Here is a 120859-nt window from a genome sequence, read left to right as displayed (position 1 = left end):
TAACGTTAGCTGTAGCTGCAGCCACAATGGAAACTGTGACAGTAAATCGTAGAGGGGTTATCATTTCAAACCAGCAACTAAACTGTGACCTTTAACCTCTTCGCACGTTAACTACAGGTGTTTATAACTGTTGTCCTCTTTAAGATGTTGTCTCCTAAATGTGTTTGTTGTCATGGTGACCAACGGTGGCTTGTTTTCCAAACCAACCGCCACAAGATGGAGACAGATGTTTGTCTTTTCCTCCAGCCAATGTACACCTGAATTAATCACTTTGTGTACTTCTTATTATTTTGTGTCTTCTTAACTAGATCTGACTGCAGCAGGATGTCCTCATCTGGCGGTAAGTATTCATTCACTCATACAGAAGATTAAGAGGCACAGCTGTAATTTAAAGTTAGGAGACTCACAAGGGGACAGATTTATTATAAGAACGGTCAAAATCCAACACTTCCCGTAATGCAATTGTGATAGTTATTAAGACTCAAACTTCATGCCACCACCAGCTCAGAAATAGTATGTTATATCACATTTATAATGTGGGTAATTACTAAATATTATGTAGAATAAAACCCTGTCAACTGTCTAGGAGTCGACAGTTTATAGTCTACTAGTGTTGATGAGACGGGTGTTGAGACACACGCTAGAATAAGGACCTCTCCATTTCCAAACACAGTGCATCACTGATTGTTTTGGCACTAAACTAAACACTAAACCACTGAAGACCTTCTGGAATTTGACGGTTGTAATGTGACTACCTTTGTGACATTACACAACTGTTTTGACGAGCTGAGTCGTACTCCCCCATCACATGGAAACTAATCTTGATGTGTGAAACCGGAGTACCCCCTTTAACTACGACACATTTGTTATGGTTTCTACTTAAACATCTGTGCTGCCTGGTTTTAGCACTTGCACCTGTCTAAGCTATCTTTGTACACTTGTGTGTGTGTGTGTGTGTGTGTGTGTGTGTGTGTGTGTGTGTGTGTGTGTGTCACCCCAGTTCAGGACATTACCAGTCGGGTCAGGCAGCAGCAGCTCCTGCTGATGAACTTACATCTGCTGGCCAACCCTGGAGACTCACTGCTGCTGCAGCACACCCTGGATCGCCTCCTACACTGGCTCTGCCCAAGTCTCCGTATCTTCCATGTGTCAGAGAGGGCCTCCCCATTCAGAAGTTACACCCGCCTCTGTTCTGTGTCAGGTAATGATCCTCCGCGTGTTGTCTTGCATTTATTATACTTACATCTGGTTATATAAGTCGGGTATTTAATTGATAGGGATGCCAAACTCTGTTGTGCCCGTACAACCTCATTGTGTATTTGTTTTTTGTAAATAGGAAAATAATCATTTCCATATGTAAGAACAAGACAACCCCCTCAAATGTCGTACTCTTAACTCAATACTACATTTACTCTGTATATGGAGTAAACATGCAATCCCACAGCGAGCTTCCCTTGCTAGAATCTGCATCTGTTTTTATTTTAGCTTGATTGAGAATAACCCTTTTTTTTCAAAAATGTCTCAGGCTTCCCTTCTCTGGCCATCACCTTCTTCCTCCACGAGGCCTATGGAGAGGAGCGAATCCTCAAAGTGCTGGACTTCTTTCAGCGTCCGCCCTGGCAGTACCACCACACCGAGACCTGCGGCAGTCGACCTGGAGGGATCTACATCACCTCCAGCAGCTCCCCCGCCAATGCCATGTTGCGGCCCTACCTCCTGCCCAGCAGAGACTTCTATAGTTTGGGTGCAGGCATGCCCGTGTGGGGGGTTCGACCGGTCCACTGTGGGGGAGAAATACTCCGCGTGACACTGTACAGCGGATACGACAACTACGAGGATGCCGTGCGGCTCTATGAGACAGTGCTGCAGCGACAGGCAGAGGAGCAGAAGACGGGCTTCTGCTGGTTCACTCTCCACACAGGTTCGTCTTAAAAGTGGTGCTTTTTTGAATTTTATAGTGTTTAAAGCAACAAAAAATATAAGCTATTCATCTCAACAAGTGCAGCTTTAAGGCTCAGCTTTTTTTTAATCATGATAAGATGAAAAGCAAATAGGCAAGTGACCCATAATCACTTGTTTTCCACACAGAGCCCGGGCTGTGCCTGCAGCTGGCTTTAAAACAGTTGTCACCAGGGTCTCGGGTGGAGCCGTGCAGCTCCGCTGTGCTGCAGTTTAGTGTGGAAGAAATTGGCCAACTCGTCCCTCTGTTGCCCAACCCCTGTACCCCCATAAGCACCACGCGCTGGCAGACAGAAGACCTGGATGGCAACAAGATTCTCTTCCAGGTAAGTGCAAATACGACTTTTAATTAGTAATTACTTCATAATTATCTCACAACATAGAGAGTCCAACGAGCAGGATCTCTGTTCTGCTCAAATGTTATTCGCAGAACGGAAAGTTTTGTACACAATTTGCAGCAGGACAGGTTGCTTGAGGGAATAGCATGTTTGCTTTGGAGGGAAAGCAGCAGCAGTTGTTTGTGAAGTGAAGGAATGTTTGTGTTGCCTTTTCAGTTTTATGTTTCATGTTTTAGTTTGACAAACCGATGATTATTAACCTGGAATAAATCAAAGAGCAGCTTTTCTTCCATTCACAGTTATCTCACGGTAAACTAAGAGAGAAACATTTAAGAAGAACATTAAAAAAAATATACAACATCAGTTAGTGAGCTGCATGTCCAACTTTATTTTCATTGTTTAAATCACACTTTATAAGATTTGCATGTGATACAAACCCCATTTTGTTGCCAGATGTTGTCCAAACACTTAGAACACGTCAGTGTAAATATAGTTGAAACAGATGTTTAGATGTTTATGGAAGTAGATACATAATACAAAATAGTTTTACTGTCCAAAGAGAACATATTACAAGATCAATGTGAGGATTTGATATTGGAAAGTTCATTTTCACTGAGGGTTTGAGATCAGATGTATTTGTCCAAATAGAATTATGTACCAAATGATAAAGAGTAGAGCGAGTCGGGATGGCAAAATCATGACATGTGAATGGCTGCTTTACTTCCCTTGTGTCGCAAGACTTATTGATTGATGCCAGTATCACATCTCAGGTTTAAGTTTTTAACAATGTCACATGACACAAACCTGATGAGACATAGCTCAACAAAATTAGACATGTTTAAAAAAACTTTCTTAGCCAAAAGGCCAGAATTCTTCATCCGGCTCACACAAAAGATGAATCAACTGTTTAGGTTACTTCATTAGCTCAGAACAAAGACATCAAGCTTTAATTGGTATTAAAATCATTGATTTAGACCAATCTCACAAGATAAAACAGCGCCAGTTCAATAATAGAAATGGAACCAACTCAAAGCTGTCAGAGTAGCCATATGTAAGATGCGTGTATGTTAATTCTCTCAAAATCACTTAACTTGACTTAAATCTCTGTAGTCCTGTTGTAAATCATAATCCTCGTCCTTCTGTAGGTGAAAACCCCGGCTCAACCCCAACGACCTCTGACCTGTGCTTTCCCCCTGACCTGCCCCAGCGTTTCCCCTCGAGGAATGCAGCTCAGGAGCTCGGGACAGGCCCACAGCCTGTCGCCCTGCAGCCTCACCGCTCCCCTGCCCTGGCAAACACACCGGCAAGGTAAGTGCACAGAAGGGAAAACTGTGTTCACGGTGTCTGCGGGCTATTCAAAAGTCGATTAAATCAATTAAGCAACAATTAAGGCCCTTAAAAAGTCTTAAAACATCTTAAATGCTATTTATCAAGGTATTACATTTTGTATTCAAAAGCTTGTGTGAATTTATGCGTGAATGTTTGGAGTGCACGGAGTTTTGAACCACGGCCGAGGCCCGTCTTTGGACCGGAGACCGGAGATGCACTTTTAAAAAACTACGCTATAAACCATCATCGCGAAGATGTCTCAAGACGTATTTATTAATTATTTATTCATAGTGGTCATATTGAAACAGAATTTACACATTGTTTCTTAATTCAGGATAAAATCAAAAGATCATTACCAGGGAAATAACGGATCAGGTGTCAACAAAAAGAATAATAAAATACATCCGTTCATCAGGTCAAGTTAAAAAAAAAAATTTCAAATTTTACAGAAGGTTTTGTTGACTGCAAAGATAACGTTGAAACATGTTTTGTGTCTGCTCCGTGTGTCTTTGGTTGTCACCAGGCCCCAGGCCGCGCAGCGACTCTCTCCTTGAGAAGCGTCATGGAGGAGGTGGTGGAGCAGAGAGCCAGGGATCAGGAAGCTGCTGTAGCACCCCTCCAGGTAGCTCCTGTTACTCATCACAGCGCAGCAGCCCTGCACCGCCCTCAAGTACCAACCACCCGGACTCTCCTCTGCGCCCCTCCATCACCTGTTCTCTCTCCCACCTCCTTCTGGAAGAGGAGGAGGAGCCAGAAACCAACGTAGACACAGGAGTCCCCGTCTCGCTGAAGTCTGACACGGCAGTCAAAGCAATTGCTCGCTCTTCCTCCACGGACCTTTCGATGAATCTCCACTCTGAGAGGCTTCCAGCTGTTGGGGCTTCAGCTGTTGAGGGTCTGCCACGGACACACATGCACCCTCAGGTCGCCTCCAGGACATGGGGCTCCGCTGGATGTACAGATGCAGCCAGGAAGGGCTGTGGCAGCAGGACTGTGGCAGCAGGACAAAGTCCCTCCAAAGGGCCTTTTGTGGAGAACAGGACTACCGCTGAGCTGCTGTCAGCACGCGCAAACAAGGAGCCAGTCGATGAGTTCTTCATCTAAATGCCTGCTACTACGTCACATGCTGGGGTAATAATATAACATATCACATGGAGGACAGAGGGTGGACAAGATGATGCAGCTGTTATAGTTGATCTGAAGCTATGCAGGAGGACACAGCTGTGTAGTCTGGATAAAGAGAAGTCCTCTGGAGTAAAGAAATCTGATTTAGTCTGATCGCTCTCCACAGTGCTCTGTCAGCCTGTCACAGGCACAGTGAAAGAATAGCCGAGTAGCTTTTTATTCAATTTGTTTAAATGCACTTCAAAGTATCTTTATTCGTGTGTTAACATGTACTAGACTTAGGCCCAGTTACTGTATTGAAGAGGACATTCATCCTCACATAGTTAACAGCATTTTCTAAATAACTACTTAAAGAGAACATTTAGACGTTTACAAAAAGATCTTGTAATATAATGTTTTTGTAATAATAATTGAACCATTAGTATGTAAGGTGTCCTGTGACCTAAGACATGTTAATTACTGTACGGCTATAAGCTGAGGGATCAGCAGACGGATACATTTAAGTTCAAACTTAACCGTGTATTGAACTGAACTGGTTACAGCAGATGTTCGTCAAACACACAACATTTTTGCACAGTGCACATGATCATTGTTGTGATCATAGCTGTTTAGAGACCGGTCTGACAAAAGATGATGTGATATTGTGAGGAGAGGAATGTTTCAGGAAACATTTAATGCCCTTGTGTGTCTCTTCTTCTACACACATTACTTGACATCTTCTATAAAACTTTTAATTGTGGCCACGGACCTTCTAAATTGAACCCACTCACAGATGAACCTGGATCTGGCATTCACTGGTGCATTATAGCCAAATCAAATGCATGAGATTTAAGGTTATGAGCTGCTCCTGTTGAGCCGTTCATTGGTCAACAGGACGCTGCAGGTGTGCAGGGCAGCTAGCCGCCGTTCATGTTTTTAAGGGTTTACTGTAAATGAGAGTAACTGGCAAAAAAAAAAAAAGGCACGCATGCTCAGTCAGGAAGCATCAACTGTGAGCGTCCTCAGTGTGTAAAATGTTGAAGGCTTAGTATTAAAAGATAAATGAATAAACCCTCTTTTTGTTGTGGTCAGATTGTGACGGCTTTACTTTGTGTTCTGACATGTTTCAATACCAATGCTGAGTAACCAATGATCTGCATTAGTCTGACAGACGGCTGCTCCGCCTGCAGTCATGGAAGAATCCAACGCAAAGTGAATACAATGATCGGATGAAAAGGTCAGAAGTGAATGATGTCACCAATTTATAACCACAATTGACCTTCAGTCACAAACTAGATAGAATTTGATATTTGTTTGAATTTCAGTGATAAAGATTTAGGCCACAGAACCGCTGGCTTAAGTAAGTAACTCGTCATTTCTACAATGTGTTAGTTAGTGATACTGCAGAGGAGATGACACGTATCTTTTGATTCCACTGCCGATGTGCAAAAACAGGCTTTTAAAAGCATTGTTCCAACAAAGAAGAGAGCGTGGTCTGCACAGTCCTTTGATCATCGTACCTGTATTAATACGGCTGTAACTGTACATCCATGTACAGTAATATGCATTGCTCTGAAGTATACATACATGTGCTTTAGGGTGAAAAAGTTATAGCACCATCAGTACGTCAACACATTACACATGATCTAAAGCTTACAGCGCCCTCTGCTGGTCAAAGAACGTTGTTGCTCAAGTGTTTATGAGTTTTATAAACTGACTGTTTATCACATACACAGCTCCTGTTACTCATCACAGTGCAGCAGTTCAAATAATTGCTCGCTCTTCCTCCATGTATAATAATCACTGTGCAATTAAAAACATATCAAACGGAGGACTGCACCAGAGGGTGGACAAGATGATGCACCTGTTAAAGTGGATCTGAAGCTATGCAGGAGGACACAGCTGTGTAGTCTGGATAAAGAGAAGTCCTCTGGAGTAAAGAAACCGAAGTTCAGCTGCAGGCGACACTTTCCACTCAGAAATGACTTCAAATGTTTTAACTTGTCACATAAGCTTCTACAATATACAGTAGGGTACAATTGTTGAAACAGAGCTGCCAAGAGAGTGGTACAAAGTGAGTAATATTTTAAAACGGTGCAGGTAATAATATTCTTGAATGTTTAAATTACTACATTTAGATCCAACTACTTATTAGTGCAGCTATTGTGCTAAAAAATGTAGCCCTGTGAAAAGCACAACATGAAGGAAAAGTGTCACTGTCAGAGTACTTAATGCCAGTTTAGGTTTCTGTCACAACCACATGTCTAAGTAATCAACCGTTATGTCTATAATAGATAGAATATCCTGATATTGCAGAAGAGATGACACACATCTTTTAGTTTCTCTGTCAGCGTGCAAATATGATAAGAGGAAAAAAAAGATGGTTTTAAAAGCATTGTTCCAACCAAACCAGTTTGGTCTGCCTACTTAAGAGTGCACAGTCCTTTCACCATCTTACCTGTATTAATGAGGCTAGAATTGTACTTCCATGTACAGTAATATCCAGAATAAATACTATTTGTGCTTTAAAATGGAAAAAACCAAGTGGGTATACTTTAGTTGAATCCCTTAATGGAGTTTGCTGAGCTATGCTCACTTTGCAACATATAAACTCAATGTGGGTTTAGGGTGAAAAAGCTATAACACCTTTACATTATAGTATGTACATCAACAAATTGCACGTTATCTGAAGCTTACAGTACTGCCGGTCAAAGAATGTTGTTGCTCTGAGGAGCGTCTCTACAACCAGTCCAGCTCAGATCCTTGGCCCACTGGCCCTCTCTGGTGACTCGAACCTTGACCGGGTCAAATCTCCAGAATCGCTGTTCTCTGAACAGGTAGAGGCGTCCGTCGGGACGGGTCAGCGCCCCATTGGTCCCCTGTGGCACACCCGTCCAGTCTGTCAGTCTGCGCGGGTAGTAGGGCTCTTGGTGCAGGGTTTTGAGGTTCAGCACAGAGTAACGGGAGCCCTTGAAGAGGACCATGTGACCCAGAGGAGCGTAGTAGAAGACACAGTCAGGGTGTCGAGGCAGCCCCAACTCACTGCTCTTCCTGGGGAAGCCCTGGTCCAGCACACTGCCTGAGTAGCGCCACATTCGCTTCCCTGCACCACGAGACGAGGGGAAAAGTTACAAATTCTATGATTCAACAATAATAATAAAAAAAAAAGTTTAAATTATCTGCAAAGTACCATCATATTATATTTGATAGTAGTGGCTCCACAAATTCATCCAACATTTCACATGTCACATGACATCATACTGTGACACAGGTCAAACTGACTTGGCCACTTGCTCTCTAAAAGATAACAATTCTACGATTTTTATTAAAATACAAAAATGGACAGAGATAATAAGCATAGTAATACAAATGTCCTAGCTTCAGTATTTTGCATAAAACTGTTTTGCACACTTGACCATAACTTCAAACAAGTTCTATCCTTTAACACAAAGGTGAATCTGCTTTAAGATGACAGCTGTGGCTTCAGTGCAGTGTACTCTTTAAATAGCACTTTCCTATTTAAAGGCCCAATAGCATCTATTTTGGGAGCTTTACCAGACTTGTGAAGTTAGGCAGTAGCTTAGGGAATGTCTTTAAAAGGAAGTGTGAGAATCGCATTGATGAGTTGAGTGAAGCAGTACCTTTAAAAAAATACCACTTGGAGTCCAGCGGGGAGAAGGCAGCAGCCTCGATGGCCGGAGGAAGGTCAGACCAGCGATGACGGAGAGGCAGCGGGCCGCTCACACCGCCTTCAGCCGATACTGTCCAGTACACACTGCCCCGAAACACCAGCACTGTCTCATTCTGGTCTGCAGACACAAAACAGAAAAGAAATAGCAGAAGGGTAAATATATATGTACCACATTAAGTTCAATCTTGACCTTTTAATGACAAGCAATACTATACTTTGACACGTTTATGCATATGATACGAGGGCTTTTTTATGACATAATTGTTATGACATTCTAAACTATGGCTTTTGTTCTGGCATTTTATGACACACTATATTATTAATTCTTACATGACACTTTATACCAGGGGTGTCCAAACTTTTTTCAAAGAGGGCCAGATTTGATAATGTGAAAATGCCCAAGGGCCAACAGTCCCTGCTGACATTATTTTAAACAATACAAGTAGCCTTGTAGATAAAACGGGGATGAATTTATATCATTGTATAAAGAGAGTGACATGAGAAGATCAATCTCATGTCTGTAAGTTAAATCAGCTATAATCACTATTTTAAAGTGATTAGTGACTCGTCTAAAACATTTAAAAAAGGAATAACTTCAATAGAATCATTCTATACAATGTAGCTTCTTTACATTCTATTAGAATGTAAAGAAGCTACATTTTGATACAATGTAACTTCTTTACATTCTATTAGAATGTAAAGAAGTTACATTGTTGCCTTTTCTTTTCTTCCCACAAGAATGTAATTTTGTCAGGTTGATAAAAAAATGTCACTTTACTTCCTGACATTGTTATTTTACCACAGGGGTGTCCAAACTTCTTTCAAAGAGGGCCAGATTTGATAATGTGAAAATGCCCAAGGGTCAACAGTCCCTGCTGACATTATTTTAAACAATACAAGTAGCCTATACATACATTGTTATTTAATCATTTTATTTTCAATGACAGCAAATAGCAATGTAACCAAATGTAAGCATTCATGTGTGAACACATCTCAACAACTATTCTGCCTTTCTTTCACATCTTGAAAGTCAGATAACACAAAGAACAAGCCATCTAAAAGCTAATTACATAGAAACCGATCAATATTCTCACCTCAAGATCTTAAATATGACTTAGTGAGGGTAATGAAAAGTTGTCTCACTTTTAAGTTCAACACACATGAAACAGGCTAACGAAACAAATCAAGTTGTCTCTTAGTATCTGATGCTAGCTCTTCAGTGTTACGAGCCAGGCAAACATTAGCGAACTCGGTCTTCTTCTCGGGGCAATTATGTTTTCTGCTATTTTCATAACACAGTCTTTGATAAACTTTGTCATGTTTGTCATGTTTAGCAGTTACCATGGCCACTTGGTAGCTTACTTTGATGATGTTTTCATGTGAAAAGGACCGCTGCTGTGTGGCCAAGTTATCTTGGAGTTGCTTCACTTTTCTAGCTCGGTCGCTCTGATAGCTTGTTGTAGCATTAGCATGTTTGGTCTCGTAGTGTCTCTTTACATTACATTCCTTAAACAAGGCAACAGTCTCATGACTAATTAGGCAGACACAGTTGTTTCGGTTTTCGGTGAAACAAATATTGCGATCTCCACCTCTCCTGGAAGCGGCGGCCCTCATTATCGACTTTCCTTTTTTGACTTGCCGTAACATGACAGGTCAAGGGTCAGAGCCAATTTCAAACAGCCAGACAGTTACAGAGTGGTGCTGCCACCATGAGGTAAGAAGAGGAATTGCATGTTGAATTTGTATGATTTATTCATTCCGTTTTGACTGTGCTGGCGGGCCATAAATAATGCATTTTAAGACAGAAGGTGCGGGCCATATAAAATCTGACCTCGGGCCGTGATTGGCCCGCGGGCCGGACTTTGGACATGCCTGCTTTATACAATACTACACTACGACTTTTTATGCCATGTGTTACTGATGTGACTCTTCATAATAAACCTTGCCTTGGGTTAGTCCCGCAATTCATTCCCTTGTGCTTTGTCCCCACCCCGTCTATCTGAATTATGTTGCATTGATACAGTGGTCCAAGGAGTTATCACAAAATAAGACTGTTTAGTTGTGATAATTTACATTCAATGTATAGTATATACAATATAATCTGGCAAGTGAACATTGATTAAAGACTTTTCTCAAAGAGTAAACTGGTGCTGGTGTAGAAAGATGAATATGATAACAGGATTCTCTTCTGTTTCTGCAAGATCTTTCAGCTTTTTGAAGATCCGCCAATAGCCACAGTCAGGAAGGATATGGCTGAATGTTACATTCAATTTCTATTTCTCTCTGACCTCACCCATGGTGATGGCATCAAAGACACCCTGGCAATAGAGAGGCTGCCCTGTGGTCTCATGCCCGTTGTGAAGCTCTGTGAACTCCCACTCCTGCAGAGCGGCGTGCAAAACCTGGCCTGGCAGCCTCACAGGGCGATCACCTGACGGCTTACCTGAGAGAACAAACAAAGCAACAACACAGTGAACCTAAAAGGCTTCAGACAAGGCCATGTAATAAGAATCCACGTACTGGCATAATCCCTTTCAGTAGGGTTGTTGTCCGTCCACCTGTGCTTAAATTTCCCACGCATAGTTTGTTATTTAAAACCTACAGTGACCAAACTAAGCTGTGAGGACAGACAGTCTAATTTCTCAAGCATGTCAACAGCAATTTAAGTATTTCCTAAATTGGACAGCATGGGAACAATGTACACTGATGGATGACATTGTACTGCACAGGAAATAAACAATGGCGCACACTGGAACCTTAAAAGTACTGTGTTAGCACAAATAACGTCTTTTTTTGGCCTGTACAGCACAATAGTGCAGATTTCTGGCACATGAGATGAAAAGAATAAAGAAAGACTCAAACAGTACAAAAGGAAAAAGAACAACATACCAAAGCATAAGAGTAAACGATGGTGCTCAGACATGATTACAGTCATTTCGTTTGCAAGGAGTTGAACAAACATTTGTGTAGGAGGTGGATAAAATCAGCACACCCAAGAACAGGAGGAAGACAGCAGGAAAAATAGACGTACACACACCAGAGTGGATAACACATGAATAGCTGTGTAGCGGTGTGTGTGTGTGTGTGTGTGTGTGTGTGTGTGAGAGAGTGTGTGTCTGTGTGTATGTGTGTGTAGGAGCAGTGTAGTAAGATAAGGGCTGGTTGTCTGACCTCACCTCCCTCCTTATGCTGTTTACATTCATCAGTGGTGTAAGAAGAATTCAGAATGTCATGACTATTATTAACAAAATGTGCTTAGCAATAATTAATGATTGTAAAACCACTGCTGTTCATCACACATACTATACACACATTATCTTACAGGACAGACTTCTATAATATAAGATATAAGATATAAGTTCCATGCATTTTGCCAAAGAGCAGCCAGAGGAGCTCTGGAGAGACTGACATATTCAGAATGCCTCACTTCTGCTTATTATCAGATCACAATGCCAACACCAGGAATGATTCTCTCTCTCTCTCTCACACACACACACACAACCAGATATACTCACATTGCCTACAGCTCATATCTTTAGGCAGATGTAACGTTTTTCATGAGGCCTACAGACCTGTCAGTTTTAGTTTCCTATGTATCTGGAGTTCCTTGACTTTTACATGGGAGCAGCTGCAGTCTGCAGAAATTACTGCCACAGGGTGGAAATCAGGATGATAAGCAAACATGTCTGAAGCATGTTTCATTTCGCTAGACTGAGCAGAAGGATCCTGGATGACAAGCATCTAAAAAAAAAGGTTATCAGAGTAAGCTGCCAATGATTTAAAGACTGATGAGCAAACATTGCCAGGTTTAGCTTTCAGTGTAAAAGCAAAACACGTAGAGCTCAAAGAGCACCTAAAAACTAATCATCTGTTCTAACTACCGTTCATTAGTGGCTATTAATTCAATGGTAGTATATGGTCACATCAATTTTAAAAAAGTGGCATTAAATGCAACAGTTATTGAGTGTAACTGAGCTGCAAATGGAAATGTGTGTCTGAGGCAGCAGAGTGGTGAGTTGCCGTTGTTTTAATGCAGAGTGAATAAGGGAGGCCCTGAGGAATAAAGGCTGGCACATACCATGTTAGGAAGCTGAGGCCAGAATATCACCAGAGGCAAAGCAGATGGGAAATATCCTCAAATATTAAACACAGAAAGAGGAATCTGGACCCGGGCTGCCTGCAGGCTTCTGTTGATCTAAATCTCAAGTTCAGAGTTAAATTATCCAAATGATTGTGGGACTGTCCTGCAGCAATGCAAACATTCCTGCAGCATTCGGTGTGTTCACTGGCCCTTTGCAGCTGTTCTACACCTCATTTCAGAGTCAAAGCAGGGTAAGCACTTGATGCTTACTATTTGCATCTTGAACATTCAGCGTCGCACACCATCACAGAGGAGGTCAAGCAGTGGCAGAAGATACTTTAAAGACAATGTTCTTGCGCAACTGCTGCGGCGAAATCAGCCTCTTTGCTGCAGAGAGAGCACACGTAATAGAAGAACTCTGCACATGTGGAAACCTGCCTTACACATGCCAGAAGGAACAACACGCTCAAGGTAAACAGAAACTATTACATTAGTCATGCACACAGATGTATGTAACGCTCACATTCTGCAGCTACCGCAGCAACCTATTACAACAGTGCCGACAAAGCTGTGTGTGTGTGTGTGTGTGTGTGTGTGTGTGTGTGTGTGTGTGTGTGTGTGTGTGTGTGTTTCAGGGCAGAGTGTTATTATGACGATCACACCACCTCTGCTGCCCTCAACCTACTTTTCCATGCAGCTGAGAGGCCACAGAGCTGCAACTGATAGAACAAACTCATCGTGCTGTTCGGGACAAAAAAAAGAAATAATAATCTGCTCTTTCTCTTTCCGTTCTATAGAGAAACCTTTAAATAATCTCACTTGTAATCACATTCTTTGTTGGGAGCTTTGTTTCACGAGAAAGACAAACAGCAAGAAATAAACTACAAGCAGATAGCTTTCTGGATCCAGAATTGTTACGGTCATTTTTTGTCAAATCTAGGTTTTAATGAACTCAGGGAACTCTCAACAGCGCTACTGCTCTACTCATTCTCATTCTGCGTCTGCAGCTGGTGGCCTTCAGGCTGCCTCTCTGGCCTTTTCACAGATCAGTGCCACGACTCCCGCTTTAATGGGCAGCAGAGTAAAAACGCCTCTACTCCTGCGATTCCTCAAAAGACAAGTCTGGTTCCAGAACAAGTCAGTAAATCATGCAAGTGGTTCTCTGTAGTACAATAACAGTCCATTCTAAACTGCAACCTCAACTCACTATCTTTAACCCAGCCGTCCTGAGGCCAGACAGTGGCCAGTTGTCATTTGTCCACTAAAGCGTCCATGAGTTTCTAACAATGAACCCACAAGTAGGATCTGCGCCATAAAGAGGTGTCATCTCACCGTACAGCTGCTGCACTGCGATGATGTCGTCCCAGCTCAGCACCAGGCTGCGGCCGAGCTTCCTGTAGTACGGCGACATTAAGGCGTGACGGACGGGGGAGTGCTCCAGTCCCAGAGTGTGCCCGATCTCGTGGGCGGTCACCATGAACAGGTTGTGTCCCTTGTGTCCGTTTAGCGTCCACCTCTCAGCCATGTCAAAGTGGGCTTCCCCCCTGCGAGGCAGGAAGGCGTGCGCCAGAGTTCCTCCTGAAAGTCAAAAAGGAGAGAAGCAGTGAGAGGCAGTGTGTTGTACAGTGTCAGAGTACAGTATTGGACTGAAATAAATACATTCTCAACTGCTGAGTGGTGGCTTGAGTAGGTCACTGCTCAGTTGTTGACTAGTTGGTTTATTTTCATTGTTTAGTATTATTGTGAAAACACAAACAGCAATTCTTGTTCAGCTTTATGTATTCATGAAGTTGGGATCAGGATCTCATTTACAAGAGACGCCTAAAGGGCAAATTACATACACAAGATCATGCCACAAAACAATCATCACAAACACACACACACACACACACACACACACACACACACACACAGATTTAAAGTATGGATCAGATAGGCAGATCCGTGATGACTTGACTCAGTGTGTGGTTGTCCCTGACCTGGTCCGTCGAAGGCATTGCTGGCCCCGTCGTTGTGGTCTCCCTCATAAAATGCCAGTCGGATGTCTGCGGGGCCTTCGGCAGCCTCCTGGAACACCAGGCCCGACACGTTGCTCCACAGCTGGAAGGCAGCGCGCACCGCCAGCCGCACGGAGCCCAGAGACAGGTGGCGAGGCCAATTCACTATCTGGTAGGTCAGGTGACGTTTGTACCACTTCTCAGCTGGACAATACGTAAACACAGAGAGAGAGAGAGAGAGGAGCAGATATATGAGACAGGCAGGCATGAAGCTCACAATCGTATTCACCGCAGACTTACAGCCAGTGTAAGCTCAAATCACAAAAGAATAAAAAGTGTTTCTGTGAGCAAAAAAATTGAAGGGAATTGTTCGATTTTTCGTTGTAGTGCCACTCCACCTTGTAGAGGGCGGAAGATGTCTGTTGGCACTCACAAAAGCAGAACTGTAGGCAGGAGTCCATGCAAGAAATGTGGCATTTCTTAACAGTAATGTTAATACAACACAGGCCAAACACAAAGCCTGACAAGCTCAAACATAACTAATTCAAGTGTAAAACCTGCAGCCTCAGCAAGCTGCCACCTCGCCCACTGGCCTTCCCAGCCTCATCGGACTTGAATCAACGGCTTTTCAAATTTCTGTTGCTGAGATCGCATCTGACAAAGTCCTTCAAACAAATAAATACACACTGCAATTTGTTTTCCTCCCACTAATCCGTCTGTTTCCTTTCTTTTTGTTTGCAAGCTTGTTTGAATTCATGCCTGGTGCTTCTAGTGGTTTTATTATTGACATTTAAGGTGGCTTTGAAAAAAGGTTTCATAAACAATTCATATTATTATTACCTACTGGAGTAGATATGTATTTACATCTTGCATATCCGTTTTATAAATGTGGATGCCAGACATCCCACGTTCAACTGTGAGGCTTTGAAGTAGAGTCTCTCTACATCCAAAATGATAGGATGTTAACCACATTAGCTCACAGCTGGGTAAGCTAACAAGCACTCTGAGCACACTCTTGACTAAACAATTTACTTCAACACACGTCTGTGGCTTCTCAGCTTAGATATAATTATAATGTGTCGCAAACTTCAGAATCTCACATTCGTTTTGGGAGAGATGGAAGTGTGGAGTTAAATTCAGCCGTTCTTTAATTTACGAAAAGGCTAATCTCTCTGTGTATAAGTAGGATTACTGAATGTAGCAATCTGAAGGCAAAGCAAACAAAAACAGCAAACAATGCAGCACAACAAACGAACAAAGAGGCACCTCACAGGAAACAATCATTCATTATATCAACCTTCGAGGGAAGGCAGCTGGAGACGCTGGACTGCCCCAAGTCCAAGAGGGGACCGCGGTGATGAAAGAGTTGGTGAACACATTCTAAACAAGAGGATAAGAGGCATTTTATGAAGTACAGTTCGCTGTAATAATCATCTAAATCATCTCCAAAAATACCGAACCCATTTCATATTTTCTGGGCTTCAGGTCCTCTAACTTTTTCTTATTGGCAAGACTCTGGAGATAATGAACATATTTGGAATAGAGGATTTTAGCTCTTTTGTTACATTTTACCCAGAAAAAATCCCAAATAAATGTAAAATGCAGGCTGAATATCTCTATAAAATAATTATATTTTAAATCATATATATATATTATTCCGTTGAAATGACCTCATGCAAAGTGAACAAACAACACATACAATTGTCCCAACAAGGACAACAACGTACTGTATATAGTACATAGTTGATGTTTTCCAGTATTTTATATATATTGTTCTTAAAGTCTCAAGGTTTTGAGTCAAAAAAAGGAGACCCCTGCAAAAGGTGAAGTGGCAATAACTCTTACAAAATCAGGGTGCTGCCCTTTAAAAGTATTCGTACTTGTATTTGTAAGAGGGCTTGAGAGACGGTGAGACACAGAGTGCTAGAATCAAACGCACCCTGTGTGCTAGGGCTTTACAAACTTACACATACTTTCACATTTGGGGCTCAACTAGAGAGTGGCAAGACAAATCAAGCACACTTACAGTTGTCAAAATATTTAAAGATGCGGTCGGTGTATGTTTTCCCCGATGTGGAGGCCAAATGCAAGTGGGAGGTCTGCAAATACCTCTGCTCACTAATACACGGAGGCAGTCGGGTTTGAGAATGTGGACCCTTGAGTTATTTAGATGCCGTTTGTGCTGGGTTGAATTATACACAGCAGAGAGTCATGTGAAAGATGAGAGCGATAAACAAAAGGTATGCTCTGCATATACTGTGAACCTCAACAGCTCCCTGGAGGAAGGAACATATCTGGATATCTGGAGCCATTAAGACACGGCGATGGCATCAATGTGTGTTTCTGTTTGTGTAAACACAAACAGAAGTTGTGCTTCAGCAGTAAACGCAACACAAGTCTTGGTGTAAACTTGATCCTTGGTATTTACGCTTCACAGAAATGTGAGATAATAAAAGTGAAAGCAGCAGCCCCGTGAACACTACAGCTGTATGGGAGTGAATAACAATCGTTCCATTGATTTGCATTCATTCAAGGGAAAATACTTTGCCTACGCCAACCAGTCAAATTGCAATTTACATCCATATCTGTCCAAAACGTCATGAGATCATAATTTTATCCGATTACACATTTGTGCGAAATTGTCATAATTAGCATATCACAGTGACCCTGACCTTTGACCAAGAAATTCCCTCAAGCAGTCCTGAGATATCGCTTTCACAAAAATGGGACGGATGTTGTCTATAAACGGGCGGACATTCCAAAAACATAATGCCTTTGGCCACGGCTAGTTGTCAGCGTGGTGGCATTAACAAAATGGGTGCAAGAAGGTAAGAATTGAACCTCAGGAGTAATTTCCCTGCCGTGACAACCTGCATTCTCCTTTTAAAGTCAGATTTGTATACACAAGTTCATATCTGGAACACTGGATGAACTATATGCATTAGGCTTGCTGCCACATGATGCGAGTAGTAGAACTGTATTCTCAGCAGAGCCCAGGCGCCTTCTCTCCATCCCAGACCGCCGCAGAGTAAGAGGTCCCCGAGGACTGCAGCGAAGCCAGGAAGTCAGATACACAATACATTCCCCGACTTCCCTTATGGAAGCAATTATCATGATGCCCTCTATAGCAGCGGTGTGGGGAGGGAGGGTTATCACAGACATTAGGAAGTGACTGAGATCATCTGATAGCCAGAGTTATTGTTTGTGGAGGTGCAGAAATATGTTGTTTGGTACTGGTGTAAGCTTGGAGGCTGTTTAACACAGCTAAACGCTAAGGTCAGCACACTAACATGCCCACAATGACAACCTGCTTGGGTCAAACAGGTTCGCCATCTTAGCATTTCAGCAATTACTAATCAAGCAATCGTGAGCAAAACCCTGAGCTCCAATCTGCGCATTCTGCTGAAATAGTGTAAAATTACAGTAATTGATGTTGTTGTGAAATGGCTAACAGTTGGTTAACAGTTTCCAGGCCAGGGCACAGAATCCAACAGCGCACATGTAAAACAAACACACACACACACACCTATCACAGTTCCAGAGCTTATCTTGGACATGGGTGGTGGAATGTCAGCTCTGTAAATATCAGTGGGAACGACCATCAGATACCAAAACAGGTCAAGGTTTGTTTTACGTTTCCAGCGAGCTCAGAGGCGACCATGTTCACACAAAACAAAATCAAATCACACCACAGCTGAGAGTGAATAAACAAGCTGCCCGTCAGACTCATCTCTGCAGGCTGGGTTTAGCAGCCGGTGCCAGCTATCAAGGTCAAACAGCTCCAAGAGTTAGCATTAGGTTCTTGTCAAAGTGATCACAATTCATCCTGACGAGGACAAAAAATGCCTTTACCAAATGTCAAAACATTTCTCACACAGCAACAAATGAATGGCTCTAGAGGAAAAGTCCGGGACTGCTGAACTCAACAAGAAAGAGCTGTACACAAGTAATTAAAAGCGGATTCTCTGGCATGTGTCTGAACCTGTTTGACCCAATGCTCTATCCAAACATTAAACTCTTCAGTAAGATTTCTTCAAATCCACGTGCAGAAAGATATCTGCTGCAACTGTGTCACAACGCAAACTATTGTTTGAGTACAAGGCGGTGGTTACACAGCCTTACTATAGTCACAATGAAGTCATTACATTGCTAAACTAGATCAGTGGACGTCAGATCTGATATAATAATAATAATAATACTGCCACATGTCATATGAGTCATGTCTGGGTCTAAAATAATGACAGAGAGTTGTTTTCCTAATCAAGAACAGGTTGTGATCCACCCAAGACAATCAGTCAGCAAGATATTTACTCATTCAGCCAGGAAGATTTCGGGCCATTTAAATAGTCAGCCAGCCGGGCAAACAACATAATTCCAGCCAGTCAGTTGTGGATGTGTTTACCAGGAGGAACGTGTCAGGTACCGACATGAAGAGGCAGCAGCAAACATCAGCCACCGCTGCATTCCCCGAACATTAGCCAACCTCGTCAGTGACAGGAAGGAATGCAGAGGCTTCACACATCATAAGGCCGGAGGCACAAGTAGAGACAGAGGGAGAAGAAAACCTCCTACTCCTGGGGTTGTCACCAAGGACTGCTGCTGCTGCTGCTGCTGCTGCTGCTGCTGCTGCTGCTGCTGCTGCTGCGCATTCACAAATGACTGTGAGGAATGACAGCACCAGAGAGACAGTGAGAAATGTAAACATAAGTCATAAAAGACACATATGTATCGTGTTAAAATGGAGCCTTTAAGTTTATAACAGGACAAAAATGCAGCGTATAACAAATAATAACTGTTTACTTTTGAGACATCCAGCTAATGTCCCCAAATTCACAGATACCCTGAGCCATATGGGAACAACCCCAACTGATCCCCATGCATGTGAAGGTGAAATAAATGCCCCATCTATCAGGTAAAGAAATCCATTTTAGTTTAAATATTTTGCCCCAGCTCCAATCAATGTCTCCCACACGTTTATAAAACAAGGGAGAAACTATACCTGTAATTGTCAAAGCACCCTAAGCTAGGAGGGGACCTCAATTACCTCGTGGAGTCTGCAAGAAATCTGGCAGTGGCCAGCTGCACTCTGAACTACTTAAAGCCCGTTTAAATTGCACACCAGTGAATGCTTTTATTGCTGTTTAAAAGAACTGTTTAAAAGAACATTTGCAGAATCTCTAATAAGAGCCTCACTAATTCTTGAAAGGAATTTAGAGGAACTATCAAACTACACAGAGACGATACTGGTCCAAAACTGTAGTATTTTTAGTGGCACAACTTGGAATAATTGAGGATTGTTCTTATACAAACTGGAGCTGCAGGATACATCGCTGTTGTTCGAAGGAATCCCAAATCATTTTACAAACTAAGAAAAACTAGACTAGTTGAGTGGTCTTTTGGACTCAAGGGATTCTCAGACTTTCTCAAACCCACAGTGGAGCGCGCAACTTTTAAACTAAAGATTTTCACCCAGCGAAGATAAAGTACAAGATACTTTGACTTGCGTAATTGCAGGTAAAAGCAGGAACCGCCCAGGCTGACGCGTGCAACGTCAGACACTCCGCCGGCTTTAATTACACCCCTCAGCTCTATTTAGTGCTTTAGTTTATTGGGGCAGACCCTCCCAGTTAACTGTCTTCAAGACCACTCCTCAACAGGACACACAAACCTACACATACAGGGCAACAGGGATGCATTTGTTGTTGCTGTTCAATGAAAGCTAAAGTACAATGTTACATTTTTGCCATTTTAATCACATTATTTCACGTTAATTCCCATGAATTCCTGTTAATTCCGTTAGTTTCCACCTTGAAATTTCCCGGCATTTTGCCCATCCGGACAATGAATGATGTCACAGCTTTCCAATCTTCCATGCACATAAAACATACATGCTGCTATGCTCTCTCATGATACTCAAAAACAAACCTGGTGTCTCACACATGTACATGTTTCACACAATACCTTGTGTAGCAGAGCGCTTCCTGCGGCGCCGTGGTCGCCTGAGAGCGGCGCCCTTTCCGGTGAAGATGGCGTTTACTCTCTGAGTCCAGATCTGCTGGCTGCCCTCATCAGACACCCCACAGCGGGGCTCCGCCATCTGCCTCAGGGTGACGCTGTCAAGCTCGCCTGTGACAGGAAGCCGGGAAAGCCACTGGAACTCACTGCGGAGAGGGGAAAGGTTTGCATGATTCTCTTCAGGCAAGTTTAGAAAAGTGTAACACATTGTTCATAATGATTCTGAATAAAGTTATGTAATCTGATTGCTTTGGGTCATGAAGTCAGGTTTTTTTTAAATACAGGAACAATGGTTCAGGAAGTTCATAAACTCAATTATTTAGAACCATTTTTCAAGTGTCTCAATCACAAGATGACACTTTACATGTTTGTCAACCACACACAGTTTACTACCCAACGCTCAGCACAAGCAAATCTTTTCAATCAGTTTTCATTATTGTACAGTCAGTATTTTGGCCAGAGGGCGAGGTTCTTGGCATTCCTGGGTGGTTCAGAGAGGGTTCAGGAGAGGTGAGGGTGTTTTACTGCCCTGCACTGGCGTTCAGCTCCGGGGCTCTTCCCACGCCGAGCTCACCCCCCCCGATGAACGCACTGAGCACCAGCTAACTGTGGTCAGCAAAATGTAGAGGAAAAATATGCATCACTTTGTTCTGAAATCCTATCACGTAAATTGTACCACCTACCAGATAGCTGACTTCATCTCTACTGCATTGTGGATGTGGTTGTCCTGATGGAGGTAGCCGTACTTTTCCAGAAAAACCTGCAACAGTTGATGTAAAACTTGTTAACACTACTTCAGAACTGCTCCAACTAAACACAAAAAAAACTTTCTGATTATTATTGTGCACCCAAGAACCTCTCTGTAAAAACAAAAAACGTGATTATTTCACAGTAACACTTTGCCTCTCATACGAACACACGCTGGTAAATCCCCAGAGAGGCAAACCTCCCCAGGAGGGAAAGGAACAAATCATAAAAGTGTAAAGATAATTGTCCATTCATACTGTAGCTGCTGTAGGTTGTCAAGGCGGATGTATAGATCTGGACCACCCATAAGAGAGAAACCCCTGAGGTGTCCCAGAAAATTCACAGTAATTATTTCTCAAGCATTTCATGCAAGCCGAGAATACTTCAGCGCCTATACAATAGTGTGAAAAAATGAACCGACTGGGTGCATGACAAAAGATGTTGTTGCGTTGCGGTTGAGATTAGCCTTGTTAGTTTAATATTACGATCTCTCATGTGGATGTAGTCGGTTTCGTGTTCAGACAACAGCAGGCACAGCTATGATTACAGATGTGGTGAGGGTGGGATAGAAATTAAAATTGAGAAGACAGATGTACTCCAGTAAACATGAAAGTGCACAAATGTCCCTTTGTCCCATTAGAGATACTGAAACATGCCAGAAGGCTTTTTATGTTAGAGCGAGAGCAAAGTTTGGGAAACACATGTAACAGCCTAACGTTATATGCTCCTACAGCGTAAGGATGGCCAACGAAGACAGCTGGCAAATTAAACTACTGCAGTTCAAACCACACTATGCCAATTAAATGGTAAAATCCCAAAGCACACTCAGACACAAACTGTTGTACTGGGCTTGGTCTTCTTTTTGTGTCACCATACGCAGCACATTAACTATTATTGTAGACAATAAAGTAAACATGTAGCAGTTCTCAAGACAGTATATTTAACTTAAGTAGATTCACAACAGAAAAGTACAATTAATCCAATGTAGTGTTATGCTAAATGGCCTTGGTATGAATTTTAATATCCATATCCTAGAACCCTTTACATTTTTTTTTTAAAATAATAATTAGGTTCATTTTCATTTAGGGTCGATGAACCACTGCTGTATGAAATATCTAGAAAATGATTAAACGGTTCCCTTTGCCACAAACTGAGCTTGCACATTTGGTTATAAAATGAGCATAAAGCATTACAGTTAGCGTCACGTTTTATATTATATGGGCCGTGCATATAAACAATATTCGTTCCTTTTGTCAGAAGTAATTTTACAGTCAACGAAATGTAGTCTATTCTAGACCTGGCGTATGTTTGGGGTTAATCAGACCGCACAGGGATTTACAACTCGCACAAGTCTAAATAGGCTTATTGGGGACTTAAAAAGGTAAAGATAGTCATCTACAATTATAGACTAAGCACATGAAAATAAATTACTCGTCTCAAACCAAGACAGTTCAAAATCATGTTTATAGACAATTTTCATAAAACTAGAAGTAATTAAGTAGAAAGGCTAGAACAATGTTATGTATTCGAGCTGTTCAATTAAACAGGTAAAATAACGAAAACACATTAGGATGAATGCAGGTCACACATTTCTATAAGTGGTTCTTTTATATACGCTGACCGCCAAAAAGTAAATAGCTTTTTATTCAGCGATACATCAGCTTTCTACCAAACACCATTAGATCTAAAGACAGGAGTACCTCAGGGTCCGGGTCCGGGACCAGCGGTGCTCCTCCGGCAGTCTGAGCGGTGAGGAGGGAGGTCACAGTCAGGATCCAGGCTGCCCTCATGTCCCGTCCAGCTCCGCTCCGATCCGGAGGTCGGCGGCTCATTGCGGGACAACCACACTATCAACGCACCGCTTCACGCATTTCGGTGGAGCTGCAAATACTTTTTTTTTTCATTGTTGGATATCCTCGCTGTCAGTGACTAACAGAGCATGCTGCTGCTCGCCTGACATCTCCATCACCGCGAGGAGTGACGGAGCCTATTCAAGCCGTGTAGCGTTGGAGGAGGGCCAGCACCGCCCCTCTGTCCGCACTGCACGGCAGCAGAAACACCAGCTTCTCCTCGTGCACTTTATAGATTTAGTTTGATGTCTGACTGGATGAAATAGCAATTCATATTGAAAATTATGGCAATAAACTCACACAAAGCACAGAGAAAAGATCAGTCTTTTAATATCATTATGGGAAAAACAAACAAAAAGAACCCAAGTAAAACATGTAATCCGTTCATACAAAAACAAAAAAGATACGAAGTCTACCTCACAATAACATCTGCAACTAGAATCTGAGAGGAAATTAAAAAGATGTACAAAGAAATAAAACGGAGGAAAAAAAAACAAAATCAACAAAACAAAACAAAACATTTGACCACATGCCAATCAGCCTCAAAGTCCCTATACAGTAGCTCAACACATCCGCTCCTCTTCGCTCACACGAGCAGTAATAGTTGGGATGCACTGGCTACAGAAAGCACAAATCAGACTGTCTGATTGCCGGTCCTTCCCCCCCAGTTTCCCCCAAACTAAACCCTCCCTCCATGGCGAACTCGGGGGCTGGGATGGTTTCCGTCTGCTCAACACCTAGTATGGCCGTTCTCTTCTGTCGTCTCTACGGTCACCTCTGTAGGGGAAAAGACAAATATGTCAGTTACAAGCTGAATGTTAAAAAAAAAAAGAAAAAAAAAAAAAAAAAGACCAACATCCCCTTTTGTCATTGAATTAACAGTCGTCATCTAAACAGAGATGAAGGTGAGCCTTTGCCTTTTAAATATGTAATGGAGAACATCATTTGCAGTCAAACAGCAAACTGTCCCTCTCACAACCCTCGATTAAGCACTTCACCTTCAGTGGGCAGCAATATATCAATTTACAATGCAAGACCCTCAAAGGACACAAACACAGGAAGTGAAGGGTGTAGCATGAATATCTAGATACCAGACACTTTTACAACTTGGCTTCCTAATAAGCAGGGAGTCAGAACGGCTCTTTCATTTAACAGCCTTGGTGCCAAGATTAAGCTACCAAATTTGGTAAAAGTGAAGAAATTAAGTATATTCAATTTGGTCACGATGAACAACAAATGTAATCAGATTTTAGTGTGTTGTTGATTGACACAGAACATTGAAAGTTACATTAATAGGAAAATATTCCTGTGAGTATAGTTTACTATGAATGTAGTGTATATATAGTGTGAAATTGGGACAAAGCACATCTGTGACCAAAGAACAGATTCAGTATTTGTTCATTAAACAGGCAGAATGCGCCCCTTTGTGGTCATATAATCAAACTACATTAATAAAGACCAACAGATGTTGCAGAAGGACAACTTGCATGTAAAATGTAGACAACACAAAAAAATAAAACAAAGGATTTCACGAACCTTCCTCCCATTTTATAACCTCCTCCGAATCCACCACCACCTCCCCCGTAGCCTCCACGGTCTCCTCCACGGTCTCCCCCACGGAAACCTCCACGACCTCTGAAGCCTCCACCTCTGTCACCGCCATAACCACCTCTTCCTCCACGATCTGCAAACAATCACAACAATTATGCCAATAACACACGGGGAAGATATTGGAGGGTAAAACAAAGCACTGGACAGACATGCTGGTGATATGTCGGACATGAAAATAAGCAAAGCAGCTTTTCTGGTATAAAATTTAACTTGCACGTAATTTAGTTCCATTTTAAATCCTGCATGTTTTCAATGATATGAGCAGATAGTAGAGAAGCTCTGGGACAATGTTTTGTTATTAATTCTCACCTCCACCACCACCTCCACCTCCATCTCCTGGTTTTGGGGTGCCACACTTGTTACACTCTTGCCGCCGTGCAAAATTCATGTTGCCACAAGAGCTGAGGACGGAAATCAGACAGGCATATAAATACAAATTCTACTTCACAATGGGGCCAAATTAGCTCTTCTGATTTATATAAATATCCCTAAAACTTACATAAAAGCATACAAACCTGTTGGGACAGGGCCAGTCGCCTCCCTTGATGTCAAAGCTTGGTCCTCCTCCACCGCCACGACCTCTGAAACCTGAACGCAACAAAACAATTGGTCAAAATCTAACAAGCACTTCCATTTTCGAAATAGATATTTGACAATTTGAGCCCTGGATCAGCTCGATCAATGCCCACCTCCTCCTCCTCCACCTCCACCACCTCCTCCTCCTCCTCCTCCTCCTCCTCCTCCTCGTCCACCTCCTCCTCTGCCACTTCCACCTCCTCCAATTCCACCTCCTCTTTGTGTAAACTCAGCTCTGCGGGTGGCAAATGATACTTTGATGGGTTTGCCACTGAACTCCTTGCCTGATACGAGAAGACAGCACATCACCAGTTAGAGCGACACCGACTGGTATGAGTGCACGATGAGACATTTCAAAAAGGCACGACTGTGGTCTTACCATCAAACCACTCAATAGCAGCTTTGGCAGAGGGCGGGTCATCAAATGACACTGTACATTCTCCCTTTGGCCGACCGGTGGCCTTGTCAGTGTAGATGTTGATCATCAGGAGGCCAGTTTTCTTGTTCACCTAAAACCACAAAATGAACACAGGATTCTGTGACACCCGTTTAGGCTCGATGCCGTAACTAAATCCTAATGTGACCGATTAAGAGTGAACTATCAAGTACCGAATTTTCATTACGACGCGACAACTTGTGTGTCGTTCATTTGCATTAAAAAAAACAAATGTCACATTTAAGCAACCGACTAGAGAAATTAAAAAAGTAGAACAGACATTGGCTGTGATGAAGCCTCCGCAGTCATGATGCATGTTTCTGTGTAATTGATTGATAACATGCACGCATACCTTGATGATACCAATTTGCTTAAAGTAGTCGCCGATTTCCTGAACCGTGGCCTCTTCTGCCAGTCCCTGAACAAAAATGGTGTTGTTGTCAGAGTTGTCCTGATCACCAGCTGTGGAAGAGATCGACGGAGAGAAGACGGCAGCCGTTATTATATTGGAGTAAATATATTTGGACATCTACACTGTGCATCACACAAAAACATCCAATACCGTGTTAAGTGGGAGACTCACCTGGTTCATCCCTTGAGTCGAAGTCTCGAGAGCCTGTAAAACAGAGGAGACCACTTGAGTACGAAATTTAAACCTGTTGCTCTGTTTCACACAAATCACTATTAACTTCATCCCTATCGATGCGTAATGATAAAGAAAATTTAACAATGTCCATGTTTACAGCTCTCTGATGGGTGTTTTCATACCGTTGCATCACATACCAACACCGTGCAACAAGAACAGAATTGTTCTGGATTTTTTTGGGGAGGGGGGGGGGGGGGGGGGGGGGGGGGGGGCTTACACCAGAAATGAAAACAACCAAAAAGTCTCCAGTATTAGACTGTTTTCCTTCTTCGTCCTGGGATCACCTCTGTCATTTACTATCAGCCCTCGTCTTCATGCAACAATACCATTTTTTTACTACTCAGGCTCCTTGTTCTTTACCATATCTGAAGTCTTTAAGAGAAGAGGTGGACTCCCTTTGGGATCTGGACATGAAAATGGTGGCATTCACCGAGTTTTTTTTTTTTTTTTTTTTTTAAATCCCCCTTTTCCTTTCGCTAACTCAAGTTCTTTCCTCCCCCACCGACACAGTTCTGATGCTCGTCACTTACCACCGTAATTTTTGTAGCCACCACGGTCACCACCTCTGCAGAGGAAAAATTGGAGATATGATGGATTTTTCCTTTGTCCCAACTGAGAGCTCAAAGCTCCCCTACATCCCCATCAGTATGCACTCCTGCCAGGGTGTGCGACTATGGTGGAAATGTCTCACACGAGGAATGCGTTAGTCGTAGACAATTAGAGATCAATTAACAGACGACTGGGCAGCTCTGATTGAACAACCAGGTATACGAGTGAAGACAATCACCACATCTGGATCACCATTTACAATAAATTTGGAACTTTTTACATGACCGGATTGGATGATAAGAGCCAGAAAACCGGCTGTTTGATTTTATTTCTTTACACGAGAAGCCAAATTCGTGTGAAAAGCAATTGATAAGCAATCTTCCACTGAGTGCGTCTATGAGATCCTTTAACTGAGGTCCAAGTTTTAGTTCAATCACTCTGAACACCTGTAGTATAAAATGTAGATCCACGTTAACACAACACACATGTTCTCCATTGTCATATATACAACACTTGAATGAAACCTGTTGAATGTGAAGCAGCTGAAGCTGCTGAAGCTGTGGCTCTGGGTCTACGGGCGTGTTTCAGTTGTTCAAAAACTATCAAGCGGTCCTCAGAGCACAAGAAACACCAAAATTAAGTTTCTGGCAATTGAAAAAGTAAAAAAACAGGAAGGCACAAAAAGAAAAAAGTCCTTTTATATAAAAATATGTAGAACAAATACTAAAGTCGGTCTAAAAAGACATAAATGTATAAAGCGTATATATTTGTGCCCTCCTCAGACACATGAGCAGATGGGCACCGTGGCCAGAATCTCTTCTAAACTGAGAAGCACCACTTTTGCAGGTCCTAAAATGGGGAAAGTATCATCGTATGCATCCGAGTGTGGACAACAAGTTCTTCCATATACAGGAGAGTTCTTCACATCTTAATGGACGATGTGCTTGTTCTGTTAGAGCTTTTAAGGTCTTTCAATAAGCAAATATTTCACTTGATACTATACAGCCTCTAAAAATGACACAAGGCTCTCTCTTTAAAATCATGGACAAAACCTGTCACAATGTCTGGAATATGATGTGGTTGTATATCCGGGTCTGTGGCGCCTAGGGTTGCAAAATTCTGGGAAACTTTCCATGGGAATCAACGGGTACAAAATGGAAATATGGGTTTTCAGTTTAGGCTGAATTTACCAAATCATAAGTACACATTAGTTTGTCAAATAAGACTAGCAATGTGTCAAAAACATACAATGTGAAAGCCAACAGATGGTCTGTGTGATAAGTGAACAACCAATTCATAAAAGAAATGTTTCACAATAAAGACTGAATGGAAATAAAGTAATCAAAACTCATCAATTAGCGTGCTCAATCAAGCTACACCCCACACGGTAACGATAGCTACCAAAAACTAGCAGAAGGCTTCATGAGGCTACCACCTGCTGGTTAACCGAAATACAAAATATATATATTCACCCCAGTAATATAATAAAACATGCATAAAAGCATGTGGTCCTTTGGCCCAGACAGCGCAGTACATGCACAGGTTTAATCCCCATTTAATGGGATGCTGGCCAATTATCTGTACGTGTGGTGGAAGACTGTGCTGCTGAATTACTGACCAAAATTTCAAAATGCCAATCTTAACTTTCCTTGAATATTGACCCTTTCAACACTATTTGGGCCGACATGTTCAGTCTCCATTCATTTACTTAAACCCCAATAACGAGTAGATTACAACTCATCCCTAAATAACCACCACTTATGTGTGATTACGTATCATAACACCAGCACGTCTCCTGTGTAAAACCTTCAGGTGAATCTGGTTTTGAAAAAGAAATCTAAAGACTCAGGCTCTTAAAGCCCAATGCAGAGGGGTGGTAAATATTATAGTGATGTTAACTGACAAACTGACAACTTGAATGAATCGGGTTTAAAAAATATATAAATAATTTGCTATCGTTTGGGGATCTGAAACACAAAGCCAATGAGTGGTGAAAATCGTCTATTGGGATGGTTTGTAGTTGATGTGTGGAGTGACAAAAAGTCATGTCTCATATTTCACAGTGTATAGCGGTACCTTGGGGGCAGTGGCACTATGCAACTTACCCCATACCAGGAGGTCCTCCGCCACGGTCGTAGCCACCACTGCGGTCGTATCCTCCACTGCGGTCGTAGCTACCACGGTCATAGCCGCCACGGCCTCGGCCTCTGAAGCCCCCGCCTCCTTCGGAACGATCGCCTTGGTCACGTCCAAACCGCCCACCCTGACCACCTTCCTCACCTGGTGTACAGAAAGATTAATTGAGTGATTATCCAACCAGACAGAGTGTGGGTTACATTTATTCAAATGCATGTTATCTTCACCTTCACTCCATCTTCCATAGCTGGCACCGCCACCACCACTGCTAGCGCCACCGCCGCTACCACCGCCACCGCCGCTACCGCCCCGTGGCCCCTGGCCACCATAGGAGCTCTGCTGTCCGTAACTGTCTCCTCCTTGACCCTGGCTAGCATAGGAACCTTGCTGCCCCTGAGAAGAAGACGATGACGACTTGTCGCCATACCTTGAAAGGGTTTTAGCAAAAAAAAAACATTACAGTTAGCACCACAGAGATGCCAAATATTTGAATCCATCAATGAGATGTTTCATCAAGTGGCTAAGACAAGCAGTTGTAAATTAAAAGTGGAACAGAACATTATAACAATCGTTAATCAAATTCAACTTAATTGTAAAAGTTTATATACTGGTTTAATAGGCTGGCATTTCAGCTTCAAATGTGTAACATTATACTGTATAGTTTCATATTAAATAGTTAAATGATGCACTGGCTGTACTACGTTGTCATTTTTAGAATATTTTAGATCTTGGCTAACCAAGTCATTTAGAGGCAAAGACAGAGACTCTCGCGTCACAAATGACAGAACTGATACAACTTAAAGAGGTCTCTGAACAATGTGATAGTAGTGTCTTACCCAGATGATGCCTGTCCGTAATTCTCATAGCTTTGTGGCGCAGACTGGCTATAACCCTCTGTCGAAAGAAAATTCACACAATGGAGAAACATCAAAATGTGTTGTTTTAATTTCTCCACGAAAAACACTTTCTGTTTCGGAGGCAATGATCTCACAGCTAGGTTGGTCTAATTCTAATGAAAACTAAGTTCTGAGAATTTAACCATTTAGACAGTCATCAGTGCAATGTACCAGTCATTTCTGTTCAGTAAATTTCTTCTATTGAATATGCCACATACTATACCTTGTGTTGTTGCCGCTGCTGCTGCTGCTGCTGCTGCTGGTGGTGCTGGTGGCTGTCCATAACCACTGTAACTCTGTCCCCCATAAGAGCCACTGCCATTTCCTTGTCCATAACCCTGCACAACAGAAAGTTAGACGGGTTATAATCAGCAAGTTAAAACTGATTTATAACTCTTGCAGCCAACAGTCTGACAGTAAAAAGGGTCTCACCTGTCCACTCTGCTGACCGGCATATGACCCGTAGCTACAAACAGATGATAAAAGATGTTAACTTCTGGTTTTATGTGCATTCAAAAACTCTTTCACGAGCCTTTCGTTTTCACGCGTTAGGCTTTGAATACGAATGAGTTCAGTAATTTGTTTCTACATAGAAAATGTAATGCTGGTTTTACATTAGATCAACGTACCTTTGTGAGCCACCGTAGCCTGAATCTGAAAGGGAAATAAAACAATGGTATAGCGTTAATATTTACGTTAAGTACCGATATTAAAGCTTCGCCGGAGGACTTATTGTTTTAGAAAAACATAAAGAGTAATATCAAAGTGACAAACGCTATGTAGCACTACTAACGTGAGCGTGGAAGTAAATAGGGCGGTTGTGTTACCAACAGGCCTGTCACCACGCCAATCCAGGAAAAAAAATGGCGGTCAATGTGGTACAGGCTTGGGCTAACACTTGAAGCAAGACAAACAACCATGGATTTGTAAATGTAGTTCAATCCTCGGCACAGTCTGATTTAAAACAAACGGTTAGATGCGACATTGTCAACTTTATAAGATAAGTACATTCACCCAAGTGCTCTTAATGTTTCTCGTTCAGCAGTGAAACAATAGCGTCGGTATAAACAAAGACACTCACGTGACGCTCGCTAGCAGACACAGAGCTAACAGCTAGCTCAAGCTAGCTAGCCGCGATAAGGCCCTGCTCAGGAAGTGGTGTTGCCTTATAATGTTACTGACCTCAAGGCACAGTCATGGGTACAACATTAGTAAAGTGTGATTACAAAGCAAGCACCGTACTGAGGAAACGGGGGAAAGTTTACTCAAACACCCCGTAAAGTTATTTTTGTTCTCCTAATGAAAGATGAGCCATTTTCCAGGAGATAGACGGAGCCCATTTTTCTGGCCTCGCGGTCGTCCGATAATTTAGCTCCAATGCTATTTGACTTACTTTTCATTATCTAGCTACGAAAAAAAGCATTAAAGTACATGTTGACTTACCAGTGGCCATTCTGTGACGTTGTATATGTAGTTAAAAATGCAATGAAATCTGTTTCTTCTGACTAGTTGCTAAAAACCCTGGTTGACATCTACGCAGCGCCACAGAATTGTGCTGTACACTGCGACACTTCCCCCTTATGCAGCTTCTTCTTCTTCCTGTTTGGACAGACTGCTCGTATTCAAAGATAAATAATAACACCGCCGCCTACTGTTGAAAGGCTACAATACAATACACCATGGCCTAGAACTGCAGTTTGCGTGCTCTATTAGTTTAAAAAAGATTAAACAGACCGAATTAATGTTCATGTTTGATGGTATCCTAAACAATGCTCACTCCAAAATACACACTGAGAATAAAGGGATTAAGGAGCATATTGGTTAAGTGTCAGCCCACAATTAACATTGATAAACATTAAATGTAGCCACAAGGCAGAATGAAAATCATTGTGCATACTTCCTTCAGCTACAAGGACATTTAATTGAAACGTAATCAGTCATCATTAGCAATATTAGTTCCACCGGTGCTCTTCTTGCTATGAAAGGTTTATGGACACATATATTGATTGTACTGTAAAGTCTATCTTTATGGACAACGTGCCTCATGCAAGAACCAATCTACAAACAGATTTGTTCTTAAGTGGCTCATAGTGATTTGATTCATAGTGATTTGGGAGGAATTGTCCCATTCACTTATTTTCTCTTAATTTGAACTTTGTCTCGGATGCAAACACAATCTCGACCTGTGTCCAGACCTGTCGTAGGAGTCATGTGCAACTAGTCTGCCGTTATCTAAATCTAAGCTTTTCACTAATAGATTGTATAATTCATAAACTAAGAGAAAGTGACTTTTTGTAACCCAGAACAGGATTTATCACATCAGTCCTTAGAACAGATTTTGTTGCGATAACTTAAACATAAAGGCAATCACACGTCTTGAAACGGGCTGCTGCTGGTAACGTTAAGTCACTCACGATTACAACATAATCAAAACATAAACTCACTGCTGCCCTGTGTAAGTTTAATCTCTCACCATTACAACAAGAGAATTAATGTGACGGAGCTGTCTGACAACAAATGGCTAAAGGAGGTAAATATATTCATGAAGTTAAACCTTTTTGAATCACAAAAATAAGTCACTGACCCAACAAATTATTCAAATTTTATGCACAAAAATATGCATGCCTTGATAAAATCAAACTAATACATTATAAAGAGGAATGACAACAACTGACTGTAAGCATGGAAGAAATCAAAACTGTTAAAAAGGCAGTGAAGCATCAGGGTTTAATTGCTAACTAAATACATAAGGCAAGGGTAAAAAGGCACAGGCCGCACTTCAACTGGTTGGCTCCTCAAACTCCCCATATTCACAAAAAAGGACTGACTGACAGATGTGGCGAGACACACCAAATCCTTTGATACATCTGGTCATCTTCTCCATGTAGTGGTGCATATGTGATTGGACAAGATAAAACAAAAAAATACATATAACAAATCGAGCAGAGGTGGTTGTCATATATCCAAGTGTTACTGCCACAATACAATCCCATTTCATACTCCTCTGCTGTCAGATGCATATCAAACAAACAACCGCCATTTGGGAGAACAGATCTGGTTTAAAGCACAATATTTAAACATTTTACAAATATTACAAGGTACATAGATTCATTTGCATCATGATTAAATGCCTGCTATAATGGGAAATAAAAAGCAAATAATCTCATGTTTTTTAATCTGTAAATGATCTTCCCCTTTGCATCACCGTTTGTGCCTCTTAAAGTTACTCTGACTGATAAAATGAACAGCAACGTATGCATAACAGGCAAAATCCCTTGTCAAAAGATAAATGCATACTAGTGATTACAATTTATACATCTTGTCTCAAAGATTTAATGTATTTTAAGGACATTCTAAAGTATTAAAAGATCATCTGAGAGAAACTGAAGACTGCACCCTTCACGCTGCACCAGGAAACACACAATGCTTCATATATTCACTTAGACACACGCATGATCCGATGTTATTTGCTGTGGCGTTACGTCTATAATCCGTTAATCAATTAGATGAACGTTACAAATATCGCAAGGTAGTAAACTGAATGAGCTTTCGACATTTTCAAAGTAAATATTCATGTTCTCAGTGGAATTATATTGTGTAGACCAAGAGCTGGGGGCGCAGCGAGTACCCGTAGCACTCCGAGTGGTCATCAGCTGCTTATAAAGTTATAAAGCTGCTTCGATTGACTCATTAATATAAAAACTGAATTTAATAAAAAATAAAATCTGAAATGAGGATGACGGTTTGCTGCAGACGGGGTAACCGTTGTTGGGTGTGAGACCACGGCTCAAGTGAGGACCGCAGCACACACACATTATGTCGTACCCTTTACGAAATACAGATTGAATTTGCCGAGTGTGTTCACCAACGAAAGCTGCTGAGGTAGTGTTTGCCTCATGATCTTCTGCTACCTGTAGCTCTCATGAACCAGGGTGGTGAACACATGTGTAATGTTTATATATTCAGTCCTGATAAAACAAGACGCACAATAAAACATTTTTTAAAGCACCACTTTGAGTAGTGAGGCTGAGTCTAAAGTTCTTTAACTCCAGACATCTTGCGAGTAGCGTCCCTTGGTCATCAGTTTCTTGATGTAATCTGTGGCCTGTATGCGCGTCATGCCTCCCAGTTCTTCTCCTATCTCGTAGAGGGCCGCCTGCACATCATGAGCCATTTTCTTTGCATCCCTAAATCAAGAAAGAGATCGCTTTAGATGTCGAGACGTCTTTGTTTAAGTGTCATTTTCCATATTACACATTTCTTTGTCCATCTACTGGAGGATTTTTCCCTTTAAATTAAAATGTGATCATTAGCCACCAGCCAGCAAAGATGTTCATCTCAAACATAGTGGAAGTTATTTGCTATTGATTCAAGAATGATGGCAGTATAAACTAATTCTCACTCTTCCACTAGGAGGTGCCAAAGAGACTGTTTCCATATTTCAGCATTTGTTTAACCTCCTGTATACAGTCCTTTATATCACATGGTCACAAATTATCAGTGTACCAAATACTACTCAATTCAGTATTCTTTTAAAACATAAACACATTAATGTGAAAGTTCAGTCTTTTTGAATGCATGTTATTTAATGTAAATCTTTTGCTGGTCAAATGCGTTACTTACCCGCAGACGTAGATATGAGCGTTGTCTGAGTGAATCAGCTTCCAGAGGTGCTCCTTATTTCTCTTCACTAGATGCTGCACGTACACCTTTATTTTGAAAAATGGAAAGAGGAAACATTGTTCACATGTGCATCACATGGTCAAAAAGTTCCACACACACGGACAATAAATAAGTAACAAAGGGTTTATCAACACACGCGCATAAATTATGTCGTGATATTAGATTTTCACCACACGATTATCATGTAACAATATTGTCACAATATCACCATGTCCATAGAAAAACATAAATAATGCTATGAGTCAAATTAAACTTCAAGTGTAGTGAGGTGGAGAGAGTCTATAAACATAACTGTATATTTAAGAGGCGCTGGATTATTTTCCCAATATTATATTATGTGTGTTAACATGATAGCAGTATTTTGTTTTTATATATCACAGTTATGGGCAATACCAGTATATTGTGACATGCCTATACAGACTACAGTACATTTGTAATTCAAGTCATTATTTCACAAGTGTCTGAATTTGTTATTCACCAAAACAGTGTTCAGTTACTTAAAAAACATGAACATCATTTTTGGAGGCGTGTTTTTTACGTGTTTCAGGCAAGAAGAACTTTGAAACGTAGCTCAACATGTCCCAGGACTCCACCCAAAGTTAAACTATTCACAACTTTTAGTTTGGCTGCACTTAGCCACCGCTCTGCTGTGTTTATCAGTGTAACGACACTAACAACGGTGAGGTAGCCGGCCGTACCTTTTGCTCCTGGTCTCTGGAGAAGGCCACATTGAGCTGTGTTAGAACTCCATTCTTCTCTGCGTCCTCCAGCTCCTCCTGGTAGAGATAATCCTCGTTCTTATGTCTGCAGCCGAAGTACATCACCGTCTCGCCAACCTCCTTTCCTATAAACAAAACAAAAGTTATTATATGCGTGACATTTATTCAATTCAGGCTCTTCCACTGAGGTTTTTAAAAAATATACATTTTCAGGTAATTCTCAGACCGGACTGCGCACACATTTATGATGATTTATAAGCATTCTTACTATCTCACAATTCCTACTGAACTAACAGGTCTGTGTTCAGAGTAACCCAGAATGCTAACAACCAAATTAAGGTTATTAAAGTACTGATTACTTGTATTTATTAACCGTACCCTGAAATGCATATTCAAATATTTTTGTGGGCAGTGTCGCGTACACAAGGACAGGAATGACACAAACATATGTGGAGGTCTTTGCCCTCATCGTTCTATACTTGTGGGGACATACTGTTGTGAAAAAGGTCAGACAAACAACAACATAAATACCTTGTTGTTTGAGCCAGGCTCTCTCTTGGATGAAGCCCATGAAGGGAGCGATTCCTGTCCCAGGGCCGATCATGATCACTGGGTTGGTGGCCTTGAAGGGCAGGCGGAACTGAGACTTGCGGATGAACATGGGAACGGTGGACTTGTGGCCGTTGTTAGTGACCAGTTTGTTCTTCAGCCAGTTGGTGGCAACTCCCTTGTTGACGCGGCCAGTCGGGGTCTCGTACTCCACCACCACGGCGCAGATGTGGATGTTGTTGGGGTGAACCTACAGAACGCGGTAGAGTTACCAACAGCCCTCTGCTTTAATTCTCAGATCTGAGCAGAACTTTTTTTTGCTTCTTTGCTGCAAACACTCTTATCAACAACAACAACAAAAAAACATTTGTAAAAGAACAAGTTTGTGACAAAAGTTAAAAGGATAGAACTCGGCCTGTCATGGGTGATTTACCAGAGAATTACCTTTGAGGAGGAGGCAATAGAATAATAGCGAGCCTGGAGACGAGGCAGCAGCTCACACATGTGGTCAACGGGAGGCTTCAAAGAAGGCATATCCTCCAGGATAGCTAGGATGTTTCTACTGGCGGCCAACACCCAATTCTGGTAGAGAGCCTGCAGAGACACGGCAACAGAAAGACAATAACATGAAGCATAAGAGGTGGAAAAGGGGCATCAATAACATACAGAGATGAGATGTGACTGCAGATGTGTTTCTATAACATCAACTAGATAATAACATTATTCCAACACCAATTCATCGTTTCCACCTGGCACTGACCTTGCCCTCAGGTGAGGAAGAGGCCATCTTGCGCATGTTCTCCTGGTCTTTGGGGTCGGAGGCGTACTGTGCCAGCTCGTAGAGGACGTTGGTGCGAGGGGAGTTTGTGATGTCCAGGTAGTGAGTGAGGGCTGTGCGGTAGGAGGTGGGGCACGGGAAAGGGTGCTTCTTGTTGGACTCCTCTGCAAAATAAATAAACAGATTGTTTTTTTATAACATAAATGTTTAATAAAAGCTTGAAAATGTCAACATCTATAAATAAAACAGCAACAGTATAGATCATTACATTACATTGCAGTCATTTAGCAGACGCTTTTATCCAAAGCGACTTACAATTCAGATTCTATCACATTTCTACACACAATTTTGGGGTTAAGTGTCTTGCTCAAGGACACATCGACTAGTGGAGCCGGAGCCGGAGCCGGGGATCGAACCGCCGATCTGAGCCCTGCTACCCACTTAGCCACAGTTGCCCACGATCAACTTACTGTTCTAATTAATCTGGGAAGTAATTAGACTTCCCTTGACAAACCTTGAAGGGTCAAGGTCAAGGACGACAGCAAATGAATGTAATTTATACCAAAAGTCAAAAACTTATATTACAGCAATAACACTCTACTGCAGTAATATAACTCCACATAATGCATCTGCTGCAAGTCAAGATATCGAGGGAGGTTTCCGTGAGAGGGTTTCAGGGACGAGTCAGTAAAGTCAACGTGCTTCAGGCTTTCAATGCCATACCATCAAGGTTGTTAAGAGAGATAACCGCATCAAGGTCCACTCCAAGGACTTGTCCTAGCTTGTTCACCAATGCAGAGTCATTTGTGGGGAAAACGGCAACGTGGTCTCCCGACTCATATCTGAAATCACAGAGGGTGACAAATTCAGACTTTGACCTGTATTCATAAATTAATCATGAGCTTTTTTTTTAATTTTTTTATTTCATTTAGTCAAAAGGGAGTTAGCTATAGACACATCTAACCGTTCTCACCTGATCTTGGAGCCCGTTATGTCCAGTTCCAGGTGCATAAGATGTCTATTGCCGGCTTTGTGGAGTCTGCGGTTGACTGTGACTGGGGCCAGGAACGGGTTTTTAGAATCATAGGGCCTGTAAATAAAAGAGAAACGCTTCTATGTAAAAAGGCACTTTCAAAAGGGCTGAACATAGAGATTACAAGAGAGACGTAACATCTAAAAAAAGAAAAGATCTCCAGTGTCCACTAGGGGGCAGAAAGCTACATTTCTTAGAAAGTGAACTCTGGTAAACTTGGTTAAAACATGTGGGTGAAATGTGAGCAGTGACTGAGCACAAAGGACTTTCATGATGAATGAGTTCTGGTCGTGAGCAGCATCTTTGCTGAAGTACTTACGGCTTTTGGACCTCAAAACTCTTCAGGCGACCGATCTCTCCCGAGTACACTTTGTTCATGTTGAGGTCGGTGTGCTCCTTCAGCTCGTACTGCCGAATGCTGTGAGGGAAAATAACGTTTCAGTGTCTTCAGACGCTGCACACATACACATATACTGAAATCAGTTTGATTCCTAGTGAAATGAAATTGAAAAATACACTTAAAAATATATTCTTGGCATTTGTTCAATTCACATACAGATGGGTGGGGTTAATCATGAATCGGATATGTCCTGTTATATAATCAGTCTTAGTCAAGATATGGATGTTTAAAAAAAGAACGAACAAAAAGACTTTGGGTGGAGTACAATGTTAAAACCAGGCCCATATGAAGCTGATCTGCTGAGTCGCATTTGGTAATCACGGTGCAGATCACCTCGTAACTTCAGTCTGTGGTTCGGGGTTCAATAAAAAACTAAACCGAACCAAAAATGTCAAGACTCTCAAGGCCTTTATCATCACATTGAATTGTTACAAACTCCTTAATACGCAAAACAATCAATGTACATCGTCACTTTGTTTATTTCACCAGCTGATCATAATCACAACTCTGATTTGATGTTTTGATCGTGGTACGAAATAATATGATGACGGGATCGTTTCATTTCAAACGTTAGAAGATTTTTGGTTTACATGAGTGATTGGGTAGATAAAATACCAGATTATGTTGAAAATCAAGTATTATTCAAGGAGTATATTTATATTCAAGCATATTTATAACCTTGAAAACTAAATTAAGTATTTTCCAAACATCCAAGACTTTGTACAAAACCTTTGTGATTATTTTCTTCTCTAAACCTCAGCTGAAGGAACATGGTCAACCTGAAGATACTGCTACCGTATCATATAAAATAGAACTAACAAACTAACTTTTATCTAAAGAAGGCAATATATCATGTAACATTTACTTCAGAGGACATAAGTTAGTGCCCCGTCATCATCTGTTTAATGTTCCCGGCTTTAAGACGGTACAGAAAGAGCTGATAAAGAAAAAGGTTTATGGTACAGAAGCGGACAAAATATGAGAAGTGAAAAGAAGAAAAACTTGAAACGGTGAAAATGTCTGAATGAACCTTGAATCATCTCCTAAGGCTTCAACTCCAAAGTGTTCACAGACGGCCGGCCAGAACTGCTCTCTCCATGAAACGAAGTCCTCTTCCAGACTGAAAGACAAAACCAGGCCAGTCAGCAGAGAAAGACATCGAAATACAACTTTATTCAACGAATTAGACTTCCTCTTTAGATATTAACACGTACATTTCACATATACAAGACTCGAGAATGATGGACTCTCTTTTGAAAAAAGGCTACCGTGTACTTACAGGTCCACCGCCCGTTATGTGTGCTGCACCGAACACCTTTACACTCAGAAATGTTTAGTCATCATTTCCTTTTTGGCACTTACTTGCCATCATCGTCTCCTAACCCGAGGTCAAAGATGCGCTTAGCCCCGAGTTCCTCCAGCCTCTTGTCAACGTATTTTCCCATTGCGTTGTAGTGTTCATACGTCTTGTTGCCCAAAGCAAATACCTGGAGACAGAACAGGGCACAGGGACAAACCATCAGTGTGCACTTGGCTTAATCTTAAAGCAAACAAAGAGTTCATCTGAAAATGGAAAAGCACGTGAATGTTTATCAAGTTGCTGTCAGGCAATTAACTCTACTTAAATACAGAATGAAAACAACGTGCCATACTGAATACTGTCAGACAAGAGACCCCAAAAGATCTCTGTGACTGTAATGTATGTCGTGGCTCTAACGCAGACCGGAGACAATAGATGAAATACAGCAGGAAGGACGCGACGGTGAATTTCCCACAGTCAAGTTCTTCACTAGAATGAGGCCAGAGGCTCTGCACCCCAACAATGACACAATGACACTGACACACACACACACACACACACACACGCACAGACGGCAAGAATAGCTGCTGCAAAGCTGTAGCTAATGGGGATCTAAATAAACTTAAACAGACAACACACAAAGCCCTTTCTTTCACACAAAGGCCGAGCCAGCTCACGCTAGTGGAGCCTGTACGTCAGCGAGGCAAACTGACATAGCGTGACTCACTAAATAAATGGGTTGTGGTCCAAACTGACACGTAACAGTACCTCTAAGAAAACATCAAAGGGGAAATCATTTGCATTATTACAGTGCAGGGGTTTGGTCGGGAGCTAAACAGAAGCTATTCAGTAAATGTGCACATTGAAAAACATTTCTATTACATCAACTGAACTCATGATTTTAAAATGAGTAAACGCATTAAGTCAATCAATAGACCATTCATCAGCAACTGTTACAGCAAATTATTAATAGTTCAGTGATTTGTAATGCCACATGTTGAATGGTTTCTCAGTTGTGAGCAATAAATGACTTCTGGTCCTGAATTACTGTAAATTAAATATTTGTGTTTTATTGGGTTTGTTTGATTTGGGCTCGATGACGTCACACTGGGCTCTAGGATATTGTGACGGGGATTTTTCACCGTGTTCTGATGTCGTATGGACCAAAAAGGATGGGTTAATTGACGGTTTAAATAAGCGTGAGCTGCAGAACAGAGTGTAACACAACGTTTGTACGGTCACTGGCATCATGCTACTGTCCCCTCTGTGGTGCGTGTTGTGCTTATTAAAAAGGGTTAACCTAATGCCATCACGTTTATGATAACACTAACTAATAACATAACAACAACATAATTCCTATACAATCACATTTTATGACAACTCTCAGAGTTCTTGTGAGCTTGTAAAGTATTAAAAAGACATAATCTGAGCATGAAGACTCACTGTGTAGGTTAGTCCGGAGAGTTCTTCGTCATCGTTTTCCTGCAGCCAGTCATAGAAGTCCTGGGCGTTATCGGTTGGGTCTCCTTCACCATAGGTGGCCATGCAAAATATGGCGAGGGCGTTTTTAATTTCAGACAGACGGGACAGCTCCCCCTGGAACACGATGAGACATAACAATCAGAGGCAGTGAGCTCTGAAGAACTAATCATTTTAAGGACGTTTGTTTGCAAGAGCTGCCCTGTGAGCAAACAAGTCATTTCAGATGACTAACAAATCAAAGTATATCTTTTACGCCTATCCTGGTTCTCAAAGCAGCGTTGCCGCACATTCTTGAAGCATGAGGTCATCATTCTTTTCACTTTGAATAATTGTGACTGAAATAACTTGCTCATCATGATCCGAGCACACGCTCTTTGGACTCACTTGCCTGGACATGTTTCAGTACCGCAGAGTGAATGTGTAATCAGAAGATCACTCTACTCTGGCATCATTATAAACTCATATTTGGCTCGGTTACAATCTGCCATGGTTTGTGTATTACGTCGTCGTCGTCATCACGGTTACAGATTATATAACCACTGAGGTTTAATAATTGCTTTGCCAAAGTAACACAGAAAGACCTCTGTTCATTTTATAAATCAGAAGTCTGAGTGTTGTTCCACTGATGCAAATTACCATTTCATACTCCTCTGGATCGGCAGCCATTCCTTTCATGCCGTAGCGCTGAGCGTCTTTGGACAGTCTGTTAGCGAACTCCTCCCCTGTGCCCGTCTGGGAGCCGTAGAACACGATGATGTTCTTGCCCTGGTCACACACACGGACATTTACTTGCATTTGCTCGGGTCGTGTAAAAGCGTTCTCCCACAACTACGATCACAAGCCGACCCTTCTCTCTCTCGTCCGTCACGTTATGAAACACAAACCATGTGCGACCACAACAGATGCAGAATTTCTTTTGGAATTTACCTAAATATGTGTTTAAAATGTACTTTCTCCCACATTGCCATCTAGAGTGACAGGGAGATGATTTTAGCACAACCCAAACTGCATAAAAAGACTAAATAACTTCACATGACTTGAACTTAACACACACAAAGAGAAAAAATACATTTCTCTGACGTACATCTTATCCATCCGTGCATGCATTTGTAAGAATCCTGAAATACTTTTCCTTGCCTACAGTGTTGCCATGATAATTCATAACAATGAACAGAGACTAAATTAAAGGGCACTGCGGACCATTACCATGGTATCTGAACTATTTGCTGCAAAAACCACATGATTCAAAACCAAAGTATTTTCTCAAGGCTGGCTTGTAAACTGTGAAGCATCAAAGTCAAAACTATGTTTCTAAATCTAGAACTGCACACAGTATTATCACAGAAGCAGAGGAGACCGTTGCAGTCATCGTATAAGTGATCAAATAAATGAAGTTAGCATTATATTCTTCCTCCACTGAGCAGGAAGAGGTTAAACTTACTGAAACCCGACCATCAACAGGTCTTTACGGGGGGAAACTACCGAGGTTGATCAACACCTGGTGAAGGGCCTCAATACTATTTAAAGTTAAACATTTTCAAGTCCAAATGGCTCACAGTCTTCTTTTAAAACCCTGAGTGATGTTTTCAAACAGCAGCAACCAAACTGCTTCTGGAGAACAACTCCATGATGGAAGCATGAGACATCAGACATTGACCACAACTGAAGCAGAAGTGACGGGACGGACGAGGCAACATCACTCACTGTTTTCTTCATTTTCTCGATGAAACTGGTCTCTCTTGTTGTGGGTGCTCTGGGGGAAGAAAAACAGGTTTGACTTGTTATAAAAGTAATGAAAAAACACAAAGAGACAACTTCTACCTACTAGCAATAACAATGCTCACAATTAGTTGTGGGACATTAAACGGGAGGGGCCATCTCGAATGTTGCGTTTCCAAACCGCAATCCACAAATCCTACTCGTTAATGTAAACAGGGTTTAATTAAGCTCAACTTCTTTCACCAAAGTTATACATTCCGTGTCCGCAAAGAGTCCGTGTGATGCAAATGTGATCTGCGTAGGGTGTCCGCGGATCTACTGAGCGTGTGTGGAATGCGTCCTCCAAGCGGACAGTAACAGAAATACTCTACGTCCATCGTGTTCATGTACGTGTCCGTTTGGGAGTATAGCCGAGGCTTTGATCGTCTTCTAGGTAAAAGGCTCACAAACAAACAACAGATTAGAACGGGTTGATAAGTCAACATTATCACTGACTTATAGGGAACTGCAGTGTCAAGGCCATATGATCACGTTGATCAGAATTGTAAATAATGTTATTGATGATTCTAAGCAAACTTTCATTAAAAAAAAAAGAAAAAAGTTACTTAAGTTTTTGTTTTAAGCAAGTGAAGGGTTTTGTCTGATGTAATAAGTGCACATTGCACCAACTCTTGGGCAATGTGCACTTATTGTCTCGTCATTGTTAGTGTTATTAACGACAGGGAGTAGCAGAGCAGCGACTCAGCAACCGTACAAGCATGAGTCACACTGACTGTGTGTACAGTAAGCATACCAGAAACATTAGCACATCAAAGTGTGAAGCTGTTGATACGTTGTTATAACTACCAGGCAGCTACACCTCACGGAAAATTCAGACTCTTGATTCAGGTTCATCCAGGGAGTAATTAACGGACGGAAACAGATCAAAACAACATGCGCACGCACGCACACACACACACAATGAATTAAAGAAAAGGGACGCAGGAAGCAAAATCTATTATTGAGCCGAATAAAAGGCAACGCCTCTTCATTCAGCATCAAAGGTCCAGCTGCAATTCTGTCTGCACCGAAAAAAGGAATAATACGGCTACACATAACTACAAGCAGAGGTAGAATATGTTTCCAGATGTTCCACATCTGAGAGCAACAAAGCTGTAGGAGAGCCTTAAAAGCTGCGAGAAACGGAGACAATGAATGTATTTGCGATATGTGACCTCTGCACACCTCTTTTCTGTGGGTTCTTTAGGTTGTAAATGGACTTAATGTGTTTTAGTAGCAGGCATGATGCCCAACGCACCATAAATATGGGCCCCAGTGGTTAATACAGGCTGCACTCTGAAGCGAGGCGTAAATTCCAGATTACAATTTAAAACAGGCCTTTGCCCCCAAGCTGAAGCATTCCTGAGAGCTTTAGCGGGCTCTTTCTGAGAGGTCATCAACTGAGAGCTTCATCCTAATCCGCCCCACAGACACTCCAGAGGGAGGATCGTCTGAGCATCATTAGGAAAATAGTAACGAGAGCTCACAAACTTCAGTATCTTAACAATGTGTCAACAAATGCAAAGCATCTTGAGCTTGTGGAAAATTAAACAAGACGTGCATACAGCAAAAGATAGGCCTTTTGGATTAACTGAGAGTTAACTCTCAATAAAAACTCATATTTAATGATATTCTGGGACATGGACGATCATCATCATCATACTATAAAAAGTTGGGTTACTCTGTTTAGTGTCATCTCTTAGTCTCACTAGCGTACAAAGTCTTAATGGGAAGAATATACAGGAAAAAAGCACGCACCATTCTGACAAACACAAAAACAAATCATAGTTGACGTGGAACTAGTTGCATCCTCATCAATATTATTATAACATTATTTGAAGTAAACAAAGCTGGCTTTGCACATCGTACGTTTTTAATGTCAGGATTTCTAAAAACAGAAATAAAGTATTCTGCTGAGACTGTCAGTTCGGCTCTGATAACACGCACATGGCCTCATAATCTTGAACACCTTTTCCTTCAATGGCTGGAGTGTAAAATGCATTAGTGGTTTTCATTATTATTGTTTGAACAATCTACAGCTTAGTCCAAAGAGTTCAGAGCTCATCATCTGTATGTGCGGTCAGAATAAACTTTCCATTCATTCCTCCATCCAGGAAGTAAAACCTTTTCAAACAAGCACGCCGAGTAAATTCAGTCTTAATCTGCAAACACTCAAACGTGGAGGTAATCTCACTACGACCAATGACATGTTCTTCATTTTGCAATCCGACCCCAGCAGAATTAAACAAGCTTGAAAATGTGCAACACAACAGTAACCGACTGCACAGTGTTTGAGGAGCTTGTGGAAAAGAGGGGGGGGGGGAACGAAGACCCAATAATCCGATTATGTTTGGAGTAAAACAGATTTGATGACTATCTTTTACATAACTCACTGGGAACATTGTCTTCTTCTTCTTCTTCTTGCCAGTCTGTGCTAGAAACAAGTAAATTACACTGTGGAGAGCTACATCTGGAAACAAGCCACGAGTTGCACACTTAACAAATCCCTTACAAGGTGTCAATCAAAAACGTACACGCCCTCCTGTGATCTGTGCCATCACGCTAAACAATAGCTGGTGGCAAGGAGCAGCGAATCAAACGCTTCACTCACCTCTCAGCAGCATCTCTCCTGTCCTCTGGCAGGGAGAAGACACAGCCCATGGCATGCAGCCCTGTAGCTCACCACCGGCAAGGCCACGCCGGGAACCGCCACGCTCAAAATCAAAAAGCAGGACGTCAACACTCCAAAACCACAGGAGGGGGAAAATAACAAAACAGTCCAGAAAGCGCGGCCCGGACACTCGCAGGTTCAGAAGAGCTGCTTAGCCTTCACCCTCAGAGGCTCCAACACAATCTGAACTCTGCCTCTTCCTGTGCTGCTCTCTGAAACCAGCAGCGTCTGTTCTGCACACACACACACACATGCACACGCACACACACACACACACACACACACGCGCGCGCACACACACACACCACTCCACACACACACACACACAGCCCGACAAGCCCCGTCAGTGTCTGGCAACCGCTGAGGACACAATGGTGGGAAACTGACTTTCCCATAAAACATAGCCGAGCTGCAGACCTACACACACTTTTGACTCACACAAAAACACACACACACAATGAAACACTCTCGGGGCTGAAAATGCCTTCCCTCCTCAACCCCGCCCCCTTTCCTCTCCGGTCTGAAAGGTGTTGGGAACGAAAAAGTCTACAAGATCCATTCCGACTATTTGGCCGGTTATCAGAGCAACTCTCTCGGTGGACCATTGAAGGAGGGGAGAGAGGGGAGAGGGGGGAGAGGGTGGAGAGATTTTCTGAAGTATCCCCGCCCTCATCTCACTGGAGGAGAGAGGGGAATGTCATTGCTATGGCAACCTCATTTATCATAAAAGGATTCTATTTGTGACATGGCCTTTCACCAATGGCAGAGCAGCTCAGCCCACACACACACACACACACTAAAAAGAAAAAACAGGAGAGTGGGGAAAGAAGAATGAAAAAAAAAAAAAAAAGCAACTCAGGGCAAAGAAAGGGTTGCTTGTCTTTTGCCTCAACTTTCCACCTTTGAGGAGGACTCACAAACGCAGCTTGGCTCGCCCTCCTCGTTCGCTCTCCAGGGAACTTTCAAAATGGGTTCGGGGGCCAAAAACAAAAGCACAGGAAAGACTACGCCCCCTTCATAACAGTTAGGGAATCACTGCTCCCTTTAAGGGGAGGGGAGACCAGCTCCGTGTTCTCTTCCTGTATTCCCGCCTCCAACAGATGCACACTCTTCCTACAGGAAAACGTGCTCCACAGGGGTCTCCCCCCCCACACACACTCGTTTGAGCAAACCTCCCGTTTTCACACAAATGGTCAGGATCCCCCCCCCCCCCCCCAGCCTCCACCACTGTCTCCATTCACAGAACCACGCAAGACCTCAGCCACACAGCGAGTGAGGCTGCCGCTGGACCGAGGCTTTACTCTGGTGACCAAAGGAACTGTGTTGTGTGGTGGGGCGGGACTTAAAAAGTGGCCAGTGGAAGGAGGGTCCGCTGAAATGAAGCCACGCCTCCAATCCCTCCACGGAGTGATGAGTAAGCACGTCGCTATTTTTACATAATCGCCTGGTTATTTGAGTTGCCCGAGATCTTTCTTACATTATCGTTAGAGTCAGAGAGTGAAATACCATGTAGGTACGTAGTGCTCCGGTGTTACGCCGCCTTACACAGACTCAATACGCAAGACTTCATGGTTTCAAGGCAAGGCAACTTGGCTGTAGACACTTTGCACACATATCACCGAGGCTAATGTTGTTAATAAGGCCACTCACAGAACTACACAACTATACCCTGCAGCAAAATCCACACAGCACACTCGCCTCTCTCTGGACTCAGCTTTAATCCAGGTGCTCATGATCTGCACCGCATCAAACTGTCCAAAGGGGTCCTTTTTACGTCCACAAACAGAAGTTAAATCTTTTATTTTTATTTTTTTTTTAATTGGTGAAGCAATGGGACAAAAAAATAAATACATTTAGTGACATAATAATGGAAGACAGACGTAAAGACAAGACACCGACAATAACTTAAAGCAGTTACGATGACGTAGGTAATGAAGTGATAAGAGTCCGGGGGTATAGATTCAATTAGATTGCGTTACGTAGAGTACGTGTGCGTGCGTGTGTGTGTGTGTGTGTTTGTATGTAAAAGAGGCAACGGTATACATCCGAGTAGTCTATGAGATGTGTGGCAGAAAGACAAAATCTGGCTCTTTGTGCAACCTGTTGCGGCTCTGGCTCTGATGGCGTAAAATCATTTTTTGGGAAAATTAAAAAGTGTGAAATAATTTTTCTTAAGATTTTAGAGAACTGAGCTGATATCTCTCAGTGGATGTCTGCACACCACCTGGAGCTAAAACCTTGACAAACATCTGAGCTGCTCTCCCGTCCGTGACCTCTCCATCGCCATAGAAAACTCTGTGCTGTCCCAGATTCGGACTCCGTTCCTGCAGATTAATTCTCCATAACATCAGGAGGACGCGTCCGATCCTCACCCAGTAGGCGGTGCAGGTTCTGGTCCAGGCTCTTGTCATCTTGCTCCTACACTACTGTAACTTACTACTGGATAACGTGTCTGCATGTGCAATCTGACCTCTGCAGCTCATCCAGAATGCAGCAGCCCGGCAGGTCTCCAACCCTCCCAACTTCTCAGACATTACTCCGCTCCTCGGCACGGTCTCCCGGTGGCTGCTTGAACCTGATTCAAGACGCTGGTCCACTACGCTCTGCTACTGCCACTCGGCTTGCTACTCCCTCACTACGGAGGGGCCCTCGGCTCTACAAAGTCACTACCGTTTGCTGTCCTGGCGCCACAATAGTGGAACAAACTCCCCATTGACATCAGGACAGCAGAAATGCAAGAAATCATCCGTCACAGGCCTCCCAGCCCCAGTCTGCTGATTAAACTTTGAAGATAAAATCAAGTGTCCTTCTACATAACCGAACTGTCCTGAACCGCTTTTTCTCTGGATAAGATCGGCAACACAACAGTTTCAGAACAAGCTATCTAAAATAACAATCAGTGCAGCAGAGCGAGAGGTAAAACATTGTTGCAGTAAACAATTTAAAGTCCTTTGCAAACATTGAATCATTTCGCTGAATAGCCACTGAAACGAATACAACAGCACTGCTGTGAGACATAAAATGAACAATAAAACACAATTAAAATCGTAATGATTTGTATAATTAATCGTCTCACTAATGTGTGACAGCCCTGGTTATGAGTGAAGGGAACAGGCACCCGCGTCAGAGAGAGAGGGAGATCAGGTACGTTAAGTAACAGAGATGTTGATAAAGAGCAAGGAGAGCGAAACAAAGGTCGCTACTAGTGGAACATTTACAAGCTTTAAGCCGTGCACTCTCACACACTTGCTTTAGGGTCCATGTAGGGTCAACTAGATCCAGACTGACCTAAACTAGACTGCTGCAATGAAATAAGACACAAGCAGATCACTGACGATACACACACACACACCTATTCATCATCATTCTTCTTTAAGCCATGTCCAAAACATGTCGACTAAAAGAAGAAGTCTCTCGCTACACCAACATTGTAAAGCTTTTACATAATCAACAGTATGTGTGAGGTCAAACACAATGTGGCTATAGATTTTATTTTACAGTAAATGATTGTGTGCGCACGCACGCACGCACGCGCGCACACACACACACACAACTACTTTACTTCAGAGTTTGGCCCAACAAAAGTCATTTAGCAACATATTTTGTTATAATAATAGTATGTTTTGTTATGATTATATAATAGAAAATATTCCATGAATCAAAACCAGGATTGATCAAACTCTGAACCAACAGTACAGTGATCAGAATCTGTTAAATCTACACAATCCATAAAATAAATAAAGCATAATCTAAAAGACACGCTCTTCCTCTTAGCTTAAGGGCTTCAACTTATTCGACTTTTTTTTTAATTTATGTATTATGAAACCCATGGTTTACTGTGATGGATACTCACGGCGTGTCGAGCTTCTTGAATTCGGGGATGGGCTCGGGCTTCTTGCGGGACATGAACCAGTAAACAACAAAGGCGACGATCAGGGAGAAGAGGAAGAGGTCCAGGTTGCTGAAAAGAGGCTCCTCTTCATCAGCCATGGGCTCGGTGTGGGCGGCGGTCTCGGCGTCCATGTCTGTCATGTTGACCCTCTACAGAGGGACGGGACAAACGGCGTTAGAACCATTCTGTTATAATGACTAAGACAGCTGCAATTAAACAATCTGCATTCTAAAATCAGTGTCAGTTCAACAAACTGGGGGCTCTGGCATAAAATTGGTTAAAATGCTGCACAGAACCATATGATTGCTAACATATGCGAGCAGTATTCCACATGCCATACTCTACAATGATGGCTTTTGTGCATGCATTATTGGACAATCGGCTCTGTACACACTGCAACATCGTAACCCACTGCTTTCGATACAAAATGACTTTCTTGTCATGCATCCACGACAGCAGCTCTTTACACACGGAGCACAAAAAACACATCGTGTTCAGAGCTCTCAAGTTTCAACTTGGTTCAAGGAGTGCAAACAATGGGATCGGGGTTTCTCCCGATTCCTTTAGGCCGGCGAGTCCGCAACTAGATGACAGTTTGATCGACACAGCCGTGAACTCAGAACACACTCGCTCAATACAGCACTGGCTTGCCAACTGCTTGACTTGTGACTTATTACCGACGTATTAAGCAAACCAATTATCTATGACACACTGAGGTGCCAAGTAGGTACAGAAGTTACTGCGATACCAGTTTGTGATACTATTGTCAGATTAGTCAGGTTTGTACTCCCTAGTTTTGTAATAGCCTCTCATTGTGCCCTTTATCATGTCTACAGTATAGCCTGACCAATACTGGATTTTAAAGGCAGATATCAATTTTTTTTAAAGTCTGATAACAATACATTGGCTGATGTTCATATTTGTTTGCATAGGCCCAAATAACTTAAAACATTTGAGTTATGATCACTTCAATTTGGTTATCAAAGACCAAGATATGTACTGAAAGGAACATTTTACAGTTTTAAAATAAACCTGCCAGGGCTCGCAGAGCTAAAACTATCTCCACAAAGAAAGGTCCGGCTACACACTTTATCATGCTGGTATAGGAGGGAATAAAACACTGCGTCTTGTTTGTTTTTCTTTAAACCAATTACAATCTAGATTTGGGAATTCTGCTGTTATTATTGGACAGTATAGAGGCCGTACAGAAGAAGGAGAGAGACATTAGACATACAATAAGAGTCCACAGCTGGAATCTAACAAGGAACAGAACCTTAACCACTTGTGGTGCATTTGAATTGCCTTGTATTCTACTGAAAGGGTGTATTTTGTCCACCACGATTCTATCAACGAGGATAGAATACATATTGTTGTAATAAAAATAAGTCTGCTCATCCGGGAGTTACGGTAATGGCCACAAACACACAAAAGAATACGCATGAATCATTTAAATAGTATCATTGGCTGTTGTGGTAGAGTATGTTGACTACTTTACACAGTGATCTCCCCACAGAGTCAATTAGCATCTCCTGTCTCAAGTTAAACGTGTCATATATGTATAAAAATAGCAGCAACAACACAAGCAAAATAACTAATTATTTAAACTATTAAGAACTTAATTACCGATTATAATTTGTTCTTGTTGATTTCACACACAGTGGCGAAGGATAACAAGCAGTGTCCCGGTTATAGACACACAAACCCTGAAACACAGTGTGTATACTGTATAGTTCAGTAGCTGTTACTATTGGAAGGTTTGAATGACCAACGAAATCAGACATGGACGAGGTTCACAAGAGTTCATCCCAACAATTCCCCCTTTGCTCTTCTTCTGCTCTAAGCAAATTATTATGCAACACTCAAAAATCACGTAAGAGGCACCGGTTTCCCAAAGCGTGCAGGAAAGTTGCACGTGCAATGTAGACACCTGCTTTAATTCATTTAAATTGAGGAATATCCGATTTTGCTAGTTTAGAAAAATAACGACGGCGGTGAAGTAAAACGAGGTAGTTTAATAAGATAGAGAGCGGTAGAGGGACATAGGGCCCTGACTACTGCCTGGACTGAAAACATACACTGTGAACAACATGACAGCTCGATGAGGAGACTAACAAGTGTTGTGTAAAACAGGATATGTGCAAAGATTGGGAAACGACTTGCTCCAAGGAGAGTTTTCGTAACAAGGAGTCAGCGCTTCTCTTTAGATACTGTTCCACTGACAAACATGAAGTGCAGATTAAGTTTCTAGTTGAGGTGTAAATCTATTCACGCTGCCGTGTAGTCCCCACAGACTGACACAGACTAAAAGTCGATGCAGAACCACTAAGATTGGTGAGTTTGGTGCAGTGCTTACCTTCGCCTCCCCTCTTTGTGTCAGGCTCGCACTGTGTTCAACACGGAAGGAAACTTTCCGCCATATAGGATCAAACCAACTCAACCCGGGCGGCGGGGGTGGACTGCTGCACTTTTAACGCCAAATAATTTAAATCTAGAGATGGTAAAATGTATTGATACACAGCAGATGTTTGTCTTTAAAAAAATACGGTTATGTCTAGATTGTCTGCTTAAGTAAAATGTGCTTATTTACCAATTTCACTGAACACGTGATTAAAATGTGGACCGGTCTGTTCAGGCATTACCTAACATCGTTACGTGTATCGAGACAGTAATGTTGATACGGAAGTTATACATTCACGGACGCAGCAGGCCATGGGTCATGGTTGTGTAATTCAATCAGCAGACGTGTGTATCCTCGACAGACTGAAGGGCAGATCCCTCAAAGGTGTCCTGCGCTACTTAAAGGGTGTTTTGTGCACAGTTCATAGCCCAACATCCTGTGAGGGGTTTCTACATGCTTAAGTAAAAGTAGCAATGCCAAAAATAACAACAACTCTGTTTTAAGCAAAACTTCAGAACTATTAACCCCCAAAAAGTACTTAAAGTATTATAGGTGTTTATTAGGGAGCATAATGACCCCTCTCAGCAGCCGAGTACTGTGCTAAAGTACAATTTTAAAGCATTTGAACTTTACTTCAGTCTTTTCTTCTTAACTGTGTGTGCATAGAGATTAATTGTATTTTAAATACTAAACCAGTTCATAAAATATGAAGCAATATGAATTACATGAGTGACCCTATAAAGATATTAAATTAGTGCCACCTTGAAATTACAACATTAAAGTACTGCTTACATATAATAATACATCAGTAATAATGATGCAATAGTATACAGTAATACAACACTGACAGGGGCCATGATGCAAAATGAGTACTTTTACTTTTGATAGTTGAAGTACAGTTTGTTGCTAAGACCCCTGTACTACTAGGTCTATTTAATGGGGTACATTTATAGCCATGGTATAGCTAATTTTACTTAAGTATACGCTTCTAAATACTTCTTCAACCACTGCCTATTAGCATTATAATATGTTTTATTGTCATTACTTTAGACTGCCTGACAGTTAATATAATGAATCTAATTTGTATAAGATCATCACAGGTTTTGTATAATATGCAAAATAAATTGTTGTCGCTTTGAGAGTAAAATATATAATATTTCTGCCTGTAATGTAGTAAAAGTAAAAAAGTGTAAAGTAACACTAAATGGAAATACTCAAGTAATGTACAAGTACAACACAGGGAGGAAAGAATTGTCCAATGTTACATAATGAGATAGAATGAGATGTACTTTTCAATCCCTGCAGGGAAACTCAGAATTGACACGCCCAACCCAACCACATAAAAGGCTTGAAAAAAAAAGGACTAAGGGGCATCAATCACACATATTCAAACAAATGCACAAGCACAGACTTTGTAGTACTTAAAAAAACAGATTCACAGAGGCTATAAGAAATACTTTATTGGAGGGTTCTTTTATTCCTTTCATTTGACTAATTATACAAAGATAAGAACATGGAGGTTTTGTGGAGCATAATTCAACCTTTAATGGTGATTGATTAGACATAAAATATTGTTTTTACATGTTTTGTAATGATATTTAAGACTTATAATGAGTTGGTCATATAATAGCACAGCAAATAATGTTTATACCAGCAGTAATGATAATGCTCTTAATTTGGAGAGTAGCATTTGAGACAATATGTTGTAGACATGTTGATGTTTGTTGTTGATGTTTGTTATCATAGTAGACTGGGCTGTCACAGACTCTTTGGTTTCTGATTCCTGCTCTTGACCTTGTGACGGACCACAGCAACTGTCGTGAAGAAGTTTCCCATGAACAGAATAAGGAAGCAGAGACCACACATCAAGACCTGGCATCACAAGGAACACAGAGAACAATGAGTAAGCATAACAGCTTTCATTAATCATCATTTCCTTAATATAAACTGGGGATCAGATGGGCATGCAATTTCATTCAAATCTATTGTAATGTAACCCTAGGCTGTACAAAGTGAACACACGGCTCTAGCCATGCAGGTAATACGATAATAAGTAAGCAGGGTAGATTATAGATGATTAGATAGCAAATCCTGAATAATATACAAGCAGGTAAAAGGTGAAATTATAAAAACTTGTGAGAACACTGACCTGCCATTCTTTACAGTCTGGGAGCTGAGACATTCTGAAGAGAGAGATGCTATTGAAGAGCTGCCAGAACTGCAAGACAAAACAGGAGGACTTCAGATTTAAGTGTTTGTAAAAAGTGAATGGATATACTTTGGTGTGCAAGCACAGACAAGCTAAAGCTTAAGGTGTTATTCAGATCACCAAAAACCTTAACATTGTCTCAAATCATGCCCAAAAGTGCTGAATAATATCAAGTCTACAATGATATCAGCATTTTTTTTTTTAAACAGTTCTGTCATCCAGTCTAAACCATGACAAAGCATGATTTTTAAGCAGTACTTAGAGGAAATGTCTCAAGTTCAATTGTGAATCAGAATGTACTCACATGACCAAAAAACAGGAAGGGCAACAGGAAAGTCAGCCCTTTCCACATCCACGACTGAAATCCCTCTAAAAACAGAACAGAACAGCGTTCAAATTATTATGCTTTTTTTTTAATACATCTGTTTATTACAACAGTGACAATGAGAAGCTCCAGACATGCCTGATGGAGCATCACTGTCTCTCAAAAGTCAGATATCTTCACTAAAATCTTTATTTATGATGTGCAGGCTGTGTTCTGTGTCCTTGGTGCGTCAGTGTATCTCACCCACGGTCAGATCCATGTTGTGTCTTTCTCCCAGGGCTCGTAGCCTGTACAGACATCCGCTCTGATAATAGCACTGCAGACACTGAACAAAACCTGTGAGTTATGAAAGAAACACGCATCAGGCTTTGATTTGATTCTGAAGGGTTTGAACCACGAATGCTTTTGAAGTATTTTGACCTTACTTTGATACAAGGAGTAGGCAAGGAACTGGTTCCTGAATATCTTGTACAGGTTCCCCTCTGGCCTTATAGGTGTGAAAGGGAGGACATATGTGTTATTATATAGGATGTGTTTTCTAACGGCAACAACAGTATGTGTGGTAAGGATCACAGCAAGCATTGTACGAATTACGTTTTCTGAATGGGTTAATATAGAGTTTCATTGATTCTTAATCTGTTTTTATCTTGCTGTACTCACCATGTCAACATTACACCAGACAAAAAAGCTGAGATGTAGTGATGGAAAACCCACCAGCCCTTGATTCTGTAATACAAGATACATTTTAAGTAGATATTAGGTTGTATGTTTTACACTTTGTTAAACTTAGTTGCTTAAATCCCATTTGCTTGTGCAATAATGAATAATTGCCTTTAATAATATGTAAAAAAAAAAAGAAAGTTCAGAGAGCTACCAATATGTTTATTTATAGGAAATTTGTCATTATTTTGGTAGGATGGTTGAAAGAGCTAACCTGGAGCCGTTGGCGATGAGAATACTTTCCCTGATTGTTAGTGTACAATAGTACCACACCAGCAGGAAATTGAGGATTGCATCAAGAAATCTAAAATCAGGCATAGAGGACAAGGGCCGGATTAAGACGCAGTAAACGCAGCGTCCTTTTGATAAACTCATTGTAGCTGACGAGGCTGGAGCAGCTGTGATGTGATGATTCTTACCTGTAGCTCTCAAAGAAATAGCATATGAAGGAGAACAGCAGCAGGATGGCTGTGAGGTACAGCTTGAACTTCTCGTATTCATCTTTGTAGGCAAATCTGACAAGGACGTGATGAATGCGGTTCTCAATAAACAGTACACGGCTTTAATGAATCAGCCATGGAAATGTTTGATTTAGGGAAGTAAAGCATTGACGTTAGCGTTGATAGTCACTTCTTACTTTGACTGCTTACTGAGAAGAGTGACATTCACATTTCCAAGAACCAGACTGAGGTACAAACTGAAATATGAAGAAACCATATTATTTTTCTCATGTACTTCCGATAATGTATTTAATGTTCGATCTGTTTTTATGGAAGTCATCACCCGTTTTTATTGGGGAGGAAAGCTTCCATTTCAAAGAAAGCATTTGGTCGCATCTTTATCTTCTCATTCATTTCATCCAAGGTCTTGGCATCTTCCTCTGATGGTCCTTTGCTGCATCTGATGGATGTTGGAAGTGCACAACATGACATGTTTGTTTGTGTGTGGTTGTTGAACTGAGAGGGGTCCACTTTGTATACATCAGCAAGCCTTTCTTTCATGAATCTGTATGAATTCGTGTGAGTGTAAACTTACTTTTTCACGAGGTGGGACACATCCTTCAGTCTGCTGCGCTGACTGGAAATGGAGGAAGAGCAGTTTTTTTGTAGTTTGGAAATTTCCTCCAATTTCTGTAAGTACAGTCTGTGTGTCTCCTGGATGAGAAGAACTTTGGGTTACATCAGGAACCAAAGAAAATGTAGACCACAAGGAGCATTTAAACATTTAAAAACATTTGGAGAATATGGTAGAGTACAATCTGGAGCACACGGTATTGTACATGAATTTACTGACATATGGCAGTTTCACAAGAGCGGTTTAAACAACATTTTATCATGTGAAATGATTTAGTGAAACAACACCAAGCAAACATTACGTTGAGCATGATTTTTTACAACTGCTCTATGAGCATAATCTGACAGTCAGCTGCTTTTTGTCCGATCCTTACCAGAAGTTGTTGATACTCTTCTTCCAGACATTTCCACTCCTCCAGAACGACTCTTAAATCTTGAGGCATTTTGTGAACACTTTATCTTTCATACTACTCTGACAGCAGACCCAGACCCACTGAAAATAATACCCAGTTAAGCTTTAAAATTGTTCAGCGACCAAAAAATGGCTTGCACATAATTCCATGTTCAAGTGTGTCTCTTCGCGGTGTGTGTCACATCCCAATGGACGGTTTATTGCATGAAGTGAACTTTGACTGGTAGAAGTGTGCAAGATTTTGACTTGGACATTGTTCTGTGGAACTTCTCCAGTTATTACATTGTTCAGTTATCACTCACAGAGCCAGAGGCGATATGTTATTGTTAACTATATATTACAACTATGTACACAATTCAAGTACTAAAGGTCTGTATTGTTGCCATTGCAATGGTTTACCCAGCTTCCTGTTAATTAGACTGAGCTTTTGTGCATGTTTAATCTTTCAGCATTTTTTGTTTTTTCGTTTACACAGCTGCACATGAGCAGCATCTGGTGGATGAAAGGAATAAATCAGTTATAAACTCACTTTACCAACGAGACTGGCGTGAAGGAGAAATGTTTTGGCAGTTGTAATTTGATGGCACAAATGATAAATTGGTGGAAAGAGTAATTTTTTTTTTTTTTTAAATAAATACATTTGAATAATTTACGATGAAAATGGTATGTGTTTATTTGTATTGTATTTATTGTATTTTTATTGTATTACTGTCTTGACATTGTACATGTCCCCTTTAATAATTAAATTAAATTTAATTTAAAAGAATTGCTGGCTTGCACTCTGTCCTCAAATTAAAATGGTTTAACATAACTAACACTGTATGTTGTAACATTTAATAATGATGATTAATAATATATTAATGTTTAGTGTGATGTTTTGTGAGATGGATAGGTGGATAGAGACATATAAATCACAAATGACATGTCACTCAAAGAGGTAAGAAATTACATTTTAAAAACATGAATATCTAAACTCTTAGCTAGAAACTAAAATAAACCAAAACAAATATTATACAGTTTACATACATAATGATAGTGCCCTGCTGTGCATGGTGAGTGCAAGTCTGGTACTTTACACTAAGAACAATGAATCCATAAATCTACACAGGTCTGCACAGTAGGTACAGTAGACTTAACTATATGCAGAAAGTATAGGTGTGTATTATAAAAGAGTGCGTAACGTAGCATATGAGCCATTTTTATTACTGTTCCGATATGCTTTTGCTGACATGTGATGTATCATCAGACACACTAGTTTATGGAAAAACAAACGGTAGTATTTGATTCGGTAGAAAACATTTGTCGAAATGCCGCCTTTCTTCTGAAATATTCGGGCGGAAGTGACATCGTGTTTGCCCCCTTTGAGGGAGCACAGTCTTGCGCATGCGCTCGCAGGTGACAGCGGCCAGTGAATGTTTTGACAGACAGCTGTGGCGTAGGAGAGAGAGGCGAGGGTGATCCGTTTATCCTCATACACACCAGCTTACTCACACTGTTTTTTACTCAGGTGAGTCAACACAAAGAAAGAAAAGGAAACCAATATAACTTGATGAAAAAGGTAAGATTAATCTTGTGAGCTCGAGCCCAGCTCAGCTAACGTTAGCCACACTTAGCGAGAACGCTATCGTCAGTAAAACTGGTTTTTGAAAGTTAACCTGTTGTTGCGACTGTGTATTGAGAAAGAATGTCCTTTATGTTATGTAGTCAATATATTATTTTAACTTAAATAATTTCTCCAACAAAGGAAGCTCAAAGTGTCACAATAACAAAGAGACACAGTGACAAGAAAAGCTGAAATGTAAATATTTTAAATATGAAATATGTTATCTAATACTTGAGAGGTGCAAACTAGTCCTGCATCTCACAAAGAGCATATCTGCTTTGTTGACACAAATCAGTTATTGTAATTTTGATAATTGGTGAATAATGTTCCATAATTTTGTAAAGTATGAATTATTATAGGTACAGTTCTCTGATATAAATCAATATAAATGCAATACCTTTGGCTGTTGGTCAGGTTAACAGCCTTAACACTTAACTTTGATAAGTTCTCATGTTTGGTATGTTATTTAATTGGGGGAAAAGTGAGTGTATTAAAACTGTAGACATTGACTTTGAGTGTGTTGTGTTTGCAGACGACCGATAGGAGATGTGTGCTGCTGTGTACGTCCTGTCGACGGTAACGGGCTACGTGCTCACCTCTGCCCTGCTGCTAAAATGCCCAAATCTATTGCACCGGAAGAAGCAAGAGACTTTTTGCAGCAGGCACATTTCCCATCGCGGAGGTGAGTCTGTGTGACACTCACTCTGATTTCAGCATTGATCATGTTCTCAAAATGCCCTTAAAATAAAATTGGTGCATGGCAAATATATCGCCAGTTCCTCACAAAACTTATTTTTCAGGAAGTGATTTTGTATATGAAGATGTTTAATTTCCATCTTGAGCCTCATGCTCATGTCTGTGCCCATTCAACTGTCAGCGGCTACACGTTGGTTATAATGCGATGTATTTATTACTGTGCTTCAATCAGACAGGTTTTACTGTGGAATGCTAACGCACAGAAAACACTGTACCACGCTGAGTGTTTTTACTTCTTTCATTGCAGGAGCCGGTGAAAACCTGGAAAACACCATGGCAGCTTTCAAGCAGTGAGAATAAACCTTATTCACAATGACAAAGTTCTTTCTTTGCATAACTGGTGCTTGTGCATGTGATTGTGGTTAGTTTGTGTCATCTGAGCTTTGTTTGTGACCACTGTCTGTTTTGTCTCGAGATAATGGTTCACGTCAAAGCCTCAGATGATAAGCTGCTGCGGTTGTTTCCGATCGATTCGTTAATGGATTGGGAGGTTGAACTGCTCTTTGGTTTTATTGAACGTGTACGTGATAATATGGAGTGATAACTACATTATGTTTACTGTGTGTTGGTCCATGCAGCGCCGTGGATGTTGGCACAGACATGCTGGAGTTGGACTGCCACCTGACGAAAGATGAAGAGGTAGTGGTGTCACATGATGCCAGCTTGCAGAGGGCCTCTGGCATCAACGCCCACATCTCCAACATGTGCTACACTGTGAGTTACTTCTCCGCAATATCCCCTAAGTTCTATAACCGACAGAGAAATAACTACACTTTACTAATTTATAACCTCTCTGTTCCTTTTGATTTAGTAGGCAAACTACAAAAATGAAAATGTTAATAATTGTGATTCTGACATTATTAAAACATGGAAAAAGCTGTTTTTCTATGAGCTTGGCATGTAATAGACAACAGAGGCCAAGAGGTCCACAAATATTTGAGTAAAAAAAAAAAAATCAAACAGTTGTCTTTGTGTCGAGACTTCTGTGAATGACTTAACAGCATCGATGGATCATGTGCAAGGTCCACACCAAGTCACCCGATATGTCACGTGACGAACTTTTACCTGATTAAAATAATCCGATCTAGCAGAAATGCTTGGTGAGTCAGCGGATTATTGCTGATCACCCAGGATTTCCGCTATGTTCGGTGTTACACATCTTTGACGGCCCACACGTCTAATGGATTTTGAAACAGAGATCTCGGTTTTCTTGGAGAGGCCTTACGTAATTTGACGCCATAGTTATACTTGTGTACCTGAAGATTGGGTTCACAGCTTCATTGCTCTTTGGCCTTGTAGAACAAAGGAAGCACAGATAACTTTACGTGACTCATGCTTTGACGTGTCCTTGCCTTCCTCTTTCTTTTCATATTGACCGAGATAAATGTGTCATGACCCCACCTCTAGATAGGACCTGACCATACAGACTGGCTATACGCTGCATTTCTTGTATGTTAACCATTGTGTGCTCTTGGCAGGAGCTCCCTCCATACCTCCGCAAGCTGGGTGTATCCTTTCGGAGAGGTGAGTATCACATATCAATGACTGGTGTAATTACAAGGCTAGCACACAACCCACATACAGCTGCATATCCGCAACTTCAGTCATCAATAAACATGTTTATTTGAGGTTTGCCAATTCACCAGTAAAAATGGATTAATTAACTTATTATCTTAGTTTACTTATGATGGATAACTGTTGAACACGGTTGAAGTGATGAAAACACTTGTCCTCGTCTGTGCAGAGTGTTTCTGTGAGGGGGGAGAGGACAAACGCATCCCTCTTCTCAGGGACGTTTTTGATGCATTTCCCAATACCCCCGTCAACATTGACATCAAGGTTAACAACGACATGCTCATCAAGAAGGTGTGTGTGTGTGTGTGTGTGTGTCCTATTTATTTCTTTTGGTACTTATCCCTCGTATAAAACAGCTGTCCTGTTTTTAATCAATCTTTCTTTTAGTTTGCCATTTTTCCATGCCTTGTTTATTAAACAGCTATTGCTATTCACAGAATCTTTGCTGTATTTTTTCGTCCTGAAAGAAGAATCAATAACGATTACGTCATCGTATATCTAAAGTTGCTGACGCTGAAACTTACTTTGCAGGTCTCTGAGCTGGTGGTTAAGTACGACAGAGAGCATCTGACGGTCTGGGGCAACGCCAGCAACAAGATTGTAAAGAAGTGTTACAAAGAGGTACATTTACATTAAATGCAAAGTTCACTTTACCTTCAGTACAGTCATTTCAGGGAGACAATCTTCCTTCAAAAACACTTCTACCAGTAATAATATTATTTCGGTGCTCTTTACAATACAACTACTGAGTCGGTTATAGACTGTAGGTGTTTCACTGTACATTTTAAACATCACTTATCACCAGTAGTGACTGAATTTTAGGGAATTGACCATAACTCATAGTTGTTGTTTTTTTGCAGAACCCGCGTATTCCAGTGATGTTCAGCCTTCCCAGAGTCTTGCAGCTGTTAGGCCTCTTCTACACCGGCCTTCTGCCTTTCGTTCCCCTCAAGGAGCAGTTTCTGGAGATCCCCATGCCCTCTATTATCACCAAGTACACACACACACACACACACACACACACACACACACACACACACACACACACACACACACACACACACACACACACACACACACACACACACACACACACACACACACACACACACACACACACACACACACACACACACACACACACACACACACACACACACACACACACACACACACACACACACACACACACACACACACAAAAAAGCCGGAATGAAATTAAAAAAGACATGCACTTATATATAAAAAAAATAATAATTCTGGGAGAGGTCCACAACATAGATACAGTTCCTCGTTTGTGAGTAGGATACAACAGTAACACTACACTCTACCAGAGGGGATCAGTATACAAGTACACAGCATTTGATAGCAGGAGGTCGGTAGGTTGAGTTCACAGGGGTAGCCAATTCCAAAATGTTCTCTATACGACAGAGTTTAAGAAGATCAAACTATAATTCTGCCCCAAACTCTAAAACATTAACAGGAACAAAATTACTTCTTAACCGACAGCGCTGGCCAAAGTACTTTGAGCAGCTATAGTTGGATATAAAATAAACTTGTACACACATACTAGCACAACTCACTAGTTTAAAATCTTACTTAAAAAGGTTAACTTGACATTGGAAACATTTTTCCAGCTCATAGTTCTCAATTTGTAGCGTTGAGGTAAGGATCCATTATGGACGCCAGAAACAGCTGTTTGACACAAATAAAATGAGCTCAAGGTCTATTTACTTGGACATTTTGTGACCTTTCAGCCACATTGTGTCCTTCATCTGCAAATAGACATCCTCACACCAGACACCAAGGACAAACCCTGAACTGAGATGGGGGGGGGGGTTACCACATGACCTTAAAGTTTCATATATGCGCCAACTCCATCTGCTGAGGAAGGCTGAGAGCTCTGAGGTCTCATTTATAACTGTTGCGTACGCACAAAACAGGTCTGAAAGAGGCGCACGCCGCTTCCCACGCAAACGTTGCGATCTATAAAAACAAACTTGACGGGAGAACGTGCTCACCTGTACGGAGACTCTGACCCGTGCGTACGAACATTTTGGAGACACGGGGAAATTAGCGACGCAGATGGTGAGGTGGTGAATAGAAGCTGGATTGTAGAAATTAAAATGTGAGAGGCATCATTCCAGGTATGATGACAGTGAAACCAGCAGTGTTATTTGTGCTTGTACTAGTGAGCCATAAACTATAAGCACATTTCAATTATAAAAGATACAAACCAACTAAAACCTCAAATCTAATTTCGCTTAATCTTTCATTCTGTCAGGTCCCTGGGTCTTGCACTTAGAATATTTTGTAAGGAATAGTTTGTTCTTCATGTGTTCTTCTGTAAAGGCCACTACAGTATTTATGTAGCAATAAATACTAGCTTTATACAACACAATGTAACTCCCCGACACTTTCTTCTGTGTGATCTTGCAGAGTAAAGGATCCCAACAGATTAACAAGGAGTCAGCGGATCATCGCCTGGCTGGCAGACACGTAAGTCACCAATTTGTCTGAGTATTTGAAACCCCTCTGTCCTCTTTTATTATAATGTCAGAGCTGCTGAATCTATGGGTGTTTGTATTTCACACTTTAAATCTGCATACTTTATATCTCTGCTTTTTCATTCACTCTCCTTGCATGTCTGTATTCGTGACTATGTCTCTCTCTTGAACACTATATTTGTGACATTGGGGAGAATTCTGATAACTCATGACAAAATAATACACACATACATGACTGTGTGACAAGGATCAATGCAAAACCTTTACAATTGTGCAACTAAACCTCTCTAGCTTTGATATACTTACAGTTTTCCCAAAAGAAGAGTATTTTTTTTTTCCTCTCTTGCAGTTTGCTGATGAGGAAAGCTCTGTTTGATCATTTAACTGCCAGGGGAATACAGGTATGTAGCTTCTAGAGCAGGCATGTCCAAAGTCCGGCCCGCGGGCCAATCACGGCCCGAGGTCAGATTTTATATGGCCCGCACCTTCTGTCTTAAAATGCATTATTTATGGCCCGCCAGCACAGTCAAAACGGAATGAATAAATCATACAAATTCAACATGCAATTCCTCTTTTTATCTCATGGTGGCAGCACCACTCTGTAACTGTCTGGCTGTTTGAAATTGGCTCTGACCCTTGACCTGTCATGTTACGGCAAGTAAAAAAAAAGGAAAGTCGATAACGAGGGCCGCCGCTTCCAGGAGAGGTGGAGATCGCAATATTTGTTTCACTGAAAACCGAAACAACTGTGTCTGCCTAATTAGTCATGAGACTGTTGCCTTGTTTAAGGAATATAATGTAAAGAGACACTACGAGACCAAACATGCTAATGCTACAACAAGCTATCACAGCGACAGAGCTAGAAAAGTGAAGCAACTCCAAGATAACTTGGCCTCACAGCAGCGGTCCTTTTCACATGAAAACATCATCAAAGTAAGCTACCAAGTGGCCATGGTAACTGCTAAACATGACAAACATGACAAAGTTGATCAAAGACTGTGTTATGAAAATAGCAGAAAACATAATTGCCCCGAGAAGAAGACCGAGTTTGCTAATGTTTGCCTGGCTCGTAACACTGAAGAGCTATCATCAGATACTAAGAGACAACTTGATTTGTTTCGTTAGCCTGTTTCATGTGTGTTGAACTTAAATGTGAGACAACTTTTCATTACCCTCACTAAGTCATATTTAAGATTGTCTTGAGGTGAGAATATTGATCAGTTTCTATGTAATTAGCTTTTAGATGGCTTGTTCTTTGTGTTATCTGACTTTCAAGATGTGAAAGAAAGGCAGAATAGTTGTTGTGTTCACACATGAATGCTTACATTTGGTTACATTTGCTATTTGCTGTCATTGAAAATAAAATGATTAAATAACAATGTATGTATAGAAGAAAAGAAAAGGCAACAATGTAACTTCTTTACATTCTAATAGAATGTAAATAAGTTACATTGTATCAGAATGTAGCTTCTTTACATTCTAATAGAATGTAAAGAAGCTACATTGTATAGAATGATTCTATTGAAGTTATTCCTTTTTTAAATGTTTTAGACGAGTCACTAATCATTTTAGAATAGTGATTATAGCTGATTTAACTTAGAGTTACAAAGTTTGGACACCCCTGTTCTAGAGTATTCCTCATAAAAGAGAAAAAAAATATATATATATAAATGTGGATGATTGACTATGTAGAGGATGCGAATTGTGTAGGAATAATAATGAGCATTGGCCACTATTAAGTCAATTTATCATAGTGTTTCTCTCAGTGAGCTCCAGACGTTTTAGGAGGATTTCTTACAGTGTTGCAGTGTTGACATGTGCATAGTTAAGACCAACTAGGGACATATTCAGAATTGTGTCAATATTAACTTTCCCTGTATTGTCTTTTCGTCCAAGAATAACTACAAAACTTTCCAGAGGAAAGAAAAGAGCTCGTCTGCCGATAGCCGTTTGTGGAAGTTGTTGCAGTGTTATGCTTGTAGTTAAGAGCAGTTACTGGGAAATGTCCAGGCTTCCTGCAGGTTCACGAATAGGCTAGAGTGGCTGCAAACACTGCTCTTAGAGTACAGACGCATTCCTTAACCTTCGCTGTGTGATGAGTGTGTTTTTAACCGAGTCCTGCTTCTGGCTTTAGGTGTACATCTGGGTTCTGAACGACGAGGAGGACTTCCAGAGGGCATTTGACTTAGGAGCCACAGGAGTTATGACAGATTTCCCCTCCAGGCTGAAAGTCTTCTTGGACAGGAATGGTATTCCTAAGCCCCAGTGACCTGCCAAAATCTACCTGCACAACCAAAAACCTCTGTACTTTCACTCACATAGAATACTCTTAAAGGACACACACACAGGTTCTTTGTTGCACACATGACAGTGTGAGAGTTCAGTATGTAACCACACAATCTTTTCAATAAGGTGGTAAACTCAAAATTCAGAGCGTATCTATTGAGGGATAGATGGAGCCACATGGCTCTCACGACGTCTGGGTACTTTGATAAGTGCACGTGCGGCAGGACCGGCTAAGTAAACAAAGCACAGAGAAGCTCGGCTACAACACACATGGAGGGAGAGGACTTTATTTTCTGCTCAGGACGCCATTACTACCAGACTATTTCTTTACATAGAAAATAGTTGTTTGGTGCTTTATTAATGCTCTGTATTTCAAATGTAGCACTTCTATTTATATCTATAAAATGGGACAAAATTGCCTTTGAAATAGCAGCCTTGAATTTCATAATAGATTGTCTTTTAAATTGAAAACATATATAAGCAATAATACACTATAGAGATTTTTTTTTGTGCTAGAACATATAAAACATTGCTATGTCATAAATAACAGCGTGCAGACACAAGTCCTCGGCTACATCGAGTTTCAAAGGAGCAGAGTGAGGACTGAGGAGAGTTGTGTCACTGCTCCATATCGACAATTCAAACTGTGGAGTTGTCTGTAAATACAAAAAACAAACACTGTTTTGAAATGGTGTTTTTTTAAAGACACTGTTGTATGTTTACGGTTAGTTGGTTAGTCTCTACATGTTCCTCTGAATCAAGTGAAATTACTGAAACTGACTGAGTTTATCCATTAATGAATCTAAGAGAGAAACTTTGCACAAAATTAACCTTTTTCATGTCATACTAATGAGTCGTACCGTTTTCTACTGTGTTCTGCGATCGTAAACAGAATGAAACTTCGTATTTAAGACATGATCATTTTTAATGTATGGGCTTTAAAAAGTAAAAACGTTGATACATGTTGATGCATACCACTGATGTTCTGTTATCCAGACTTGTGACATTGAGGGTCAATGATGAATGTAGTGTTGGTTGAATGTTCGGTGTTTTACAGGTGAAACAGTGTTGCTGTTTGATTTTCTTTTGTTTGTTGTTGGGCATTTTGGGCGAGTCATTCGTCTGATATTTTGTTTTGAGAACACCTGTACATCCAAAATCATTGTGATCTACCAATCATATTACAGATCGAGAATTAGTGAATATTTTTGATGCCATTATCTGTGCTGTACTCGGTGTGCGTTTGTGTTGCATGCCTACATTTATATATTTGTTAATCTTTGACGGAGCCAATTAAAATGCCTTTTCCTTTACAAGGAGTATGCCGTTTGATTTAATAAGATTATTGAAAAAGTCAATTTTTATCTGTCAATAAACATAAAAAAATACTGCAACAATGACAATGTATATGGATAAATAGTTGGTAACCATAGACTGACAGGAGATGGCGCTGTAGACTAAGGATTTAAGATGTTTTCCCTGTAGCGGGAATAAACCTTCCATGATAAAAACATCCAAACAGATAGTGAGGTCTATCTGCTCTTCCCCCTGCTTGATTAATACAACTACAGTAATGTACTAGTGTACATTCATGGAGAATTTAGTTTTAAAAAATTCCAGTAATATAATTTGTCACTAGCTTCCTCCCTCGACCAATAAGCTTAGTGTTGCTATGCCCTATCAGCTTGCTGATTGGCTGATACAGCTGTCAATTACTCATCAAGTCAACGGCCAGTGAGATTTTTTGCCAAAGATCAGTCAACTCAGCCGTCAAGATAGCTCCCGTCCTCCGGAATGTCTGCTATTGAGCTGTCGTGTTAACAATTAAGTTGTTTTTACTGTGTTAAAGTTACCAATTGAAGTGCTCCACACCGTTTAATTTCATTGAAAAGCTGTATTGTGATGGTCAGCAACCGTAAGGAATTTAAATTTTTCTTGGAGGTAGGCCCAGTTGTTATAATAGGCCTAACTGTCTTGTTTAGCTAGCTAACTTCTGGGATAACTGTCAAAACTGAAAAAACAAAAACATATTGCAAATACATGTTTACATAATTTTACAGCATGTATTCATCCAGTAGGCAACAATTGGTAAAGGTAGACAACTGTGACATTCATACTGATTAAGCACGACACTGTTTTTAAATACAATATTAGCAACGTATCACAACAGTATAAGTAACAGACCACTAATCACGTTGCTAAACGTCTCAATAAAACATACAAAACCCAGACACTGGACAGAAACCGAAGAAAATAAGCCATCCTACCCGAATAACGGTTGTTGTGCGAACACGGAAGTTGGTTGGAGGGAACCCTCTCGCTCCGGCTGGCCGTTTCATCACTCTCTTCTAGTTGCCTCTTCTAAACTCTGCTGGGCATCATTGCGCGTCAAAACATTGCGTCTCTGCAGGACTTGTCAGGGCCGGGAGAGAAGAGGAAATTTGCCTGGGAAAGGAATGCGAAAGGGGGTTTAGGATTGGCACTGCCACGAGGAAAACGAGGAGGTGCGACATTTTCTAAGCTACGCGGAGAACCGTTTTTCTTCCCTTCAAAGGTAAAATAATTCCCTCTGCGTTATTTTTCAGTGTGGTGCGTTTGTTGTTATGCACACAGCCCATCCAATAGCCTACTTTTTAACGGAGACAACTTTTAACATGCAACCACACGTGCTGTAATATCACAATAACAACACAAGTTTATAGCTTGTATACTGCCAACAACATGTATTACATGGCCGTCATGTGTAGTTATCATGCCTGGACCTTCTTATACACAGTCTATGGCCTGGGCTGATGTTTTCTTCGTGAATTGGATGATGAGGTCTACTCTGCAGTGAAGCTACAGTATCTAGTGGTTATTATTACGGTCACATGCTGTTTGTGGTGGCAGTCCTGAACGTATGCGCCATCATCCCCGTGCGCGCGCTTGGTCGTGATGGTGCACGTCAACGGTGATCAATGCGGGTTATCGTGTAATACGCACATTGTGATCATAAACTCTGACGACAATCACCTGGTTATCATCGATCTGCAAAAGTCATTGCAGATGTTAGAGCTTTTCAGAGTGGGTGATGTGTGTGCGCAAGCGTGCGTGTGTGTTTTCAGCATTGCTGAGCTGAGGCATCCCCGCCATCTGTGCTGCGTGTGGTGGCTGAAGTTCTGCCCCAGATGAAGTGCGCCACTGCTTATGACCTGATTCAATAAGCACACACACAGTGTGTAAGCCTTCATGGTTTGTGTATTTATTGATGGTTAGCCCACGTGACATCAGCCATGCCATACAAGTCAATGACAGTTAGGCCAGCAGGTGGAAATGCTTCATCCCACCCCTAAAAAAAACATGTACTAAATAAAGTCCATGTGAGACAGTTTAAGAAAAGACACTGTTATTAAGTTGCAACCTTTGCACTGATCTATTTTTTACTGCAAAGCCTGCATGCAGATAGTTATTGATCATGTGAGGAGTCATGATCAATATCAGAGCGTTGCAGGCCTTGTAAAGTAATCCTTCACAGAGAGGACTTATAGACATGAACATAAACATATGTACAATGTGTTGTGCCAACGCTTGGACAGGTCTGAGTCACTCTATCCCATCATTCACTTTGTTTTTTTGTCACCTTTAATTAATCACTGCTTTCACAGTTTATCATCCGATAGCCTCACACAGAAATTCAACAGGAATTATATTTACGAACAAACCAGAAAATTGGCATTTAAAGAGTTTCTCTTGGACAAACTCTGCAAGGAAATACACAAGTACGAGTGTCTAAAGTACCTGAGAAGACGCTACAAAATAGAGACAGACAGAAGAATGTGAGTAAAGATCAGCCATAGCAACAGTAACCAGACACATACACCTGGGATGCATCGCTTCATCGGTGAGATTTAATATGGTTGGGGGGGGGGGCAGAGAGGAGTTTTTCCTCCTCTAGTCAGTGATGTCATGCTGCTGTTGGCCTCGGCGTAAGACTGAATGGAGAGCAGGAAGAAAGTAAGTACAGAAATCGTGTCGGTGCAGCTTGTGGGCAGCAGCGTGGGGCGAACACAACTCATCCATTACTGAAGGGACACACGCTGCTTCTTCCCTCGTCCTCTCCCCATTCGTTTAATTCCCTCCTTGTCCCCCCCCTCCTGTATCTCTGTCGTTCTCCTGCTCTCGATCATTGTCAGAAGCAGCATCAGCAGCGGCAGCATCAGTGCGTTACATAACAAAGGTTTTTTTGTTGGGATACAAGGGCCCTTTTGGCTGTTGAGACTCGTGGCGCGTAGCCTTTTGTGATGACACCCAGAAATGACCAGAATGGACAGCTCGGTGACCTCAAACGACCCGCGGCAGAACTGATGAATGGACAGAGGGACGGCAGAAAAAATAAATATACAAGCAGGCCGAGAGGCATAGAGGCAGACTGAAAAATTATAAAAGATGGACAAACACATACAAACAGGTTATACAGACAGTTTTGCTAAACTTTCCTGCTGTTGGAGCCCGTCTGAATCGCTGTAACCCAGTTCCTCTAGTCATCTGATCATTTATGCAATTTGTTATTCTGTCAAACTGGGTTTGTTTTTTAGTGCAAAGCAGCCCCGATCGGCTCTTTGCGTCAGCGTATTACAGCGAGTCAGCACCCTTGTTCCCACAAACCATGTTGAATAGCAAAATTAGTTTCAAGCACGTCCACCCACCAACACGAGTGACTAAATGTTTTGAAATGTCAAACAGCATCATAGTGCAGCCTTGTTCAGATCCAGGATAGTTTCATCTGTTTAATGTGGTAAAAGCCTTTTACCTGCTTTCCCCCCCCCGATTATCAAAACAGTGCATCACGCAGCGACTATATGACAATGTATTTTTAATAAAGTGTGTGAGAGGTATCAGCTGTTTTCATCCAAAGCCATCAACATGCACTGGCCCACTTGTTGTTATGGCTGTAATGAAGTGATTCTTCAGAGATAATACACCGAGAGAACCCCACATGGATTATGTATGACCTACAAGAAGATGTGCAACACGTGCACCACTTTAATCCAGCACCGATTTTTCCAGAGCCGATGGTTTGAGTAAACATCTCGCCTCTCAGCTGTCGCCGACAGGTTCTCGTCTATACATAACATTTTAGTAATCTAGCCGCTACATTTATCCTGTGTGACTTGTTGCAAATGCAGGGGTAGAGGCTTAAATGAAGAAATTAGATTAATTATAATTAAATTAGAAGCTTAAATTCCTAGATTAGCTACAATACTTAAGACTAATTACTAATATATAAATCAGGCAGCTTTGTGCAAATGTAAGTGATTGTCTTGATTTGTTGAATTTCAAATTGCTTGTTTTGTCTGACCAGCCGTCTATAACTCAAATATATTCAGTTTACTGTCCTAAAAGACTGACTAATCAATCAATCCACTAATCATATCAGCTCCAAGTTCCACAGCAGCCAAATATTTAAAATAATCAAGTGACAAAAGTCTGAAATGATGTCAGTAAATTGTCAATGTGTCAGTTTTGTAGGGCAGTTCTCAATATTGTGAACTGATCTCAGAGGACTGGATCCTACGTAAACTTCTTCCTTCTCCTCAGTCCTGAAATGACCGAGAGGATGAAACACGCTTTGGGTTAAACACCAGTGTGTGTGTGTGTGTGTGTGTCAGGGGTCACTCCGACAACTGTACTGAGCGTGTCTTTGTGCCCCTATCCCACGCCGCTGGCATCGTGTCAGAGGAGAGAAAACAAGGGCACATCTCACTGCCTTATTTATTCATATCCCCCGGTCCTTCCCATCAGCACTGGAGCCTTCATCAGCCTCCGACACCAACAACAATCATATTGCAGGGCGGTAAAGTAAAGAGGCCTCTCTCTCTCTCTCTTCTCTTGTTTGTTCTGAAGTCACAGAGGCCTCCTGCTCCCATTCAGTATTTTGTTAGTTTTTCCAGATGGCTCAGTAAAGACAGACAGGAAGGGAGACAGAATGGGACGGCCTATTGTGAAGGTGATGAAACAACTCCAGGTATTACAGAATTTTATAGGAGGCAAAGTCTTCTGAACGATATAACAAGTTATTGGTTTCATTTATTTAGAATGCTCATGTCTTTGTATTTTACTGTTGCAGTAATTTAAAGTAGAAAGAATAGTTGAAATAGGTAGTAAAAAGGTGCATATACTGTTTAAATGAGGCTCATCGCAGCTTTATGAAAAGTAGCACTGGGGAGTAGAGCGAGATTAGATTTTGCAGTTGATATGTTGCGTTTAGTACCAGAGCTACAGGGCTGAAACCGCAACTAAAGTTGCATTAAGCAATAAAACCATAAAGATGAAATCTGCAGCCCAAGGTAAAGAGCACAGGCCCCTAACAGCCTCCTGTACAGTTAGTCAAAACATACTCCTGGCCCCGAGCCTCTGGGATGGGTTCCCGGGCCAGCTCAGTAATCTTGTCAGTCACCAGGGCACACCAGCAGAAGTATTTTAAGGGCTCGGTCTATTTGGATATCATGGAGTGAGCAGAGCACGATCCTTGTCGTTGTGCTACGCTAAGCAGATTATCTCCGCAGCCTCACAGACTTAAACACTGAGTGTGGGCTCTAGTGTGGCTGCAGAGACCCGAGTAAGTGCAGAATAGTTTGACAACAAGTTACAGCTGGGATTGCCTTCATTATCAGTGTTCTGCCACATCAGTTAATTCATTTATGGTTTGGTTTATAAAAGCCCCAAAAATTTGATAAAATTGCCCACCATATTTTACCAGAGTACAATTTGTCATCTAAAAATGTCCGACCAACAGGCCAAAGCCTAAATGTGTTCAACTAACAATGATACGATACAGGAAAGCAGCTAATCGTCATATTTGAGAAGCTGGAACTATAACGGCTGAGACACTCTAGCACCTCTGTGAGGCTGTACTTACAGCGATGCATTCAGCTAAATGCTAAACGTCAGCATGCTTACATGCACACAACCAACATGCTAATGTGTATCATGCGGGGATAATGTTTGCCATGTTCAACATCTTAGTTAGCGTGTTAGCATGCCAACATTTGCGTATCAGTACTAAACACAAAGTAATGCTGAGGATGGGAATGTCATTCGTTTTTCAGGTATTTGATTTGAAACAAAATACCTGCAAATACCTACATTGGAAAATTTTACTTTCGTCTCGATGGTGGCACTCGAGGAAAAATTTGTGGATCGCCAAGTCAGGATTCGTCCTCTGGGCACCATGAATGTTTGTACGAAGCTTTACGGCAATTCATCCAGTAGCTGTTGAGATATTTCGGCAGACTGACATTGTCATCCCTAGAGCCATGCCACCGGCATGGCTGAAAAAAATGACTAACTAAGCAATTATGATAACAGTTACCTCTTGATTTCTTTTGTCTGTCTCTGCTTCGATAGCCCAAACTGTCCTCTCGACCAACTAGGACTCATATTTGGCCTCTAGAAGAAGCGATGTCCTGTGTGGTGGATGCCTGTACCTGTACCATGTTTGTATCTCATCTCATAAAAAAAGTAGAATTTCTTCAGTGTTTTATGCTTGCAACTGAAATGTGTAATGTAGTGTCTCAGCCTGGAACACAGGCTCATTAATTATGCATCACTTCACATCATAGCTCTTTGAGGTTTAACAGTTTCAAAGACGCGAGCAGGTCGGAGACTTCTCTGAACACACAGAGCAGACCGTAATCCCATGAGCAGTTACACACCTGTGGCTCAGTTTACAACATCAGTTTAAGGAAGCAGCTGTTACCCAACCGTGTAACCATTAGCCGCTCCTCTATCCTCCCCTGTGCGCAGGTGTTCGCCTCCCAACCCGCCGCCCACCACGGCCCTCACCTGTGTGTTGCGGTGCTTCCCTTGTGAGCCGACCTGGGCTGGCAGTCCCTTCTTGCACCGCCCGCCAACTCCGCCCATGGTCAGAATGACGCGCTCCAAGACCTTCCAGGCGTACCTGCCGAGCTGCCACCGGACCTACAGCTGCATCCACTGCCGAGCTCACCTGGCCAACCACGACGAGCTCATCTCCAAGGTAAGCTGCTCCAGTGGCCCGAGTCATTTTACCAACAGTGGCTGTTCCTGGAAACCATGAGGACAGTATTTGCATCCAGGCAGCTAATTATTACAGAACTTCAATTTCATAGCGCAGTCAATAATACAGAGCAAAATTGACGAGGATTAACAGCCATTAAACGACAAGCGTTGTGGATTTAAAAAAAGAGGCAGAGCGGCTGGGGAATTGTGAAAACAAACAGGTTGAACACCTGTACGTCTGTGTCAGCCGCCACCACGCTATTGCTTGTGGATGGATTATGTTATAAACTGGTTAGAGAAGAGGATTATGAATGCACTCTCACTTTTTCCACATGTGATAATGAAAACACTGCTCACCTGTGAGCAAAGGCCTTCTGTCGGTCGTAACACATCTGCGCGATAGAAACCCGTTTAACGTGTCCCTTCAATAGTAGCTTTCAAAATAACTGCCTGCAAGGGAATAACTCCATCGCAACTAAAGCCACTTATGCATCATCTTATTATACAAGAGCTTCTTTTACAGTAAAGGCCTGTCTCAAATGAACATGTGGGTATTTTAGAAGGAGACTAAAACTCTCTCTTATTTGACTCATGGCATTATGGCACTATAACAGCATGCTTATGTAATTTCATAGTTACCACACTGTATGAAAGGGCTCATTCTTGTTTCAGCCTTTTCATCTTTGTCTCATCTCGTCTCTGCAGTCGTTCCAGGGGAGCCAAGGCAGAGCCTACCTGTTCAACTCGGTGTGAGTATCCCTCTCTTGTTGCATTTCAACCCACCTGGTTCACGTTATGCGTTTCGAAAAACTCTCCTGCAGGCTGGACTTAAGGCAGGAGACCAGTGTTCTAACTCTGTTGTTTTGAAATAGGTTAAAAAGTGCACACTGTTTGTTTCACACAGTAGCCGTGTTGTATTTGAAGCCTTGGCGTGGAGGGAGCCAGCCTGTGCCTCGGAGTCATTATCAGCCGAAATTGAGTGTGAAAATTAGGCTGTTTGAATCTATGCTTCCTGGCCTGGCGCCCCATCGGTATGCGCTGTGTGAGTGGGTGTGAGGCAGTGACTCACTCAGAGTACATCATACAGTACATGCAACTGAGCCACTTGAACAATACTAATTTCTAACTTTTGTTTCTTTGTCTCTCCTTCCTCTCTACAAACTCCCCCCACCCCTCTCTCTCTCCCTCCCTCCCTCCCTCAGGGTGAACGTCGGCTGTGGCCCTGCAGAAGAGAGGGTTCTGCTCACAGGCCTGCACGCTGTCGCAGATATCTACTGTGAGAACTGCAAGACCACCCTGGGCTGGAAATACGTAAGTGTCCCGATTTTGATGCACCGCAAACTGCATCCAAGGGTAGAGGACGATAAATTGGGAGGTTGTTATTATAGCACACCCTCATTTTATTTGCACCCTACTTATATTTGGACCTCCTCTTCTCTCGGGGTCAACGCAGTGTTACTGCTGTGTGGGCTGAATTAACTATGAGATAGATTTCTCAGAACAGATGGAGATATGAAGGAGAAGTCTTTATTTATCTTATGCGACTTGATTAGTTTAGCTGTGATACAGCGTTACAAAATACACATGCAGGATGTATTTAGTACAGGTGGTATTTTATGTCTCATGTCAGGGAGAACTTAACAGCATCCACGCTTGTTAGCCGTCTTCATGTATCAACGGAGCTGTGCATGGGCAGCTGTCACTGGTGAACCCCGTCCGCGTGGAGGTGAGAGTTTACACTAAAGGGCACATGACTGTATCCTGAAGGAGTTGGCACACACACAAACCATGTCCTTGTTGTTGGACTTCTCAGAAGCCTCCATTGACCAGCACTCTCAGCCTAACATCCAACTGTCACCGCTACGTGTCTAACCTTAACACCGATTCTATAACCTTCCAGCCTAAAAATATCCGTTTTCCTTATGCCGCCTGGTACAAACACCTGGCGAACCAGTTTTAAAAGTAGAAACTTTTCTGGGTAGTTTCTATTCCTGTCAGGACCCCACAAGGCAGAAACAAAACAGAGGTCACACGCATGCACAAGCACACAGACACTAGATAGGACTTAATGGAGAGTCTCCATTAATGTCGGTTGCAGCAGTATTGATTTTCCGCAGTCGTCAGAGTTCTATTGAGAGGCTTGACCTACTGCACTTCTAAATTAAGAAATCTGATAACGTGCCTCTGCAGCGCTGAGCCAAAATAGCCAAAGACAAAGCAAGACACAGACGCTCCACAGTGAAAGAACATTTGTGTCAGCCGACTCCAGCTTTCAAGAGAGGCCTAAAATGAGTGTGTGGCTTTTGAACAACAACACAGGGTTGTTAATGGAGTTGGACACGAAGCAGAAGTTGTCATTTTCTTTAAGTTGCATGGCATTGATTAGCAACTCAAAACACGAGCTGTGTTCAAATTATCCCCATAATACAGTGTTTTTTTAAAAGGATGTGATAATAATAGTAAAAAGCGTATCTTAACCTCTTGGTCTTGACCTCAACGCTTCCAAAAAGGTATTTTCAAGCTTGCGGCTTGAGATTAGTGCTTGCTGCTATCATTGTCAGTTACTGGGGCCAGAAATATCCAAATTTGGGGATATGCGAGGTGGAACTGGAACACGCTGTGGTAAAATTGGCAAGCAGAAGCCACCGCAGCTGAGCATGATCAAGTGACCGCCATGAGAGACATCCGTTAGTTAAAAACACTCCCAACACCTTCCTGTAAAAGTCTTCTGGAACAGCACTAGTAAAAATCCCCATAAAGGCACGTATTAGAAGAAGGAACATTCGCTATTGTGACAGTCAGCAATGTTAACAGCTCTGTGAGGCTGCTGTACTTCGACACAGCCTTGCTTTATGCTAACATAATCATGCTAAAATGCTCTCATGGCATGCTAACATACTCATGTTAAGCAGGTAGAATGTTTACAATATTTGCCATCGTAGTTTAGCTTGTTAGCATGCTAATATGCGCTATTTAGCACCAAACACTAAGTTAAAACAGCTGAGTTTGATGAGAATGTCATTAGTTTTGCAGGTATTTAGCCATAAACCAAAGTATGAGCCATTGGAGAAACTTACAAGCTTACACAAGTAGCCTTGGTGGATGCCACCTGGCTTCATTGTGCTTGAAGATTTTCATTTCAATAAAACTCTGGCTACATGCCCGGGGGAAAAAATGCTGGATTACAGTTTTTCTCCATTGTATGCACACAATTCTGAAAATTTGAGGCTTCAAATATCAACGAAAACAAAAACTCTAAGCAAAACTTTCCCTGGGTTTAAAGTATCTCAAAAAGGCTAATGACTGTAGCATTCATGCTTTTCATATGATTGACATTTGCAGTCAACATACCGTTTGTATAAGGAAAACTAATGTTGATTATGTTGTTGATGTATTTCAGTTGATAAAAACAACACTAAGTGGAGCTGCTAGGCTTCTGTGAAGTTGGAGGAATTTTGGATTACACACCTAACATTAGAAATGCATGTTTCGGCCTGCCGAAATAGAGCAGACTCTACAGCTATGTTGGCGGTTACGAGGCTCAAACCTGTGGCCTTTCGGTTTTACCGACGGTGAGACACACATTCCCGCCAGCTTAAGGTATGACGATCCAGCCCGGTCAGAGATTTGGTTCTGCAGGCTCCTCTGCAGTGTTTAGTGCCTGACAGTTACATAACCAGCTTCCAGAGAGCCAGCAGCAGAGACAGGCCAGGACTGAGTCAAGAGTTTTCATATCTAGCTGTAAGGGCCGTCATGAGCAGGGACGTTTTAAATGCACCTTGTGTCTGTTGCTAGCTATCCTACTCTCTGTCAAATACATGGACATGTTATTGTTCTCCGTCCATCTGTCATTTTAATTAAATCCCTCCTGCCCTCTGCCACACCCTCCAGGAACATGCCTTTGAGAGCAGTCAGAAGTATAAAGAGGGCAAGTTCATCATCGAGCTGGCCCACATGATCAAGGACAACGGCTGGGACTGAGGGACGAGCAACCGGGACACCACTGCAACAGAGGAGAGGGAGGGGGGGGAGGGGGGGGGGGGGGGGGCTGGATGACTCGATGGATGGTTGAATGGAAGGGGAGGGGGGGGAGGGGGGGGTCGTGTGAGTGTGTGACTTTGGTTTGGCTGATTTACCATTAACCTCTGTAACTCTCTGCCCATCCCTCCCTAACACAACTCTTGATGTATGCACGCACACACAAACACACATACGTCAAGGTCCCAGACATCCCAGCTTGACAGAGAGGCAGACAGGCCGGCCTGTACGCAGCTAGCAGGACTAGGTGACTGAGATGGCTCATTGTCTCGTTTTTTTTACTGAAACGTTATTCGGTAGCTCCTCAAACACTCCTCTATAACTGCTAGGAGACATCTTCATTGTGTGAAATATTCCACCTTGCCGAATAATAATGTTTAAACCCGTCATTCAGTGGAAATTTAGCCAGGAGGAGGGCGGTTAGGCTGCCCTGGCGGTGTTCATTGGCCTCGGTTGAAGAGCCGACGGGCATTCACTCCGTCATCAGCCTGAATCAGATGACCTAAGATGATTATAGCAAATCCAGCTGATCGCCGCCGTGCCAGCTGGGCCAGTGATGAAGCCTGGCTCTGAGGCACGGCGGCCCGAGCACATGGGTGTCGGGATGTGGGGCAGGGCGGGTGAAGGGATTGCCGCCCACCAGGCCGCTCTCTCAACGTGGTGGGGAGGGGAGGATCCCGATCCAGTTATGCAAAGGATTTGATGGCTTCTGGCTTGGACTCACTCCATGCCTGGCCAGTGATGCAGCTCAGGAATGGGCCGAGAGTGAAAGCGATACAGACAGACAGCCCCCAGCTTGTCCTAAAAACCTCACAGGAATTTGCCCTCACCCTGGGTTTTATTCCTCCTGTGATACAACAAGTTGTGTAAAATGATCCGCTGATCCTCCCCCGTGTAGGTCTGGTGTCTGCAGACACATCGACGCGTCCACCTTTGTTACTTGGCCAGACAGAATTACACAACATAAGCGTGTTTCAGGTGAACAACTTTGGCTGGGACTCCCAAAAGGTTTGCGAGCACTGTGAGCATCTTTCTGCTGTTGGAGGTCGATGAGGCTGTGCAGGCTTGGGGGGGGGGGGGGGCAGCTAGAGATCGGTCAGATACAAACACAAGCCCTGCTATCGTGCAAATAACTGTGTGATTTGAAGAAACTGACAAACAAATGGTCAAAGCACGATGGTCTCATGGGCCGAGAGAAAATGCAAATGATAAGAAATCAACACAGAAAGTAATTTGTTACCTTTACTGAAGTTACGAGGTAAATACATAACCACAGAGGTCTGTACTGTAGATGCTTATGTATAAAAGGTTTCACTCTTGGGCTCTCTTTCAGTCTGGGATGGCTGCTGTTTAACTGCTGTTACACTGATCTTCACTAACTGGCCCTCACCAAACATAACAGACCTACTGGGCAACAATATGAAGCAATGCACTAGATAGACCCACTCGCTTATTCTTTTGTTCCTCAATGCATCACGTTATCTTCGGTTTTGTCCCAGTGTTAGATATTGTTTCTTCCACCTCAGTTGTCCCAAATTCATCCTTTGAGTTATGACCCCCGGAGGTAACATTAATAGGAAGCATTGCTCAGGTACCTTCATGCTACCTTTCCTTCTTAATGTGCTGGATGTGTTATTATTCTCTGGTTTCAAATGAGAGAATCCATCCCGTGGAAATGCAACGTTAACGCATGCACCAAGTGAAACAAGTGTTCTGACCACTTTTGTGCTCGGTCCTCGTCACATTTTTTGTGCAAAGAACATTTTGTGTGTACCAGAGTTGCAACGAAACCTTGTGCTGTGATACAACAAATCATCAGATCCGCCTCAGTCCATTTGAGCCGCGAGGTCTTTTAAAAAACGTGATTCTGGTTTAGAGTTGAGTCAAATTAGTTGCCCCGTTTGTCACACATAGTTGCCCGTTGCTGCGAACACTGCTCTAGAAGTTGCCCTGTATATGTCGAGTGCTGTGCAAGACTCTCCGGTTACAACCAAACCTAAACAGATGAACACTCAGCAGCTGATCGCTCAGTCGGAGGCTGCGACATTAAACCCCGCACAACCAAAGAACCCACCCATCGACAATAAATTGACCAAACAAAAAATATAATTTTGCTTGGGGTAAAGTGTTGCGAAACAAGGGGTTGCGTATAGCTGAAAGCCAAGGTTGTTGGTAGCCTTTCTCTGTGATATATATAATGTATTATGATTTTGTAAACAAAAGATCTTAATATATGAATATATTCTATTTACTGTATTCACCATGAGGACCACCATTCTCGCCAACCTCTGTGCTACAGACTGTAAATAGTGTTAATGTATTGTGTTTTATCTATGATCCATACGATGAACGAATGAATATGATTTAGGTCATGTCATGCTTTCTTTCTGGTACCCCACATTGGCTGTACGATACTACTTTTTTACTGAAAATGTTTCAATTTGAATGTCTTTTGTAAAGGAGGATGCTGATGTTGACTATATATCATTGGATCTTCATCTAATAAAATGCACCTTGATATCTGAATGGACTACAGCGTTTGTTTCTTCTCACGCAACCTTAAATCTCAAGAGTGTCGAGCACTTTAAAGGGGCACTTCAATTGTTAAATTTGGCGATTCACTCACAAGTGATATTTTGAAAGAAATGTTTAAAACTTGAGCCGACATTTTTTTGAAGCGTTCATCGTTAGACCATCCCTGCTCAGTAAGCTCCCCCGCCTTTTAACCTTTTCCGTTACCAATTCAAACCATTTTAAACCAAATTTAGATTATCCCGTTTTATTTTCTTATGCTTTAAGCTGCGATTTTAGCTTTGCCTAACGGTCACCACTGAGGCCCCAAGTGACAAGTGTCATTCTAAATGTTAAAATCTGAAGGCCCTGAGCCAAACTGTGCAGAAGTTAAGATTAAGCCACTGTTATTTTTAAGTGGCATTGTAAACATGATTGTTTAGAGACGTTGGAGCATCTAAATTGATTTTCTCGGAAACAGTAAATAAATTAGCTGACCCATTTTCTAGTTCATGTGAATTTTTTCACGCTGTCCCCCACCTCATTGTAGTTACAGCGTTTTGGCTTTGTAGGACCGCGGCCCTGTCTATCTAAAGTTAGCTAATAATAGCTACCTTAAGCTATATAAGCTACCATAAGTAGGGCTGGAGCATCTAAGCCCTGTGTTTTTCAACTGAGGAAGAGTTTGTTTTCTTGCTTAGAAATTCATGTTTTCATCTGTGAGAGCAATAATGTGTTTTAACAGTTGTCTTGATTTAAAAGCTTGTGCAAGATTGGAGAACCCATTTAAGAGACGGAATGGTCCGAGACATAAATAACTCGTGGACCTTAAAAAGGTTAACGTTTTCTTTTTGCTGTCAAAAAGCCACTATTAACAGCGATGCTGAGCAAAATGAGGCGTTCGCAGTCATTACGAGGTGGATGTTTGTGTGAATTGACCAGGCATCCCCAGATAGCGTGGGCACAAAGCCCGCTGCGACTGAACCGCCATATCCGATGGTGACATTTCATTGTCCCCATGGTAACAAGTGCATCATCTGTTACGAATAGGGAAAAATCAACATCAGCAGCAGCCGCTTCGTTTCGCCTCCGTGAGGATGATGCTCATGTGCGTGCAGAGGAGGGTTATGGGTGTAAGAGTCACCTTTTAGTCGTGCATTAATCAAGCATCTCGTCATGCTCACTCTCCTCCTCCTTCCTCCCTCCCTCCCTTCTCCTAACTCCCACTCCACTCTCGTATCTCGCTTTCCATTTATCTTCCATTATCATCATTTAGCCCCTCCCCTCCTCCCCCTGTAGTGTTGTTTCCAATGATCCTCCTGGGCTGATTCCCCTCTCTCTGTCCGACTTGGCTAACCCACTCCAAATCTCACTGCAGCAGATGGTGCTGTGTTTGCATTGGGTGAGGTCTCCTAGCAACCAGTCACTTTCTCTCCCTCTCTCCTAAAGCAGAGCCGTGGAGGAGTTGGGGGTCCTGCAATGTCTGGGTCTGCCATGTCCACCCCTCCTCTGTCTCTTTGATTGACCCGACCGCCTCTCGGTGTTGATGTCTATGTTTACATCTGTGTCTCTCTCTCGGATGCTAAAGTAGGGCAGGGGCTGACTGTCTGGATTACTATACATGTGTAATGATTAAATTGGATGTACAAAATGGGCAAAGCATGACACACAACAACCAACGTGATTTGTCCCCCTGATGCGACCTACATTTGTTACAGACGTTCACATATGTTGCGACGGCAGGGAAAGATCACATCTGGGCCACGCTGGGCTTAAAGCTCACATTCATGCCATTTATAGATGCTAATTGTAGGTTAAGGTTTTTTTTTTTATCATCCCAGGATCCGACATGCTGATGAAAATACACCATCAAGTCTGCATGTAGAGACATGCAACACTGTAGATAGAGTCTGCCACACACAAACACACAGCTGCACTTTACAAAGACAGGAGGGAAAATAAGGACACGCTTGAATCCTTACATGGCATTGGTTCTTGTGCTTTCATTGCTACCTCTGGCCTGCAGACACACACACACATTATTGTAACTGCATACATAGAAGGACCCTAACTATAGCTCTAAACTCTACTTCATTGGCTTATCTCAGGTTTTTAATTAAGGGGATGTAGTAGGATCCACAGCAGACGTATGAACATCATGTGAAAAAAGTTTACTCAGTCTTAATATGAGATTAATTAAGCAAATGTAAATTTTACATGTAATACTATAATAGTACTAACAAATGTATCAACTTTTAACTTACAGTAAGACAAGTGAATTTTTTTTTTTACCATTACCTAAAAATCCTATAAAGATAGTTGAGAAAATCAAAACCACTCGTGTGTACGTTAAATATGAAGCTGGTTAGCTTAGCTTAGCATTAAGACTGGAAACAGGAGGAAACAGCCAGCCTCGCTCTGTCAAAAGGTAACAAAATCACGAACACTATATCACTAGTAAACATTGTATTTAATTTGTTTAATCTATACAGAAACTAAAGTGTAAAAATAACAAAAGATAGATAGATAGAGTTACTTCATTAATCCCACAATGGGACATTTTATATTCCTTTAAACTGTTTCTGCTTGTATTTTCATCAGGTCCTCCATAACACAGAAGTTCAGGAGCACACTCACACAGAAGTCTCTTTAAAGTCTAATGGCTGACATAGTGATCATCCATCATGCACAGACAAACAAGCAGAGTGTGTGACTGACACACGCACACACACAGCTAAGGGGGAAAACAATACAAATGGCAGACACATGCCATGCAATGATGCGGGCTGTCCCTGATTAATTGCTTTAATTTACTTTTCCAGCTGCATCACTGAGACAACACAAACACTTGATCATTCTCCTTGAAGTCTGTTGACTCGTAGCACAAAGAGCAACAACCCGCTGCTTCACGAGAGCGCTGAATATCTTTTTTTTTTGTGTGTATTTTCGTTAAATGAAAAAAAGTGCCATCTCACTTCTAAAAGCTTGTGTTGTTGGCTACACCTAAGTGGCACCAGATATCGATGATCATTACGAAGCATCCCCGAGGGATCTTCTGCCCCAGCGTTTAAAATCTGCCTTTGTGGCTCTTTCTTCTTTTTGAGGGGAATCATTGGCCCCTGAGGGAAGCAAAGTGCCCCCTGTTTGTTTGCTTACTCGGGTAGAAGTACCCACAGGCCCCGGCGGAGAGAGGGGAAGGCTTCCCCCCCTCACCCTGTGACCTCATATCTATATCAAGCACTCAAAAAGCAGGCCGAGGACGGCCTCGCTAGAGAGCAATGTGCAAGGCCAGCACAAAACAATGCATTCAGAAGGCCCGGTGTGATGACACTTTGCTGTTCAGATAAACCCTCCCATAAAAAGGAAGAGCGACGCTTTTACAACGCAAGGCTTGTTCCTTTCAGGTGAATTCGTCTGCAGCTTGGCTCATTACATGCTCAGGATCCACCAGGTGACTTATGGGAGGTCACCAAATTATTAATAAAATGTTATTTTCAACAATACAGTCTCTAATAAGAGATTCCCCCCAATGACCACTCAGGACAGAAGCTGCAGGATATAGTGTTTTTGTGTGTCCAAGAGCGTTTCAAGCTAGTCTGTAGAAAAGAAAGCGTGTGCACACGTGGGGAACAAATGATTGATGCAGAAGGGATTTTTCTCTCCTTTTCTAAGAATCAAGGTATTACCCCAGCAAACTGTCTTCTAAACTTAACCCCCCTCATGGAGAGCGAGGCAATTGAAGTGTTTAGCTTTTGTCTCAGACACACATCAGTCATCCGAGTCTCATGGGCTGCACACGTACCTCGTCTCCATGACAAGATCCTCGCGTGTTTCTCGGGATGCTTAAGAAAAGGTAATTCATTCTAATCAAAACATCCCCACCTCAATCCAGTCTAAGTCAGCAGTAATTCTGCATTAGTGAAATGTTTGTGTGTAGTTAAGCTGTTTTAATTGGGATGAAAGTCCAACTTATTTACAGTTAGTAAGCCTAAGGAGGTGAATAAAACTAAAGAAGATGAATTAAACTAGAGTTCACAAGTGAAACAATGTGGGATTGAATCCTGCTCAGAAACACAATCACATCTTATCTCTGTGCCTGTAATCCATCCACATTGTGCAGCTGCTGTCAAGTAGAAAATAATGTTTTAAAGACGATAAAGGAAACTATAAATAAAATACAATTGGTGGACTGTCCATTTCTTTTCTTGTTTAAAGTAGTTTGTAAAGTAAAGTTTCATTTTTCTTGATTCCAGAAAAAAAAACATTTTCTTTTCTTGTTTCAAAATACAGATACTAATTCCTGGAAATGTCTTGGAAAACAAGTACATGTTCAATGGTAACAGATTGAAATTGTCTGAATGCAATTACAGATTAGTTTTCACTTTTGACAGAAATATAATTTTTACAGAGATTCGAACAGAGAGGACTTGATAGGATGGAGATTTATTTGCCCTTTAATTATATTTTGGTCTGCAGAGATCAATAAAATGAAACCTGGGATACATGATGGCCTTGGAATGAAGAATTAACAAAACTCATTAATGAAATAAATTAACAAATATGAACCTTCAAAGAGAAAATAAGGAAGTAGAGTAAAAACTAATTTTGGGAAACATTTTGTAGGTCGTTTCCCGTAAGCCTAATTTTAGATTGTCATATGTCAGATATTGATTCAACAACAAATCAAAATGTTTTGGATCACACAATGTTTCGCAGCCCTTCTATATGATGTTTCAGCACAAAGAACAAAAAGTCGGACTATAGGTTTATATCTGTCCACACGACTGACTGAACAACCAGCCCGCACCTGTCAGTGAACCTGCAGATGTGTGTGAGGCTGGTGGGTCCCTGCTGGACTCTGCTGGTGTTGGAGAGCAGAGGGGAGACGAACGCAGACTCTGCTGCAGCTGCCAGGAGACCTGCTGTAAGGCCGCTGAGCTCAGGACTGCAGAGACTATAAATAGCTCAGCTCAGCCGTTCACAGGCACCACCCACTACATTACCCATGTGGCAAAACAACAGCACAGAGCAAAACAACACCACTGCATATACTGTACTACATGCAACGAAGAGCAGAGGCAGCCTGCTCACTGTGGACATGAAGTGATAGAGAAACTGAAGATTAGGGCAAATCCTTCAGGCGGGAGAATTAGACCAATATTTGTACTGAAAAAAACAACGTTCACTAATTTTAAAGTAATAATCTCACAGATTTTAATTTACATGTCTGGTAAACTACTATCCATCAACAGATGAGGGACCACAAAAAGGTGATTGAGCCTATGGCCCACTAAACTCCTGCATTTGCAGTATTACACATTTTGGAGACATTCCCAGAAAATGAAATCACAATCAGCACTCTCTGGGAAGTGAGACCGAAGAACACATCTGCAGTCACCGCTTATGGACACAGGGAATAAAACGGAGATCTTCAAGATTGTAACTTTAAAAAGGGGACATATTATATATATAGTAGTTATATAGTAATAGTTTTTTGTGTGTTGCTCTGCTGCCAACATGTGATTCAAGCCATTCAGATTTGGCTGGCTCAATTTATGAATTTGAACAATGATGTAAAGCAGACAATGAGAAGGTGAAAGGCTTTTTTTAAACTACAGTAATAGTTACATGTATACTGTATTTTGTCTGTTGTGCTTCGCTCGTCATTTCCCAATTTTCTCAGCCAAGTGTCGCTTTCAGTTCAGAAAGAATTCCTCATGAGTGGGTTAGGGAAATAGCTATGATAAAGTATCCAATTATTGCTTGTGAAAAGTTGTAATACATTTTAAATAATTATCAATCTCGTTGGTAACGTACTTCTTTTTTTTTTTTACAATCCAATTGAAGGCTAAAGGAAAAGGTTTTATATTTATTTGTATGAAGCAACTTCATTCTGTCAGGTATACAGACATTACTCCACATTATATCTTTACACAGCAAATACTTGTTTGCTACTATAGTAATGCTCCGAATATCATTCATAGAACCTTTAATCATTTATATTAGTTCAATAAATCCTAGCGAATCTCAAACGACTGATTACACGTCGAACAAACTGATTGAAAACACCCGTGTGCCTTTTGTGTTGAAATTGGACATCTATCTAAACAGACCAAACCTACTTCTACATTCTATCAAACCAGGAAGTTAATAAACGTTAATTGCACTCACCTGCCAACTGCCAGAGAGCCTCTAGATAAGGGAAGGAACATTTCATTAATCCTCCAAAATCACACATCACTGTAATTAACTACCTGAATCTCTGCAGCAACAGTTCCGCCTTGTTGTTGAAACGCTGTTACCTCACTGGACTTTCTAAATTTCTGCCGTTTAGCACGTTTATGGCCCTCGCTGGGGGTTAACGAGGCACACCTGGTCTGCCTGTACCTGACAGCAGGTGTGGCTCGTTAACTGCCATGAAGTCCTGCAGGACTTGTCTGAAGTTATTGATGGATCAAAGTGTGCCAAAATACAAAACAATGTTCTAAATATATCTTCTTGAGTCTCGCACTGCAGATACGAGGGAATAAGACTCTTATCAGAAGATGTGGTTGATCCTGGAGCAGCCCAGATTAGGGATTTCTGTAATCTCAGCACAGTGGTTTCAGATTAGGCTGATTTATTTGCTCCTTGCCTCCAACATGTCTGTGCTTTGGGGGATATTTTCTGTCGTAAACATCTACTGCTGGACGAGCAGGCAGGTTGGAGTTAAAGCACGACTTTCTGCAAAGTAAATTTTTCCCCGTCTCTAATTGGACAATATCTTTTTTGGAAATTGAATGGCAACAATGCGAGCACTTTGAACCGCATGAGTCAATGCTTTTACTGGAAAAGAATCTTACCCGCCCAAAAAATCAATTAGGTGCATTAGGATTTTAGCTCTGCTCTGATGTAAGGTTAAAAGAGTTATCGAGCCACTTCTCTTGCTCAGGCACACGCAAACAAGCATCTTATTATATCTGCACTAAAAACATTTGCATTCATCACATAAACGTACATATTATCTCCTGCGAAAAAAAGCTGAAATGCAACGTCTATTAATTAAAAAACAGTGGCTGAAGCAATTTATCAATCAGCGATTATGTAACATCCAGCCTTTCCAAGAATAACACCGTGTAGAGGAAAAACAGAACACATCAGGTGAACGGGCAGAGACACACCGGTGCTCTCAGCTGACGTAACTCGTTTCCTCTTCACTAATTACATTTCATGATAGCAGACTGTAGCCGACTCGCCCGACACCATAAGAACCACAGTCGTATCTGGGTCTGTATTATTGAGTTGAAATATTTATTTTAATTAAAAACTGAAAAAATAAAAACAAACCCACCAACATAGTTTTAGTATATCATACAAAGACATATTTCAATGTTGCTATGTGAGTGTTTGTTTCTCTTCGACTACAGTGTGAGGCAGTTTGAAAGGCTGGCTGAGCTGGTAGGACTACAGACACAGACCCAAGAGAGAGGAGACAAAGAGAGAGAGAGAGACAGGTTAATTAAGAATATTTGGGCAAAAATATAACCAAACAACCCTCAAGGTGCATTCAAATCATCTTTCTAGACACTTGAAATACCGTATAAAATGTGTCTTATGTTTTACATTCCAATTTCTAATGAAAACAGCTACCCAGGTGTGGAAGAAGTGACAGAACACATCTAAAATCATGATTAAGTACAGAGACACCCGGACCCAACAGTAATGCAATTAATACTTGCCGTTTGTTTAACCTTCTTGGGGCAGCAGATGGGTGCGAAAATGATTTCAAAGTCTGACTAATAAAACACTTTTCTCTCTTTTAAAGCACCCATCTGCTTCTGCAAGTGGTTTAAAACTAGTTTTTAAGAATTATTGGCAAATACTATTTGACCAGCGTCTGTTAAATAAACCAGTGTCACAACCTCTTTTTCTTTTTTTTTTAGATACACAGCTGGAGCAGAGCGTCAAAACAAAGTATGTTAAGACACAGAGAGAGAGAGACAAAGAGAATCATCATGGTCGCCATCAAACAGGAAGAAGAAATCAAACGGATGCCTACTCATCTCATGGTTTGCACAAAGGCATGATCAGTCTGCTCACAGAGTCCACTGGCAACAAGTTCAAAGTCAGTCCATCAGTCTCAGTAGGAACTTCTGTTAAATAACAACATCTCTCTCCTGTGGCTAGCGAGTGCACCATTCCTAATTCAATTAAACTGAATCCTTACTTGGAGAGATGCAAAAAAAATAGTAATAATGCTATTGAATGCTTTTTAGATTAAACGAAAGCAAAAGATCATTTCCAACAAAAGAAGGCTTGTAGTTTATATACACAGCTACTTGGTCTTTAGGAAGCTATTGAAAACACTTCAGAGTCCATTGTGGTCCAGGCAGACTGTTAAGTTCATGAAGGATGTCTAAAACTGCAGTCCTGCAGGGTATGTGAAGAGGCAGGATCATGTTGATAAACCAGATACAACATTTCATGAATAATTGTGTAAGTGTCCCGACGTCCGAGTCAGAATTTCAAACTTTTTTAGGATTTCCTTTTGTTGCTACTGCAGATTTTTCTCTGGCCGAGAGGGGGCAGTCCTTTCTTCTGAAAAACCCTCAGCAGAAGTCCTCCAGGAAGTAATCGAGCGAACGACTTGGATGGCCGTCTACCAGAAGACGACGCGGTTAACAGTCCATTATGTGACAGGAGCCCAGCTGCACCTGCACAGCTGCTGCTTCTGTGACAGATCTGTTGAGGTGACCGATGTCTGTATGCACCAATAAGGGTCTTCAACTTTGTTTAACAACTGTTGCTTGAACTGCTGTTGCTTTTTTCTTGTATATAAAAAGGAAGTTTGCCTCCCTCTACCTCCTTTAACCAATATAAAAAAGGGGAAATGACAAAAACGACCCCACGTCTGTAGAGTTTGAGCAACGACTTTCTCTCTCATCAGTCCTTCCCACGATGCACCGCTACCTCCGACGATGTAGCACGAGGGAGTCGGCAGTCTCAAAGCTCACAGGGAGACGACTGTTGAGAGAAAAAAAAACAAAAAACTTTCCTTTTCTTTTTCTGAAAGTACTCCTGATTTTGGAGCAGATTTAAGAGTTTCCATGCAAGCGTCCATTAAAAGAAAAAGAGAAAAAAAAAAAAAAAAAAAGAGGGTCGGCTCGAGTAAACAGTCACGGTCGTTAATGGTAGAAAGGTGAAAGGCAGAAGGTCCAGTGAACCAGGCAGTGAAGCGGTGTGGACTTGATCAGGTGATAACTCACAGTGAGGAAGAAACTAGGGAGGAAGATTAAGACAGATAGACGGCCTTTCAAGCTCACAACACTTGTTTTAGGAGGAGAGCAGGCCATCTATGTTACACAGAGACATGATTTGGGGAATGGGGAGGGGCAAGAACAGTCCTTCTTATTACTGCTGAGAGTTTGGCCCTTGTGCAGTGCATCCTGGGATGTCTTGAGTTGAACTTGTGCTCTTTGCGTCTCCATTGTGACTCCTCGACGGAGTGCCGTTATTAAAAAAAACGGGCAAGAAAAAGACAATAAATACTCCGTAGAACAGATCCACTTCACTTTGACAGCGTTTCATCCAACACAGACCTGGAGGAGAGGCATGGCATGGAGGGGTGTGACACCATGAAGTCGGGCACCCCCCCTCCCCCAAACCTTCCACTCCTCACATCTATTGGTTCCTCCCTTCAATGCCCCCCCCCCGTCGCTGAACCCTTGGACATGGGTGGAGAAGCAGGTTTAGAAAAAGAAGCACCTTTTAATTTGGCTTCGATGACAAACAAAGAAAAGAGAGAGAGAGAAGAACACAAGGAAGAAAGAGGGTGAAAAGTGTATAAATAGAAAGAGGCAGGCAGAAGCCGGTCTTCTGGCGTAGGAGGGGGACGACAGCGCTGGCAGGTCTCAACCTGTGCCGATTGAGAAAGAGACGGATTAATGTTAATTGTTTGGGGGTGTGTTTAAACTATAGTGGTCGTCCTCTGCCTTACCCTCTTGTTGCTCGCCCCAGCCCTCCGCTACTCCGGCCAGCTCGTAATGTTTCTTCCTCAGCTCGCCGAGACGCTCGCGCTCCCTCTGCAGACGAGTCTCCAGCTCCAGAACCAGGACCTGAGGAAACACAGACACGAGCAGACGACAAACACACACCCGTCATTTCCCTGCAAGCCACGAAATACCTCCTTGTTTTTATGAGTCACACACAGAAAATAGTTGCATGGAGACAGAATAGGAGGGAACAAATATTATTGTTCTTGGGTCTCATGCAAGACACTTGATGAACTTACTCATTATTTTACCTTTTCCCTATGATTTGATTTTTATATACAATTATTATATACAAATGTCGGGGGAAGAGGAGCCACAACACAGAGTGAAGTGTTCATATGGCCGCTCTCAATGGACGGAGAACAATACACCTTTTAGTCTGATGTGGAAACTTCAGACATAAACTCACATATCATCCGTCCTGATAGATTACTAAATATTTAATTCCTAAAATAAGATTTCCTCATGCTGTGGGCTAAATGGGAGAGAGAATGTTCCTCGTTTCCATTGAAATGCAGAGCAGCTTCCTGGAGTGAAGTTACTTTTGCTTCTCTACATAATTTAAAGCATATTTTTAAGACTCTCAACTCAGTTTTGTGGCTCATTCAGGTCGATATATTTGCTGTATTCTGCCGCTTACTTGTGCGTCCATCTCTTGTCGTTTGATCTGGGTGAGAGTCATGCTGGAGAAGTCCATTGTATCTGCACACAAAGAACAAATTATGTTCAAACAGAGTTTTTCTTACAACTTGTCGCTTTGAACTCCCGAAAAAACAATTGGACATTTTGTATTATGATCAAATAAAGCCTAACTTTCTCACCTTTCTCTTCAATCTGGGACTTCCCAGACTTGGTGGAGGCCACGACCGCCGCGGTGGCCTGTGTGACGCCCCGGGACGCCTTCTGCAGGCGGTGCAGGTTGCCGCTGTCCTTGTCTGCTTTCACCTGGAGAGGGGAGAACAGGCAGCCATTCAAGAGACACGAGTTCTACAACATGGGACCTCTGCTCATAGCTGTATTCCTCTGTTAGCTACCATTCAGACACCGGCAGAATGAAACACTGTGCATTCTTTGCTCACCTTAGAGGCAGCCACTAGCTGTGCTGTGCTGGCAGCTATTTCATGTGAACACACCATCAACTCCTCAAACTTCCCTTTGCCCTGCACCACCAGATCAGCAGCATCCCTGGAACGACAGCGTTAGGAGGTTAACACCACTTTGTTCACAGCACAGTAGGAACCACCTGATTTACGAATGTCCTTCCAGGCTTGAGACATGATTTACTGTCTTGTTTGTTCTTTAGTTATTTCCTCGTAAAGGTCACCTCTTTCATTCTTCAGCACTGTTAAGACTCACAACACTGTTATACTCCGCGGTAAGAAGGAGACGCTCAGGAGGGAGGACTGATACTTACACCATGACCGTGGCGCCCCATCCCACTGCTTTGGAGGCAGAGATCAGGCCCTCAGTCCAGCGGGAGTTCTTGGCATAAAATTCCTTCATGGAGGCTGCCCCCTGGTGGACAAAAGAGGGAATAATAAAATATATGTTTCATGAGACACATTTGAAACTCTCAGGTATGAACACAGGGGCTGTCACTACCTCGCAGGTTTATCTTCAATTGCTCTTGTTCATTCTTGTATAGTTTTGTATAGTTCCTACTTATATACTACTTGTATATTCTTCTTATTTTATGTAGTCTTATTTTTTTATTAATTACTCTATTTGTAATTTAGTAAAATATTGTTAGTTGAATCATAAACATTTGTGAATATGAAATGTATCTATCCAGTATATAAGACGATAAAGCTGAATATTCTAAATCAGTCGGTTTGATGTTATTAGAGAAATGATGCTGAATATCTGATCGTGTGAAATCTGTTAACAATATGACAAACATCTCATTGTCACTGTTGAAACGCAGAAGAAGAAACTCACCCTGCCACTCTCCACGATGTCCTTTTGCAGATTTTTGGAAGACAAAATAAGCTCCTTGATCGCCTGCATCAGCTCTGTGCAGGAGGCCAAAATCCTGCAGGAGGCGACAGAGCAGAAGAAACAAACACTGACTCACTGACACATCATGAAAGACGGCGCTCACTACAGAAAGACACCAGCTTCCTCACTATTTGGAAATACCAGTTAGTTTCCCCACCGTCTAATTATTGCATGATCAATGCACCACTGACCTAAATTCTCAACGTATCATTTGAAGCTGCGGTAGTTGTTTGTCTCTTTTCATAATTATCTCTCACAGCAGCACTGGTGCAGGAGTTACTGAGAAAACAACTGTTTTGTTTTTACATTAATAATTAAGTCAGAGAAATAAAGAGCGCAGAAAACTAAAGTTTAATTGGCTTCATTTGCACACAAAGAGAATAATTACACAGACTGGATAAATAAAGATGAAAACTACTTGATGACATGCACACTTACGTACGAGACAAAAGCAGCAAAATCTGAAACTTACAACTGAACGTAACATTGGGTGGTTTAGTGAAGATTTATGTGCAAGAAACAAAATCACTGAAGTTTGGAGCTTCAAGCTTCTGCACAATAACGTAATCAAGAGATTTCTGCACTTCCTGGAGCTGTTAGTTGCACCGTATAAATAAACCAATGAGGTGTAAGACATCTGTGATATCATAACAATTTGTGGAGCTGCTCCAGTGACAAAGGAGTGACATTACTAAACCGACAGAATACACACTGAAGAAGAGTAATTATAGGTTTGCATGGATGAAAAACCGCAGACAAACATTACGTGCCACACCGGCTTCAGACTTCACAGTTTGCGTCGGCTTTGTGGCAGAACTGATCAAATTCTTCGCACGTCAGCCCTCAATGTGTGACCGTCTGCAACTTCACTGAAACGTTGTGTAACTGTTGTGCTGCCTTTCTCTAGAAGCATCTCTATTTTCCTTTTCCAGTTCATTGCCGCTGTTGGAAACCATTACATCATGTGGTCAGCTCTTTTACAAACATAACAGGAGGCTGGGCTTACTGTATCCATCTATAACATCGGTTACTCAATCTTCATATGTTTTTCAGGCTAATTAATTTGTCTTTAACCCAAGAGGTTGGTGTTGTTCTGGCTACTGATAGTTCCAGTTTATGGTTAAGTTATGGTTAATTTTTGTAAAATGTCTTGCACTCTCCTGAATCTCATTTAGATGCAATATTCTTCAAGTATTCCGTTAATTTGAGGTGACAGTTGGCGATTATTGTGACGGTAGAAAGTGATTCCAAGTCTGAAGCGGTGCATTACCTCTCATTGACTTCCATCTTGATTCCTGTATCGACCGCTCGAGAATTGTTGAGCATTTCCTGTTGGGATTTACAGAGGCACAAGGGACACAACAAAAAAGAGACACTTTGAAGTTAATTCTGCTGGAAAGTGAAACAAGGGACAATGTTTTCACACAGCTTACAAAGAGCCTCTCTCACACACACACACACACACACACACACACACACACACACACACACACACACACACACACACACACACACACACACACACACACACACACACACACACACACACACACACACACACACACACACACACACACACACACACACACACACACACAGCAAGTGCATTTAAATACAAAACATCTGCCACCAGACGACCACAGCTAAACACACAAACCTCTATTCTGGCAGCCGCCGACTCCACAGCAACGGAAGTGGCAGCCATTTCCTGCTCCACTAGATCTCCCAGCTCCCCCTGCTGTAGCTCCAAACCCCGAGGACGCAGTTTCTGACCGAAAGACAGAACAAGAGAGACTGAAGTCAGGATTAAAGCAAACAAATGTAACCCTTTTATCACGGTCTAGATTCAATCAAACTGATTCCTGGTCTCATCATACAGAAACTCTAGGGACACTTCGTCCCGTTTTATGTTGACAGAGTGCAAACATTAGTATGTATGTATGAAGTATGGACCTCTGCAGTGGCCAGGATGGCCTCCAGAGCCGCCCTCAGCTTGCCGTTGTCAGCTGCAGACAGGCTGCTCTGCTGCTTCATCTGACCCAGCAGAGCCAGAGCTTCAGCCCCGCACGCCTTCACGCTCTCTGACAGGGCTGACGGGGACAGAGAGAGGTAGGACGCACGTCATTAAAATAAAAAAACTATTTGTGGAGCTGCTCCAGTGAAAAAGAAGTGACATTACCAGTATTACACCCACAGAAGACACACTGAAGAAAACTAATTATAGGTTTGCATGCCACAATGGCATTGTCTATTAAAATACCACGTTGTGTCTTCTGTAAACTCTGATGTGTAACGATGCCACTAGTGGCTGCAGCTGCAGTGTTAATTATTCTGACATCCCTTCAGGCAAAGTGTCAACCAACAGCTGAAACAGCCACTCAGGTGAGAAGACAAGGAGAAACCAAAACTACCTCTACGGCAGCCGTCGGCCTGCTGCAAGATGCAGGGCAGCCAGCTGATTTGCATCAAACTGTACTTTCTTATGCTTCATTCAAATGTTTCGGTACAGTCTGGACAGACAGGGTTGTCAGAGCCACAGCTACAGACGCCGCTTCAGTTTGACCCAGTTTTAATTCCATATTGTTGTTTTTTTGTTGCAATAATAAGACTGCTGTCCAATTATATTTAGGCATGTTTAGACTTGTCTAGGCTGCTAACTATCTACAAAGAGAGCTAAATCCCGCAGACATTACTCCTGAATGAAGCCAGCAACTTTGTTTCATCCATGCAGAATTTGGCTGTTCGGATATAGACTGATACTCGGCATAACCAGAAGATTACACACTGACATCAATGTTTATCCAGGCTAATTATAGAGACAACAGTCATAACTCAAATGGCCCAACCTTACTTTATATACGTAACACATGAGGAGGTATGAACTACTTACAGACATGTCAGAACGTGTACATGTCTGGGCCCACAGATAATATCAGGAGTGAAGTGGAGAGTACAATCTCTATCTCTGTCTCACACACACACACACACACACACACACACTTACCATCAGCTTGCCCCGCGGGCACCATGTGGGAGGTGGCACTACCCTGAACGATGGTGTCGCCCACCAGGTGGCCACACTGGGTCACCACTCGTACCAGCTCAGACACACCTGGACGAACAAATGATTTGAAATCACACCTGCCTCAGTTAACATAACTTTACATCACTATTTTATCTTGTTTGATGTTTTTACTTTTAATACACTCAGGTTTTTACTAGTATTTACACATAACTATGGTTGGAATGATTTCCTAAAAACTTGAACAAAGAAATTAACATTGTTTTTCACAACTGAGCATTTAGGAGGGACATTAGCAAGCTAATAGCATATAAGCTAGTAGCTAGCAAACAGCTACTGCTGTACATCGCCTTAAAATACAGCGATACGTGTGGTCAAACTTGTTTTCTAGTAAGGAATTAGCTTTGAAAGGACAATAGTTTTTCCTCTTATCATAACACACTAGTACAGTTATCACCTTGTGTCGGCTTTGGCTCTACCTGGCAGCCCGCTCTGTTTTAATGATTCATGTTTTAAAGCCCACACACGCCTGTTGTACATCCTCACCAGTGTTTCCACTAATGTACAGACTCTCTGTCTGCTTGATTGACACTTACCCTCACTTCTTAATTATGTTGCACCTACATCATTGTCATTTGTATATTGGTTCAGAAAGTGGTGATATCACATAGTTCCCTGCAAAGCTTATCGGCCAAAACAACGGAGAGCCGTTAATAATGATGATTTTAGGGTGTGTGTTTGATAACGACGGTCTTCATGACAATGTTGAGTAGCGAAAGAATGTATAAAAAAAAGGCATGTACTAGCTTATTACATATCTTTACCTCTAATGCTCACCTTTACAAAGCTAAACTCTCACCTGTGTTGTCAGCCAGGAAGGCCTCTCTGGCAGAATGGAGTCGGTCCATACAGTCTAAAGAGGCCTGACATCTGGATGCTAGGTAGTCTGCAGAGATAAAAAACAACAACATGTGAGCGTGCACACAAACATCACTACACACAGTGCTAATTAGCATCCCCTCACAGCTGCTCTGACCTGCGGAGCTGGTGCAGCTGATGTGCGCCGGGTCGTCTATCTGAGCCAGCGAATCCTGGATGATCTTCTCTGCCTCCTCCACAGCTCCCTGCAGGCTGGACCAGCGAGCTGCAACCAGCTGGCTCTCTAACGCCTGCTCCCTGCTCTCCTGTGGGCGCAAATACACACAAGACTCACACGGGTGAACTTATCACACAAGCCTTTATTAGAAATGTCAAAGGGTCCAAATGTGAAAATTAATAAGACGTTCATTGACGTGCTGGGTCCTTCACTTGCAACCGAAACATCTGCTTGATTTATTACAGCTAATTAAGAAAGTGAATTAAGTAATTGATAAAAGAAAGACAATTCGTCACCTTCTCATTGAGCTGGTTCTGCAGGGCTTCGGCCGTCTTCACCCCGCTCTCCCTCTCAGTCGCCAACGAGCTCTGGACTCGCTCTAGCTCCTCCCCGTGGACCGCCAACTCCGCCTCCACCTTCGACAAGGACTGCACCAGCTCCGCCTTCTCAGACTCCAGGGCGACCAGCTGGGTGCTCAGCACCTCACTCGACTACGAGGACGGAGGGATACAAAAAAGAAGATGATTACGAGGAACAATGAATCCACAGGAAGACATGGTTAGGATAATACGTAGCCGACATGACATTTCAGGATGTGGTTTGAAGAAAAAAAAAAAAAAACACTTCATCTTCGGCCACTGATTATAACAATATTGCCTCCATTTAAGTTTGCAGAGAGGCGTACTGTCTCCAGAGAGGTTGAGGTTAAGTTTACAATCAAAAGAACACTGGCAAGCTGCGGTTGTGCAACTTGGCTGCAATGCAACAAACATGAACTGTGGCAACAGAGTGAAGAGTTACAACAGATCCTGTGTCCTGGAAGTTTGTGAAATTACATTTTTGCACTATTAACTAGTTAAATACACAGTGGCGAGTGCATAGTAAGAAAAACAAGTGTGAGACTTACAGCCTGAGTCCCAGCAGGTCCGACAGAAAGCGAGAAATATAGAGAGATGAAGAAGAAACAACATTAAGAATACGGACGCAGGAGCTAGCGAAAGCTGAAGGCATGTGACAGGAGCGATAAAACGTGGGCTGTGTGTGAAACGGACTACGGAGATTAGAGAAATGATGGAGGAGGACAGAAAGAGTGACAGAGTTGATAAGAAGTGGCAACAAGAGTGGGACGTCAGGAGTGGGAGGCAGAGACGGATAAGAGGTGCGCTGCATGTGCAGAAAAACATCAGAAATGGTAAGGCAAAGGGAGTCAAGAGCAATCAGTGGAGTTGTGAGAGTTAAAAGCATGAATTCATGGCTTACTGAGCTGTCACTCCCCTTATTATCCCATTCAAATTATTCCTACAGATCAATTTTTGCCGGCGGGAGTATACTGAAGCAAGGAAAAAGAAATAAAGAAATGCCTTTCTGTCGCCCGTTACAAATCGTGCGGTGATCGTGGAGCATTTCACTTTGGAGCAGGATCTGTTCTCCCCAGTTGCAGTCAGGAGGATTTAGTTTTCACAATGTGAACAGCCTGATACAGGTTACAGACTGGTATATATTATAGCCTGTGCTTAACTGTTCTGGGTTCAGGTTTCAGAAAACGGGTCCCGTGAACAGCTGATCCATACTGTCGACCTTTCCCAAACACAGGTCTGTGCACCAAAGATGTAACTAATACCACAAAAGCGGGGTGTAAGTGAGATCATCCAATAATTGATGGCGAGAGTAAGATGGCACGATGCCAGCAGCCCATTTTTAGATTTTATCCAGACTGTGCTCCATTAGGATCACCCAGATTTGTAAGTGAAAGATTCCACATCATTAATCTTTTCACCCTTTCCTGCGGCAGCTGTCTATCTATTTTAATTGGGACCGTGATGAATTAGTTCAGTAACTTTTCACAGCAACTTCGTAGATCCAGTTTAGCAGATTCAAGCCTCATTTTGTGAGAGGAGAGTGACCTGTTGTGACGAGGCCATGGTGGTCTTCAGGGAGTCCAGCTCGGTCCTGCTGGACACCAGCTCTCTCTGCAGCTCCTGAAGCTGCTCCAGCTGGTCCCGCTCCTGGGTAAAAAAAAAAAAAAAAAAAAAAAAAAAAAAAACTCTCTTTAGACACCTCACAACATCTCAGTTTGAACACCTTAAACAGAAAAACTTTAATCGACGGTTTCTTCTGTTTGGGTCATTTTGTAGCCAAATGATTTGCACCGAGGATCCGCTGTGCATGTTTTGCAGCGCTAACAACCTTTATGTCGTACTCACCTGTCTGTCTGCAACCTCCTGAGCGGCCTTCACCTTCTCTTGCATCTCTCTCCTCACTACATCCACTTCGTCCTGTGCTGCCCGAGCCACCGTCATCTGCCGCGTGACCTCTGCGTTCTGCACACACCACACACACACACTTAGGAGTTTCTTAGGAGGGGACAAGGACACAGAGAAGGATTTGATTGAACTTGACTAAGTCAGACTCGTCTTCCTCACCTTCCTCAGCAGGTCGGCATGACTCTGAACCAGCTCCGAGTACTTCTCCTTCAGTTTGGTGTAGCGCTGCTCATTGGCTTGAGCCTTTTCTGGTTAGACACACACAACATAGAGAGAGACAGACACGGTTATTAGCAGACACAACCATTGACAAAAACTGCGGGTAAGTCATCGCTACAACGAAGGCCTAGTTTAATTAAACCTTTTAAATTTTTCATGTTACAACCTCTACTTTTCTCCTTCCTTTCGCTTTGACTCACTGTTTGAGAAATTAATGGACAAAGAGTTCTTTCTTTTTTTTTCTGGTGTTATTTTTCTTATTTTGTTTGCCACAACTTTTATATATCGGCAGTTAACACTTCTAAGTTGGCAAGAAAGCTTGATTCCAAACTATTTTGATGTAATAAATATCTTTCTGAATCATACAATAATGTGGCCAAGAAGCTTCCCGCTGAAGTTACAAATCGAGTCTTACTCTCTATCTCCGTCAGGCTCCGCTGCTCCTTCTCCGTGTCCTCTCGGACCCTCCGCAGGTCGTCCAGCTCCGCCTTCAGGAACTCGCTCTCTCCTGCAGCCTGCAGCCTCAGGTGGCTCTGCTCTGCAAGCTCCGCCTCCAGCTCATTGACACGCCCCCTCAGAGCCTGACACAAGCGCCCACTCTGATGAGGAGCAGAGGGAGAGAGCGGGATGAAAAGAATGTAGATGGCTTTCTTTGAGTGCGAGACATGACTTCTGTAAGCTGTTAAGAGTGATAAAGAAAATATTTACCTCCAGTCTGAAAGACTCCAGCTCGTCTTTGAGGGCCTGGATCTCCCTGGTCAGCTGCTCAATCAGACGGTCTCTGATGGATGAAGACAAAACATCAATCAAAAGTAAACTCAGGGCTCATGGGTGACTTGTAACAGATAAAAATGAAAGTTGGCTTGATTTTAGTCTGAAATGTTTGTATGCATCCAATCGAACGTCTTATTTTATACAATCAAACCAAAGATCCATATCTGTAGAGTCACAACTATAATCATGCAGATCGAACATTTTCTGGCCTTACTTGTCGTCCTTCCGTAAGCCGTTCTGACTGTTGAAGTTGAACGGGTCAATAGCAGCCGAGGTGCCAAACAGGTCGTCAAACTTGGTCTCCAAAGCAGGCTGTGTGTTTAAAACGAGCAGGTTTAAAAGAAATATATCATGATGATTAAAACTTACATTGGTACCATTTTATTGTTGTCATTAACTAAACCAAGTAATTATTCTGAGTTTCCTTCTTTTTTCTAACCGCATAGTTACAGTTACTATGAAACACAGTCATTACCTATTTAGAGTTTGTTCGTACAATTTCATGTCATCTAATAGATTTATTAGGAGCCTCCATCAATCTGCTTGTTTACTAATAATAATCCAGGTGTTTTGCAGCTGGATTGTGGGTCCAAACTGCCATTAATTACCTCTTTATTTATGATGTTTCATAGAAGACATGTGTTTTTTTCCCAACAGCCAGCTATGTGAAAGTCAATATAATTAACACCATGACATAAATATAAACCAGATGTTGAGAGTAATCTCACCAAGAATCTGAAAAATATCACAGGAGAGTCTCCTCAGGTAATTTCCTGCTTTATGTCCCTCAGTTTACCACATTGCACCTGTTGCCTTACGACTACTTCCACAGACACAACATCCTTCTTCAAACCATACACAGAACAGATGAAGTGCATTTTAAGAAGGAACCACTCAGGGAAACTTCTCTTGTTTAGTTACCGGTAGCGCGGGGACGTCCGTGTCCACCAGGTCGTCCGTCTCCACCACGTGCTCCGACTCGGGGGACGACGACTCTGCGGGGATCACGACCACGGGGCTGATGTGCTCCGACAGAGCCGACGCACGCAGGAAGTTAGGCGGGTTCTGCCAAGAAACACACCGCACAATTATAATCACCATATTGTTATTCGTGGGCTTATAACAGGCTTTTGCTGGATGCAGATAGACGTGCCCCAAACAAGATATAATCAAGAATTGTTTTAGAGTTTGAAACAACTGGTATATAAAGATAAACTATCAAAAGGCAGAACTTTCTGATGGGAAATGAATGAATCCTTCGGGGAACAGAAACCTGAAACAACCGTAGCGGGTCCACTTTAGGCTTAAATGTGGTTAAAATGTGGACTTATTGAGGGCGGGGTCTCACCTCAGGCAACTGTGGGATCTGAATCAGCCTCTTGAAATACTGCAAGTTACTGGAGCGATAGAACAGACCCTTTAACCTGAAACACAGAGACGGAGAGATCAGGACAGACGAGGCGAGAAGACAAAGACAAAGAAAATGAATTTGACGCGGTGCTAAGAGCTCAGCCCTCAAGGTTACACTCGAAACCGTGACCGGCTGTGTTCCAGCGACTGCAAGTGAACTTCATACTTCTTAAACTGTTCCTGGAAGCGATCTCTGTGGCCCTGCAGAGTGTCTGCTGGAAGGCCTGCAAGCACACACAAAACACAAACACGTCAGCGCTGGGACACAAACACTGTTCAGGTATTCCGTGTTTGTACGTAAAGTTTGAGTGCACACGTGGTTGATGGGATTTTGAGCATGAAAGTATTAAAGCTGGGAGGTGAAAGCCTTCAAATCTCCCAAACATCGTCTTTTCAGACACTGAGAAAAGGCTTGTTGGAACTGAATTGCACGCATTTTTTTTGTTTATCCAGCGGAGCCAAAAGGTCTGAAAACTCCGAGCAGAGCATGTCGTCTTTGAACCTTTGAAGAAACGTGTCACGCATTTTAAGTATTAACTCACATTATACAGAGCTAAAGGTAAAGCTGCTGCTCAGGAGGCAATGAAAGAACCACTCATACGAACAGATGTGTTGTGGCTTTTACCAATTATATTGTGTTAAAACAAGGACCTGTCTTTATCAGCTCAAATTAATTCAAATGAAATATAACTTAAACAAACTTAGGCTAATGCTAATTTAATATTCTTTTCATCATATTATCATCATCGTAGCTATTTTTTATGATTTTATTTTTTAGATCTAACCTTCATTCTGTCTTTATTTCTGACACATCATTAATATTTTACTGTTTTAATATTCTTACAGTTTTTGTTCCAGGTCACATAATACAACTCCTGACTGGAGCAGCAAAGATCGAAAAACATCAGCCGGCAGGTATCTTACTTTCAAATCTTTGCTGGTTCCAGCTTCTCAAATATGAGGATTTGCTTCTTGTTTTTATAATGTTTGATAGAAGATGAAATATTGTTTAATTCTGGACTGTTGGTCAGATAAAACAATTTATCACTCTGGGCTCTGGAAAGTTGTAACGGCTGTTTTTCACTTCTATTTGACCTTTTCTCGTAGAGTAAATGATGAATCATGAAAATAATTGTCAGATTAACTCATAAGGAAATTAATTATTAACCCACTACAGACACTGCTAAACTTGTTTTCTCTTCGTCTGCTGATTTCTAACAGCAGGACTTGAAGCTCTGCGGTGTGACATTCAGCTTTTTATAGACATTCTGAATGAATCTTGCTTATCTGTTTACGAGAATTGATTATGCTAATGATTAAATCCTATCAACGTGCACCTCCCTCATGAGTAGGTGGCATTCATCAGGTTGAAACGAGCGATTTACGTCAAGTAAAGAGAGAGTTGGTAAGAAAATACTGACTAAATGATTCAATTGACATTATAATAACACATTTTTAATAAGGTCTGAACTCTAATTTGCACCGTAACAAGTTAATTTCAGCATGACAACCCAACTGATGACCACTAGCTTTGAAATAAAGTTGATAAACAACGACTCACTGCCATGTGTTTCCCTTTAACTGCACAATATTTGTAACTTGACCAGAACTGAACAACCTGTACAGTGTGCTATTAGCCTGTCGGTGTGCAGTTTGACCAACAGGGGTGTGCGTCACTCACAGGAGTGCAGCTTGAACAGCAGCTTGACGGTGTAGTCGTACAGGTGGCTGCTGTCCAGGATGACTTGGATGAGGGGGGCCAGGCGACACTGGCCCGCCGCCGTCACCGACACCGACCGAGACATGTCCAGTGAGCTGAAAACTGGGGAGGGGGAGAGAGAGAGAAAAACACACACGATCAATAGATGTATCCACAGGATCAATACACACACACACACACACACACAGTCGCGCAAACCCGTCAGTTATCATCACACACATCAGTGAGACACTCGTGCACAGGGCTCATACATCATCATGAACCAATCAAGTTGTTCTGCTGTGCTCAAGGTTAAAGTGGAGCAGCAAACTGAACACTAACAGGATTGTCTGACCACCTCTCTGCCTCCATCATTACGCCCCTCTTTCATTTCCCTGCTCACAACAACCCCCAAAGCCTGGAGAGCCTCTGTGTTCACTGCAGAGGTGTGGTTTCCTGCACAGCTAGAACACGCACGAGCACACACACACACACACACACACACACACACACACACACACACACACACACACACACACACACACACACACACACACACACACACACACACACACACACACACACACACACACACACACACACAAGGCCTGGCCTCTTAACCCCTGGATGACGTGATGCCTTTAAAATATACCAGACCGAAAGAGGAAGCTGACGAGGGCTTTGAGATCCGGGTGTGAGGTGACACTCATGTGTTTTTGTGTATATCTAGTAGAATATCAGATCACAGCAAACACGTAGAAAATATAAGTCATAAGTTTGTCCTGAATATGAATAGAGATATGGTTTCTCTATCAGACAAAGAAACAATCATTTAATTTCTTTCTGTTCATCTATGAATGGCAGAAAACAGCTTTCCGAGCATTTCCTCTTGGTCACATCTCATCCTGTCTATTTTGAGTCCCGTCCATACTTTAGGAGACTTTAACCCAGGATGACTCACCCAGACAACAGCACGGCCACCATCCGGTATCTAACCACTAACAGCCGTCAGAGCGTCTATTCCTGTGCACCATTACGTACAGTACACCTATCGGTCAGACTGCGTCTTCCTGTCTGTCAGTGTATCATCAACCTGTGCGTGCCACATCATAATCTGGCTCAGATAAGCACAGCTGGTAGCACAGGGCAGCACAGTCGGACCAGAATAGCTTACCGCCCAGGAAGAGGTTGAGCTCACACTCCAGGTAGTCAAACATCTCCACTGTCAGCTGGAAGCTAAAGGAGGGGAGACACAGAAAGAGGGACGAACACTTTTACATGATTTCTGCAAACACACACGTTTCATATTCCTGTTTGCAACCAGAAATCTGTTCGTATATGCAGAAAAACCTGCTAAAATTATGCAATAGACTCCTATCGGATTGCCTGTAGACAATGCAGACATCAGTGCACGAAGATCTTTGGATTAGACCAATAGGAAGAGATGCAAACAAAAAAGAGACAGGACAAAAGTAAAATGATATGGCTAGGGCCTCATATCATATTCGTACATTATTAAATAATAATAACTGCCCAATTTGATTTTATTCATTATATATTCACTTCCATGCGTGTCCCAGCATTGGGCCGGAAATAATTTCCTTCCTGCATTCTGAGAGTCTGAGTCACGGTCAAAGCTGGGGTAAAATACCCGACCTGGGAATAAATCTACACAAAACTTTTACCTCTTAAGGCCTCAAACTCTTTAACAATCGGAGAAGGAAAAAGTCCCTCCATTTGAATTTCTAAACAACTTTTTCTACCGACTTGTGCTAAACAACACCTCTACAATGATCCCCATGAGTAAGTTCTTGTGGCTCTGGTGCATTGTGATTAATGAATTCATCCGTTTGAATTTAATTTCACACTTTGTTCAACACAGTTTGAGACGTAACACTGAAGCTCGTTAATATCTGGATCCTGGGGCCTGGCCGGCAATAAGCACATCAACATAAGAATAATATAATATATATATATATATATATATATAAAATAGGAACACGCGAAGCTGCAGCAGCGACACACTCACAAGTTGTTCACGTCGTTCTCTCCCGCCTCGTCCAGCTGTCGGTTTGACATCTGCAGGTTTCCAGGGAACCGAGGGTTCTGAAAGAGAGGACAACAGTCGGAGGTTCAGCCGTCCTGACGTCCGTCTGAGACGAACTCGTGACCGTTTTACAGGCACGTTTATAACCATTAACAGGCGGGAATGTAAAGTACATTAACGCAAGTACTGTACTTAAGTACAAATGTCGTGTACTTTACTTGTTTCCATTTCATAATTCATGCACGAGTCGTGTTTGCACCTGATGAATTTAAGTCCAATATTAACTCTCTTCTACCTCTGGTTTTGGTCTCTACCAACTCCTTAGAAACAAGCCTGTCACTTCAGCCGCTAAATGTTCCACTATGTTCATCAGTTAGTGTGCAGGTAGAGTAAAGTGGGTTTCTAAGATGAGATTGGCAAGAATGAAACGAAACAGTAAATTTGTGGGCCAGAAAAACAAAACAATGAGCTGAAAAAAGCTGAAAATTCTCTGTTCATTCGTCACTATGAGCGACCCACAGATATAATCACATGATCCATTATTATTATTGTGAAATATTGATTAGAGCAGCATTAAAGGGTAACTTTGGTATTTTTCAACCTGGACCCTTTTTTCTTCCATGTTTTTGTGTCAGAGTGACGAATGCTTGTTTTTGCCACTGAGAGGCTCAGATTGCTATTTTAAGTGTCTGGCAACATCATGGAAACAGAGATATTAAACGGTTTTCCTTTACCTCCTGTTTGCCTGAAGACAACGGTGGAAATGTGAGATTTGAAGAGACGAGTGCCACGGGACACCGGTGCTGTCGACAGTTTGAGTCGGTTGGAGGACAGAAAGCTTAGCTGGGTGTTTTCTAAAAGATTTTCCAAAGTCACGGCTGAATATTTAGCTGATTTCGACGATGTGCGAGACTTCAGATGGAGACTTCTCCTTGAGGGAGGCACAATAACAGACAGACGGGATCAAGCAAAAGGTAAAGAAAAGCGTTTTATTTCTCCGTTTCCATAATGTTGTCAGACAGTTATAATAATCTGAGCTCGTCAGCGGCAAAAACAAGGACTTTTAATGGCAGTGCGATGATGGTGAGCAGTCGCCCAGAGCGGATACATTACAGCGTGTTTGGTGGCTGCAGCGTTCACCTTCAATACTGGACCAATTAAAAAAATTAGTCACTTGAAAAACAAGGTGAAGTTACCGGTTAAGTAAAGGATCTGAATACTTCCTTCAGCACTGCCGGTTGCCAAGCTTTTGAATCCCTCGGGTTAATGTATTGTTTGTACTTTGAACTGCTCCCGTGCTTTCTTTGATTCTGTCTCAGTAGTCGGAAGCCAATCAAAACAAAACCCTCGCTCTGAATCGAACATACCGTTACGCTGGATTTACGTAAAAACTGCAGCACTGAACTGTTCTCGTTTCTCTGCTGCCGAAATGATATGAAGCATAAAGGTGGACAGGTGTGGGGACTCCCAAGAGATGAAACGAAGACAAAAAAAAGATCCACTCTTGTCAGGTTACAGCGACGCTTCGCATATCACCTCATTCTGTTAATTATGCAATTAATCAGAAATCAATGATCAAATAAGTTAAGTCACAATATTTCTTTAGAAATACGCACGTACGATAGTGATAATCTAGCAGGTAAAAATGAGCAAAAAAAGCTATTCTTGTTAGTTCACCAGCCCTTTGCTTTGATAAGGTTTATATGAGACGGTGTTTACGGGAGCTGATTGTTGATTAATTGACCTTTATCTAGAGTGTGAGATGACAATTTGCATTTCCTTCTCTGGGAGCTCAGCGGCGACTCTAGACGTTGCATGCGAGCTTATATATCAACCTGCCTGCTGATGTACAAGCAACTAATTTAGCAAAAACAGGGTATAGAGAGTTTACATTAAAGCAAATCAATCTGCCAACGTGTCACGTTACTCCTTTGATTCTGATGTTAAGATTTGGCAGACTGCCCTCTAAAACCACTTTGTTTGGGTAAGAATTTCATCTCCCTGCGATAGCATCAACACTACCCCTCGGTCCCTGTTCCGCTCTGCTCTGCTGTCTCATAAAAAGGCGACATTACAGATCCCTGAGAGGCCATTAGTGTGAAAGCCAGAATTTTCTATGAAGCCGGCCTCCTGCAGAGACGCGCTGGCACTAAAAACAGAGTCTGAGACAAAGATAATGAGTGACGAGGGAGACCGGAGCTGGATTTTTATAGGCCAGGCCAACTCACTTTGATGTGGAACTCCATTTTGGTGATGAGCAGTTTGAGGTAGATGCTGCACAGCTTCCCATAGCCTTCACTCAGGTGACCCTGGGGGGAGAGAGTGGGGGAGGAAGAGGGACATTAGGAGAAAGTGGAAAATATTCTTTTCTCCTCCTGGAGGACTTGGTTAAAGAAAGAAGCAAATCATTTGGTGTTTTGAGGAAATTCGTAGGGGCACTTTGGCTGAAGGCAGCATACAATAAACATGAAAGAACCATTTCATTTTCGAGCTGCAGGGCTGAATCACCTCACAGCAGCCAAAATATTCTCTCCTCCCGCTGCACAGATCCAGAATCTTTACGTTCACTCTGTGTGAAAAATGTCCCCGGACCTCAAAGTGTGGACAAAGTTGAATAAGAGTAGTTTTGTGGCCAATTGCTTCTCGCTTCCCTTTTCCCTTGAGCCTGGGAGTGCGGGTGGTGATGACACAACAGGAAAGAGAGGTCACAACCCCCGGTCACAGGGACCAAACTTCCTGTATCCTCCTGCACAGTGATTTCAGCAAAAACTGAGCCGTTAAAAAAAACCATGAAGGGGTTCAGGGACGAAATGCAGACCGCAAGACTGGTCGGACTTAGCGGCTTTATGGAGTGCAGTCTGTGCAGGATTGCACAATAAACCTCATCAGAGGTTGTCTGCGTCACTAGAAACGTGCGCTCAGTAAGATCAATGCAAACGCTATCGCCACTGACACTTTTAATCTACACAGAAACCCGCGTTGAGTTTCTAGCTCTGGCAGCGGAGAGCAGGGCTTCCCCCACAGAGAAGCCGGTAGTGACGGTTAGTCACAACATGGAGCTGGAAGGCACTTTGTTGTGAGCACCAACAGACACACTTGGCATGTTTTTACATGACTTTGTCCGTCACATGCCACAATGTGCGTCACTCCGACAGCAGCAGGCGGACTAGTAACAAACCGTGTAATCTGATGACCCGATGATGTAACAAGGAGGACAGTTGTTGTCTGTACTCTAATGATGCTAATAAACAAAATACAAGCTTCTGTTATTACAATTCTCCTTATTCATAAGGGTAAATAAACACAAACGGCTGCTGCATGTTGCACTTATGGCCACACTCCTATCATGCCTTCAGAAAAGGATTTTTCCAGGACAGGCAAGTTGTTGTTTTAGCCGTCGCCAAACTACAGGAGCTGGTTCAGTAATACACAATGATGTGCTTCAGGAAAACCATGTGATCTTATTATTACTATTGATGTGGAGCGAAAATCTTTTTTATGCTTCGACATCCTTTGAAAACACCAACTCAGTCTAAATACAGAGTCACCGGTAGAGAAGATCCACTTTGGCACACGGTCCTTCTCCTTGTGACTGCATGCTGTGATGTGACCGCAGTAATACAATAATCTCTGTGTCCTTCCTTACCCACATCCTGCTCATATCAGTTAAGTCAGCCTTGTTCCTCATGGAGTCCTTTATCACCTGGGGGGACAGCGGCGGAGACAGCGAGCGAGAGAGAGGGAGGAGGGGGAACAGAGTTAATAAAACAGGACTCACCGGGTATAATTTACAAAATGAAGGAGGCGTGTGACAAAAAAACGGAAGAATGAATCATCAGTCAACTGTCACAGAACACAAGACACAGAGAAGAGATCCGTTTTAGAATATGTGAGAAATGTTGACGGTGTTGTCCTCTTTACGTACGTTTGGATGGCCGTCTCGCAGCAGCTTGTGGAAGACGTGGCAGAACTTCCAGCAGAGCACCGCGTTGCTGGAGAGAGGAAGCCGGTTGACCGCCGCCCAGAAAGTGTGGGCGCCTTTCTCATGATGGGTCCCCAAGATGCAGGGTGACGGGGGCCGGTCAAGGATCACTGGGCTGTTATAGTGCAATGACATTTTCTGTGTGGCATTAGTCTGGTCTCCGGACCAATGCTGCATTAGAGCATCATGTGAAAACCCATGTTTTAACGATCAGATGAAACTGATTTTTATTGGACTTTTATGGACAAAAGTAGATGTTTCTTTTGATGCAAGAAGACACTGATTATCACCAAGTCTGTTTTACAATGTAGACAGATCAGACAATGTTTTGGGTAATTTAAGATAAAGATAAAAAACACAAACGAGCTGCTGATGATGTGTAAGAGTCTGTACTCCTAAGTAAAAATAGTTTGCACTGCAGATGGTATTTTGAAAAGCCAAATTGCATGTTTATCTAATATTCAAAACAAACACAAATCATTTCTCAAATCTTCTTTTGGAAAAGTTGAAAACCAAAAATAATGAGCCCTCGATATTTTGAATTTCGTTCTTCCTCTCCCTGGGACTCTGCAGCTTTGCATTTTGTTTCACACATGACTAAAGTAGCTCTGCGGCAGAGACGATGGCACGATGGGGTGACACTAAGTTTGTTGTTTTGATCTTGCACTAACGTAACCCTGCAGCCTCGGAGGAACAGCTCCACACACACACACACATGGAAATCAGGACAAACACACTTCCTCTCCTCTCACACACACACACACACACACACAGACACACACACAATAAGGATATTCCTGGCATGCTTCTCTTTGACAGCGACCTCCTGTGTGTTGATGGCCTTATTGATGCTGACAGCCTGAGAAGAGGAGAGGGAGGGCAGAGGTGAACAGAGGAGAGAAATGGAAAACACAAATCAGCGCACAGCTTTTTTCCACAAAGTTTACACGAAAGGAAATATTCAAAAAGTGTTTAATTTTAAAAGTTGACACCCTTCCACCTTTATCAAAGCGGTCTTTTCTTTTTTTTAACCACATAGGGAACTGAAAGCGGCAACGTTTTTTTTTAGTAGAACTTGATTGACCTATTTTCTGCAGTTAGTATTCAAGACAGCAGCTGAGACGCCCGAGCTCCTCTCGCTCTGCTTTTGAGGGAACTCTACGGAGGCAAACATCTGTCTCATCAAGCGACACATGTGTCCTCACATCTCTCTTTACCCACCTGCAAAAGCACAGTCACTTCCTTAAATTAGAGAGAAGCGACAGTGCATGTTAAGTGTATGTAAGAGGGCAGGTGGTTATTTAGATTCATCTTCTTAATATCTCTCGAACACTTCCTTAAATCATAAAAAAGAAAAGAATACAAACAATCGTGTATATTATCCAGAGAGTGTGGACAGAAAGCAAGCACTGAAACAAACAGACTTGAGCCTGCATTCACATTTCTGAGGAACGAGTTTCTGTCAGAATGTATTCAAAGGAATGTAAACTCTGAGGATGGAACTAGATGAAAAGTTAAAAGAGCACTCCACCTATTGAGCTTTAGACTTCTAGAACATCGTCAGACTCACAATGAACAGTTGCAAAACCAGAGAGAATGTCTTTTTGATTCCACGCGTTCCTTCTGGAGCCTACATAACCCACAATGCAACTCAACCGCCGATAACACTCCTGAATCACCGAACAGGCTATGTTAATGCTAATGTGGACTCGAGCTGCTAGCCTCAAATAGTGATGAGGAGCGGCCTACAGAGGTAAGTTCACTTCTTTCTAACTCCACAGCTCCACATTCTTTAATTTTCAAACTTGTAGTCGTCAGCCCCAACCGACGCTGACTCAAGTGTCATCACTTGAGGCAATTCATCAGATTTTGCACAGCTCCCTCTGAAGCCTTAAAAGGCTTCATAAAACTTTTTTTTCCAAATATGCAGTAGCGCTCCCCCAAGAGGATTCTACACATTTAACAACAATCCATCCAATAGTTGTTCAGACGTTTCACTAAAAACCACAACTGTCAACCTCATGTAGGTAATTGAGTAAAAGTCAGGGGCTCACTGAGGTCAGTAGGATTCATTCTCTGGGGAACGTGAACGTTTGTACAACATTTCATGGCCATCGATCCATAGCTTGTTGAGACATTTCAGTCCGGATCAAAGTGGAGAGCAGATCGACTGACAGACATCTCTTGTCTTTACGTCCCATGGTGGTGATGTTAGGCAGCCAAACAGGAAAGCTGTATGATGAAATAAATATGGAAAATGTTCTTGCCATGAATTCCAGGCCCACATTGTTTGAGAGTTTAAGTCTCTTCAGATGCTTTTCAAAATAAGGTGTTCTGGAACATCTGGCTGACATATCATGTTGCGCATGAGAGGAAAATCAAACCAAGGAAACCATACATCTCAACTCAAAATGCTGAAAAAAGACAAAGCCCAACATGTCACTATGGTTTGCTTGGTAATCATGAACGGTGAGTGTGGTGTCTGGGGTCAGCGGAGGACGGGGAGGCCTGTTTCATAATCTCACTTCCCACAGATGCCCCGAATCTGCTCCTCCTTTTCCAGTATGCGAGCTATCAAGACTGGAAGTCCACCGGGATGAATCACTGGAGGAGGAGGAGCGAGCAAGGAGGGAAGGAGGCAGGAACGAAGGATGCAGGAACGAAGGATTCAGGAACGAAGAAGAGAAGAGGAGGAAGAACTTTGGAGCATTGGTAATTGTCCCCAGGCAGAGACAAACCCAACACACTCTGCGAAAATCATTAGTTCAATCTCTGAACCAGAACATCTGCATCTTTCTGTATCCTTAAATAAGCTACAATTCTTATTTATGAACACAATACTCGAAAAACTAAACTGGGATTAGAGGAAAACAAGCTGGTACAAAATTCAGCTCCTGTCTTGCCTGAACAACAGTAGACAATAGACTATACCCTCCTCCTCCACACAGCACATCTGAATGACTTATCTCCAGCACCAGCAAGTCGGCAAACACGAGTCTTGTGTCCCCAGAAATCTAATTTACTATCAAGTCACAGGAGTGGTTCACTAAAGCAAAGTGAGGTCAGGAGGAGGAATGTGGAGCTGCTGGCTGCTTGTTTCAACATCATCCACCCGTCTGCGCTCGGCTCGTAATCCTGCCGATGACGAGGAGATACCGCAGCGTGTGTGTCGTAAACACGACAACTGACCACGCTTCCACTCCCATCATTAAACATGCACAATGTTGATTAAACGTGATCACCGGAGCTACAAGTGCAACACCTGTTTTATTGCATCAGCACATAACCTGAGCTAAGACTCTGGCTGTGTGAGTGCGTGTGTGTGTGTGTGGGCACCGTAAAGGTCAAACACAGCAGGGCTTACACCGTCCTGTCCAGGCTGTGCATACTAGAGCAGAAATAAGAGTGCGGTCAAAGCTACGGTCTGTTTCCTCTGATCGAGACCACAGGCGAAAGGTCACAGAGTTAAATTTGAGCATCTGCTTGTGTGAGACGTTACACTTCCCGTTTACGAATAAACAAACTAGAGTTCGCCAACCGAAATTGCAAACTCACACTTATTTCTCATCTCATCTTCATAGCTGGTAACAACATGAAACAACAGTGCTGCACTTTCAGCATTATTTACGCAGACAAGAAGCAATTACGAGAGGATGTTAATTGCGGTTCTGAAATTATTGGCAAAACACAGAGATCTCTTGCACAGCTTAATTCTGAACATAAAAAGGCATATAACATTATCAATCACACCGCACGTGTCCTTTATGACCACTTTAAACTCATGCTGTCGGAGCTGCATTTCAGGTTGCCCGTGTGTAACAGTACAGAAGCCTTTGGACTTGTGAATAGTCGTTGTAAGAGACTCTGAGTCTGCTTCCTTTATGTATAGATCGATAAATGCACTTTGCAGTTTTTGATATAATGCGTCTTTGTGGTGATGGACATTGTTTACTATCATATTTCTCAGTGTGAATGGATTAGTTTTGTGTTTGCAAACCTCAAAAATGCCTCAAACATGAAGTATTTATTCATTGAATTCAACTTGAACTGAATTAAAGATTTAACTTTGATAAAATCCACAGATTTTCTCTGGAGCTTTCAACCCAATTATGGGACCTAAGTATGGAACTTGGACCATAACATGTGGTTGAAAGCTACAGAAAATACTAGTACGGTGGACAGCGAGTGAAGTGATACTAGTATGTTCGAGGTCAAGAATGAACTATCACAATCACAACATTTAGCACTCTGTTGGCTCATTTGGTTATGCTGACCTTACCAAGCATAAAACACTGGTTCCTGTTATTGTCAAGTTTCATTCTCACTTTTAATAAAACATGGAGATAGTGGTGGCGCAAGTATTGCGACATACTAGCTCCGTTTCTAATCTAATCCAGTGTATAGCGCAGCCTAAACGTTTTGCTTACACTCTGACCACATCTGCTTTGCATTACCATAGAGGGACTTTTGTGTCATTTCCTGTCACTGTTGTCATCAGTACAACGGTCACGCATTAAAAACGACACCAGGCTTTAACGGAAAACGTTTCATGTTTGATATCAGCTGTTGGTTTAATGTAAATTTTGTCTTTTCTCTCACTTTCACCCAAATACTCAAGGGATGATGGAGAAACTCGCGGCGCAACTGGTTCCCACATGGGGATGACCCAATTAGCCCACAGTGAGACTTTGTACTTTGTGTTTGGTTTGAATGAGAGAGCCAGCTGCCTTGGACTCCTGGCATTGGCTGCTGGCATCGACGCATCAATGACCTATTAGCTCCTCGTTGAGCGGCCACGCTGACCAGCTGACAGAGCGAAACGATGAGAAACTAAATCAGAGGTGAGAAGCAGGTGATTACGAGGACGAGGAGCAAAGATCAGCCCCGGGGGAGGCCATCTTAAATTGGTTAATGTGGTCAGAAACCTCAACTTTTTTTCCTCCTGATCTTTCATGCTCGGGCCCTCCTTTCATCCTTCCCTTATTTTCAACACTACATCCACCAGTTATAACAAAGATTAAATCAATTACTCACCAGCCAAACTAAAAAAAAAACTCCTTTTTGCATCTACAGAAACATCTTTTTTTCTCTCTGCAGCTTTCCTCTTTGAACAAAGTGTTATTGATGTTGAAAAGCATGTTAAGTTAAAAGCCTGGCAAGCCCCAATCGGCCCTTGTGTAGAAAGCAGGGCATTGATATGCTGATCGTCGCCTGGCTGTGTCCACTGCATGGTCAGTGCACAGAGCCCAGAGGGAGGAAGCATCTTCTGCCTGCTAAATGAAACTGCCCTCAGCTCATCGACTCAATTCCCCGAGCAGACTCCTCCGACCGATTCGCCAGAGCACGCGATTGATGCACGCCGTGTGGCAATTTTCAATTTTCCACGTTAGTCCCGGAGATATGTCATCGCGTCGTGGTCCCCCCCGCGGTGGTGGCTGGGAAAACGACAGCGTTCTTGGTTATTTTCGTCCCCGTTTTGTGGCACATTTCATGTCAGAGTTATTGATGAGATGAAGCCGCAGCGAGTAGCGTTCCATCATGAGAAAAACACAACCGGAAAACCTCACCGGGGCCAAATGAAAGGGGGCAGAGTAAATTCGGAAACACTTGTTGTTTGTGGATATAAATTCTCATGGTCGAGGGGATGCTTGTGGTGTCCTTGTGTGACCCGGATGATTTAGTGTGAGAGTGGAGTGATTAATCTGACTTACAGTACTGTGATTATATGACCCCAGTCCTTTGGGTGTAGAGGGAGGAGCACACAGCTTCACATATTTATCAGATCATCTTTTCTGATTGCCTTTTGCTTCTATCTTCTTATAGAGAAAGAAAGTTTTTGCACGCTGAGGTCCAATGCAAGCATTTATTCATAAAGTCACGGGTTAGGTACGGGACCTTCTACATTCATGTTTCTGCAACGTTTCCTTGCTTTTATCTATGTTCAGTTTTTGTAATTTTCTGTATCTGTGGGGCTTCAAATGTATTTGAACTAGAGCTGAAATGATTTGTCCATTAAACCAGTGACAAAAGAATTAAAGGCCAACTTTAATAATAATGCTAATGGTTTAATCATTTCAGTCATTTTTCAAGCAAAAATCCAAAATGTTCACTGGTTCCAGCACTGGTTGCTGCTTTGCTTTGATTAAAATAATTGTAAATTCAATATGTTTGAAATAAACAAGTTATCTGAAGGTATCACCTTGGGCACTGAAAAAATAGGGACGGACATTTTGTTTTTGCCAATTTCTATCTTAGCTTTTCACCCACCCTGCCCAAAAAGAGAAAGCAAAACAAAGTTAGTTAGTTACAGCCTTTATTTAGATCTTGGGAACTAGTCATGTGAGCTGTATTTCCCAAGTGTGCTTGCAAGAGAAAAAGCACCGAAATTGCCCAAACTTGGAGGATAAAGGGACATAAAGTGCAGTTCCTACAACCCTAAAAACAAATCAGTAAACCTACCTCCCTCTAAATTAAAACCTGCAGGAAGTTTATTTACTGCTCTTACAAGCCCCGACATTCTCTTTTGTCAAGCACTTGCCCTAATGAAGACCTAGAGACTGCAATTTAAAAGTAAATACTTAGATTGGACGGAAGTGTTCAGTCTTCCATCCTCAATATTTTGCTTCCTTATCAAAATGACTTATTATCTTTGAAAACTCTCCAAAAACCAACCGGGGACAAGGATGTGCAATTACTCACAAGTGTTCTTCACAGTAGTAACAGACTTTCTGTCTCCATCTGTTAATAAATAATTCCAATTCCACTTTTCCATGCAGCAGGGAGCTTTTCACACTCTTTTTCTTCTGCTTTTAGTGTAAATTTAGACACCACATCATGGCGGCAGGTGGGAACACTGCGGCTGCTGAGACTTGTCCGGCGACTGTACTGTACAGGGGGACGGGTATATAGGGAGGGGATGGACGGAGGAATGAAAAGAGGAAAACATGCACGGCTGTCTGTGAACCCAGCAGCACTGTAAGGCTGAGGTACGGCGGTGGAGGCCCGGTCATTGCGGCTGAGGCGCTGGAGGTCGTGGTGGGGGTGGTGGAGGGGTACAGGCGCTCAGTCAGGCTTCCTGTCTTGGCACACCCTACACTGCCCATTTCCTGCCTGCTGAAAAATGCCCAGCTCCGCCCACCTTCAGCTAGAAACCTTGCTCAGTCAACCCAGACAGCGCCTGAGACAGCCAGTCAGGCCGAACACTTCATTCCTTCTACCCTCTCACGTTTCCTGCCAGACTACCAGGTGTCTTTCAAGGAAAACCACCGGCTCATAGCAACTTAGGTCAACTTTATATTCGGAGCTGTGGCTACCAGTCATGAATAAAATAGTACTTGCCAAAGTTAATTGCTGAGATCTGGGCGAACGAGGCGACGTCACTGAAACAGGGGGGCGACAAACATGAGCAGTCAGATCTCCTCAACTAACCTTTTGGCTCGGTCACAAACTGTCTATAAATGTGACTGTTGTTGTTTCTTGTTGTTAGTTGTTACAAACTGTGGATTTTCTATTCAAGCTGTGCTGAATAGGCTCTTTACGTCACTCTTGTGTGCGTCTTTACATTGAAGCTGTGCATATTAAAAAGTACATGCTCCAACGCAAACGTAAACCAAAGGGTTATCGAAACACTAAAACCAAAACACAGAATTTGGGCCACTTATCACTCCCTAATTTATAGACTCAACAACTCATAACATCCATACAGTTGGATATTTACATATGCAGCAGATATGGCGCAACATAAGCATTCATTTGGAGTCGCGGTTCTAGTCACTTGACGAATGCAAGTCGCATATTAACTTTCCTTTTAACTCTGTTTTTGGTCTCCACCATCTCCTGAAGGAAATATCTGTCTCTTCAGCTGCTAAATGCTCCACTATGTTCACCAGCTAGTTTCTAACTGTGTATATCTATGGTTTGGTGCTGAACACGCAGAGTGTGCTCTGGGTTTATCAGAGCTATTTTATTGACAACGGCTGCTCCGAACACTGGTGAGAGTGAAACCAGAAAACCAAAACAACAAGCTGAAAGGTGCTAAAATGCTTGATAGATGGCTGCAGAGTCGGGTGATAATGCACTGTGGGTTCATCATAAGAGCGACTCCTCTCACATACACATATTAATCATATCCAATTGTTAATATGAAAACACATGTTTCGTGATTCAGTACATGGTTTGTTTACGCCACAAACTCCTGTGTGTGAACATACCTGCAATTTACTTGTTCACAAATGACCAATTTGGCCTTTAATGTCGGTGTTACTTGTGTACTCGGATGGTATCGGGCTGAAGGACAAACAAAAAAGAATCAGTGCCCATTTCATAACACAACTCTCCTCACCGTTCAACATGCACGACCAACAATAAGCGCTTGGAACAGAAAGCTAGCCTCACCACAGTGTTTCACACAAGCACACATCCTCCCACACCATGAAAGGGCACTTCAGACAAACGCTTAAAAATAATAATCAGATAGTACATGAAAGAAAAAGAGTTTTGGGCCCAAACATTTTTCCAAAAGTAACTCCACCCGATTCCAAAGGTCACTCCTCTGAACAGAGCCTTCTGTGTTGCTTGTTTAAGAACCATTTTATGTGTTGCATCTGACAAGAACATCCGCTCTCATACAACAGTCACTCCACACCTCTTGAAAAGGAGCCTGGCTGGCACTGAGGAAAGTGGAAAAGCTGGTCTGTTTTGGAGCGGCTCTTTTTCCCCGTGTACATGAATGCACGCAGGGAAAGACCCAGCTGTGAGGAGGGAAAATTACCAACTCGCAGAGGTCACGCTGTACCAGCCAGTGATGGTGAAACTGCCCATCTTTGTTGCCACAGCATCTATCGTTCTTATCACAATCATGGAATGACTCTTAAGAGTTTGTTTTCCACAGAGCATCTTCCATGCCATTAATAACAGGGCGTTTGGTGATGCAGATAAGCCCGGTGGGATGACGGCGTCTCTAAAGAGCCCATTAAAAAGCATGAAAACATAGAGCTTCAGGATATTTGCAATGTGTGACCTCAGAGCACCGGGCTTCTGTTATCGAGGGCAGAGGTGGAGGGCAGCAGCTGGTTAAAGACACAGACACACACACACACACGCTGAAGGCCGGGCTCCAGCATAATTAAACTCGCAGGCCAACACCCCCATGGCAGGTTTATGAGCGTCCCCTAACAGGATGGCTTTCTGCGGCCTCGTGTGAAGGAGCCTTCAGCCCTAAAGCTCAACTTCCTGAAGGACCGGTGATGTCATGACGACACGTTATAAAGGGAACATCTGTGCAGCTCGGCAAGGCTCCTCAGCCCACTTGCTCGTTACACCGAACACGCGTGAACATCACAGAGTTTGTCCGTATACACGTGGGGGTTAGGACTCGATGATGACGGCTTGTGTTGTGATCTGCCACCAATTAAACCGTCCTGCAGCAGGCTGTTTTTAAGCACCGCAGTGTGTTCGGCTAGCAAGTGTCAGCTCGATTTGTTACATTTGTTCAAGAAACCTTTTGATGTGCGTCGTAAAGAGACTTTACTGAAGTTATGTGTGAGGCTAAAATAGGTACGCAAACAGTTGCAGTTAAGGCAAAATTGATCAGTATCAAAATAATCACAATGACGTCTGAAACAGTGGATCATATGTTTGTTCATTACAAAGGAATCAGTGTGTTTTTCTTTATTGTAGCCTGAATCAGAATGTTCTGTTCACTTGTTGCATGTTGAGCTGCAACTTACAGCTATTTGAGGCGTCAGTGGATACATCTATTATGTTCTTGATTGATAAATGGTCAATAAAATGTCATTCACATTTGATTTTTGCTTAATCATAATTAGAATGATCAATCAACCATCAAAAGTATCGCTAATTAATTTTCTGTCACTTGACTGATCATTTCAGCTCTAGTTATGAACCAATTATTAATGACTTAAGCTCATATTTAATTTTCTGCATGCTTTAAAAACTCTTCTGTTGATTGACAGATTTGCCATTTGATATTTATAAAAAAAAGCATTTAAAGGTGCAGAACCTGTAGCCCAATCACATCGTCCCTTGTTCAATATTGGCGGGGGACTTTTGTTGCTTCTCTCTTTTCTGATGTTTCAGAGATGATGACACTAAGAAATCAGAACCGTTATTTTTTTTTAGACGTATACCTCCAGTGGGCCCCATTAGATACAATTTGAAGTATCAGCATCAGCAGTCACTGCTATGACACTGAACATTCTTTAGAAATTTCAACATCTCAACAAAACACAAAAACGTTTCATGCAATCAAGTTCCTCAAAACTCTCTAACCCAGCAAGCACTTGGCTCACATGCGTGTCTCACTACGGCCCCAAAAAAATGACAGCAGCAACCAAGCAGAACAGCCCTGAGGAGTTCCTGCGCGACACTGAACAGTTTCCCAATAACATCAAGAGGTTTTGTCTCAAATAACCTGTAAAGTGAAGCTGAATGGAGATCCAGAGGAAGAGATTTCCCACCACTACACCTACGCCATGTCTGCGCTGTGTGCCCCGGCTGACTTCATGTGGGCAGCATTCCAATGATCGGAGTGATCGTTCCCGTTCCAGTTATCAAAAGGAACTCACTGGATTCTGTAGCTCTTCAGACATGTTCTACTATGAATGTTTACCATTTCTTTTTTATCGTTTCTCAGCACATTCCCTTCAATACAAACTCCTCAGAGTCTCCCTTAGCCGAGGATCATTGGAAAGAGGAGTCTGGGTGTGCTTTCATCGCCCACCCTCCCCCACACCTACTATACAAGGGCTAAAAGTACACCCATCCATCCATGTTGGCAGTGAAAGGCCGGTCTTGTTGCTTGGGCTTATGTGCACCTGCTCCAGTACACTCGGGACACTTTAGCCTGCCTGTTAGCCTCCATCACATCATTCACAGCAAAAAAATAAAAAATACACACGATTTGAGTTTGTTTAGCTTTCACACACACAGACACACACACACACACACACCGTTAAATATTGTTTTTACTGTCCTGTTAGCGATAAACACAACATCTTGCTCGACTTTGAATTCATACCTTATCCCTTTGATTTGTGTATAACGCGCCGATAGTTACACAAAGACACACTCTGTCTTTAAGGTTTGTTTCCAACAGACATCAATACAACCCGTAATTGACATTCATGGCACATTTAAGCCGTGCTTTGCAGAGCTTTTTTCTCCACTAACCTGCAGCTGGAGACTGAGCCGTGTGAAGAAGCGGAACGCTCTGGGCAACAGAGGAGCAACATCTCAGACATGTTCATGTCTTGGACCCTAAAATAGACTCAGTTAAAGCTGCTCCAGTGTTATTAATGCCCCCCTGTCCACAACATAAGACAGGATCGGTTTGCTGTTCTTTTATCAGCCTTGTTTAACACTCTTTGTGCAAGTACAGAGAAACGTGATCTGAGTGTCTTCTGATTATTTCCCCTTAAAATGTGAGTGGGTTTAAACTGCTCTTCCATTTAGCTGGGACCCTGTGGACCTCCTTCAAGGAGCCTGTTTCCCAGATTGCTGCTCAGACCGTCATGCCTTCTTCCCCACAACAACATCCAAACTTCCCACGACCACATTAAGCTGCAATAACTGGCACACTACAACTACTACTACTACAACAACAACAAGCCCCGGCTTGCGTACAGCATAACTTGCATGTAATCGCGCAAACAGCCCATGTGTGAGGCAACAGGACTTCTCGGACCTCCACCTCCAAAAAAAAAAAACGTGCCAAGTCTCGGTTATACGTGTGGCTGTTGTCCTTTACTTTAAGAAAAGAAAAGAAAACAAATCAATTCTTCAGCACTTACGATTTTACTGAGATCCATGGTCGCCTCTCAGCACGGTGAGTGCGGATCCCTGGAGCCGGAGAGGAGACCCGCCGTATCCTAACGCGGAGTAACTAGTAACGGGGAAGCGATTGAGGCAACAGATGCATTTGGGAGGAGAAGGGAGGGGGGGGGAGGTGGAGCAGTTAGCTCAACATGTGTCCCGATTTGGTATTAAAATGCTCCCCAATCCTTCCTTACTTCCTCAAGCGTCCCGTCTCCCTTTTTTCCTCCACGAGCCCGACGTGCTCCCTTATCGGCGAGAACTTCCAGCATCCGACCGCCGAGAAGCCGACGCTGTCCGTGGGGGGGGGGGGGGGGGGGGGGGGGAAACACGAGAGAACTACCGCTGATTCAACCCGCTCATTGAAAGCTTCGCGTTCACACCCTAACCCTGCTCGTATGCATCAGCCCACGTATAGCGGCTAAGTCCGGATGGTGGGCCACCTTTATTTTGCAAATAGCCCGCTCTCCTGTTAGACAATAGTAGCATGGAGCCTGCAGAGAGGGATGGCTTAAAACCAGTGGTGCCCAATCTGGGGTCCGGGGACCGACGGGGGTCCTGTGAGGAGGGGAGGTGATCTCCAGGAAATGTGGAAACAGCTGCATTTAGGAGAGTGGTTTTTAATCACTCATTATTTTATCTGACCTGACCTGCAGCAGCAGAAGAAGAAAAAGACACAAACTAGTTTTGCAAAAAATAAATAAATTAAGTAAAAATCTTCTCAGGATGTTCCTTGGGGGGGGGGGGGGGGGGGGGGGGGGGAGATGATGTCAATAGTCATTCATTAAAGGGCTATTTGTAAGAAACCCCTCTCCCTCCTCTCCTGC

General features: G+C 42.3%; 8 protein-coding genes and 1 long non-coding RNA gene across 13 annotated transcripts; 4 read left to right on the top strand and 5 right to left on the bottom strand.

The window, feature by feature from the left end:
* Positions 1 to 425: 425 nt before the first annotated feature.
* fam124b (family with sequence similarity 124B) lies at positions 426 to 5817 on the top strand. Its single transcript, XM_076100959.1, has 5 exons — positions 426 to 1201; positions 1526 to 1921; positions 2089 to 2285; positions 3443 to 3605; positions 4150 to 5817. Exons 1-5 carry the CDS (start codon positions 1045 to 1047, stop codon positions 4728 to 4730), a joined length of 1494 nt encoding a protein of 497 aa, XP_075957074.1. The 5' UTR covers positions 426 to 1044; the 3' UTR covers positions 4731 to 5817.
* mmp28 (matrix metallopeptidase 28) lies at positions 4965 to 23286 on the bottom strand. Its single transcript, XM_076100963.1, has 8 exons — positions 22962 to 23286; positions 21198 to 21274; positions 20461 to 20660; positions 14482 to 14703; positions 13835 to 14080; positions 10715 to 10864; positions 8372 to 8539; positions 4965 to 7833 (listed from the first exon to the last, which is right to left on the bottom strand). The coding sequence occupies exons 1-8, from the start codon at positions 23091 to 23093 to the stop codon at positions 7439 to 7441; spliced, it is 1590 nt and encodes a 529-aa protein (XP_075957078.1). The 5' UTR covers positions 23094 to 23286; the 3' UTR covers positions 4965 to 7438.
* A 138-nt stretch (positions 23287 to 23424) lies between these two features.
* taf15 (TAF15 RNA polymerase II, TATA box binding protein (TBP)-associated factor) lies at positions 23425 to 31553 on the bottom strand. 2 transcript variants are annotated; one of them, XM_076100961.1, is made up of 16 exons: positions 31405 to 31553; positions 30591 to 30615; positions 30394 to 30427; positions 30185 to 30299; positions 29902 to 29959; positions 29293 to 29492; positions 29035 to 29209; positions 26911 to 26945; positions 26318 to 26350; positions 26087 to 26196; positions 25678 to 25807; positions 25412 to 25582; positions 25238 to 25310; positions 25032 to 25123; positions 24648 to 24795; positions 23425 to 23888 (listed from the first exon to the last, which is right to left on the bottom strand). In XM_076100961.1, the coding sequence occupies exons 1-16, from the start codon at positions 31412 to 31414 to the stop codon at positions 23849 to 23851; spliced, it is 1449 nt and encodes a 482-aa protein (XP_075957076.1). In that variant the 5' UTR covers positions 31415 to 31553; the 3' UTR covers positions 23425 to 23848. The 2 variants fall into 2 exon arrangements, with proteins under 2 accessions (XP_075957076.1, XP_075957077.1); XM_076100962.1 differs by lacking the exon at positions 26911 to 26945 and having other exon boundaries at positions 31405 to 31540.
* A 998-nt stretch (positions 31554 to 32551) lies between these two features.
* porb (P450 (cytochrome) oxidoreductase b) lies at positions 32552 to 51634 on the bottom strand. The gene is made up of 16 exons (XM_076100493.1): positions 51580 to 51634; positions 49188 to 49375; positions 42610 to 42658; positions 41542 to 41670; positions 40867 to 41019; positions 39486 to 39610; positions 39154 to 39243; positions 38043 to 38141; positions 37664 to 37780; positions 37414 to 37532; positions 36673 to 36854; positions 36357 to 36506; positions 35895 to 36162; positions 35343 to 35488; positions 34585 to 34670; positions 32552 to 34148 (listed from the first exon to the last, which is right to left on the bottom strand). The coding sequence occupies exons 2-16, from the start codon at positions 49364 to 49366 to the stop codon at positions 34004 to 34006; spliced, it is 2037 nt and encodes a 678-aa protein (XP_075956608.1). The 5' UTR covers positions 49367 to 49375; positions 51580 to 51634; the 3' UTR covers positions 32552 to 34003.
* Positions 51635 to 51822: 188 nt separating this feature from the next.
* Positions 51823 to 57547, top strand: LOC142958926 (uncharacterized). Its single transcript, XR_012956179.1, has 3 exons — positions 51823 to 52008; positions 53371 to 53527; positions 53790 to 57547. It is a non-coding gene; the product is annotated as an uncharacterized LOC142958926 (long non-coding RNA).
* tmem120ab (transmembrane protein 120Ab) lies at positions 53087 to 56394 on the bottom strand. Its single transcript, XM_076099967.1, has 12 exons — positions 56326 to 56394; positions 55914 to 56032; positions 55662 to 55778; positions 55516 to 55575; positions 55298 to 55393; positions 55093 to 55182; positions 54819 to 54884; positions 54584 to 54645; positions 54402 to 54494; positions 54138 to 54202; positions 53774 to 53842; positions 53087 to 53496 (listed from the first exon to the last, which is right to left on the bottom strand). Exons 1-12 carry the CDS (start codon positions 56392 to 56394, stop codon positions 53383 to 53385), a joined length of 1020 nt encoding a protein of 339 aa, XP_075956082.1. The 3' UTR covers positions 53087 to 53382.
* Positions 57548 to 57739: 192 nt separating the features above from the next.
* On the top strand, positions 57740 to 66406 carry gdpd1 (glycerophosphodiester phosphodiesterase domain containing 1). 2 transcript variants are annotated; one of them, XM_076099964.1, is made up of 11 exons: positions 57740 to 57870; positions 58499 to 58648; positions 58970 to 59012; positions 59301 to 59436; positions 60201 to 60246; positions 60467 to 60588; positions 60829 to 60918; positions 61158 to 61291; positions 62737 to 62796; positions 63154 to 63205; positions 64939 to 66406. In XM_076099964.1, exons 2-11 carry the CDS (start codon positions 58513 to 58515, stop codon positions 65071 to 65073), a joined length of 954 nt encoding a protein of 317 aa, XP_075956079.1. In that variant the 5' UTR covers positions 57740 to 57870; positions 58499 to 58512; the 3' UTR covers positions 65074 to 66406. The 2 variants fall into 2 exon arrangements, with proteins under 2 accessions (XP_075956079.1, XP_075956077.1); XM_076099962.1 differs by having other exon boundaries at positions 57752 to 57921.
* A 1044-nt stretch (positions 66407 to 67450) lies between these two features.
* ypel2b (yippee-like 2b) lies at positions 67451 to 77134 on the top strand. Of its 3 annotated transcripts, XR_012956178.1 has the most exons (7): positions 67451 to 67644; positions 72477 to 72565; positions 72876 to 73107; positions 73815 to 73858; positions 74312 to 74420; positions 74740 to 74835; positions 77001 to 77127. XR_012956178.1 is itself a non-coding variant. In XM_076099965.1 (6 exons), exons 2-6 carry the CDS (start codon positions 72531 to 72533, stop codon positions 77088 to 77090), a joined length of 510 nt encoding a protein of 169 aa, XP_075956080.1. In that variant the 5' UTR covers positions 67451 to 67644; positions 72477 to 72530; the 3' UTR covers positions 77091 to 77134. The 3 variants fall into 3 exon arrangements, 2 of the variants coding, with proteins under 2 accessions (XP_075956080.1, XP_075956081.1); XM_076099965.1 differs by lacking the exon at positions 74740 to 74835 and having other exon boundaries at positions 77001 to 77134; XM_076099966.1 differs by lacking the exons at positions 72477 to 72565; positions 74740 to 74835 and having other exon boundaries at positions 77001 to 77134.
* A 9791-nt stretch (positions 77135 to 86925) lies between these two features.
* Positions 86926 to 120303, bottom strand: hip1 (huntingtin interacting protein 1). The gene is made up of 29 exons (XM_076100560.1): positions 120011 to 120303; positions 108996 to 109059; positions 108144 to 108286; positions 107865 to 107921; positions 106447 to 106527; positions 104201 to 104277; positions 103346 to 103407; positions 102154 to 102294; positions 100639 to 100696; positions 100411 to 100486; positions 99984 to 100127; positions 99277 to 99374; positions 98997 to 99069; positions 98704 to 98887; positions 98229 to 98317; positions 98010 to 98126; positions 97710 to 97811; positions 96102 to 96296; positions 95569 to 95893; positions 94692 to 94799; positions 93641 to 93777; positions 93345 to 93455; positions 92958 to 93016; positions 91628 to 91721; positions 91104 to 91204; positions 90769 to 90874; positions 90511 to 90634; positions 90330 to 90391; positions 86926 to 89752 (listed from the first exon to the last, which is right to left on the bottom strand). Exons 1-29 carry the CDS (start codon positions 120026 to 120028, stop codon positions 89585 to 89587), a joined length of 3174 nt encoding a protein of 1057 aa, XP_075956675.1. The 5' UTR covers positions 120029 to 120303; the 3' UTR covers positions 86926 to 89584.
* Between the last annotated feature and the right edge of the window lie 556 nt (positions 120304 to 120859).

The sequence above is a fragment of the Anarhichas minor genome, unplaced genomic scaffold (genome assembly GCF_050575085.1).
Source record: "Anarhichas minor isolate MPS153535 unplaced genomic scaffold, ASM5057508v1 ptg000026l, whole genome shotgun sequence".
NCBI classification, from domain to species: Eukaryota; Metazoa; Chordata; class Actinopteri; order Perciformes; family Anarhichadidae; genus Anarhichas; species Anarhichas minor.
This window is presented reverse-complemented; position numbering and strand designations above follow the sequence as displayed.

Coding starts and splice junctions, on each gene's coding strand:
- hip1 (XM_076100560.1), bottom strand. Junction 91,205..91,627: donor ACATCGTGGAGAGTGGCAGG/GTGAGTTTCTTC, acceptor TTTGTCCACCAG/GGGGCAGCCTCCATGAAGGA. Junction 90,392..90,510: donor GTCCCAGATTGAAGAGAAAG/GTGAGAAAGTTA, acceptor CTTTGTGTGCAG/ATACAATGGACTTCTCCAGC.
- tmem120ab (XM_076099967.1), bottom strand. CDS start 56,394: ATGCCTCAAGATTTAAGAGTCGTTCTGGAGGAGTGGAAATGTCTGGAA. Junction 56,033..56,325: donor AAGAGTATCAACAACTTCTG/GTAAGGATCGGA, acceptor CTTCTCATCCAG/GAGACACACAGACTGTACTT. Junction 55,394..55,515: donor CTTCTCAGTAAGCAGTCAAA/GTAAGAAGTGAC, acceptor CGTCCTTGTCAG/ATTTGCCTACAAAGATGAAT.
- fam124b (XM_076100959.1), top strand. CDS start 1,045: ATGAACTTACATCTGCTGGCCAACCCTGGAGACTCACTGCTGCTGCAG. Junction 1,202..1,525: donor CCGCCTCTGTTCTGTGTCAG/GTAATGATCCTC, acceptor AAAATGTCTCAG/GCTTCCCTTCTCTGGCCATC. Junction 3,606..4,149: donor CTGGCAAACACACCGGCAAG/GTAAGTGCACAG, acceptor GGTTGTCACCAG/GCCCCAGGCCGCGCAGCGAC.
- taf15 (XM_076100961.1), bottom strand. Junction 29,493..29,901: donor TACGGACAGGCATCATCTGG/GTAAGACACTAC, acceptor AACCCTTTCAAG/GTATGGCGACAAGTCGTCAT. Junction 29,210..29,292: donor CTATGGAAGATGGAGTGAAG/GTGAAGATAACA, acceptor TCTGTACACCAG/GTGAGGAAGGTGGTCAGGGT.
- mmp28 (XM_076100963.1), bottom strand. CDS start 23,093: ATGAGCCGCCGACCTCCGGATCGGAGCGGAGCTGGACGGGACATGAGG. Junction 14,704..20,460: donor GAAGCGCTCTGCTACACAAG/GTATTGTGTGAA, acceptor CGTATTGTCCAG/CTGAGAAGTGGTACAAACGT. Junction 14,081..14,481: donor CAATGCCTTCGACGGACCAG/GTCAGGGACAAC, acceptor TTTGACTTTCAG/GAGGAACTCTGGCGCACGCC.
- gdpd1 (XM_076099964.1), top strand. CDS start 58,513: ATGTGTGCTGCTGTGTACGTCCTGTCGACGGTAACGGGCTACGTGCTC. Junction 60,247..60,466: donor GGGTGTATCCTTTCGGAGAG/GTGAGTATCACA, acceptor TCGTCTGTGCAG/AGTGTTTCTGTGAGGGGGGA. Junction 60,589..60,828: donor ACGACATGCTCATCAAGAAG/GTGTGTGTGTGT, acceptor CTTACTTTGCAG/GTCTCTGAGCTGGTGGTTAA.
- ypel2b (XM_076099965.1), top strand. CDS start 72,531: ATGTCCTGTGTGGTGGATGCCTGTACCTGTACCAT. Junction 73,108..73,814: donor ACGACGAGCTCATCTCCAAG/GTAAGCTGCTCC, acceptor TCGTCTCTGCAG/TCGTTCCAGGGGAGCCAAGG. Junction 74,421..77,000: donor CCACCCTGGGCTGGAAATAC/GTAAGTGTCCCG, acceptor CACACCCTCCAG/GAACATGCCTTTGAGAGCAG.
- porb (XM_076100493.1), bottom strand. CDS start 49,366: ATGACAGACATGGACGCCGAGACCGCCGCCCACACCGAGCCCATGGCT. Junction 36,855..37,413: donor CTCTCTTAACAACCTTGATG/GTATGGCATTGA, acceptor TTTATTTTGCAG/AGGAGTCCAACAAGAAGCAC. Junction 35,489..35,894: donor AGCCTGGCTCAAACAACAAG/GTATTTATGTTG, acceptor TTTTGTTTATAG/GAAAGGAGGTTGGCGAGACG.